The 131,489-nt window shown below is 40.2% G+C and overlaps 2 protein-coding genes and 1 pseudogene across 2 annotated transcripts; 1 reads left to right on the top strand and 2 right to left on the bottom strand.

Annotated features, from left to right (window-relative positions):
* Window positions 1-36,844: 36,844 nt before the first annotated feature.
* LOC106966772 (heterogeneous nuclear ribonucleoprotein A3-like) lies at window positions 36,845-37,903 on the bottom strand (annotated as a pseudogene).
* Window positions 37,904-53,975: 16,072 nt separating this feature from the next.
* NLRP3 (NLR family pyrin domain containing 3) lies at window positions 53,976-105,613 on the top strand. Its single transcript, XM_015062912.3, has 10 exons — window positions 53,976-55,380; window positions 55,761-56,089; window positions 61,018-61,116; window positions 61,837-63,598; window positions 66,191-66,361; window positions 68,498-68,668; window positions 73,862-74,032; window positions 99,799-99,969; window positions 100,690-100,860; window positions 104,336-105,613. The coding sequence occupies exons 2-10, from the start codon at window positions 55,807-55,809 to the stop codon at window positions 104,433-104,435; spliced, it is 3,099 nt and encodes a 1,032-aa protein (XP_014918398.1). The 5' UTR covers window positions 53,976-55,380; window positions 55,761-55,806; the 3' UTR covers window positions 104,436-105,613.
* A 12,156-nt stretch (window positions 105,614-117,769) lies between these two features.
* Window positions 117,770-118,999, bottom strand: LOC106966716 (olfactory receptor 2H2-like). The gene has a single exon (XM_015062850.3). It carries the CDS (start codon window positions 118,961-118,963, stop codon window positions 118,091-118,093), a length of 873 nt encoding a protein of 290 aa, XP_014918336.3. The 5' UTR covers window positions 118,964-118,999; the 3' UTR covers window positions 117,770-118,090.
* Between the last annotated feature and the right edge of the window lie 12,490 nt (window positions 119,000-131,489).

Here is a 131,489-nt window from a genome sequence, read left to right as displayed (position 1 = left end):
AGGAAGTACTGGGAGAGAGTCTTCCCACCTACATTTTAGCACCATACCATCAGTATTTCTTAAAATGCAGTGTGCATATATCCCCAAGGATTTACTTATTTTGTAGCTGGAGATCTGTAGCTTTAGGCCACATTCCCCCATTTCACCCCCCCACCCATTGTATTTTAATATGGAACAAAAGGCAAGTTCCCCAGGCTGGGAGGGACTATGAAGCCTGAAGCATCATTCTCTAGCAGAACCTCCTCCTGGGATTTAGGAGTCGTGGAATGCTGTACCCCCTTGCTGGGGAAGAAGGGAAGGCAGATGTGCACGCTGGTACCCACAGTAGTGGAGTGGGCTTTAATGTAAGAGCTCCCTGCAAAATGCTGGATGGTTTATTAGCAACCTTGCAATCTTCTTTTTTTTTTTATTTGTATTTAATTTATTTTTTAAATTTACATCCAAGTTAGTTAGCATACAGTGCAACAATGATTTCAGTAGATTTCTTAATGCCCCTTACCCATTTAGCCCATCTCCCCTCCCACAATCCCTCCAGTAACCCTCTGTTTGTTCTCCATATTTAAGAGTCTCTTCTGGGGGCGCCTGGGTGGCTCAGTCGGTTAAGCGGCCGACTTCGGCTCAGGTCATGATCTCATGGTCCGTGAGTTTGAGCTCCACATCGGGCTCTGTGCTGACAGCTCAGAGCCTGGAGCCTGTTTCTGATTCTGTGTCTCCCTCTCTCTGACCCTTCCCTGTTCATGCTTTGTCTCTGTTTCAAAAATAAATAAACGTTAAAAAAAAATTAAAAAAAAAAGTCTCTTCTGTTTTGTCCCCCTCCCTGGTTTCATATTATTTTTGCTTCCCTTCCCTTATGTTCATCTGTTTTGTCTTTTAGAGTCCTCATATGAGTGAAGTCATATGATTTTTGCCTTTCTTTGACTGACTAATTTCACTTAGCATAATACCCTCCAGTTCCATCCATATAGTTGCAAATGGCAAGATTTAATTCTTTCTGATTGCCAAGTAATACTCCATTGTATATACATATACATACACACACACACACACACACACACACACACACACACACACACCATGTCTTCTTTATCCATTCATCCATCGATGGACATTTGGGCTCTTTCCATACTTTGGCTATTGTTGATAGAACACTGCACCCTTCTAAAACTAAAGTGACTTGCTGGAAGACTGAAAAAGACTTTATAAAAGAAAAAAAAAATTAGTGCTCTGTGCACACTGCCTCCCAGGGGAGATCCCCAGAGCCGCCTGTGCCTGCCTCCCTGGCCTGTGGCCCAGGAGTGCCTTTCCTGCAGTCTTCGCCAGAGATTATCCTGAGGAGTTCAGGGCATCGGGGCATCTGTGCTCGAATGCACACCACACGTCCTAGAAAACAGGACAACATGCAGGGGGACTGGGCGCAGTCCACTGTGCTAGTGGGTCCAGGCTGCAGGGGCACTGGTGAAGCACAGGCACCTTGGAGAGGTCATGTCCACAGCTGGATCAGCTGGGGCAGGCACGTTCGATGAAAGGGTGACCTTTGAAGGGCCACGAGCCCTGCACGGTTTTACTTATTTATTTTTAATACAAATCACAAGAGCAAGCGTTTCCTCCCAGAGGAGTCCTGCACAAATGGATCCCCTGCACACTTGAGTGTAGCGGGAGGGAAAATGGTCCCTTGTACTTTGCTGTAACTATCAGAGAGGGCCGAGAAGAGGCTTGAGGCAACTTTGGGTTCAAAACTGTCCATTCCTCCAGCCTGTGGTCAGCCCCATGATATGGGAAGGGGACCCGGCTCCTCCAACCTGAATGTCCACAGCAACTGGCCAGGAGAGGCACACCAGGCGCCACAGAGTCCCTGAGCCACGGTCCCACTTTTAGACCACACCCCAACCTCCACAAAACCCCTCCACACCCTCATGTCCACGCGGGTCCACCAGCTGCAGCACCCTCATACACAGGCCCCTGGACCACCGATTCCTTCCTCCTCTTTCTCCTCCTCCCCCCATCCCCTCCTCTTCCTTTCTTCTTCTTCCTCCTCCTCCCCCTCCTCCTCTCCCCCTCCCTCCCCCTCCTCCCCTCACACCTCCTCCTCTTCCTATCTTCTCCTTCCTCCTCCTCCCCCTCCTCATCCTCTCCCTCTCCCTTCTCCACCTCTCTCACTCTCCTTTCTTCTCTTTCCTCCTCCTTCCTCCTCCTCTTCTCCTTTCCCCCTCTCACCCCCTCCTCTTCCTTTCTTCTCCTTCCTCCTCCACCCTCCTCCTCTCCTGTTAGGGAATATGACTGGAATGTTGGTGGGAAAACCAAGCGGCACTTGGAGACCTTGGTGGATTGGAGATTTATTTAATACCAGCAGGCTCATAGGAGACTGTTTCTCCAAAGATCTGAGTCCTGAATGTGAGTGGGAAGGGTAATTTATAGTTATCAGCCTCTATATTTGTGTATGTGGGGGGTGGTTGGTGGTTTGCATGTGCAGCAAACAAAGGAAGAAGAACCCGGAGGAGTGGTCCCTAAGCTAGAGAGTTTGTTTTAGCTCAATCAGTCATCTTTGGTGTACTTTATCCACTTCTCCAACATTCCCCCCTTTGATGTCTTTTAAAAAATTTTTAGTAGGCATCACCTTTCAGTTTTACAGGTTGGTACTCTTGGAAGGCTAAGATATGTTCAGTAGTTTGGTGAGGAACAGTGTTTTCAATAAAATGTACCATGGCATTCAGTACACAAGGGCCGATGGATACAAGTAAAATTATGGAGACGAGGGCCCCGCCAGGGCAGGAAGCCAGGATGCCCAATCTGTGAGATCCCATCCTTTCCATTGATTGATACTCTCTTGTTCTCTAAGTTGAATTCTTTCCTTGAGTTTCTTAACCTTAATTGTGACTATTTCTGACTGGTTTATGTGATAACAACATTCCTCCCCCAGAAAGATGCAAGTCCCTCCTTTTTCTGAAGTGAGGAGGTGGCTTGCCTATTTTGGAGGGTCACTGCTGCCAGAGAGTTTATTTGGCTTTGTAAGGTTACCAGAGAATCTGCCACCTGTTCCATGTCTTCATTTAGCTCTTGAGATAGTCTATGGTATAATCCTACGGATGAACCTATATCCCCTATTCCAATCGCAATTCCTGCTGCTATCAGAATGGGAAGCAGGATTGCCCATTTAGCCCAGGCTGTGGGGCTAAAGGTTGTTAGGAGCTGATCTTCAGTGTATATGGATATTTCTGGAGTTAGGAAGACAGAATAACATATCTGAGTCCACTGGCCTCTAAGCATCGGTAGGCTGAATCAGAACACAGATAGAACACCCCAGGGGGTGAACACAGGGTTTAATTTGTATTTAAGGTTATATTTCTTCCGCATTGAAAGGTACCATTCCTATCTTCAGTGACTGTACAGGTTAGATTGTCGACATTTGTGAGACGGACCCCAGTGGCCAGGGTTCCAACTAAGACAGAGGTGTTGGTTTTGAGATTTTCAGGAGCTTCCCAGGTCAAAGGGATAGGAGTGGCTAAGTAAGCCCTCCAGCTGAGGGGAAGCACATCCAGCAGGTTTGGGTGTGATTATCTATTTTATGGAGGACTGGTAGAGTAGTGTTAGTCCAACGTTGGAGTGGGGACTTGGTAAGCATCTGATTGAGGGCTGAAAGTTTCAAACCTTGGTAGGCTGCCGGGGGAGTGGTCACCTTTATGGCTTGTATTACCCTATCCTGGGTATCCTTCATAACTGTTTGAAGGGCCCTGTCTTGCAACCCTCCCCAGTCCGAGATCCCCCACTGAGGAAGGTAAGTGTAGCAATCTTGCTTCCCTCTCTGGAGGCCCTTGTTGTGACATGGGTTCCTGACATTTAGGGTTATCTCTACAGTCCAATACTTAGTCCTTGGGGCACCGGGTGGCTGACAGAGAGTGGGTATTTTTCCCTTGTAGCAATCTTGTGAAGGGAGGTGAAGGCGCTCAACGCCCTTGACCCCCTTATTGTCATATAACAATCCTGGCAGCAAAGTGGGTAAGCGGCAGTTGTGAAGGTGAGAGAGGTTATCATAATATAAAGGCAATACTTAATAATTCTCCCATTCAGAGGAGGTATGTGAGACCCAGCATGCATCTTTTGTCCCATGTCCAGCTTGTTGGTGCATTCTCTATCAGCCCAACAGTAAGAATTAAGATCAGGGCTATGGCACCAGTAAGGGGCAAGGGCTGGCAGAGTTGCATCCAAACACCTGGGCTTGGTCCACATGTTGATTCCTCAAGCTTCTGTCATGCACAGGCCAGCCAGCTTCCGGGGCGTGGCTGGAGCAGGGCTGGAGATCTCAGGGGCCAGTGTCTTTTTGAGGGTCAGTTTAAGCGGGTTGACTGGATCTGGATCACATTGCCAGGTTGAAGGTTCCTCTGAGTTGGCCTTCTTAGCTCTGGAGTGATGGACCCATGGGGTGATACCTGAAACTGAATCCTCTATTTGGTTGTATATCTGTAAAGTCCACCTCCAAGTCTTTGAAAGGGGTAGGTTTCTGGTAACTGTCAGACCAGGTTTAGGGAAGATATGGTTTGCATATTTAGAGATCCATCCTGTCCAGTTGCTTAAATAACCATATGCCCATGGGGTCTTATTATTATCCCCATAGAATAACAAGCACAGAAGATTGCCTATATATGAAATACTGTAACAATTTTCTGAAGTTTACCTAAAGTTGTCTAGTTTAGGCCAACAACAAACATTTAAAGACAATCATAACTAGCATTTAACATCCATAACTGTGCATTGTTGAAACATAGTTGTTCTCTCTAAAACCCACCCTTTCCAGAGATAGCAAAATTGAGACCAATGCATTTGTAGAACAAATCCAGTCTTAACAAATCTGGCCTAATTATTTACATAAGCTCAGCAAGAATAGAGATTGATCATGAGGATCTTTTAAAGTCTGCTTTGTTGGAACCTTTTATAAGGAATCTCCGGGTTGAACTTTTAGTAGCCTCTCCCGGCCAGAAGCCAAGCCAAATACTTGCCATCAGACAGGCCTGCAATACTTGCAGAATTGGGTGAATTCCTCTTCATGAGGTCCCCAAGATATCCTGAGGTTCCTGCACCTGACAGGAAGTGACCTTCTTTACTCACCTGGTGAGGCTGCTGGGAACTCTGTAAGCAAGGCACCAGGCCAGCATTTCTAAGGGGCTTTATGGCTCCATGTTTTATAAAGCCAACCCTAATTCCTTAAAGCTGTCTGGTCATATCTGAGTCTATGAATGTCATCCTCAAATATGACATTCCAGTCAACGCCTTGGTAAAATACCAGTATTTCCAAATGGTGACCTGTTATAAGATGAATAGATTCTTATTGAATTTATGCAAACAATTGTAATTGTCATGAAAGAAAGAATACTCATTGAGAGTTTTGAATTTTGGGGGAATTAAGTAGAGAGAAAAGATAAATGCTTCAGTTTACAAATGAATACTTTATGACATTTTTGTATATCATAGATATCTTAAGAGAAAGTTTCCTTAATCTGGGAGAGGAAACATTAGAGAACCAGCAATATTTTCAACAAGAATCACAGAAGTATAATCTTCCTCAGTTCATTTAATCCCATGTTTCTAATTCTTGTTCAATTTGAATTCAGCTTTTTAGTTCTGGAAATTGTTACGCATTTTAGTATTAATCTTAAAGATGTCGAATACCTGTATTTATCCCCAAAGTCCTTTTTATAAATCTCCTTGAAGAAGAAACACATTTTGTGAGAGAATAAGAATAATTATAAATGGCAAAATCTCAGAAATAGACATCATTGAAGATCTGATGAGAGTTCATTATGATGCAATTGACAAAGAAATTTGGTTATTTCTGTGACACATAACATCTCAAGTAATCAGAATATTAAGTGATGACCTTATATCAAAACATTAAAATTTTAGGAATTGCATATATTTGGGCAGTTACAGCATTTACCTGTGCAACACAATCTAAGGTTTACCACTGTATAACAGAGCTTTTCCAAGTAACTTAACATCCCAAATAAAAGGGCCTAATTGGTCAAGAAGACTTCCTTTACCATTTAAATCCTGAGAAGTTTGTTAAAACCTCAGAAGTCATAAGTACATCCTAAATAGGATTACAGATTGTTACAAATCTTACAATTTTATTTATTCAACCAAAGTGGCAATAAAAGATCCCAAAGGTGAATGTATAGCATTATATAGTTGTTATCAAAACCTAGCTCCTTTGACATTCAGTTTTAACTAACTAATCAAAGACCTGATAGATATGAGACCTAAAACTTTGATTTTCCCCGGAGGATAAATCTTTGTTTGCATTGTCTTATCAAAAGCAGATCAACAGTTCAAGAAAACTTTGTCATTTGAGCAGAGAGAAAAGCAGTATTTCAACCTTATACTAGTGTACTTTTAAAATTCCATTCATCTCAACCTTCTATAACTTTCTTTTGCTTCTAAATTTTGTCCCAAAGCCATTTCTTTCCAAATAACCAGTCTCATTTAGGATAAAATTACTTTCTTCTACCCTCAACGAAACTGTATTTCCATTCCTTATATCTTTCTTATATACCTCCTATTTTCCTACAGAGTTGCTTTCTTTATTTTCATCAGTCTTAAGTACATTTAGCAGAATTTTAACTCTTAGGAAACCCTAGTCTCCAATTGAGGACTTAGTAACCAATTGAGAGGTGTTTACATCAGAAATTTTTTAGATGGTAAATTCATGAACCAATTAAGTACAAAGCATGTTTTCCAATAGGTCCAAATAGCCTTAATTTCTCAGCAATAAGAAGTTAAAAACACAAACCTATGTTCAATAATCAAAGCTTTAGCATTCCATCCTATTTGGAAAGTTTCAGGTTACCAAGGACCTTGAAAGTTATCTTAACAATTACCCATGAAAACTTTGAGACAGACAAAATTACCTATCATTAACAAATTGCAACAGAGATAACATGAACTTATTTGACCTTTGCCGATGACTTTAAAGACAGGTCCGATAAACTTAAATTAGTTTAAACATCGAATATGTTTCACCTGTGTCCACCTAAAAGTCAATCAATTTTTCCCCATTGTCAATTTTCATTTGGGGCACCAGTGGAGATATCTGAAATGGGTGATCCAAGGGATGTGCACTTTGCTCCTTGACTTGGAGGGTGGGAGGAGGAACCAATGGTGCCTGAGACACTGAGGATGGTATAGGACCACACCCAAGTTGGTGAAGAAACATGAGGGGGAGGGGAAGGCAGAAGCAGCAACTGCTTGGGAATATTCCTTAAAGTCCCTGTCCTGAGGTAGACTAACCACAGTTGGCTCCAATTATAGCTATTAACGTGGGAAATGAGGGAGAATCCCTCACATCTATTAAGCAGAGGAACAGGGAGGGAGAGTCAGTGTCCCCTTTTAGTCTGGTTCTATCTTGGCTAGACCAATAAGGTCCCCTTCTTGAGGTTCCTCCTGATTTCGGCTGGGGTTTTGGGACTTCCCCTGGTTGGGACACTTATTCTTTTTAATGTCCTTTCCCCTGCAGTAGGTTCATTGACCCCTTGCTAAGGAGGTTCTGGGCCTCCCCCCTTGCTGCTGGGCATATTTATGGCCTTCTCAGCCCCCTGCTCTGATCCCCCTGAGAGCCTCTTGATATCAGCGGATGTGGACTGGCATCTGGAGAGTGCCTGCGCCTGGCTGAGGGTGCAATCTGGCCACAGGGCCTAGCGGAGGAGGGTTCTCTGGCCTGGAAGGGGAGGAGAAATGGTCAGTGGTGGCAGCAGCAAGTCCTCCCAGGGAGGAGTTTCAAGCTCAGGGGAGGGGGGAGGGAGCCTAAAGAGTCATGAAGAGGGGAACATTAGGTGAGCGGTCAGTCACTTCTTTGGCTCCCTGGGTGAGTCTCCAGATAAAGTGGTTAAAACCTTTGCCTGACTCTCCTTGCCCCATCCCAACCCCACAATGCCCCTGTGAGGCAGAGTCACAAAGACAGGGGGATAGGGGTGCCCCCTCCAATGAGGAGACCAGCCAGATGCCTGCCTGGCCGTGTCCTGAAGGAACCTAGGCAACGCTCAGCCCCACAGGTCCCAACTCTGCGACCCATGATCAGAAACCATTCTGATATCACCACAGACTAAGCGCCATCCATCGTGAAATCGCAGATGGGCCCACTCAGACTCCATGGCCCCCTGGGAACCACAAGGACACCCGCCCATGGAGCCACAGAATCGAACTCGGCAGGCAAGCTAGACCTAGTCACACATTGACATTCACATACACACCAGAAGTTATTATATTCCCTGCCATAGAATCCCTACCTGTGAGACCTCTGAAGTCTCAGGGAGTGATCAGGTCCCCCTTCCACTCTTGCGAGTGGGCCTGACTAGATTGGGCCCCAGCCTTACCGGTTCCGACCCTCGGGTCCAGGACCTCATCTGCCGAGTCTCCTCGAGTCCGGTGGAAACAGCAGAGTGGGCCAGCCTGAAGAGGACAGAGAAGGAGACTGCCAAAATTTAGGCAGGGCGCGCACTCTCCCTTGTGATCCCTCATTCTGTCACCACCTTGTTGTTCTCCCAAACCAGTGGTAACAATGGGCCAATGCGGTTGGGTTTCCGGTCAGTGAACCAAATTTTTTATGGAATCAGGCTGGAATGCTGGTGGGAAAACCAAGCAGCACTCGGAGACCTTGGTGGATTGGAGATTTATTTAACACCAGCAGGCTCAGAGGAGACCATTTCTCCAAAGATCTGAGCCCTGAATGCTAGCAGGAAGGGTAATTTATAGTTATCAGCCTCCATATTTGTGTGTGTGTGTGTCGGGGGGGGGGGTTTGTGTGCATAGCATACAAGGAAGAAGGACCTCCCCTCCCCCCCCCCCCCCCCCCCCCCCGGCCCGAGGAGGGGTCTCTAAGCTAGAGACCAGAGTTTGTTTTAGTCCAATCAGCCATCTTTGGCGTACTTTATCCACTTCTCCAACACTCTCTCCCCCTCCTCCCCCTCTCTCACCCCTCCTCTTCCTATCTCCTTCCTCCTCCCCTTCCTCATCCTCTCCCTCTCCCTCCTCCCCCTCTCTCACCTCCTCTTCCTCCTCCCTCTATGTCCTCTCCCTCCTCCTCCCTCCCCCTCCTCCCTTTCTCTCACCCCCTTCTCTTCCTTTCTTCTTCCTCTTCCTCCCCCCACTTCTTCTGACTTAAGAGGTACAGGATTGATGTCAGCTGGGCAAGTCCTAGGCATCTTTTCTAGAACCTCTTTTGGAAACATGTTGACTTTTCTGCATGCTCCTGTGAGAGGGATGCAGGCAGGCCTGTGGAGGACCCAGAGGGGGACCTGCAGGACCAGCCAGGAGGGTCCCTAGCTCTGCAAGATAGAAAATCAACAGGAGCCATCAGGAGGTGAGAGCAGAGTTTATGGGAGGTGTAAAGAGAGTGCAGGAGCAGACCAAGTGGGAGACGTAGAAAGGAAAGGAGAGAGTCTTCTCTTTGCTCTTGGGTCTGGGGTTTCTACTAAGGATCGTGGTCTGGTGTAGGCCCTCTCAGGCATCCAGGAACTGGTTAGATAGGACAAGTGCCCAGCAGTCCCTCATAAGTCAACTATTCTTTGGAGCTAGGGGGACCTTGACTTCCAGATGTCTAGCGCCTGTGGTCTGGAATGCACCTATGATGCTTTCACCTGGTCTGTCCTGAGATGTTATCTATTGTGCTGGAAGACTAAATAAATCATCAATCTTTGTTCCTTACAAGGAGGACATATGTTATTTGTTGTATGAGGCACGTGTAAGTGGAGGTGTGGGTTCTAACAAGAATGGAAGCGGGAAAAGGAGCAGAAAACAGATTTTCATGGAGTGCTTTAGTTTCCCTCACTCAGAAGGATTCACCAGGAACCCTCAGGTGGGCCTTTGCTTTGCAGTGGCTGAGACATGAAAAAGGTCTTCCCCTCTTTTCTTTTTCTCTCTCTGCCCCCAATGTCCTCTTTCTCCTCACCCCCACCCCCCACCATCTTATCTCCTCCTCCTCTTCTGTTTTCCTTCTTACATCGAATTTCAGGTTGAAAAGCCCTTGCAGAAGAGGTCCTGAAGGAGGCCAGGATGGTTGGCCTCAGTCTCGCAGACTTTGGCGAGTTTCATGGTTTTTCTTTAGAGTTGGTTGTGACAGCATTGCTAGAAGAAAATAAACTGCAGAACTTTAGTACAAATTTGTTGCCTCACACACACACACACACAGACACACACACAAATGTGAATATTCCCTCATCATACTATTTGTTGTTGTTGTTGTTGTTGTTGCTGTTGTTCTAGATATATCTTTACATTCAGATATTTTAGTCATTTTGAGTCATACTTTTTATCTAGAATGGCTCTGTTCACAGCCCTGGGGACTGAGTTGTGAATAAGGCATACAGGTTTCCTGTGCTTTTGCAGTTGGCTTTGTGTGTGCATGTGTGTGTGTGTATTATCTGCATGAAAGATTTTTTAAGCATTTTTTAATATTTATTTATTTATTTATGAAGTTTATTTATTTATTTGGAGAGAGAGAGAGAGAGTGGGGGAGGGACAGAAAGAGAGGGAGAGATTCCCAAGCAGGCTCTGCTATCTGTGCAGAGCCCAACTCAGGGCTTGATCATACAAACCATAAGATAATGACCTGAGCTGGATTCAAGAGTCAGAAGCTTAAGCAACTGAGCCAACCAGGTGCCTCTACCCTGGGATCCTGACCTGAGCCCCAGGTACACTGGGGATAAACATTTTAAGCAGCACTAGGGAGAGAATATTGTAAAAGAAAAGAAGATTCTTTGAGATGTTGGGAAGTGAGGTGACTAAGAGCTTTGAGACAAATTCCCAGTCAGGCTTGGGGCACAGAGAAGGGTGGTTTAAGGGAATGTTGAAAGCAAAGGGTTTAGGGCTGCACAGCCTTAGATTAGCAGCTCAGCTGCCAACCCTCATGGTGTGATCTTGGGCCTATTGTTACTTACCATCTCTGCAGCATGCTTCCCTCACCTGTCAAATGATGGTACTAGCAGTTCTGACCAAACAGGGTTATTGTAAGAATAATTCAATACATATGCCAGTGTACAATACTTCCAGGTTATAGAACAGTACCTTATACACAGCATATGTGTAATTGTACGGGTACCAGAGTACAATTTAGAATGTGGTCTACCAGATGCACAGAACCATTTCTTACACACAGCAGGCCTTGTAGTGCATGCTGTGATTATCGTCTAAGGTTCAGTTTCCTCCTAGACAGAATGGACACGTTGATAACTAGTAGTGCATGCCAGACAGGATGGCTGTGAGAGTTTGTGATAATAAGAAATATATATTTGGTCTTCGTCCCTGGTTCCTGACACAGAATTTCTAAAATGCTTGGAATTTACTGAGTGAGATAAGTAATAGGAGCATCTTTCGTTATCACAATAAGCTCCTTTTTAACCTTACCTGAGTTTATGCTAATGAGCTGACTCTAGGTGGGGCTCCTGACTTGCTCTGGGCTAGGGGCTGGTTGGCAGAGGAACCAATCATGAGATTAGAGCATTGGAACTTTGAACACCACCTTCTGAACTCCCTGGAGGGGATAGGCACTGGAGATTGAGTTCAATCACCAATGCCCAATGATTTAATCATCTGTGCATATGTAATGGGACCTCCATAAATACCTTCAAGTGAGAGGGTTCAGAGATCTCTCAGGTGGGTGAATGTGTGTGGGGTGCTGGGAGGGTGGTGTGCCCACAGAGGGCCTGGACACTCTGCGCCCTACCCCAGCCCTTAATACCTTGTCTATGTGTGTCTCCCATTTGGCTGTTACTGAGCTCTATACTTATAAAAAACTAGTAAAGTGCTTTTCTGGGTTCTGTGAGTCATTGTAGAAAATTTTTGAACCTGAGATGGGGAGTGGGCATGGAAACCCTTGAATCTAGAGTCACCTGTCATTGAGAAGGACGAGTGACAATCTTAACTTGGAGATTGTTATCTGATGTGGGGAGGCCTTGTGTGACTGAGCCCTTAACTGGTGAGATTTGACATTAACTCCAGTAGACAGTGTCCTAATTGAGTTACTGGGGCACCAGTTTGCTCTTTGGACTGAGCCAGCCAGGTGCCTCCAGATTGAATCCTTTTAAACTAATGCATATAATCCAACAGATACTGGTTGTGAACTTATATTTGCAAACCTTGGTGCTGACTCCTGGAAGAGGCAGGTGGGGTGGAGAGTGTGTGTGAAGTGGACTGCAAATATGCTTTAATAGTTGGGAATAAAGGAAACTGGAGAAACCAGGGAGAACAAGATAGTCTGCCCTGCTGGGGTATTCCAGAAAAGTGAGTGCCCAAGGGCTAACCGATCTGAGTTGTGTCACCCAGAATGCATTTGCAACCCATGAAGATGAAGGTTGGAGACCTGCTGGAGGGAGGGGATTGAAGGTGTGTGGTTCTACTGTGGTGCCCTGGAGACACACTTCAGACACAGAGTCCATGAACTTGGGCTGCTGTGAGAAGTCCAGCCTGGGCAGCTTCAACCACAGAAATCACATATCACAACTCTGGAGCCTACATGTCTGAGACCAGGGTGCCACTGACGTAGGCTTCATTCTGGTGTTGCTGCAGGGTGGCCATCATCTTGCACTGTGACCTCATGACCTCTTCTTTGTGCTCATGAGACAGAGAAAGATCTTTCTCTGTTTCTGTTCTGACAAGGGCACTAACTCCTCATCAGATGGTGACTTCATTGACACTAATTATATACCCAAGGCCCCACTTCCTAATACCCTGACATTGGGGGTTAGAGCTTCAACATGTTACTTTGGGGGGACACAAGCATTTATTCAATCCATACAGGCTTGAACCATAGCTCATCTGAATCTTGACAGCAAGCCTTGTGATCACCCTAGAACAGGATACTGCAGTAAGACTGTGAAAGGCTGTTAATGGGCCATCTCCCACTTAACCTCTGACTCCCCAGGGAGGCTGTCATGAGGCAGTTTCTCAGGACTTCCTGGGTTTTAGTGAGGTGTGGGGTTTTCTGCCCTAACCTGCTCTGAATGGAGCTGCAGAATATAAAACTGCCTAGCTGCCTCTGCTATGAGGCACACCACCACCCTTGCTACTTTTGCTGGGATGTTCTCATTTTGGTATGTGGGATGACAGCCTGGGGAGCTGGCACTTTTGGGTGCTCTTTTTTTTTTGCTGTAAGTGATCAGCTATCTGAACCTGAACATGGCTCCTTTGTATCTTTACTGGCCGAATCAGTCAAGCCTTGCCTTGTGTGTGGACTAAGGTCTACTCCATTCAAGTATGACCTCCTCTTAAGTAGTAACCTCTGCAACTAGCATATTTCTGAATAAGGTCACCTTCTAAGGTTCTGTGAGTTAGGACTCCAGCACATCAAGGGTGCCTGGGTGGCTCAGTCAGTTGAACGTCTGACTCTTGATTTTGGCTCAGGTCATAATCTCACAGTTGTGAGATCGAGCCCTGTGTGGGGCTCAGTGCTGATAGTGCAGAATCTACTTGGGATTCTCTCTCCCACTCTCTCTCTCTTTCTGCCCTTCCCCTCCCTCACTATCAAAATAAATAAATAAACATTAAAAAAATTATTTTATTTTTTTATATATTTTTTTAACATTTATTTTTGAGAGACAGAGTGAGACAGTGCATGAGTGGGGGAGGGGCAGAAAGAGGAGACGCAGAATCTGAAGCAGGCTCCAGGCTCTGAGCAAGCTGTCAGCACACAGCCTGATGTGCGGCTCAAACTCACGAACTGTGAGACATGACCTGAGCTGAAGTGGGACACTCAACCGACTGAGCCACCCAGGCACCCAACATTAAAAAAATTTTAAAAAAGGACTCCAACATATCAGTGCAATCCATAACAAGTGATGATAGACATGTTTGTCATGTTATGTACTTGGTCACATGACGATTATTTTAAAAAGTATTTAAGAATCAATAATAGATGAATAAAAAATCAATAAAGATCTTGAATTTTATTAAGTATATCATTAGCTTTTATGGAGATGACCACGTGATTGTTTTTGTGCTTTTGTCCTATCAGTATAGTGAATGATACTAACCAGTTCCTTTTCCCCCAGTGTTCTGAGATATAACTGACACACAACACTGTGTAAGTTTAGGGTGTATGACATAATGACTTATGTATATTTTGTAATGGCTGCCAAGATAAGCTTAGCGAACATTCATCAGCTCATGTGAATACAAATAAAAGAACAAAATGTTTTTGTTTGTTGTGATGAGAACTTTTAGGATTTACTCTCTTAGCAACAGACAGTAGGATATACTCTCTTAGTATAACATACACAAGTACTGACTATAGTCATCATGATGTACCTTACATTCTCAGTATTTATCATATAATTGCAAGACAGAAAGTTTGTACCTTTGCTCATCTTTATCCAGTTCTCCCACATCTTCCAGCCCCTGCCTCTGGTAACAAATTTGATCTTTTCCTGAGTTGTTGTTGTTTTAGATTCCACATAGAAGTGAGATCATACAGCACTAATCTTTCTCTGTCTGACTTATTTCATTTAGCATAATGCTCTCAAGGTCCATCCATGTTGTTGCAAATGGCAGGATTTCCTTTTTTTTTTTTAAATGTTTGAATATATATACATATACATATATATATATAGTAATATCTATGTACCTATATCTGAATCTATATGTATATGTATATCTATATCATCTATACCTATATATCACATATTTTTTATCCATTCATCTGTTGATGGATGCTTAGGTTGTTTCCATGTCTTGGCCTTTGTAATAATGCTTCAGTGCACATGGGGATACAGATATCTCTCCAACATGATTTTCATTTCCTTTGGATACATACTCAGAATTGCTAGCTTATATGGTGGTTCTATTTTTAATTTTTAAAAAAAATTTTTAATGCTTATTTATTTTTGAGAGAGAGAGAGACAGAGCACAAGCAGGGAGGGTCAGAGAGAGAGGGAAATGACAGAATCTGAACAAGGCTCCAGGCTCCGAGCTGTCAGCACAGAACCCCATGCGCGGCTCGAACTCGAACTTGTGAACCGCGAGGTCATGACCTGAGCTGAAGTCGGAGGCTCAACCGACTAGAGCCACCCAGACACCCCTGTTTTTAATCTTTTGAAGAACTTCCCTATCTGTTTTCATAGTAGCAGTACTGATTTACAATTCCACCAACATTGCACAAGGTTAAGCAATTTCTTAACACTGGAAAATCTCCACAGCCCTGGAATCAACTGAATACCCTTCCCTTGCCTTTTTTTTTCTTTTGATGTGCTAGACCCAGGGGTTTGTGGGTGCCTAGCAATTTTGCATTTGTATTCCTCATATCTGGATTAAAATTGGAAGAAACGAGCACCTTCCTTCAGTCACGGAGCAGAGGGCTTAGGCAGGAGAACGTGGAGCAAAACAGAGTTAAGTGGCCCTGAGAAGCAGGAAAATGAAGGGGTAGATGGGCAGCACCCAGTTTTGCAGAGCCCACTCTTCGTTCTGTGGGTCCAGGACCCAAGCTCCCCTCCTGCAGGACTTTCTCTTTGTGGGCTTCCTAATAATGGAGCGAAGGCAAAAAATCCCCAGCTCACTGGTTGGCCCCAACTGCATGACCTAACTACCATTAAATTAATGGTTTTTCACCCCTGGGGTGTATCACATAGAGTTTCCATGGGAAAAACAGTTCGGTGCCCAAAGCACAGCTCCCATCTGGAGCACCAGGCTCTGTGAACGCACGACCCACGTCACATATGAACCCGTCTTCCGTAATTCTGGGTCAGTGTCTTTGAGGAGAGCACTGGCCATCTTTTTGAAGTGACTCATCCAACTTCTCTTTTCAGTCTCGTCATCTCTAATACAGTATCCAGATTTTTCTATGAAGCTCTAACAAAATTTTGATTTTGTTTGATAGGTCAGAGGTTAACATAATGATGTGCAATAATGACATAGGATGTGAAAGCAGTATGTAGAGTTTGGGAGACACTCACCCCAGATGTACAGCTACAGTTCTTAAAATGTGGTCAGGGAAACCCTGTGGGGCCCTGGCATCCTTTCAGGGCATCTGCAAGGTTAAAACTATTTTCATAATAATTTGAAGTCATCAGAAGCACCTGGGTGGCTCAGTCTCTTGAGTCTGGCTCTTGATTTCCACTCAGGTCATGATCTCACAGCTCGTGAGATAAAGTTCTGTGTCAGGCTCTGTGTTGACAGTGTGGAGCCTGCTTGGGATTCTCTCTCTCACTCCCCCTCAGCTCCTACTCCACCCTCTCTCTCTCAAAATAAATAAATAAAGTTAACAATAATTAAAGAAAAAACAGAGTGCTATGAAATTGTCAGTAGGCTGCATGATGTATGATATTGCAACAGACTGAATACAGGAGCCAATGTGAGAACTCAGCTATTTTTCACTAAGTTGGACATTCATGAGCTATGCAAAATGTAAGCCAATGGTACTCTTCCTACTAGCAATTTGTTTGAGGAAGCAGTTACTTTTAAGAAAAACATGTTACTTAGGTTCATGTGTTTATTATTATTTTAATTAATTTTTTAACGTTTATGAGCCACTCAGGTGCCCCTAAAATAAAGTAATAATTTAGTTAACATCTTTCCTAGTTTTAATTTACGACACCACGAATATTGACAGATATGATCCTCACACAAAAGCCATCTGGAGTTCTCTTGTTTGAGAAAATGTAGGGGACTTGAGACCAAATATTTTGAGTACTGGTGGTCTAGACATGCAAGTTTTTTAAACCCTGAGCAAGCCAACCTTTCGGAGTCCCAGTTAAAGGGATAGTTTCTAATGTCTCTTCATTTCTAAACAATTGAAGGTGACTTTTCAGGAGCCTTCTTGTGGATGGGTTTTGATGAGGCATTTGTGGCCCTAAGTGAGGGTGGAGGGAGGGGAGGCCCCCCCTCCAAAGTAAGTGGTCTGCCGTGTGGGGCTGAGTTTCCAGAGATGGGATTTCTTCTTACCTGGCCCAGAGTTTGGCTGCTTTCCTGTTCAGGTATGAGGAATGAACCACACAACCAGATTAAAATATTGTGGAGGGGTGGGCATCAGTAGGGCTGGGTACATTATCTGAATAAAGGATATAACATTACAGGCTGTCACTGGGAGGCTGCAGCACATCTTTGAAAGGGTATGAAGTCACAACCTCCACCGGTGTTCCTGGATTCCTAGACAGCCAGCGGTCAGCTCTGAAAAGGGTGTAAAGAGCCTTTGATCCAGCTTCCCAGCAGAGGATGGGCTTGCCTCCCATGGTCTCTGGAAGCAGGAAGAGGATCTAGAGAGGGACCCATGGGCTGACCAACTGCAGCACAGAAGAGGAGTCATATCCCTTCCCTTCTGGAAGAGTGAGGCTCTCTGGGGAGAGTGTTGGGTGGAGGACGTGTGATTCAGATTTCGGGACTGATGGCTTTTGCAACCACATGACTTATTTCCCAGGAAGCATCAAAATCATCACTGTATGCACTTGTCCCGCCCCACCCCTGCACCAGCTCTATTGTTCCTCCAGATAAACAGCATCTTCCACCAGTACTCCTCCCGTGCCACTCTTCTAGCAACGTCAACGCAACGTGCACTCTGTCCTCCAGTGAGTGACTTTCTCCTTTTTCCAGCCTCTGCAAGCTCCTCTGCCCTTCCTTTTCTTCCTTTTCTCTCCACTTTGGGAGGACAGTGCAGGATTGACTAACAGCCATGACCAGTGGAGAGCAGCAGACAGCAGGAGGAATGAAGTCAGGGGCATCCCCATCTCTCCCCAACCCCTAGTTAAAACAGGAAGCTCCTAGTCAGCTGTTAGGGTTGCAGATGCAGGACAGCCAGAGAGAGACAGAGACAGAGAGTGAGAGAGAGAGAGAGAGAGAGAGAGAGAGAGATACAGAGGGACAGACAGAGAGAATGACAGAGAGACAGAGAGAGATACAGAGGGACAGAGAGAGACAGAGATACAGAGGAACAGAGACAGACAGACAGAGAGACAGAGAGAGAGATACAGAGGGACAGAGAGAGACAAAGAGAGAGAGAGACAGAGAGAGACAGAGAGACAGAGAGAGAGACAGAGGCAGAGAGAGATACAGAGGGACAGAGACAGAGAGATATAGTGACTGAGAGAGAGACACAGAGGGACAGAGAGAGACAGAGAGACAGAGACAGAGAGAGATCCAGAGAGACAGAGAGAGAGACAGAGACACAGAGAGAGAGAGATCCAGAGAGAGAGAGACAGAAACAGAGAGAGGAAGAGAGAGAGACAGAGAGATACAGAGAGACAGAGATGGAGACAGAGATACAGAGAAACAGAAATACACAGAGAGACACAGAGAAGGAGATAGAGAGAGACAGAGAGTGATACAGAGAGACACAGAGACAGAGAGAGTGGTCAGGCCAGACTGGGGGTGATGAGATTCCCCCAGCTTAAGATGTGGCTGCACTCAGGTTCTGGAAAGGAGAAGTGCCCAAAATGTGGGAAAAGTATTGCAACAGCAGTTTGAGGCCACTTCCATTTTCTCCCCCCACCCCCGCCCCTGTTTTTGATTTGAGAATCCAGCAGTGTATTAAGAAAGAAGAAGGAGAAGGAGTGACAAAGCAGGGTTACAAAACTGGCATGTTTTAAATGGTTACCTGGAAGAAACCCGTGTCTGTATTTAGTGCAATGATATCTTATTTCTATGCGTGCAAAGGAGACAGCAATGGAGCTCTCTGACCAGATGCAAAACTTTAACTTCTGTTTTGTTTCTTAGTACAATAATCTCACCTCCGGGACTCTAGATGAACTGGGGCATTTTTTACGATTAGAAGCTTGAGCAACAGTCATTGATAAAGAGAAAAAATATTCTGACACTTGCTAAAGTGGTTAAGGAAGACCTCACGGGACAGTTGTAATGGAGGTATTGCAGTAGGGGAGAGACAGCTGGCTCAACTTTAAATACAGTAAAGACAGCTGGGCATTTACAGCCACTGAGAAGAGTGGCGGTCAGTGGCTGAAAAATTCCTAAGAGGACACATCAAGGGGAGGAGGATTCTGGTTAAACCAACCTAACAGGATTCTTGCTAAAGGCCCATCGGATTTAGACTTCAAGGGTGGGGGATGAGAAACCTGATCAGATATCCAAGGTGATCCTATAGCAAGGGTGGAAGGATGATTTAGCAGGAATCCTGCTGAAGCTGGCTTGGCAGGGCCGAACACAGTTTCAGGCTTAAAGGAAGGCGCCTGGGTGAGTCAGCTAAGTGGCAGACTCAGGTCCTGATCTTGCCATTGGTGAGTTTTATTGGTGCTGACGATGCGGAGGCTGCTTGGAATTCTCTCTCTCTCTCTCTCTCTCTCTCTCTCTCTCTCTCTGTGTCCCTACCCCACTTGCATTGTCTCTCCCATAATAAATAAACTAAAAAAAAAAAAAAAAGCCTCAAAAGAACCTGAGTGAATTTCCATCCAGGTGAGAATCTTTGTCACTGTTCAACATTACCTTAAAAGTTGATTTTTTTTTAAATTTCCATTTTTATTAAAATTTTTAAAAAATGTTTATTCATTTTTGAGAGTGACAGAGCACGAGTGGGGAGGGGCAGAGAGAGACGGAGACACAGAATCAGAAGCAGGCTCCAGGCTCCCGGCTGTCAACACAGAGCCCAATGCAGAGCTCCAAGTTACAAATCATGAGATCATGACCTGAGCTGAAGTTGAATGCTCAAATGACTGAGCCACCCAGGTGCCCAGGCTGATTAAAAACAACAAAACAAAACAAAAGCCCTCCTATCATACTTAAAAATATCTTGCAATAATATTGTGCTTTGAACAAAAAAGTTACAGAAATATGAAAAAAATATTAGAAGGCTGTATTACAGGCCAATAAGTCCATCTATCACATAGTTACCGTTTCTTTTACTGTTGAGAATATTCAATATCTACCGTTTTTGCAACTTTCAAGTGTGTAAAACAGCATTGCTGGCCATAATTCTTGCATGCTGTCAGTGGAAATGAAAATTGTTTCAGCTACTTTGGAGAAGAGAATGGAGATTTCTCAAAAAACTAAAAATGGAACCACATATCCATCCCACTATTCCACTTCCGAGTTTAGATCCAAAGGAAATGAAAACAGGATGTCAGAGGGATGTCTCTATGTTCATGCAGCATTATCCACAGTAGTGAACATGAAACAACCTACATGTCTATCGAAAGAGAGTGAGTGAGCTTTGATCTAGTCTGAGGCCTCTTACGTCCTGCGTCATAGAGGTGAAGATGCTGGTGTTCTGCCCTGCACATAGACAAGCATCTTTCTTTTCCTCGGGGTCTCCTCCGTGATTATTCCCTGCACATCCTCTTCCAGCCCTGAGACCTCTCTTTCTCTCTCATCAAGGTCAACCACTGGCAACATGAACCTCCATCCACCCTGATTCTTCTTCCAAATACAAAATTCTGCTTTCTTTTTACCAATATCTGTCCTCGGAGGTGGCATGGATGGACCTGTTTATGTTATGTGAATTTGAGGCTCTGCATTTTTTACATGGGACAAAAGGATTTGTTATGTGAGAAGGCAGTTCTAGACATGAGCTGAGAAGCTTAAGGAAGTATATTGGCAGGCAGGAGGCCCTCTCTAATACCCCTGTAGTCAGAATGGGGTCAGTTGCCCAAAAGTCAGTTTAATACCAGATTACCCAATGCTCAATCACATTTGCCCCAAAATTGTACAATTCAGACTTTGCTTTCACATATTTTAGGATAGTTTCAACATGTTTTGTGATTTTGTATGTTAGGTGGCATTTCCTATTTGTCTACAACTTATCATTAAAAAAAAACAAAGGTTTAAAAAGCCAATTATTGGGGCACCTGTGTGGCTTAGTCGATTAAGTGGTTGGCTCAGGTAGTATCTCCTGGTTTGTGAGTTCAAGCCCTGCATCGAGCTTGCTGCTATGAGCCTGTCAGCATTGTGCCTGCTTCAGATCATCTCTGTCTCTCTGTCTGTCCTCCATTCACACACTCTCTCTCTCAAAAAATAAATAAAACATTATAAAATTTAAAAAGTCAATTATTAAGAGATTGAGAAAAATAAAACAGAGGAAATGGGGGAGGGGGGCAAAAATCAAAGAAATCATATTAAGAGGTTTTTCCAGTACTGGTTAGCATTCTTTTTCAAATTAAAATGGATCCTTGAGGGGCGCCTGGGTGGCTCAGTTGGTTGGGTGTCCAACTTCAGCTCAGGTCATGATCTCACGGTTCGTGAATTCAAGCCTCATGTTGGGCTCTGTGCTGACAGCTCAGGGCCTGGAGCCTGCTTTCAATTCTGTGTCTCTCTCTCTCTGACCCTTCCCCGTTCATGCTCTGTCTCCCTCCATCTCTCAAAAGTGAATAAACGTTAACAAAAATTTAAAAAAATGGCTCCTTGAGTATCCATGCATAAAATAATCATATTGTTTTGAAATTTTAGGGCCAGGGAAGAAGTGATCTTATAAGCATCCAGAGAAGAGGAGAAAATTAGCAAAGAGAAAGAAATCACATAGAAAGGAACAAGAATATGGATGTCCTTGTGTTTCTCAAAAGCCACATTTGATGCTAGAAGGATCATTGACATAAATTTTTCAACCTAGATAAACTATTAATCAAGTGTGAGGACAATTATAAACACTGTCCAGCATGAAAGGCTCAGGAAATTTATCAGATGATTCTTTTCTCAGGGAGCTACTGGAAGAGGTACTTCTGCAAGTCAAGGAAGTAAATCAAGACAGAGAAAAGATATGGGATCCTAGAAATGAGGGCACTGACACAGGTCACTCAAGGAAAAGTTCTGGATAGATGACCTTGTAGACCTAGTGAGAAACCTGTCCAAGCTATGTCAAGAGAATTGACAACCTGGAGGACAGTTTTCAGAAGAGACAGAGATAGAGAGAGACAGAGAGAGAGAGAGGCAACTGATGGCTCAGTCGGTTAAGCGTTCAACTTTGGGTCAGGTCATGATCTCATGGTTTGTGAGTTTGAGCCCCACATCAGGATCTGTGCTGACTATGTGGGGCCTGCTTGGGATTCTCTTTCTCTCCCTCTATCTTTGCCCCTCTTCCACTTGCATGTACGTATGCGAGTATGTACATGCACATGCACACGCTCTCTTTCTCTCAAAATAAAGTTTTTAAAAAAGAGAGAGACTCATAGGATTGATGGTTTGATAGCATATGTAATGGAGTGTTCAGATACACCAAACAATAAACAAACAAAAAATATGAAAAAACATAGGCAATTTTTAAATCATGAAAAGAAAAAGAAACAACATATAAGAAGATAATCTTGGAACAGTCCCTGACTTTGCAGAGAAGAGCGTGAGCAAAGCCATAAATCTGTAAATTGAACGGTTTGCATTAAAGTGTGATGAACTATGTTGATAGAAAGGAGGGACAGGAAGTAGAGAATAGATGTAACATAACTAGATCTGCAACTGTCATAAAAGGAAGTGGACAAGGTCTAAAACTGAAAAATCAAGCAATAGCAGTATAAGCAGATTTAAAGAGATGCAGGAAAGACTGTCCAAATCATTGAAAGTAGGTGCTTCTGAGAGAGGGACGGGATCGAGACAGCAGTTGTTTAGGATTGTTGCTTGGATGCACTGGACAAAAGCCCAAATTGCAGTGACTTAAACAAGAGTCTGTTGTGTGTTTTCTATTCAGAGGAAGGTGACAAGGTCATGGTGTCGCTGAGGCCCCAGATTCTTTCAATTTTTTATGTGTAGTCTTCCTTGGCACACGGTTTTTGTTTTCATAGATTCAAGATAGCTTTCTTTTTCCTTCTTTTTAAAGAAATGTTTATTTATTTGGAGAGAGAGCACAAGTGGGGAAGGAATAGAAAGACAGGGAGACGGACAGAGTCCAGGGCAGGCTCCATGCTGTCAGTGCAGAGCCCCAAGCAGAGCTGGGACTCACAAACTGTGACATCATGACCTGAGCTGAAATCGAGAGTCTGATGCTCAACTGACTGAGCCAGCCAGGTGCCCCAAGACACCTTTCGTACCCTCAGGTTCTGGCAGCTGCATTCCTGGCAGGTAGAAGAGAAAGAACAAATTCTAAAAGGCACACTTCAATGATCTTCCTTTTTTAAAAATAAGAACCTAAAAAAATAATAGTTTTATTGATACAGTGTTAGTCACAGCCTTTACAGTTCAGCTATTTAAAGTATCTCATTCAGTAAAAAAAATATAGTATGCATGCAGTTCAAAAAATTTTAATATATTCGTGGAGTTGTGCAACCATTGCCACAATTAATTTTAGAACATTTTCATGACCACAAGTGTTCTAGTGGGGAACATTCTGTGCCCACTAGAAATCACTGTCCATTTCCTTCCAAATCCTTGGTCCTAGGTGACCATGTACATACTTTCTGTCTGCGTAGCTTCTTTCTCTTGACATATGTTTAAGAATCATTTATATAGGGGCACCTGGGTGGCTCAGTCAGTTGAGCATCTGACTTCAGTTCAGGTCATATCCTCGTGGTTTGTGAGTTCTAGCCCTGCATCCAGCTCTTTTCTGACAGCTCAGAGCCTGGAGCCTGTCTGGGATTCTATGTCTCAATCTCTCTCTGCCCCTCCCCCACTCGTGCTCTCTCTCTATTTCAATAAATGAATAAACATTATTTTTTTAAATTGTCCGATTGGTTATGTTTTATTATTGAATAACATTTCATTAGGTTGACATACCACAATTTGTGTATACACTCAGCAGCTGGTGATTTTTGGTTTGCTTCCACTTTTTGGCTTTTATGAACAATGCTGCTGAGAACGTCCATGTAGAAGTTGCAGGCATGGAAGCCTACCTACCCTGAATGAGTGGGGTTACATGCCCTCAGCTTACCATGCCACAGGTAGAGACAGGAATTTGTCCTCTGCAGCTTGGAATTGAGGGGGTGATGAGGAATACTGGCTTCTTGTCCCTTCCCTTTCTTGGGACATACTATATGCCTGGATTCAGAGATGAGGGTAGAGGGGGCCATATTTTCTTGACTTCATTCACCCAGACTGGAGCTTTCCTCCTGCCGGGGAGGAGACAGGGAAGATAGGATGGGTAAGAAGAAAGTGCTTCTGGCTTGAGGGTCACAGATTCTCACGGTTCCTATGAAGATTTAGTGGACTGGGCACCTAGGTGGCTCAGTCAGTTAAGCCTCTGACTTTGACTCACGTTATGATCTCAGGGCTCATGAGTTTGAATCCTGAATCAGGCAAGCCTGAGCCCCACTTCAGGTGAGCCCTGCTTCTCTCCCTCTCTCCCTTTCTTTCTCTCTCTGATGTTCATGGGATTCTCTCTCTCTCTCTCTCTCTCCATCTGTCTCAAAAGTAAATAAATAAATAAATAAATAAATAAATAAATAAATAAATAAATAAAAGATTTACCGGATTTTCTTGAGTAAACCCTTCTTTGTTTGCTATCTACCTTTAGGACAATTTTCAGAAAATTTTATTTTTGTAATATATTTTTAAAGTGTATTTATTTATTTATTTATTTATTTAATCTCTGCACTCTGGAGAGGGGCAGAGAGAGAGGGAGACACAGAATCTAAAGCAGGCTCCAGGCTCTGAGCTGTCAGCACAGAACACAACATGGGGCTTGAACCCACAAACTGTGAGATCACGACCTGAGCAGAAGTCGAAAGCTTAACCGCCTGAACCACCCAAGGAAGTGCCCCAAGTGATTGTTGTTTTTACAATTTTTACCAGTAGTGGTTATTTGTCTTGAGAATGGGTTTTTGGGGCTCCTCACAGTACCATTCTAGAAGTGAAACACTGTAAATTTTTTTCCCCTTATAATACTCATGGTATTTATTAGACCATTTAATTTTTAATCATAATCTTGAAACTCCTTGCATGGAAAAGCAAAGTCTCTGTGTAAAGCAAAACTTCTGCTTCTGGCTATGATGAATAGCAAATATCAGACAAAACCTTGCACCAAGAGGGACTCTAAAAGCTTGATTTATAAACACATGGCTGTTTGACGGTCAGCGAACAAGGCAGGCAGGACTTGAAGGGCTGAGATCCTGACCAGAAGGAATCACCAGGAGATGAGCCCAGCATTGTTAGCCACTTTCCTCCTCAGAGACATTTGCTGATTTGCAGATGGTGCAGCTTAGAGCATATCCAGTGTCCTCATGGTCTGGTTCTTTTGCAGCCTCTCTGCTCATAGGGGTGCAAACCCCCGGTGCTCTGTCCAGCCCCAACCTTCCATCATCTATCAGTTGGTTTCTTATAAAGGATACAGTCGGACAGCCAGATGAGGAGGTCCACAGGGTGAAGTCCAGCAGGTCCCAGTGCAGGAACTTCTCTGCATGTGGAACATTCATAAGAGCTTTCTAAAAAGGAACTCAAGAACTTCGGCTACAATGTCCTGGGCCAGCATTGTGACAGACAGATGGCCGCTCCTGTCTGTGAGGGAGGCTGGGAATGAGCACCTTAACCTGATATAAAAACACCCCCCATAGAGATGGTAGAAAGTGGGTTTAACTAGTATTGTTTCCACATAAGGGTTAGACTACTGCATGCTTTTTAAAATCATGTGTATAAATGATTACAGTGGAATTTAATTTCAAAAGTATGAAAACAAATTCAGTTGCTGTGTCATTTTACAATATTTTCTCTTTTGTTACAGGTTGGCTTTAAGTTTTTACTTTAACAAGGTTGTGTGTGCGTTGGGGGGGTTTCCCCTCCTTTTCCAAAAAAACAGGCATTGGGATGGTATTTTTAAGGTTCTTATGTATTTAAAAATGTTTTTCTTGGCTACTGTTTGCTTAAATGAATTGACTGAATATATACAAGTCTTCTTCCTTTTTTTTTTTTTTTTAAGTAGGCTTTATTCCCAGCACAGAGCCCAGTGCGGGGCTCGAACTCACGACCCTGAGACCAAGACGTGAACTGAGACCAAGACTCAGCCACCTGACTGAGCCACCCAGGTGCCCCTGCATATACAATTCTTAAGCCAAACTTTGCTGTAAGATTTCGGTTAAATGATGCTAAGATTTTGATCAAGTCTGTGGGCAACTTGATTGTTATCCTTTATAAATGCCTTTAGCTGTTTGTTTTTGCCTATTGGATTATTTCTCAGTCTTTGAAAGATATGCCCAAATACTGTACATCCTGAATCATTTTTCCATGAGACATATTGTGCCTTTTCAATTGGTAGATTTAAGCATGACTTTATTTTAGGAAAGTTGTCTTTAAGTCTTTGATTTGTTTTGAAGTTTTTTTCTATTGCATTTGCTGTTGTCTTCAGGGACAATATATTGGATCTCTTTTTTCTCTACATCCTTGTCTTCAGGGACAATATATTGGATCTCTTTTTTCTCTACATCCTCTCCAGCATTTGTTGTTTCTTGTCCTGTTAATTTTAGCCAATCTTGGGGCGCCTGGGTGGCTCAGTTGGTTGAGTGTCTGACTTCAGCTTAGGTCATGATCTCACAGTTTGTGGGTCTGCGCCCCGCATCAGGCTGTGTGCTGAACACTTGCTCAGAAGCTGGAGCCTGCTTCAGATTCTGTGTCTCCTTCTCTCTCTGCCCCTCCCCCACTCACGCTTTGTCTCTGTTTCTCAAAAATAAATAAATGTAAAAAATTTTTTTAACCAATCTGACAGGTGTGAAGTGATATCTCATTGTAGTTGTTGGGTTTTTTTGAACTTTTAAAAAAAAATTTTTAACCATGTTTATTTATTTTTTAAAATTTACATCCAAGTTAGTTAGCATATATTGCGACAATGAATTCAGGGGTAGATGCCTCAATGCCCCTTACCCATTTAACCCACTCCCCTCCCACAACCCTTCTAGTAACCCTCTGTTTGCTGTCCATATTTAAGAGTCTCTTATATTTTGTCCCCCTCCCTGTTCTTATATTATTTTTGCTTCTCTTCCCTTATGTTCATCTGTCTTGTCTCTCTTTTTTAAATGTTTATTAGAGAGAGAGAGAGACAGAGAGAGAGAGAGAGATCATGAGCATGGGAGGGAGAGAGAGAGAGACACAGAATCTGAAGCAGGCTCCAGGCTCTGAGCTGTTGGCACAGAGCCCGACGCAGGGCCCAAACCCACGAACTGTGAGATCATGACCTGAGCTGAAGTCAGATGCTTAACCAACTGAGCCACCCAGGCACCCCCATCTGTTTTGTCTCCTAAAGTCCTCATATGAGTGAAGTCATATGATATTTGTCTTTCTCTGACTAATTTCGCTTAGCATAATACCCTATAGTTCCATCCAAGTACTTGCAAATGGCAAGATTTCATTCTTTTTGATTGCCGAGTAATGCTCTAGTGTGTGTGTGTGTGTGTGTGTGTGTGTGTGTGTGTGTGTGTGTATATATATATATATATATATATACATACCACATCTTCTTTATCCATTCATCCATCGATGGACATTTGGACTCTTTCCATACTTTGGCTATTGTTGATAGTGCTGCTATAAACATTGGGGTGCATGTGTCCCTTCAAAACAACACACCTGTATCCCTTGGATAAATACCTAGTAGTGCAATTGCTGGGTCTTAGGATAAATCTATTTTTATTTTTTTTTAGGAAGCTCCATACTGTTTTCAAGAGTGGCTGCACCAGTTTGCATTCTCATAGTTTTTTTTTTTTTAAGTTTGTTTATTTATTGAGGGAGAGAGAGAGAGAGAACATGTTGGGGAGGGGCAGAGAGAGAGGGAGAAAGAGAATCCCAGGCAGGCTCCACATTGTTAGCTTGGACCTGGACTCAGGAACTGTGAGATCATGACCTGAGCTGAAACCAAGAGTTGGACGCTTAACCAACTGAGCCATCCAGGTGCCCCATCATTGTAGTTTTGACTTGTATTTCTTTGACAATGAGTGATGTTGAGCATCTCTTCATGTGTCTGTTAGCCATCTGGGTGTCTTCTTTGGAGAAAATGTTTATTCAGGTCCTCTGGCCCTTTTTAATCAGATTATTTTTATTTTATTTATTTATTTTTGGTGTTGAGTTCTAGAAGTACTTTATGTATGTAGATATTAACCCCTTATCAGATATATCATTTACAAATATCTTCTCCCACTCAGTAAGTTGCCTTTTTGTGCAAAAACTTTTTAATGGCTGTGTTCCTTTCTGGAGGCTCTTGGGGAAAATTCCTTCCTTGTCTTTTCCAGCTTCCAGAGTCCTCCTCCATGAATCATCCTCACAAGGAATCACTCTGAAGTCTTCCATCCCTTTCTTCTCCTCTTAAGGACCCTGTGATTATATTAAACCCACCTGAAATATCCAGGGTACTCTCCCTAACTTAAGGACAACTGATTAGCAAGCTTAATTCCATCCACTGCCTTAATTCCCAGTGGCCATATAACATAACATATTCCTGGTTTATGAAGATTAGCAAGTAGACATGTGTGGGGGCCACTATCATGCCCATTGCATTATTTTTACATACTTTGTGGCATCCTACTTACTGTATTTGAGTGTTCTTCATTATCTTTTGTTTGCCAGATATGCCTTTTCTCCTTTTGTTTTCTGATCCTAAATTATGTTTACATAGTTTTCATGATGGTTCCTTAAAAGAAAATCACTTTTCTTTGAAACAACAGAATTTTTCCTGGTGTAGCTCTTATTTTATTTTATTTTATTTTAGTTATTAATGTTTATTTATTTATTTTGAGAGAGTGTGAATGGGTGAAGGGGCAGAGAGAGAGTCCCGAGCAGGCTCCATGATGTCAGTGCAGATCCCAATGTGGAGCTTGATCTTACAGCCCTGGGTTCATGAGCTGAGCTGAAATCAGGAGTTGGATACTCAACCGAGTAAGTTGCCCAGGTGCCCCTCATGTAGCTCTTTAAAAAATTTTTTTTAATGTTTATTTATTTTTGAGAGACAGAGTGTTAGCTGGGGTGGGGGACACAGAGAGACAGGGAGACACAGAATCTGAAGTAGGTTCCAGGCTTAACCTACTGAGCCACCCAGGTGCCCTTCATGTAGCTGCTTTTGTTTGTTTGTCTTTATTGTTGAGAAGAGAGAGACAGAGCATGAACGGGGGATGGGAAGAGAGAGAGAGACACAGAATCTGAAGCAGGCTCCAGGCTCTGAGCTGTCAGCACAGAGCCCAATGTGGGGCTCTGAACCCACAAGCCATGAGATCACGACCTGAGCTGGAGTCGGACGCTCAACCGACTGAGCCACCCAGGCGCCATTCATGTAGCTGTTTTTAAAAAAGTTTTTTGGGAAAGGACTCTCACATATCCTCAAGGATTCTGTGACTATAGCTCAGGGGCCTGTGAGCTTGGATGGGAAAAAGCATCATCTTGATTTTCTCTAGTGAGTGCAGGCAACACAGCCTAGTAGCATCTGTAGGTCCTTTCTGTTTGGCACCAATAGCAATTACAACCCCTCTCTGCTGGGTGTGGTTCCCTCCTGAATAACAAGAAATATCTTGGACTCACATCAAACGCAAATGCCACACATTTTGGGTGATTTAACTTGGACTTCTCAGCTGACTAGCATCAGTATGGGTTGGGTTTCTACTGTCTTACAATTTCACTCCACACTGGAAACAGGTACCCGCTATTGAAAAAGGTGTGTTTCTGTACATCCCCAAAGCCTGCCAGTACTGGGGCACACAGAGTTCAAAGATGTTCAGAGGTTTGCCTGGCACCTAGACCTTATGGTTCCAATGAGGGTGGGGCTGGAGGGGCTCCCTCCCACTTGTGTGTGTTCCCTACTCTGGAAAACCCTGAATTCCCTTTATTTCCTGCAGAGGGTCTCCCTCCCTCTGCCCCACCCCACCCCATCAGCTCCAGGTGCCTGGGTGACTTCATAGAAGTGGAAGTTTTTTTTCTGTTTCTCTTTCCTGTTCTTGGTTGATTTCAGAGATGACACAAGGGTTGGAGGTTTATCCTCTGCCCTTTTTAACAGGAAGCCTTTTAAGCTTTCTTTATTATTATTTTTAAAAAGCCGTTGAACTACTTTATAACAGAGGCAATACAGAGCTGCATGACATAGAAATATCTTCCTCCACCCAGTAACTTCTTTTAGGGATGATGTAAGAGGCAAAACTGTTCAGTGTGTCTATTTTCCAGTCTTTTCTCTATGCTTACATACAAATTTTATGTATTCAATCCATCTGCAATTTATACAGGTGTATATGATAAAGTGAAATATAATTGCTTAATTTTAGCTTTCTGAGTGTTAAAAGTAGCATTTATGCTACACTCCTATTTACTCTCTTCTGGGCTAAGTGAGAGAGAAAATGGAAGGTGGAAATGTACAAAATAACTGTTTTCTTTTTCTTTTTTTAATTGTGGAAAACATAGATAACATAAATTTACCATTAAATTTTTTTAACATTTATTTGTTATTGAGAGACAGAGAGACAGAGTATGAATGGGGGAGGGGCAGAGAGAGAGGGAGACACAGAATCCAAAGCAGGCTCCAGGCTCTGAGCTGTCAGCACAGAGCCCAATGCAGGGCTCAAACTCACAAACCATGAGATCATGACCTGAGCCGAAGTCGGTCACCCAACCGACTGAGACACTCAGGTGTCCCTTAATTTACCATTTAAACCAGTTTTTCACTGTATCGTTCAGGAGTGTTATATATATTCACATTATTATTTTTTAAAAGTTTATGTATTTATTTTGAGAGAGAGAGAGAGAGAGAGAGAGAGAGAGAGAGAGAGAGATTGAGAATCCCAAGGAGACTCCACAGTGTCAGCACAGAGCCTGATGTGGGGGTCTCAGTCTCATGAACTGTGAGATCATGACCTGAGCTGAAACCAAGAGTTGGATGCATAACTGACTGAGCCACCCAGGCACCCTGTGTTTTCACATTTTTGTGCAACCATTTCCACCAACCAGACTGAAACTCTGTACCCATTAAATAACTCCCATATCCCCTTGGTCCTTGTCAACCACCATTCTTTCTGTTTCTGTGAATTTGACTGTTGTAGAAACCTTATATAAATGGAATCACTCAGTATTTGTCCTTTGCAACCAGCTTGTTTCATTTAGCATGGTGTCCTCACTGTTCACGTTACAGCCTATGTCAGAGTGCCCTTCCTTTTTTTTTTTTTGTTTAAAAATTTTTTTAAATGTTTATTTATTTATCTAGAGAGAGAGATAGAGCATGAGCAGGGTAGAGGCAGAGAGCAGGAGAAAGATCTGAAGGAGGCTCCAGGCTCCGAGCCATCAGCACAGAGCCCAATGTGGGGCTCAAGCCCAGAAACCACGAGGGCATGACATGAGCTGAAGTCAGATGCCCATCCAACTGAGCCCCCAGAGCTTCCTTCCTTTTGAAGGCTGAATACTATTCCACGGTGGGGGGTGTGTATAGAATATGTTTTGTTGACCTGCTCATTCATCAGTCAGTGACACTTGGGCTGTTTACATATTTTGGCTATTGTGAATAACACTGTCACTGTGTACTAAGATAACTGTTTTCTTCTGACATATAACTGAACTTTACCAAATATCCTTTCTTTCTGATGAAGAAACTTGAAATGTTTATTTTCTTTGTTTAGAGGTAGGACTTTCACTTATAAGATGAGTAGGTACTCCCCAGTACTTATGTACAGCATGATAATTATAGTTAATAACACTGTATTGTATACTTGAAATTTGTTAGACCAGTAATTGTAAATGTCCTCACCACACACACATACACACACACACACACACACACACACACACACACACATACATATGGATAACTATGTTAAGTAATGGATATGTTAACTGACTTTGCTGTGGTAATTATTTCACAATACATATGGATATCAACACAGCATGCTATACATCTTACATCTTAAACTTACACATTATTAATCAATATTCAGTCAATCAATTATCAATTATTAATCAATTATATTTCAATAAATCTGGAAAAGAAAAAAAAAGATACGGCTTAGAGTAAGGAACTGGGGATTCACAATCTTACAGTTCCTAGCAGGCAATATAAATGAGAGGTGTGGACAGAGTCTCTGAGGTAGCAGAGGAGGATGGAGACTGCAGAAAACTGAAGAATTGAGCTCTGGCTCAACGGGGCTGTCCTAGCTCCTGGCTCCTTGTCTGTTGATGGAACAGTGATTGGATTGGTTCCAAAATTCTTAGTTTTAGATAGAGAACTGAAATCTGTTTCATGGAAAATCTCTGATTTCATATGTTGGCAGCTAATTAAAAAAAGTAAGTACACTGTGAGGCTTAAGATTTGCCTTTGCTTCCTAAGGAAGAATTAACTAAACATTTTATTTTATTTTGCTTAAGTTTTTATTTAAATTCCAGTATGGTTAGCATCCAGTGAAATATCAGTTTCAGGTGTACAATATAGTGATTCAACACTTGCATGCAATGCCTGGTACTCACTACAAGTGCCCTTTTTTAAAGCTTATTGATTTATTTATTTTGAGACAGAGACAGACACACACACACACACACACACAGAGAGAGAGAGAGAGAGAGAGAGAGAGAGAGAGGCAGAGAGAGAGAAAATCCGAAGCAGGCTCTGCACTGTCAGCACAAAACCTAACACGGGGCTAGAACTCATGAAATGTGAGATCATGACCTGAGCCAAAATCAGGAGCTGGATGCTTAACTGGCTGAGCCACCCAGCTACCCCAAAGTGCCCTCCTTCATCCCCATCACTTATTTAACCCATCCCCCCACTTCCCCCTTGGTAACCATCAGTTTGTTCTCTACAGTTGAGTTTGGTTTTTGGTTTGGCTCTCTCTCCCTGCTGCCACTCTTTGCTTGTTTGACTAAAAAAGGAGACAACATTAGAAAAGGCACCAAAAAATATGCATGGGGAAAATAAAAGTCTTGAAGGGATTGAACTGACCTTCTCTCATGTGAAAAATTTTAAAATAAACTATAAATGGCTTAGTCACTAGTTTTTAGTCAATGGAAGTAGGGCTCATAAAATCATGCCATACCACCTACTACTTCTGAGAAGTTTATCTGTTTTTCTTTCAGAATGTTTATATTTCCCTTCTAGTTCCAAGTTTGCAACAAAAGCTCCCAATTTGCTCTAACTTGGAATGCGTCTTCCAGAAATGTTGGGGAGCAGTAAGAGGGGGCATCACTTCAAAGTAGATGAGGCCATATATGGCTAGGGTCTCTGACTCTAAACTTCCTTGTAAAGAGTAAATGTAGAGACAGGCTTATAAGCGCAGACAAAGGTTAAATGGGAACAAAACAATCTTCTTCACATACGGTGCACAGGATGTTCATGTGGAGGGCTCATCTTTTATAAAGCAGGAATTGACAACTTTTTTTTTTTTGGTACCACCAGCCAAATCTTCAATCCATATCACAGGTGTAGAGGTTCAAGAATTGGGGTCTCTGGAGCACCCAGGCTCATAAACCCACAGAAATCCATCTCAACTGGGGATGTGACAGCCAAGGGGATGTGGTGCCCCTGGCCGTCCTGGCCCCAGAGAGACAGCCCTTGTTGAAATGAGGGAAGAGCATGGTAGCAGCATTTCTCCAAGGACTCACAAAGAGTAATGCAAACTCACAACTTTATTTTCCAAAACTCATTTGTCTTCATGCAGCACCACCCCTCCCTGCCACATCACGTTTCTGCCAGGTGTTTTGCTTCAGTCGCTTGCAGTTTACAGTGTAGTTTTTCCAGGAAAGCCTAGAAACCTTGGCACTCTGTGACTCCTGTCTCTTCCCTTCTCCCTCATAGAGGGAAGGTGTGCAGCTCCTGGTCTGCCCTCCGTCTCAGCTACTGGTCTCCTTCCCAGTTACGTTGGGCACCATGTCCTCATTCCTCTCTGGCCCCTTGGGACTTCTGGTTGTCCTAGAATGCATGCTCTCTCCTTGGGCCTGGGCCACGAAGGGTTTGTGAATATGTCATGGTCTGCCCACCTGGCATCTCCCACACCATTTCCTTGTTTCTGAAAGGGGATTTCTCTGAGGGCTGTGTGCTCTTTCTGGCCTACATTTGGGATAGCGAGGCATGCTTTCTTCTACTTTCAGATCCCTCCACCTACTAGTATCTTCTGTTAATTCCTCATCATGGGAAACAGAGTCAATAAGATATATATATATATCTCTATATCTATATATAGATATAGATATAGATATATATGTAAATACATGTGTATATATAAATACTATATGCATATATCAATGCTATAAACTGAATTGTTTGTGTTCCCCCAAAATACATATGTTGAAACCTGATCCCCAGTGAGATGGTATTTGGAGATGAGGCCTTTGGGAAGTGCTCAGTTGATTAGAATGTATTTAGAGCTCTGGTATAAGATCTCAGAGAGATCCCTCCTTCCTCTTGCCATGTGAGGACAGAGTAAAAAGATGGTTTTCAATGAACCAGAAATAGGTCCTTATCAGACACTGAATCTGCTGACTTCATCTTCGACTATACAGCCTCCAGAACTGTGAAAAATAAATGTTTATTTTTTTCAACCACCCCTTGTATGGTATGATATTTTGTTATATCAATCTATATGTATTTATTTACCTCTCTCTCTCTCTCTCTCTCTTGATTTTAAGGAATTGGCTCATGCAATTGTAGAATCTGGTAAGTCCAAAATCTGCAAGGCAGGATAGAGACCCAGGGAAGAAGTGATGTTGCAGTTTTCAGTCTGAAGTCAGCTTACAGAAAGAATTCCTTCTCCCTTGCTTTTCTCTTAAGACCTTCAACTTATTACATGTGGCCCACCCACATTATGGAAGTAATCTGCTTTCCTCAAAGTACTGATTTAAATGTTAATTTTATCTAAAAGATACATTCACAGCAACATCCAGACTGGTGCTTCACCAAATATCTGGGTACCATGGCCTTGCCAATTTGTCACATTAAATTAACCTTTATGGGAGTCTACATTTCTCCATTTCAGTTTCACGTTAAAATATTCATGTTCTTTAAAATTGTTCTTACATTACCTCACTGTCTTCCCTGTGTTATAGTATGTGGGGCAAAATTTATTTTCTGAATTCATGAATGCTCATGCTTTTGGGAGCTCAACAAAGCTTTTCTCTTTCAGAAAAGCCTATTTTCTGTCATAAAAGATCCTTTGTTTAAGGGCCATCATTCTAACTTGAAATTCAGAGCTGGCTGGTAACTCCTTATTTTGTGGCCATGTTGCCACAGGGAAACCTATGAGGTTTAAATAGTAAACGCATGGTAGTGGCTGATAGCAGGAGTGTTATATATAAATAAATATAACATAAATAAATAATAAATAAACACAAAAATAAATACATATTTATTTATTTTATTTATTTTAGAGAGAGAGTGCGAGTGGAGGAGGGAGAAGAGGGAGAAAGAGAGAGGATCTTAAGCAGGCTCCACACTCAGCACGGAGCCCAATATGGGGTCTGATCCCATGATCCTAGGATCATGACCTGAGCTGAAATCAAGAGTGGGATGCTCACCTGACTGCACTACCCAGCAGGAGTGTTCTTGAGAAATATTTAGCAATCCTTGGGCACATACATCCACCCATTATCACAGCCACAACCTGTCAGCAATGTTGCACCTGTACTAGTGACTCTTAGTTCAGTGTCAACTCCAGGGAAATGGAAACCCACAGAGAAGACTGGTCATGTCTGAAAGATGGCATCTATTATGCCTGTGGCCTTTGGATCTCAGGAACAGAAAAAACATATGAAATTGGCTTAAATATTGAGGCATTTTATTGTTGGGCTGGTTGCTCCAGTGAACACGCTCTTTCCATTTCTGGCTCTGCCATCCTTACTGTTTCATGCTCTCTCATAGCCACAAAATGACCTCGATAGTTCCAGGTATCATACCGCAATGTAAGCTCCTCTACTGGTATAGGACCACACATTACCAAAATTATTTTTTAGGAGCTCAGACTTTGTTTTCTTTTTCCTGTGATCTTGGTCTTCACAGGACCTATTCACTAGCCCATTCCTTAAAAAAATCATACTTAGGAGAACAGGGTCTGATGATTGGAATATATAAACTGGAATAGACCCTTGGAGTTGCAGGACAGAGCTAACTTTTCCTGAGTCTTGTGGGGAAAAGGTGGATACTTGTGCAAAACTGGGGTCCTGTTACTAAGGGAGAAGGCAACCAACAGATGCTGGTCTGACTGTCTCAAGGATCTGCTCCAGTCCTGTGAGTTCTACCCTCATTATAGGGTAGAATACATAGCCTTTTATAGTTCATGCCTCGACATGGATTAAAAAGTGTGGGAGAAAGAATTAGCACCTACTGGGGAAAGAGAAAAAAGGCCATTATTAGATATGGGACTGGTATACTGATGGAGGCTAGAAAAGTGGGGAAGCCCCGATACCTCTATCATCCTATTTTGAGGCCACCAAAGTTGCACTAACTTGATACATGGGTTAGGTAACACACTCTGTATTGTATTGTATTGTATTGTATTGTATTGTATTGTATTATTTAAAAATTTTTACTTTTTAAGTAATCTCTACACCCAACACAGGGCTTGAACTTATAACCCTGAGATCAATTTCACATGCTTCAGTGACTGAGCCAGCCAGGTGCCCTTTTTTCTTTTATTTTATTTTCCTTTCTTTTCTTTTCTTTTCTTTTTTCTTTTCTTTCTTTCTTTCTTGTTCTTTCTTTATTTCTTTCTTTCTTTTTTGAAAAATTAAAAATCCCTTAACTTTTTTATTCCTGGTACCACTACAACAAAGCACAGGGCAATATACCTGATGTAATGAAAAGAAAAAGAAAAAGACAACATTACAACAAACAAAAGACCTCAAGAATGTACATCTAATTGACACTACATTGCGTTAATCAATACATTGCACTTCTTGCAAACAAGAAGGTTTTCCTGTTTAAGCTGCAGTAACCTTTCTGACTATGGATCATTGCTCCTTGTGTGACAGATTTCTATAGTTCCTCTAATGCATCTGAGATGACTGTCTCAAAGTAACCTGAAGCTTTCCTGACAACTCCCAGCTCCCTTTCCTGCTAAGAACTATAGCCTTTCTCTTCTGAAAAATTTTAAAACCTTCTGCTACCATATCCATCACTTCCACCACCAGATCCATAACCACCACCACAGGGACTGCCCAGCTTCTTCCACCAAAACTCACCCTCTTCATGGCTCCATGATTGTTGTTGTACACTATAGTTTCCAAAAGCATTATAGTTCCCACCACCACTATGGTTACCATCTCCAAAATTTCCTCCTTCATTGTAACCATCATATCCTTCAACATCACCACCATAACCACCTCTTTGGTTTCCATATCCTGGTCTACCACCACCATAGCCTCCTCTACTACTATAACCCTCCATAGTTGCCACCATTACCTCCAAATACATTATATCCACCATCACCTCCTCCATAACTACCTCTGCTGTCATCACCTCCACCACCATAGCCTCTTCTTCCACCAAAGTTTCCTCTATGACCCATAAAGTTGCCAGAGCCACCTCCACAACCTCTTTGTGATCCAGCAGACTGCATTTCCTGTTTAGAAAGGGCCTTTTTCACTTCACAATTAGGCCCATTAGTTGTGTGGTATTTCTGAACAACAATTTTATCAACTGTATCATGATCATTAAATCCTCTCTTTTTTCCACTCTGCCTGTCCTCCATAACTTTTATGGTTTCAGTCTTGCCATACTTTTCAAAGTAGACTCTCAAGTTATTTTCTTCTATATCTTCTTTAATACCACCAATGAAAATTTTCTTCACAGTTAGATGGGCACCAGGCTTTGCAGAATCCTCTCTAAATCAGCTCTCTTTGGTTCCACTACACGTCCATCAACCTTGTGTGTTTGAACACACATTGCTGCATTCACTTCTTCCACACAAGAGTAAGTCATAAAACCAAAACCCCTAGAAAGTTTTGTTTGGGGGCCTGTCATCACCACACAGTCTGTAAGTGTATTCCATTTTTCAAAATGTTGTTTTAAACTATCACTTATAATTTCAAAGTTCAAACCACTAATAAACAGTTTTCTCAACTGCTCTGGTTCCTTTGGATCATGGTCCTCCTCCCTCTGAGGGCTGGAGTTGAGCTGGGTCCCAATGGGTGGTGATTTTACTTCCATTTTGAGACCGGACTCACCTTTTACAACTCAAGTTCAATATGGGCTCTTTTTTTCTTTTTAAATTACAAAGTTATATATGCTTGTTGGGAAAAAAAACAATTAATAAAGAAATGTACAAAATAACAGCATTCTCAATTAACATGCAAAATAAATATCCTCTGTGTTATTTTACTTCATGTTTGTAGTTTCAAATATAGTTCTTCCCGACTTGTCTACACATGTACTAGTAAGTGCATGTTTATATTAAAAAAAAATAAGTAGTACCAAATATACTTTCAGCTATTTACCTAGTGTCTGATAGAATAATAATTCCATCTCTCATGGATCATTGTTCCTTCTGTTGCAGATTTCTACAGTTCTTCTAATGCATCTAATTTTTTTTAAAGTTTTTAAAAATTTTATTTATTTTGAGAGAGAGAGAAAGTGCAAGTTGGGGAGGGGCAGAAACAGAAAGAGATAGAATCCAAAGCAGACTCCACACTATCAGCACAGAGACTGATGTGGGACTTAAATTCATGAAACATGAGATCATGACCTGAGCCGATGCACCCCTGGATCTAATTTTTTAATGTTCTCAACCAAGAGAAGTTCCAGGCAGCCCTTCCAAGTAATCAGACCATGGCTAACAAATAAAACTGTGTGGTTGATGCACATGTCCTATTTTGTGCTCTCCTGACATGTGTTTATTGAGTCCTCAAAATGCCACTAGTGCAGCTAGAACTGACCTGATAATTTTAATTAATTTAAAGTTGAATCAACCAATACCACAGGAATACAATTATGAGAGAATATTATGAAAACCTATATGTAACAAATTGCACCACCTAGAAAAAATAAATGAATTCCTAGAACATATAGACTATCAAAACTGAAATAAGAAGAAATAGAAAATTTTGTACAGACCCATAACTAGCAAACAAATTGAATCAGTAGTCAAAACACTCCCAAGAGGCACCTGGGTGGCTCAGTTGCTTAAGCATCTGACTCTTGACTTTGGCCCAGGTCTTGATCTCGTGGTTTGTGAGATCCAGCCATGTGCTGGGCTCTGTGCTGACAGCATGGAGCCTGTGTGGGATTCTCCCTCTTCCTCTCTCTCTATGACACTCCCCTGCTCATGCTCTCTCTCAAAAATAAAGAGTTCCTGAAGATGGTGGCATAGGAGGATGCTGGGCTCACCGCGTCCTGCTGATCACTTAGATTCCATCACATCTGCCTAATTTATCCCGATAACCACCAGAAGACTAATGAAACAGACTGTCCAGAGCCAAGAGTAGATGAGAGTCCCACAGAAGAGGGTAGGAAGGGCAGAGAGGTGGTGCATGCTACACGGACTGATGGGAGAGAGCCAGGGCAGTTGGAGGGGCAGCCAGCCCACCCAGCAAGGCAGAGCCCCCGAGTCTGGCTTGCAAAAATGGAGAGGCCGGACAGAGTGTGTTCTGATAGCCAGTGGGACTTAACATCTGGAATGTTGTAAGTCAACAGTCTGCTCAGAGAATGGGAGGGAGAGTTGTTGAGCCCTGGAGGACAGAGGTCAGCTTGGCGGGAAACCAAGATGCTGGGAAGCATCTACTCCCTCGCCCATCCCTCAGCCAGATCCCAAAGGGAACCAGTTCCAGTCACAGAACTTGCTTGCACAGTGCAAACACCTAATGCTGTGCTTCTGCGGATCCATCCCTCTGACGGGTCTGCCTCCCACCCTGTGCCGCAGGTCCCCTCCCAAAGCAGACCACCCAAGGCAAAGAGAGTTGAGCCTGCCCCTCCCCGGCCCTGTGCACCTTGTGGATCCACCCCAGCTAATATGCCAGATCCCATTGAAGCAGTACCACAAGACTGACAGTGTGCAAGTAGCCCAGACAGAGGCCACACCACTCCACAGTGAGTTCTGCCCCTGGGAGAGGGGAAAATAAGGTACACACCAGTTGGACTGTGGCCCCAGGGGTGGGCTGGGGGTAGACATCAGGTCTGACTGCAGCCCCGCCCACCAATGCAAGTTACTCCAGAAAGCATAGAGAAAGAGCCCTGCAGTACCCTGCCACTCCAGGGACTATCCAAAATGACACAACAGAGGAATTCTCCTCAAAAGAAACTCCAGGAAGTAGTGACAGCTAACGAACTGATCAAAAATGATTTAAGCAACATAGCAGAAAACGAATTTAAAATAATAGTCATAAAATTAAGCGCTGGGCTTGAAAAAAGTATAGAGGACAGCAGAGAATCTATTACTACAGAGATCAAGGGACTAAGGAACAGTAAGGAGGAGCTAAAAAATGTATAAATGAGCTGCGAAATAAAATGGAGGTGACCACAGCTCGGATTGAAGAGGCAGAGGAGAGAATAGGTGAATTAGAAGATAAAATTATGGAAAAAGAAGAAGCTGAGAAAAAGATAAAAAAATCCAGGAGTATGAGGGGAGACAGAGAAATAAGTGACATAATTAAAAGAAATAATATATGCATAATTGGGATTCAAGAGGAGGAAGAGACAGGGAAAGGTGCTGAAGGTGTACTTGAAGAAATAAGGTGAGAACTTCCCTGAACTGTGGAAGGAAAAAGGCATTGAAATCCAAGAGGCTCCCAGAGAACTCCTTTCAGACATGAATTGATCAGCATGACATATCATAGTGAAACTGGCAAAATACAAGGATAAAGAGAGAATTCTGAAAGCAGCTAGGGATAAACATGCTCTAACATATGAAAGGAGACTGATAACACTCGTGACGGAGCTGTCTACTGAAACGTGGCAGGCCAGAAAGGAATGGCAGGAAATGTTCCATGTGATGAACGAAAAGTATATGCAGCCAAGAATCCTTTATCCAGCAAGGCTGTCATTCAGAATAGAAGGACAGATAAAGGTCTTCCCAAACAAACAAAAACTGAAGGAATTCATCACCACTAAACCAGCCCTACAAGAGATCTTAAGGGGGATCCTGTGAGACAAAGTACCAGAGACATTACTGCAAGCATGAAACCTGCAGACATCACAATGACTCTAAACCCATATCTTTCAATAATAACACTGAATGTAAATGGACTAAATGCACCAACCAAAAGACATAGGGTATCAGAATGGATAAAAAAAAAAACAAGACCCATCTATTCGCTGTCTACAAGAGACTCATTTTAGACCTGAGGACACCTTCAGATTGAGAGTGAGGGGATGGAGAACTATCTATCATGCTACTGGAAGTCAAAAGAAAGCTGGAGTTGCCATGCTTATATCAGAAAAACTAGACTTTAAATTAAAGACTGTAACAAGAGATGAAGAAGGGCATTATAGAATAATTACAGGGTCTATCCATCAGGAAGAGCTAACAATTATAAATGTTTATGCGACAAACGCGGAAGCCCCCAAATATATAAAACAATCACAAACATAAGCAACCTTATTGATAAGAATGTGGTAATTGCAGGCAACTTTAATACTCCACTTACAACATTGTATAGATCATCTAGAAACAGGATCAATAAAGAAACAAGGACCCTGAATTATACATTGGATCAGATGGACATGACAGATATATTTAGAACTCTGCATCCCAAAGCAACAGAGTATATTTTCTTCTTGAGTGCACATGGAACCTTCTCCAGGATAGATCACATACTGGGTCACAAAACAGCCCTTCATAAGTATACAAGATTTGAGATCATACCATGCATACTTTCAGACCACAATGTGATGGAGCTTGAAATCAACCACAGGAAAAAGTCTGGAAAACCTCCAAAAGCATGGAGGTTAAGAACATCCTACTAAAGAATGAATGCGTCAACCAGGCAATTAGAGAAGAAATTAAGAAATATATGGAAACAAGTAAAAATGAAAATACAACAATCCAAACGCTTTGGGATGCAGCAAAGACAGCCCTGAGAGGAAACTACACTGCAATCCAGGCCTATCTCAAGAAACAAGAAAAATCCCAAATACAAAATCTAACAGCACACCTAAAAGAAATAGAAGCAGAACAACAAAGACACACCAAATCCAGGAGAAGAAGAGAAATAATAAAGATCAGACCAGAAACAAACAATATAGAATCTTAAAACACTGTAGAGCAGATCAACGAAACAAGAATTGTTTTTTTGAAAAAATAAACAAAATTGATAAACTTCTAGCCAGGCTTCTCAGAAAGAAAAGGGAGCTGACCCAAATAGATAAAATCATGAATGAAAGGAAATTATTACAACCAATCCCTCAGAAATACAAGCAATTATCAGAGAATACTATGAAAAATTATATGCCAACAAACTGGACAACCTGGAAGAAATGGACAAATTCCTAAACACCCACACATTTCCAAAACTCAATCAGGAGGAAATACAAAGCTTGAACAGACCCATAACCAGCGAAGAAATTGAATCAGTTGTCAAAAATGTCCCAACAAATAAGAGTCCAGGACCAGAAGGCTTCCCAGGGGAATTCTACCAGACATTTATAGCAGAGTTAATACCTATCCTCTCAAGCTGTTCCAAAAAATAGAAAGGGAAGGAAAACTTCCAGACTCATTCTATGAAGCCAGTATTACTTTGATTCCTAAACCAGACAGAGACCCAGTAAAAAAAGAGAACTACAGGCCAATATCCCTGATGAATATGGATACAAAAATTCTCAATAAGATACTAGCAAATCGAATTCAACAGCATATAAAAAGAATTATACACCATGATCAAGTGGGATTCATTACTGGGCTGCAGGGCCGGTTCAACATTCGCAAATCAATCAACGTGATACATCACATTAATAACAGAAAAGATAAGAACCATATGATCCTGTCAATCGATGCAGAAAAGGCCTTTGAGAAAATTCAGCAACGTTTCTTAATAAAAACCTTTGAGAAAGTTGGGATAGAAGGAACATACTTAAATATCATAAAAGCCATTTATGAAAAGCCCACAGCTAACATCATCCTCCATGGGGAAAAACTGAGAGCTTTCTCCCTGAGATCAGGAACACGACAGGGATGTCCACTCTCACCGCTGTTGTTTAACATAGTGTTGGAAGTTCTAGCATCAGCAATCAGACAACAAAAGGAAATCAAAGGCATCAAACTTGGCAAAGATGAAGTTAAGCTTTCACTTTTTGCAGATGACATAATATTATACATGGAAAATCCGATAGACTCCACCAAAAGTCTGCTAGAACTGATACATGAATTTAGCAAAGTTGCAGGATACAAAATTAATGAACAGAAATCAGTTGCATTGTGATACACTAATAATGAAGCAACAGAAAGACAAATAAAGAAACTGATCCCATTCACATTTGCACCAAGAAGCATAAAATACCTAGGAATAAGCTTAACCAAAGATGTAAAAGATCTGTATGCTAAAAACTATAGAAACTTCTGAAGGAAATTGAAGAAGATATAAAAGAAATGGAAAAACATTCCGTGCTCATGGATTGGAAGAATAAATAATGTCAAAATGTCAATACTACCAAAAGCTATCTACACATTCAATGCAATCCCAATCAAAATTGCACCAGCATTCTTCTCGAAACTAGAACAAGCAATCCTAAAATTCATATGGAACCACAAAAGGCCTCGAATAGCCAAAGTAATTTTGAAGAAGACCAAAGCAGGAGGCATCACAATCCCATACTTTAGCCTCTACTACAAAGCTGTCATCATCAAGACAGCATGGTATTGGCACAAAAACAGACACATAGATCAATGGAATAGAATAGAAACCCCAGAACTAGACCCACAAAAGGATGGCCAACTAATCTTTGACAAAGCAGGAAAGAATATCCAATGGAAAAAAGACAGTCTCTTCAACAAAGGGTGCTGGGAGAAGTGGACAGCAACATGTAGAAGGATGAAACTAGACCACTTTCTTACACCATTCACACAAACAAACTCAAAATGGATGAAGAACCTGAATGTGAGACAGGAAACCATCAAAACCCTAGAGGAGAAAGCATGAAAAAACTTCTCTGACCTCAGCCGCAGCAATTTCTTACTTTACACATCTCCAAAGGCAAGGGAATTAAAAGCAAAAATGAACTATTGGGACCTCATGAAGATAAAATGCTTCTGCACTGCAAAGGAAACAATCAAGAAAATTAAAAGGCAACCAATGGAATGGGAAAAGATATTTGCAAATGATATATGGGACAAAGGGCTGGTATCCAAAATCTGTAAAGAGCTCACCAAACTCCATACCAGAAAAACAAATAATCCAGTGAAGAAATGGGCAGAAGACATGAATAGACACTTCTCTGAAGAAGACATCCAGATGGCCAATAGGCACACGAGAAGATGCTCAATGTCGCTCCTCATCAGGGAAATACAAACCAAAACCACACTCACATACCACCTCATGCCAGTCAGAGTGGTTAAAATGAACAAAACAGGAGACTATAGATGCTGGTGAGGATGTGGAGAATTGGGAACCCTCTTGCACTGTTGGTGGGAATGAAAACTGGTGCAGCTGCTGTGGAAAACAGTGTGGAGGTTCCTCAAAAAATTAAAAATAAACCTACCCTATGACCCAGCAATAGCACTGCTAGGAATTTACCCAAGGGATACAGGATTACTACTGCATAGGGGCACTTGTACTCCAATGTTTATAGTAGCACTCTCAACAATAGCTGAATTATGGAAAGAGCCTAAATGTCCATCAACTGATGAATGGATAAAGAAATTGTGGTTTATATACATGATGGAATACTACGTGGCAATGAGAAAGAATGAAATATGGACTTTTGTAGCAACATGGATGGAACTGGAGAGTGTTATGCTAAGTGAAATAAGTCATACAGAGAAAGACAGATTCCGTATGTTTTCACTCCTATGTGGATCCTGAGAAACTTAACAGAAGACCATCAGAGAGGGGAAGGAAAAAAAAAGTTAGAGAGGCAGGGAGCCAAAACATAAGAGTCTCCTAAAAACGGAGAACAAACTGAGGGTTTGTGGGGGGTGGGAGGAAGGGGTGGGTGGGTGATGGGTATTGAGGGCACCTGTTGGGATGAGCACTGGGTGTTGTATGGAGACCAATTTGACAATGAATTCATAAATAAATAAATAAATACATACATAAATACATAAATACATAAATAAAAACAAAAACACTCCCAAGAAAGAAAAGTCCAGAACCACATGGCTTCACAGGGTACGCTACCAAACATTTAAAGAAGAGTTTATACCTATTCTCAAACTTTTCCAAAAAATAGAAATGCAAGGAGAACTTCCAAATTCATTCCATTATGCCAGCATTACCTTGATACCAAACCGAGACAAAAATTCCACTAAAAAAGACAATTATTGGCCAATATCCTTGATGGACATGGTATTTCTCAACAAAACACTTGCAAATCTAATCCAATAGTATATTAGAAGAATCATTTACCATGATAAAGTTAGATTTATTCTCGGTCTATAGGGCTGGTTCAGTATTTTCAAATCAATCAACTTGAAACACCATATTAATAAAGGAAAAGATATATTCCATATGATTCTTTCAATAGATGCAGAAAAAGCATTTGACGAAATACAACATCCATTCATGATAAAAATCCTCAACAAAGTAGGGTTAGTGGGAACATACCTCAATATATAAAAGCTGTATATGAAAGACCCACTGCTACTATCATTCTTAATAGGGAAAAACTGAGAGCTTTCCCCATAAGTTCAAGAACAAGACAGGGATGTCCACTCTCTCCATTGTCATTTACCAGAGTATTGGAAGTCCTAGCCTCATCAATCAGACACAACAACAACAAATGAAAGGCATCCAAATCGGCAATGAAGAAGTTAAAGTTCCATTATTTGCAGATGCCATAGTACTCTCTGTAGAAAATCCAAGAGACTACACCCCAAAACTGCTAGAATTAATACCTGAATTCAGTAAAGTTGCAGGATACAAAATCAATGCACAGAAACCTGGTGCATTTCTATACACCAATAATGAACCAGCAGAAAGAGAAATTATGAAATCAATCTCATTTACAAAATCACACTAAAAATAATAAGATACTTAGTAATAAACAAAACCCTGAAAACTGTAAAACACTGATGAAAGAAATTAAAGACGACACAAAGGAATGGAAAGACATTCCATGCTCGTGGTTTAGAAGAAAAAAAACATTGTTAAAATGCCTGTACTACCCAAAGCAATCTACACAATGCAATCCCTATCAAAATACCAACAGCACTTTTCACAGAGCTAGAACAAACAATTCTAAACCTTGTAGGAACCACAAAAGACCCTGAATAGTGAAAGAAATCTTGAAAATGAAAAGCAAAGCTGGAGGCATCAAAATTCCAGACATCAGCTATAAATCTTCAGTATGATCAAGATAGTATGGTACTGACACAAAAACAGACAAATAGATCAATGGAACAGAATAGAAATCCAGAAAGAAGCCCATAATGATATGATCAATTAATCTTTGACAAAACAGGAAAGAATATCCGATGGGAAAAAGTCTTATCAACAAGTGTTGTTGGGAAAACTGGACAGCAATATGCAAAAGAAAGAAAGGGGATCACTTTCCTACAGCATACACAAAAGTAAATTCAAAATGGATTAAAGACCTAAATGTGAGACAGGAAACCATCAAAACCCTACAGGAGAAAACAGGTAGCAACCTCTCTGACCTTGGTCATAGCAAATTCTTACTTGACATATCTTCAGAGGTAGGGGAAATAAAAGCAAACATGAACTATTGGGACCTCATCAAGATCAAAAGCTTCTGCATGGAGAAGGATACATCAACAAAACTAAAAGGCAACTGACGGAATGGGAAAAGATACTTGCAAATGACATATCAGACAAAGGGTTAGTATCCAAAATCTACAAAGAACTTATCAAACTCAACACCCAAAAAAACAAATAATCCAGTGAAGAAATGTGCAAAAGACTTGAATAGACACTTTTCCAAAGAAGGCATCCAGATGGTGAACAGACACATGAAAAGATGCTAAACATCACTCGTCAGGGACATGCAAATCAACACCACAATGAGATACCACCTCACACCTGTCAGAATGTTACCAACTAAGGAAACAACAGATGTTGGTGAGGATGCAGAGAAAGGGGAACCCTCTTGCACTGCTGGGGGGAATGCAAACTGGTGCAGTCAATCTGGAAAATAGTATGGAGGTTTCTCAAAAAATTAAAAATCAAACTATCCTGTGATCCAGCAATTGCACTATTAGGCATTTCTCCAAAAGATACAAAAGATACAAAAATGCTGATTTGAAGTGGCTATTACACAGTGTAATAGCAGCTCTATCAACAATAGCCAAATTGTGGAAAGAGCCCAAATGACCACCAACTGATGAATGGATAAAGAAGATGTGGTGTGTGTGTGTGTGTGTGTGTGTGTGTATGACTACTACTCAGGGATGAAAAAGAATGAAACCTTGCCATTTGCAACAATGTGGATGGAACTCGAGGGTATTATGCTAAGCAAAATCAGTCAGAGAAAGACAGATATGTGATTGCACTCATATGAGCAATTTGAGAAACTCTACAGATGAATATAGGGGAAAGGAGGGGAAAAATAAGATAAAAGCAGAGAGGCTAGCTATAAGAGACTCTTAAATACAAAAAAGAAACTGATGGTTGCTGGAAGGGAGGTGAGTGGGGGTATAGGCTAAATGGGCAATGGCAGTAAGAAGGGCACTTGTTGGGATGAGCACTGGGTGTTATATGGAAGTCATGATTCACTGTAATCTACTACTGAAGCCAAGGCTACGCTGTACATTAGCTAGCTTGAGAATAAAAAAAGAAAAGAAAAGAAAAGAAAAGAAAAGAAAAGAAAAGAAAAGAAAAGAAAAAGTGCTCAACATCACTCATCATTAGGGAAATACAAGTCAAAACTACAATGAGATACCACCTCACGCCTGTCAGAATGGCAAAAATTAACAACAGAGGAGACAATAGGTGTTGGCGAGGGTGTGGAGAAAGGGGAACCTGTTGCACTGTTGATGGGAATGCAAACTGTTGCAGCCACTCTGGGAAACAGTATGGAGGTTCCTCAAAAAGTTAAAAATAAAACTACCCTATGACCTAGCAATAGCACTACTAGGTATTTACCCAAAGGATACAAAGATGCTGATTTGAAGGGGCACCCCGATATTTATAGTAATGCTATCAACAATAGCCAAATTATGGAAACAGCCCAAATATTTATCAACTGATGAATGGATAAAAAAAGGTGGTATGTATATACAATGGAATGTCATTCAGTCATAAAAAAGAATAAAATCTTGCAATTTGCAAAGACGTGGATGGAGGTAGAGTATTATGCTCAGCGAAATAAGTTAGAGAAAAATACCATATGATTTCACGCCTTTGTGGAATTTAAGAATAAAACAAACTAGCAAAGGAAAAAAAATGAGAGAGAGAGAGACCAAGAAACAGACTCTTAACTGTAGAGAACACACTGATGGTCACCAGAGGGGGGGTGGGTGGGGGATGGGGTAACTAGGTGATGGGTTAAGGAGTGCACTTGTAATGAGCACCGGGTGTTGTATGTAGGTGTTGAATCACTGTATTGTACACCTGAAAGTAATAGAACATAGTACATTAACTAACTGTAAATAAAACTTAAAAAAAAACATGCTCAGGAAAGTAGGGAAACCTTTTGAATTTCAGTAGACACAGGTGGCTAGTGGCCACTAGAATGATCAGTGGAGAGCTGACAAATGAAAAGTAGCACAGTCGCTGCAGACTAAGACAATATCTCTTCCAGGAAAGCAAAGTGCTCTCTCATCATCCATGTAGAAGTGAAACTGGGGATGAGAATTTTTTTCAGAATGCAGAATAATGCTCAGAGCACAGTGATATTTTTCTTGTCTAGTTTTAATTTATGATTAAAGTATCTTTTCAAAATTCTGGAATAATAGTTGAACAATGTACTTTGCATTTCTCTTTCAGGTGTTGTGTTTTTGAGCCTCACAGCAAAGAGCGTGGGCCAGCTCAGAGGTACAGCATGAACTGAGCGTCAGAGTGGTGAAGTCTAGAAATCATATCTGTTCTTCTTGAGCTTCTTGGTGACTAATGTCCTTAAATCATTGTAAGTGGTTCAACGGCATGGATTTTCAAAATACCTCTTTGTTAATTTCCTTAGTGCATTACACACCTGTTGCAATGGCTTAAAGAAGTAAAATGCAACTGATTCTGGCAAGTGCTGGGAGGGAGGCAAAGGAACTGGAACCCTCATGGATTGCTAGTGGCATAACCTCTTTGGAAGACAGTTTTGAAGTTTCTCATGAGGTTGGACACAGTCTTGTCACACAATCCAGCCATTCCACTCCTAGATACTCACTCAAAAGAAATGAAAACATACACAAAAACCTGTATGTGAATGTTTTAGTGGTTTTATTAACAATTGCCCAAACTGGAAACGACCCACATGTGCTTTGTGTGGGAAAAGAACAAACACAGGGTGGTTTGTGCACAGCATGGAATACATCCCCTCAGTAAAAGGGAAAGAGGACACAGCAACAGAAGCGAATCTCACATGTGTTCCAGTGCGTGGAAGGACCTGGATACAGAAGGCTGCGTGCCCTGGGGTTCTGTTTATGTGACGCTGTCGAAAAGGCTCAGCTTTAGTTATAGAAAGCAGGCCAGGGGATGCCAGGGTCTGTGGGTGGGGACACAGGTTGATTAAGAAGTGGCACAAGAAGGATGGCAGATGTTGGAAGTGTTCTGAGTGACCGCTATGGTGGTGGTGATGGGACCACATATGCCTGTCAGCCCTCACAGCCTTTTACAAGAAGAAAGCATGCGTTTTTACCATATGTAAATTAACCTGATTCACTCACTCAATTTATGTGAATAAAACAAAGGAAAAAATCCTCAGTCAACAGATCTAAAGAATAAACTACAATTCAATATAGCCTAACCATTTGTTATGTCAGAAAAAAATCTTTATATATCTATATCTTTATGTATATCTATATATATCTATATATATCTATATCTATATATATACACACCTACATATATACATATACAGATACATAAAACACTGATAGGAAAGCATGAAAAGTACATAATTATTCAAGGAGGGAAATATTCACAATTAGCTGTTTTCATCACCCTAAAATGAAAAATGTTTTTTTTTCTTTCTGAGTTATTTTTAAATTTTATTTATTTACTTATTTAATTAATTTATTTTTAAATTTACATACAAGTTAGTTAGCATATAGTGCAATGATGATTTCAGGAGTAGAATCCAGTGATTCAAAACAAAAAAAAAATGTTCTTGTCCTAGAAGTCAGAAATCTCAAGTTCAGTATCAATCCCACCTTGGCTGTATCTTTAAAAATGCCTAAATCCACCCTGTTACTATTCCTTTATCTGTAAAACTATATTTAACTTGTCTGCCTCTTTCACAGGCAGGTTCTGATAATCATTTAAATGTGAAGGTTTCCTGGGGCTTCTGGGTGGCTCAGTCCATTAAGCATCTGACTCTTGATATTGACTCAGGTTGTGATTTCATGGTGGTGGGATTGAGCCCATAGTCCAATCCCACATTGAGCCTTGGGTCAAACCCCTGCACTGGGCACAGAGCATGCTTGGGATGCTCTCTCTCCCTCTGCCCCTCTCCCCTGCTGACGCTTTCTCCCTCTCTCTCTCTCTTTCAAAATAAATAAGTAAATAAACATTAAAATAATAAATGTGAAGTCTTCTTTTAGGTGTATTATGAAGAAGTAGTATTTAGCTTATTTATTTCTTACTCATGAGTAATGTTTATGGCAACAAAATAAAATTCAAATAGTACAGAAAGAATTAAAGGAAAAAGGAGGGGCACCTGGGTGGCTCAGTTGGTTATGCATCTAAGACTCAGGACATGATCTTGTAGTTCATGAGTTCAAGCCCCACATTGGGCTCTGTGCTGACAGCTCAAAGCCTGCAGCCTGCTTCAGATTCTGTGTCTCCTGTCTCTCTGCTCCTTCCCCACTCATGCTGTCTCTCAAAAAATAAATAAATGTTAAAAAAAATTAAAAAAAATGAAAAGCTCATTCATACACACACACACACACACACACACACACACACACACACACACACACTCCTGTTCCTGGTTCAGCCTTATCTGTTTGAGCATGATTGATCTGTGTAGCCTGGGTGTCTGAAGCCCTTGATGCCCCTAATGACAGGCAGACCTTGAGGCTCAGGTCTGCCATTCTTCCCTTGCAGGATATAGTAATATATACCACTCTTTCCTCTCTCAGAGCATTCCGCACATAATTATAACAACGGTAGTAACAGGTGTTAACCACTGACACCAGCTTCTCCAAATCAGGTTCTGTTCAAGAGGCCTCACATTTATTCATTTGTTCAATCCTTACAATCCTTACAAAAACCCTCTACAATCGGTGCCATTGTTTCCCTCATTTTACAGGTGAAGAAACTGAGGCACAGAGAGACAAAGTCATTGGCAAGTGGCTCTCCTCTGGATTTGGACTCTTGTCCTTCTTGCACCAGGGTCCCTGAACTTGCCTGGGGTGCTGAGCACCTCTCATTCTTTATGCTCCGTTAAACCCATGTCATTGTCACTGGTTCTGCAGCCACTGAAAGTACTGGGAGAAGGTGGTCTGGGTGTTTATCCTCCAAGGTCCTCTTGGGTAAGGCAAGGTGCTTTTCAACTTTGTGTTATTGCCTGGTATGCACCAGGTGCTCCATAAGTGTTAGGAGAACAAGTGCCTAAGTGAGTCAGGGAGTAGAGTGCCTATCCAGAGGAATTGAAACCAGGATCTCGAAGAGATGCTTGCACTCACATGCCCATGGCAGCATCACCCATGATAGTTGAGATATGGAAACACCCTAAGTGACCATAAATGGAAGAATGGATAAAGATATACTCTATCTAGCTGGGTGAGGGGTATTGAGGAGGACACCTGTTGGGATGGGCATTGGGTGTTGTATGGAAACCAATTTGATAATAGATTTCATATTTAAATAAATAAATAAATAAATAAATAAATAATGAGAAAAAAAGATATACTCTGTCTATCTATCAATCTATCATCTATCATCTATCCATCATCATCTGTTATCTATTATCTATTTATCATCTATCTATCATCATTTATTATGTATTATCTAGCTATCATCATCATCTATTATCTATCATCTATTATCTATCATCATCTATTATCTATCATCTATTATCTTTCATTATCTGTTATCTGTCTATGTATCTATCATCTATCTATCTATCTATCTATCTATCTATATCACATGATGGATATTATTCAGCCACACGAAAATAGGAAATCCTGGGGGCACCTGTGTGGCTCAGTCAGTTAAACATCTGACTCTTGATTTCGGCTCAGGTCATGATCTCACGGCTTGTGAGATTGAGCCCTGCGTCAGGCTCTGTGCTGAAATTGTGGAAACTGCTTGGGATTCTCTCTTTCTCTTTCTCTCTCAAAATAAATAAACATTAAAAAAATAATGGAAATCCTGCCATTCATAACATGGTTGGACCTCAAAGACATTACGCAAGGTGACATAAGTCAGACAGAGCAAGACAAATACTGTATGACATCACTCATATGTGGAATCTAGAATAGTCAAAATCATAGAAACAGAGAGTGGAATGGTAGTTGCCAGGGGCTGGGGAGAGGGAAAGTGGAGAGGTATTAGTCAAGGGTGTAAAATTTCTGTTATGCAGGATGACTAAGTCCTGGAGATCTGTTGTACAGCACAGTGCCTACAGTTAATCATTCTGTGTTGTGTTTCTTAAAATATTTATTAAATATTTATTTACCAATTATTATTTATTTATTTAAATATTTATTTAAAGGGTAGATTTTGTATGAAGTCTTCCTATAGACACAAAATATTAACAATAAAATAACAACAACAGCAGCAGCAACAAGAACAATAATAAAGGAGTGGGAGGGAAGTTTGGGGGGTGATAAACAGGTGGATTTGATGGCAGTGACAGTTTCACAGGTGTGTTTTTTTTTCTTTTAAAATTTTTATTCAAATTCTAGTTAGTTTATATACAGGGCAACATTGGTTTCAGTCCTTTTTTTAATGTTTATTTTTGAGGGAGAGAGAGAGAATGAGTGGAAGAGGGGCAGAGAAAGAAGGACAGAGGATCTGAAGTGGGCTCTGTTCTGACAGCAGAGAGCCCAATGCAGGGCTCGAACTCAGAACCATGAGATCATGAACTGAGCTGAAGTCGGACACTCAACCGACTGAGGCACCCAGGCGCCCCTTCACAGGTGTATTCTTACTTCAAGAAAGTGGTTAAAACAGACCAGCTGGTGATGAGCAGACCCTACACTGCCTGCCGACTGCCTCCATGTGGTGGCTTGAGAGAGTAAGCATCTATAGTGTGATGGGCCAGTCCTGCTCCTGATTCTCCACTTGCCAGCTCTGGTGGATCCTCCATTCTACCCTCCTATTTGTCATCACAACACTCAAACAGCAGCTGTGAGAGCCAGAGGGAACATCCACTGAGCACCAGCTTAGTTTCCCCCAACTCCCCTCCCCAGTGGGACACTCAGAAGAGTGCAGACATCTCTGGCAGCAACCAGAGATAAGAACGCCACTCGTTTGGTTTGGAAAATCCAGCAATATGAGTAAACATTAATCTCTAACTTTGTCTGTGATGCAAGCTTGTTCACTCCATGCTAGGCCACATCCTTCCTGCCCATGCTGGGCTGTGGCCACTATAAATTCATCAAGTTTCCTCTTGGGCTGTTTCTGAGGCCTGCATCTGGGTGAGTCCAGCTCTGTGACACTGTGTGGATGCAAGGGACTGGGGAGAAATGGGGAGGGAATGTCAAGGGCCAGATTTCTCTTGGTTAATGCACTAGGGATTTTTAGGCCAGCTTGAAAGTTTGTCCTTCAATGAGGATTTGGAATGTACTCTGATGTTTCTCATTATTGGGCTTTATGTGTTTGTGCAAGTGTGTGCCTAGGGGCAGGGGTGAGGGCCAGGACAGCAGACACAGCTTAGACCCACGACTCTGGGGGATTTGCTGAGCAGTCCCCCAGAGGCTGGATGGAGAGGATGTGTATGAGGAAATGAACATCCTAGACAGCAGGGACATAGGAGATAAAGGTTAGGATAGGGTGCACTAGGGTTAGGGAAAGGGGGGCACCGAGGACAGGTACAGACAGTCTGGGTGTGGATGAGAAGATTGGTGGAGGGGGACCAGGGATGGATCCATCTGGAGGCGGCCCACCACCCCTCAAATGCATAAGGAATAGACTTGGCAGGTGCGTGGAGCCAGGGGTGAGATACAGAGAGAGGTGAGCTTGTCTCTGTGTCTTGCACACTAATCTGTGGTCATTCTAAATTCTAATTTAAAGTGTTCCATAGCTCCACAGGCTCTCTCCCTCCCATCAGCATCATTTATGCCTTTAGGTTGATGCTGTGCTTTTCCAAATTCGTTGTGAAGGGACCAATCCCAAACACAATGAGCGCGTTCATCTATCCAAAATCTGGGAAAGGTGGAAGAGAAAAAGTTGTAGCAGCTGACCTCTGCTCTTTGTGGAACCCTAAATTTACATAGGGAAACTGAGCTCAGTGAGCTCTGTAATACATGGCTGTGTGTGGCAAATGCTGGGAAAATGTTTTTTTGCTTTTTAACCATCTATTTTACAGTCTTTGATCTTTTTTTGTTTTGGATCTGACTGACAAACCTAGTTAAGTGATGGAAGAGATAGTTACACACCTTTCCACTCTGTGAACAGTGCAGTGTTAGGGATGTGAGAAATCAGTGACCCTGATCTAAATCCTGGCTTTGAACCATTTTTTTTTCTTTCTGTGAAACCTTGGACAAACCCCCTAGTTTCTAAGACTGAGTTCCAAAAAAAAAAAAAAAAAAAAGAAGACTAAGTTCCTTTTCCACAAAACGGGCTTAGAAATATACTCATGTCATACAGCTTTGTGAGAGTTAGATAAGAAAAAGGATTAGTGCAGGACCTTAGCCCACAAGAGACTCTCAATAAATGTCAGTTCTAACAATTATAATTGTGAATTTTGCAAGGAGACCTTAAAGAGATGTTATGTGTTTATTCCACCCACCCCACCCCTGCGGTACCTAAGTTTCATTTCATTTGTTTCTATCAATCAGTGGATCAATAGACGTGCACTAGAAGACCATCCCCTTCTCTGTGCTCTTTCTCTGTCCAGCCATGTGCTGCTCTGTTACCATCATAGTTACTCATTTCCTGGGTCAAAGCAAAAACGGGGAACCAGAGCCTTTCAATTAGAAGGAACTTAAGAGCCATATTTTCCACTCTGTCATTTTATAGATGAGGAAAGTGAAGGTGAGGAGTAATGAAGAGTTTATCGTAGGCCATAGCCCAGTAATTAGTGAGAACAAAATTCTCTCGGTGACATTTGGAAGTGACATCACAGAGCAGTTGGTTTGCGCATATATAAGGCTGTTAATGCAGTTGCGTTTGTGGGTTTAATTACTGTTTCTGTCCACAGGGACACCTTTCTTCCATGGCTCAGGACACACTCCTGAGTCAAGCTAACAGGAGAACATTCTGGTAGGTATTTGGTTCCCTTTTTTTTTCTTTTTGATGTTTATTTATTTATTTTGAGAGAGAAAGAGAATGCGAATGAGCAGGGGAGGGGCAGAGACAGGGAGAGAGAGAAACCCAAGCAAGCTCCAGGCTCAGCATGGAGCCCGATGTGGGGCTCAGTCCCATGATCCCTAGATCATGACCTGAGCTGAAATCCAAAGTTGGGCACTTAACTGACTGAGCCACCCAGGTGCCCCTGGTTCACTTCTTAAAATTAAAGATGACAACTCACAGTTGGGTTATAGTTTTTGTTTTGTATTCTGGATTTTTCATAGTTTAATTCTCTCTAAAGAGGGCAGAATTTAAAAATGACTCTCCTTACCTGTCTGTTTCCACTGTTCCAGCTTCCCAGTGTGGACCTATGCCCAAAGACCCTGACCAGAGCCACGGATGAACATGGCAAGTGTCCGCTGCAAGTTGGCCCGTTACCTGGAGGATTTGGAGGACACAGACTTTAAGAAATTCAAGATGCACTTAGAAGACTACCCTTCTCAAAAGGGGTTCAGCCCACTCCCTCGGAGTCAGACAGAGAAGGCAGACCACATGGATCTAGCTACTTTGATGATTGACTTCAATGGTGAGGAGAAGGCATGGGCCATGGCAGTGTGGATTTTTGCTGCAATCAACAGGAGAGACCTTTATGAAAAAGCTAAGAGGGATGAGCCACAGTGGGGTGAGTGGAGGGAAGACAACATTTTTAAAAATTGTGATAAAATACACATAACATAAAATTTACCCTCTTACCATTTCTAAACATATGGTTCAGTAGTGTTAAGCAGAGTCATGTTGTGCAATCAATCTCCAGAACTTTTTTTCATCTTACAAAACTCTGTACCCATTAAATAACAATTCTCCATTCCCTTCCCCTCAGCCTCTTGAGCCACCACTTTCTGTCTCTATGAATCTGACTACTCTTTGTACCTCTTATAAATTGAATCATAAAGTATTTGTTTGTATGTGGCTTATTTTGTTTAAGATAAAGTCCTTGAGCTTCATCCATGTTGTCACACATGACATGATTTCATTCCCTTTTAAGGTGTAATAATATCCCCTGGTATATGTATACCACATTTTGTTCACCTATTCATCCATCAATGGACATTCAGATTGCTTCTAGCTTTTGATTCTTGTGACTAATGCTGGTAGGAACATGTGGGTACAAGTTTCTTTGAGACCCTGCTTTCATTTCCTTTGGGTGTATGTTCAGAAGTGGAATTATTGGATGATATGGTAATTCTAGGTCCAATTCTTTGAGGAACTCCCATAATGTTTTCCACAGTGGCTGCACCATTTTGCACTCACATCAACAGTGTACAAGGGTTCTAATTTTTCCTCATCCCCAACACTTATTTTATTTTTGTTTTGATAGTAGCTATTCTAATGGCTGTGAGATGATATCTTATTGCAGTTTTGAGTTGCATTTCCTGATCGGCTACTGATACTGAATGACTTTTCATGTGGTTTTTAGCCATTTGTTTATCTTTGGAGAAATGTCTATTCAACTCCCTTTTCCCATATTTTAATTGGGGTATTTGTTGTTGCTGTTGTTGACTTGTGAGGACTCTTTTTATGTCCTGGATATTAACTATTTATCAAATATATGATTTGCAAATATTTTCTTCCATTCCATGGATTGCCTTTTCACTCTGTTGATGGTATCTTTTGATGCAATAAAGTTAACCTTTGTTTTTTAATAATTCCATTTATCATCTTGGCTTTATCCTCTTTCTTCCTCTCATGATACTGCCATGAGACATTGGAGGAAAGCAGTTTGGTTTCCTTCTAGCTCCTTTAAAAATCCAACTCATGGCTCATCTATCCCCTAGGAACTGTGGACATGTTGGGGGTAGGGTTTTTCTTTCTGGCTTGATGTTTTGAACAAGGGAAGGGTACAAGAAAGAGCTCAAAGGAACCTAGAAGATCACAGGATGATGATGTTGAGCTAGTAGAAAGGAGGAATAAAAATGAATCAGCAGATCAGGAGAAGTATGGTGAATGGGTCAGTGATATGGACATAATGAGGGACAGAAACATGATAATGGGGGCATGAGGTGGGGATGCACAGCAGCGGGATGTTATAAAAAATGCATATAATAATATAATTAAAATTGTGTCCTTACTTATATACTAATTAACCAAATTAAGGTGTAATAATCATAGTGGCAGAAGTGGTTCACTTAAGCAGTTTTTATGGATTTTGGTAATTCCTTGTAAGAACTCCATGAGGCTGGCATTTTTTTAAAATTTTATTTGTAGGCTCTACACCCAACATAGGTCTTGAACTCACAACCCCTAGATCAAGAGTTGCATGCTCTACCAACTGAGCCAGCCAGGCGCCATGAGGCTGGCACTTTCAAATGAACTTTCAGTTTCATTACTAAATAAGACACTCCAGACACAAAAAGACAAACACAGTATGATTCCATTTATAAGAGCTACTACAGTGGTTAAATTTATAGAGACAGAAAGTGGTTGCTAGGAGCTGCAGGCAGTGGGGAATGGGGAATTGTTTAATGGTTAGAGTTTCAGTTTTGCAAATAGAAGATCATTCTGGAGGTTGGCCAACAACTTGAAGTGAGTCTGAAAGAGATTCTGGTTGCCTGAGACTCTGTTTCAGTCAGATCCAAGACCTGGATTCAGTGCCAGGTGTGCCTTGGGCTGGATCCTGGCTCTTAACTACTATGCTATCTTGGCTTCTGTAACTGGGCTCTGAGATGGAAGAATTATAACTAGGGTTAGAAGTCTGTTTTTGTTTTTGTTGTTGTTGAGGGGGAGAAGATTGTAGGGTTAGGTTTTAGATTAAGAATTAAGTCATGGTTTTGGTTTGAGTTAATGTTTAGATTTTGTTTTGTGACCGAGTTATCAATAGCATTTGCATTCAGAATAAGTAGACACCTACGTAGAATCTTTAAAAAATTTTTTTTAATGGTTATTGATTTTTGAGAGAGACAGAGTGCAGCATGGGAGGGGCAGAGAGACAGGGAGACACAGAATCAGAAGCAGGCTATAGGCTCTGAGCTGTCAGCACAGAGCCCAATGTGAGGCTTGAATTCACGAACCGTGAGATTATGACCTGAGCTGAAGTTGGACAGTAAACCAGCTGAGCCACCCAGATGCCCCTTTACCAGGAATCTTTTATGTTGCTCTTGGGTTCCTGCTCATCTAAAATTATCTCTCAAATATTTCCCCTGGTTGCTTAGCACTTGTTCTATTGTACTTTAATTTCTCTGGTGAAATGCTTCTTTGGGATGTGTAATTTAGTGACTGTTTAGATCTATGATTCTCAACTGTAGATGCATGTTGGAGCTTTCAAAATATATTGGGTGCTACAAACAGAAGAATGAAACTGGACCATTTTCTTACACCATTCACAAAAATAAACTCAAAATAAATGAAAGACCTAAGTGTGAGACAGGAAAGCATCAAAACCCTAGAGGAGAAATCAGGCAACAACCTCTTTGACCTCAGCCACAGCAATTTCTTGCTCAACACATCTCCAAAAGCAAGGGAATTAAAAACAAAAATGAGCTATTGGGACTTCATCAAGATAAAAAGCTTCTGCACTGCAAAGGAAACAATCAAGAAAACTAAAAGGCAATTGACAGAATAGGAGAAGATATTTGCAAATAACATATCAGATAAAGGGTTTTTATCCAAACTGTATAAAGAACTTACCAAACTCAACACCCAAAAAACAAATAATCTAGTGAAGAAATGGGCATAAGACTTGAGTAGACACTTTTCCGAAGAAGACATCCAGGTGGCTAACAAACACATGAAAAGACGCTCATCACTCATCATCAGGGAAATACAAATCGAAATCACACTGAGATATCACCCCACACTTGTCACAGTGGCTAAAATTAACAACTTAGAAAACAACAGATGCTGGTGAGGATGTGGAGAAATGGGGACCTTCTTTCACTGTTGGTGGGGAAATGCAAACTGGTGCAGCTGATCTGGAAAACAGTGTGGAGGTTCCTCAAAAAATTAAAACTAGAACTACCCTATAACCTAGCAATAGCACTACTAGGAATTTATCCAAAGGATACAGGAGTGATGATTCAAAGTGGTGCATATACCCTAATGTTTATAGAAGCACTTTCAACAATAGCCAAATTATGGGAAAAGCCCAAATGTCCATCAACTGATGAATGGATAAAGAAGATGTGGTTTATATATACAATGGAATACTACTTGACAATGAGAAAGAATGAAATCCTGCCATTTATGACAACATGGATGGAACTGGAGGGTATTATCTTGAGTGAAATAAGTCAGAGAAAGACAGATAGCATATGTTTTCACTCATATGTGGATCTTGAAAAACTTAACACAAGACCATGGGGGAAGGGAAAGGGAAAAGGAAAAATTAGTTTCAAACAGAGAGGGGGAAAACACATAAGAGACTCTTAAATACAGAGAACAAACTGAAAGTTGATGGGGGTGGATGGGGGAGAGGGGAAAATGGGTGATGGACACTGAGGAGGGCATTTGTTGGGATGAGCACTGGGTGTTGTGTGTAAGTGATGAATCATGGGAATCTAACCCCCAAACCAGGAGCACACTATACACTATATACAATGAATGTTAGCTAACTTGACAATAAATTTTATATATATATATATATATATATATATATATATATATAATCTGTTTATTTAGTTTTGAGAGAGAGCGAGAGAGCACATGAGCAGGGGAGGGACAGAGAGAGAAGGAGTCACAGAATTTGAAGCAGGCTCCAGGCTCTGAGCTGTCAGCACAGAGCCTGGCACAGGGCTTGAACCCATGAATTGTGAGATCATGACCTGAGCCGAAGTTGGAAGTTTAACCGACTGAGCCACCCAGGCACCCCACTGACAATAAATTATATTAAAAAAAATATATATATATAACTTTTATTTTATATTTATTTATCTATTATTATACACAATGGTGCTGGACCCTACCTCAGATAAATTGAAAAATAATCACTGCGGGTGGAGTCCAAGAATCAGTATTTTAAAATATGTTTTTATTTATTTTGAGATAGAGAGAGGGAGCAATCAGGGGCAGGGAAGAGAGAGCAGGAGAGAGAGAATCCTAAGCAGCTTCCAGGAGTCAGCACAGAACCTGACATGGGACTGGAACTTCTAAACCATGAGATCATTACCTGAGTCAAAATGAAGAGTCTGTCACTCAACCAACTTAGGCTACCAGGTGCACCTCAGAGTCAATATTTTTAAAGCTTCCTAAGTGAATCTCAAGTCAGCTGGGATACTGAACCACTGAGTTAGACAAACTAGATTGGTAATTCTTACTTTGGGAGACTAAGAATGTGGGTATGACTAATTTCAGACATTTGGGGGCAGGGATGGGTAATCCTGCTGGTCCATAGCCATCTTGGGGATATTTAGACATTTAAAAGTGCATGAATGCCACGAAGTGGATGTCCAGCTGCACACCTGTCATTTGCAGCTCTAAGCTCTGTTTTTGTTTGGGAGAGATCTGGAACAGGGGACTTTGAGCTGTGCCAGCTGTTGGGTACTGGGTCTGAATTATGTCACCTTAGTCAGGAGTCCTGGCTTTTAAATTTGTATTTCTTTTTCCTTTTGTTTTCAGATAATGCACATGTGGTATACCGGGAAGAAAGCCTTGAAGAAGAGTGGATGGGTTTATTCGGGTACCTATCCAGAATCTCTATTTGTAAAAAAAAGAAGGGTAAGCAATGGGAATAGTGCTTCCCATTGGGTTTGGAAATCCTGCTTTGGAGGCTGGGAAGCTTGTTCATCCTATATGTTCCTGCTCCTTGGGGGTACAGAGGCCCATTTCAGGAAATCCACTAGAGCTGAAGAAACAGATCAGTGTTCACATGGCTCCTTGTAGTAGTCCCAAGGGAAGTCACCAAGGGGAGGTGATTGAGTGTTTCAGGTTTTAAAAGGTATGGGATGCCGACCTAAAGGAATAAGATAGAAGAAAAATGAATGACTTTCTGGGGGCACCTGGGTGGCTCAGTTGGTAAAGTTGATTTTGGGTTAGGTCATGATCTCATGGTTCATAAGTTCCAGCCCTGCAGCAGGCTCTGAGCTGACTGTGAAGAGCCTGCTTGGGAGTCTCTCTCTCTCTCCCTCTCTCTCTCTCTCTCTGCCCCTTCCCTGCACTCTCTCTCTTTCTCTCTCTCAAAAATAAATAAACATTGTAGAAAAGGATTTTCTGGTAGGTGACAGTGCCTGTGGCACTTTGCTGTTCTTCTGCTCAGCTGTGTATAGGAAGATTTTGACATCCTAGATTTTCTGGGACCGTCTGTACCTGTGCAGTGAAGAGAACTTGCACTTTCCATTTCTTAGCTCTGGTCATCACTCCCTATGGACCAGAGACCCTTGTTGAGAGCTTTCATGTGCTTGGGCTTCTCCCAAAGTCTACCTTTCTGTTTTGCCTCAGATTACTGTAAGAAGTACAAAAAACATGTGAGGAGCAGATTCCAGTGTATCAAAGATAGGAATGCTCGTCTGGGTGAGAGCGTGAACCTCAACAAACGCTATACCAGGCTGCGTCTTGTCAAGGAACACAAGAACCAGCAAGAGAGGGAACATGAGCTCCTGGCCATCGGCAGGACTTCAGCCAAGATGCTGGACAGCCCTGTGAGCTCCCTGAATGTGGAATTACTGTTTGAGCCTGACGACCAACACTCTGAGCCTGTTCACACGGTGGTATTCCAGGGAGCAGCAGGCATTGGGAAAACAATACTGGCAAGGAAGATCATGTTGGACTGGGCATCAGAGAAAATTTACCAGGACAGGTTTGACTATTTGTTTTATATCCACTGTCGGGAAGTGAGTCTCGGGACACGGAGGAGCCTGGGAGACCTGATTGTCAGCTGCTGCCCGGATCCAAACCCACCCATATGCAAGATTGTGAGCAAGCCTTCTCGGATTCTCTTCCTCATGGATGGCTTCGATGAACTTCAGGGTGCCTTTGATGAACACACAGAGGCGCTCTGTACAAACTGGCAGAAGGTAGAGCGGGGAGACATTCTCCTGAGCAGCCTCATCAGAAAGAGGCTACTTCCCGAGGCCTCTTTACTTATCACCACGAGACCTGTGGCTCTGGAGAAACTACAGCATTTGCTGGACCGGCCCCGTCATGTGGAGATCCTGGGTTTCTCAGAGGCCAAAAGAAAGGAATACTTTTTCAAGTATTTCGCAGATGAGCAGCAAGCCAGGGAGGCCTTCAGGCTGATTCAGGAGAATGAGATCCTCTTCACCATGTGCTTTATCCCCTTGGTCTGCTGGATTGTGTGCACTGGGTTGAAGCAGCAGATGGACAGTGGCAAGAGTCTTGCCCAGACATCCAAGACCACCACTGCAGTGTACATCTTCTTCCTCTCCACTTTGTTGCAATCCCGCAGAGGGAACCAGAACCACGATGTCTCTACTAACCTCCGGGGTCTCTGTTCCTTGGCCGCAGATGGAATCTGGAACCAGAAAATCCTGTTTGAGGAGTGTGACCTTAGGAATCATGGCCTTCAGAAGGCAGATGTATCTGCTTTCTTGAGGATCAACCTATTCCAGAAGGAAGTGGACTGTGAGAAATTCTACAGCTTCATCCACATGACCTTCCAGGAATTCTTTGCTGCCATGTACTACTTGCTGGAAGAGGAGGGACAGGGAGACACAGGGAGCTTGCTGTTGAGTGGTTCCAAGCTTCCCAACCGAGATGTGACAGTCCTTCTGGAAAACTATGGCAAGTTTGAAAAGGGGTATCTGATTTTCGTTGTCCGTTTCCTCTTTGGCCTTGTAAACCAGGAGAGAACCTCCTACTTGGAGAAAAAACTGAGTTGCAAGATCTCTCAGCAAATCAGGCTGGAGCTGCTAAAATGGATTGAAAAGAAAGCCAAGGCCAAGAATCTGCAGATCCAGCCCAGCCAGTTGGAGTTGTTCTACTGTCTATATGAGATGCAAGAGGAGGACTTTGTGCAAAAGGCCATGGGCCATTTCCCCCAAATTGACATCAATCTCTCTACCAGAATGGACCATGTAGTTTCTTCTTTTTGTATTGAGAACTGTCAAGGTGTGGAATCACTTTCCCTGAGGTTGCTTCATAACTCTCCAAAGGAAGAGGAGGAGGAAGAGGAGGAGGAAGTGCAACACTGTGAGGTGGACCACTGTGTCCTCCTAGATCCTCATGCTGCCTATACTCACCGGTAAGACAATTTGGCTTCAGGCAGGTGGTAGAATGGTAGTGTTGCCTTCACTTTCTAGTCACCTTTCTCTGGGCACTTTCTCTCTTCCCACTTCTCAATTGTCTTTAAAATGTGGTTGCAACAGAGGCACCTGGGTGGGTCAGTCAGTTAAGCATCAGCCTCTTGATTTTAGCTCGGGTCATGATGACATAGTTCATGAAATTGAGCCCCACATCGGGCTCTGCACTGACAGCATGGATCCTGGTTCGGATTCTGTCTCTTCCTCTCTCTCTGACCCTCCCCTGCTAATGTGCATGCTCTCTCAAAATAAATAAATAAGCATTTAAAAAATGTGGTTGCAACAGCTACATAATGCCACCACCACCCATTTCTACCTGACTCCTTCAGCGGCAGAGATTGACTAGTAGAGGAAAGGTAGGTGGACAAATGGATGAGAAAAAAGCCACCACCACCACCACCAACAACAAAATAAATGTTTGGTGGATGTGAACTCAGTGCAAGGTATTACGTGGGGAAGAGAGTTGAATGCAAGTGTTGTGAACTCAAATTGCTTGTAATCTACTTGGGGCTCTAGTGCATAGTATCCAGTCAATTCCCAAGCAGCAAAACAATCACAGTGACTGTCCCAGGAACAGAGAGGATAGAGGGCCTTTGGTGCTGGAGGGAGAAGTTTCTCAGAGGAGTGATGTTGGAGCTTGCCATGAAGGATCTGTAGGATGTGAGTGAGTGTAGGAGAAGGTAAAGGGATTTTGGCAGTGGTGTCTGTGTAACAAAGTATAAATATGGTCTGAGGAGCAGTGTATGCAGGAGACTATGGGGGACTGACATGACTTCATTGGAACAAACATAATGAGAGAAACTGAAGGAAATAGGGCTGGAAAGGAGAAGGTACTTTTAAGCTTTCACACTGTGTTTATAACAAGGAAGTCACCAAGGTCTTCCTCTTCAAGAGCACCCTCTTCAAGGTCTGTTCACCGACTTTGTAGGGGATTGGAAGCCAGTTTCTGTGTCTGTACAGCAAAGCAATTCAGTTCCCTGACCTCTGAAATCCCTGCTTGGACATGGCCACAGCTACGGTGGGAAGGTAGATGCTCTGCATGTGCTTGAGTTTAACCTGCAAAAACAAAACAAAACAAAACAAAAACAAAAAAAAACAACCCCCACAAAAAAACACTTGACATGAGACAAAATTAAAGAGATAGGGGGCTGGCCCTTCTACTAGGAGCAATGAATTTTCATCTCCCTCTCTCCCTCTTGGCAGCACTTCCAGCATGATATTTATTTATCATTTGGTCATCAAGGACCACCCACTGGGGCTTCAGTGTTGCTGAGACCCAGGCCCTGCTCACAGTGATGTAAGGTTTGGTTGTGGGGATAGTTGGGACACAAGAATGGACTATAGGGAGGAATCAGCTATGGCAAGAACACCTGCAGGATGCACCAGAAGCCCACCGTGGGGAGCCCTTGAGCAGCTGGACTCTGAAGGATGGATCATGAGGAGCCAAACAGAGGGAATAGTGGGTTCATAAGGCAGGAGTTGGGGAAGCAGGATATGTCTCTATGGTGGGAAATAGTTCAGAATAGCTGCAGGGGGGTGGGAAGGGGGGAGAAAGAGACAGGAAGTGAGGGAAGGAGGCATACCTGCTCATTAGGGCCCTAAAAACTAGTCTGAGAAGAGACCTGATCATGGTTACACAGCCGTGGGAGAAGGCTTGCAGAGACTTAGAATAAAAGTCCTGATAAAAAGCCTGACACCCATCTTGCTAGATGACAGTTATGTTCCTCAGAGGGTAGGAGCTTGCTTTGTGTGTTCTGGAACCTTCTGAAGCCAGCAGCATGGGCATCCACCTCATGCTTGTTAGAAGTGCAGAATTGCAGGCCCAGTCCTAGACCCACAAAGTCAGAATCTGCATTTCAACATGAGCTACACATTGGAAGCACTGGAAGTCTTAAAAACATTGATATGCTTGGTCCCATCTCAGAGATTCTGACTTATTCCTATGGAGAGGACTGGCCTAGGGGTTTTTGAGAGCATCACAGATGCTGTTATGTAGCCAGTGTCAGAACTAGGCTCTGAATCACTTCCAGAGTGTCCATGGCCTTGGGCAGGACAGCTGACCAATGAGAGGGGAGGAGAAGGACATCTGACAGAGGGGATAGGGGGTGCACAAAGGCAGCCAGTCACAGGCTCAAGCCATTTCCATAATAAGGTGTGTAGGACAGTCGTACCAGGGCCCCCTAGCCTTTGTTATTCCTCAGTATGCAATCTTTGTTTCTGTGAGTCATTTCTTTTTTTTCTCTAAGTTTATTTATTTATTTTGAGAGAGAGAGAGCAGGGGAGGGGCAGAGACAGAAGGAGGGAAAGAGAATCCCAAGTAGGCTCCACACTGTCAGCACAGAGCTATATTCAGGGCTCAATCCCATGAACTGTGAGATCATAACTTTAGCTGAAATCAAGAGTCAGATGCTTAACTGACTGAGCCATCCAGGCAACCTCTGTAAGTCATTTTATAATGCTTGGGAAGTCTTGGTCTGGTGCCAAGCCACTCCTGATTTTCCTTTCTCTCTTTCTTCCTTCCTTACAACTTCTAGGTTGGTGAACTGCCATCTCACTGTTAGCCTTTGGCAGGGTCTCTTCTCAGTACTAAGCACTAGCTGGAACCTCACGGAACTGAACCTCAGTGACAATGCTCTGGGGGACCCAGGGATGATGGTGTTATGTGAGATGCTCCAGCGTCCTGGCTGTAATGTTCAGAGATTGTGGTAAGAACCTGTGTGTGTGTGTGTGTGTGTGTGAATGAGATATAGGGAGGACTGGAGGAAGACCTCAGGGTCCAGATAAGTGGTTTATTAGTTTTCTAGGGCTGCTATAACAAAGTACCACAAACCCAGAGGCTTAAACAACAGAAATTCATTTTTTCACAGTACCAGAAGTCCAAGATGAAGATGTCAGCAGGGCTGGTTTCTTCTGAGGCTTCCCTCATTGGTTTACAGATGGTGGTCTTCTCCCTGTGTCTTCACACGGTCCCTGTATTCATGTCTGATATCCTCAAAGACACCAGTTGCATTGGATGGGGGTCAATTTAATGACCACATTTAACTCTTTAAAGCCTGATCGCCAAATAGAGTCACAATTCTGAAATCCTAGGATTAAGACTTCAATGTATAATTTTTGGAAGGAATGGTGGACACAATTCAGCCTATAAGAGGTGGGAAGGCAGAATTAATTGGAGGCCAGTTGTTCAGGAAGTTTCAAATGGGGAAGAATGAAGGAGAAATGAAATGAAGTCATTTGTTGGTGATGTGACAAAAAGTGCCTGACCTTCAAGGTTTTCCATTTTCTCACCGGCCATCCTCTTAGATGAGAATCAGAGAATTTTATCATGTATAACAGCTACCTAGTCTGGACCCCATCAAAACATTTTGTATACATTGAAATGTCACAGAGACTCTCCTTTAGCTTTCTTAATAAAGAGTGGTTGCTCTGAGCCCAAACTGTGAGTCAGACTTACATGCCTCAAGAGGAGCACACAGGTGTCTGAGCCATCTCCCAAACTCTCTTCCATAACACATCTGCATTTTGGATGAGCTACACAGCCAGCGTTAGAGTCTACCACTCCCGGGTGTTTTCATAAATCCCTCTCTTGATCACCATACCCACCCCAACATCATACTTATCAATTTTACCTCCTATACAAACCACTAGCCCAGGTCCAGCAACCATGATTACTTGCCTGGATTTTGTAATGGCCTCCAAGACCATCAGCTTCATGGGTCAGGATTCATGTTTATCTTTCCATTGTCCCTGAAATGTCAGGATAAGTGTCTCAGCAAACATTAGTGCTCAAAAACACATACTTAATGAATATTGACTGGTCTCCCCACATTCACTTTCACCACCTACAATTCTAGTCTCTATATAGAAGTCAGAGGGTTATTTAGAAAATTCTACTTTGATCATGCCATTCTTTTGCTTCTCTCTGCTCTTTTGATAAATTACAAATCCCCTTCTTGCTTTCAAGCTCTGTTTTTGGCTCTTTACCTGCCTCTCTATATCTATCCCACGCCATTCTCCCCACCTCCCTGGTGGGTGTCCCTGTGTGATTCCAGAGAGTGAGACACAAACCAGGAGACATGGGTGATAATGATTTATTTTACCACAATGATTTAGTCATACATTTACTTCTAGTTGGTGTGGAAATGGGGGCAGAAAGGAAGATTAGCGGTTCTAGGATGATGAACTATTGTCCTGGAAAGGAGAATGTTATTCTTGCTCCTCTGACAGGGACACATAGTTGTTGTCGGTGGTGATGGTGATAGCGGTGTGTGTGTGTGTGTGTGTGTGTGTGTGTGTGTGTGTGTGTCTGTGTGTGTGGTTGTAAAACAAGTCAAGAATTAGAGCTTCCTGCTATTTCAGTGTAGGTGGAAGGCTGGGATTTAATCATCAAACAGAACAATGGGGACAAGATTAGCAAAGAGAAGTAGATGGGTAAAGCCCTAGAGTAGTGCCCACGTGAGGGATTTTCACAGTTAGGGACATGTGCTAAAGAAATGAAACACATAGGTTCACCACCTTTTTCATGCATAAAACAGGGACGTGCCATGTATACATTGGAGAGCTGACCATTATTTATAGAGGGAGTTCACTGATGCACTCAGCAGTTGTGGTCTTGGTCTGTGAGTTAGTGAGCTTGGGGACGAACTTCACAGTAAGTCTCAGGCTGTGTGCAGGAGTTCTGATAGGATGACACTTTACATAAGTTTGGTTAAGATTTTCCCTTTGTGACATGAGACCACAAGTGCCCCTGTTTGGTGCGGAAAACAAGCTTAGACTGGAAGGCAGTGACGAGATAAGCAGCCTGTGTTCTGATGCTTTCTGCTTCTGTACTTGGCATGAAGGTTGGGGCGATGTTGCCTTTCCTATCAGTGCTGCTTCAACATCTCCTCGGTCCTGAGCAGCAATCAGAAGCTGGTAGAATTGGATCTGAGCCACAACAGCTTGGGAGATCTTGGAATCAGACTTCTTTGTGTGGGACTGAGGCATCTATTCTGCAATCTGAAGAAGCTCTGGTGAGTCTGAGATATTTTCCTTCGTGAGGCAAGCAGGAGCTGTGGCTTCAATGAGCCAAGATGAGCGATTTTATTTTATTTTTTTATTTTATTTTAATTTATTGTATTTTATTTTATTTATTTTATTTTTTTAAATATGGAATTTATTGTCAAATTGGTTTCCATACAACACCCAGTGCTCATCCCAACAGGTGCCCTACTCAATATCCATCACCCACCCTCCCCTCCCTCCCACCCCCATCAATCCCTCAGGTTGCTCTCAGATTTTAAAAGTCTCTTATGGTTTGGATCCCTCCTTCTCTAACCTCTTTTGTTTTTTTCCTTTGCCTCCCCTATGGTCATCTGTTAAGTTTCTCAGGATCCACATAAGAGTGAAAACATTTGGTATCTATCTTTCTCTGTATGACTTATTTCACTTAACATAACACTCTCCAGTTCCATCCACGTTGCTACAAAAGTCCATATTTCATTCTTTCTCATTGCCACGTAGTATTCCATCATGTATATAAACCACAATTTCTTTATCCATTCATCAGTTGATGGACATTTAGGCTCTTTCCATAATTTGGCTATTGTTGAGAGTGCTGCTATAAACATTGGGGTACAAGTCCCCCTAGGCATCAGCACTCCTGTATCCCTTGGGTAAATTCCTAGCAGTGCTACTGCTGGGTCATAGGGTAGGTCTATTTTTAATTTTTTGAGGAACCTCCACACTATTTTCCAGAGCGGCTGCACCAGTTTGCATTCCCACCAACAGTGCAAGAGGGTTCCCGTTTCTCCACATCCTCACCAGCATCTATAGTCTCCTGTTTTGTTCATTTTAGCCACTCTGACTGGTGTGAGGTGATATCTGAGTGTGGTTTTGATTTGTATTTCCCTGATGAGGAGTGACGTTGAGCATCCTTTCATGTACCTTTTGGCCATCTGGATGTCTTCTTCAGAGAAGTGTCTATTCATGTTTTCTGCCCATTTCTTCATTGGATTATTTGTTTTTCGGGTGTGGAGTTCGGTGAGCTCTTTATAGATTTTGGATGCTAGCCCTTTGTCCAATATGTCATTTGTAAATATCTTTTCCCATTCCGTTGGTTGCCTTTTAGTTTTGTTGATTGTTTCCTTTGCAGTGCAGAAGGTTTTTACCTTCATGAGGTCCCAACAGTTCATTTTTGCTTTTAATTCCCTTGTCTTTGGAGATGTGTCAAGTAAGAAATTGCTGCGGCTGAGGTCAGAGAGGTTTTTTTCCTGCTTTCTCCTCTAAGGTTTTGATGGTTTCCTGTCTCACATTCAGGTCCTTCATCCATTTTGAGTTTGTTTGTGTGAATGGTGTAAGAAAGTGGTCTAGTTTCATCCTTCTGCATGCTGCTGTCCACTTCTCCCAGCACCATTTGTTAAATAGACTGTGTTTTTTCCATTGGATATTCTTTCCTGCTTTGTCAAAGATTAGTTGACCATACTTGTGTGGGTCCAATTCTGGGGTCTCTATTCTATTCCATTGGTCTATGTGTCTGTTTTTGTGCCAATACCATGCTGTCTTGATGATGACAGCTTTGTAGTAGAGGCTAAAGTCTGGGATTGTGATGCCTTCCGCTTTGGTCTTCTTCTTCAAAATTACTTTGGCTATTCGGGGCCTTTTGTGGTTCCATACAAATTGTAGCATTCCTTGTTCTAGCTTCGAGAAAAATGCTGGTGCAATTTTGATTGGGATTGCATTGAATGTGTAGATAGCTTTGGGTAGTATTGACATTTTGACATTATTTATTCTTCCAATCCATGAGCATGGGATGTTTTTCCTTTTCTTTGTATCTTCTTCAATTTCCTTCCTAAGTTTTCTATAGTTTTCAGCATACAGATCCTTTACAGCTTTGGTTAGGTTTATTCCTAGGTATTTTATGCTTCTTGGTGCAATTGTGAATGGGATCAGTTTCTTTATTTGTCTTTCTGTTGCTTCATTATTAGTGTATAAGAATGCAATGATTTATGTACATTGATTTTGTATCCTGCGACTTTGCTGAATTCATGTATCAGTTCTAGCAGACTTTTCGTGGAGTCTATCGGATTTTCCATGTATAATATCATGTCATCTGCAAAAAGTGAAAGCTTGACTTCATCTTTGCCAATGTGGATGCCTTTGATTTCCTTTTGTTGTCTGATTGCTGATGCTAGAACTTCCAACACTATGTTAAACAACAGCGGTGAGAGTGGGCATCCCTGTCGTGTTCCTGATCTCAGGGAGAAAGCTCTCAGTTTTTCCCCACGGAGGATGATATTAGCTGTGGGCTTTTCATAAATGACTTTTATGATGTTTAAGTACGTTCCTTCTATCCCGACTATCTCGAGAGTTTTGATTAAGAAAGATGCTGAATTTTGTCAAAAGCTTTTTCTGCATCGATTGACAGGATCATATGGTTCTTATCTTTTCTGTTATTAATGTGATGTATCACATTGATTTGTGAATGTTGAACCAGCCCTGCAGCCCAGGAATGTATCTCATTTGATCATGGTGTATAATTCTTTTTATATGCTGTTGAATTTGATTTGCTAGTATCTTATTGAGAATTTTTGCATCCATATTCATCAGGGATATTGGCCTGTAGTTGTCTTTTTTTTTCTGGGTCTCTATCTGGTTTAGGAATCAAAGTAATGCTGGCTTCATAGAATGAGTCTGGAAGTTTTCCTTCCCTTTCTATTTTTTGGAACAGCTTGAGAAGGATAGGTATTATGTCTGCTTTAAATGTCTGGTAGAATTCCCCTGGGAAGCCATCTGGTCCTGGACTCTTATTTGTTGGGACATTTATGATAACTGATTCCATTTCTTCGCTGGTTATGTGTCTGTTCAAGTTTCTATTTCTTCCTGTTTGAGTTTTGGAAATGTGTGTGTGCTTAGGAATTTGTTCATTTCCTCTAGGTTGTCCAGTTTGTTGGCATATAATTTTTCATAGTATTCCCTGATAATTGCTTGTATTTCTGAGGGATTGCGTGTAATAATTCCATTTTCATTCATGATTTTATCTATTTGTGTCATCTCCTTTTCTTTCTGAGAAGCCTGGCTAGAGATTTATCAATTTTGTTTATTTTTTCAAAAAAACAACTCTTGCTTTCATTGATCTGCTCAATAGTTTTTTAAGATTTTATATTGTGTATTTCTGTTCTGATATTTATTATTTCTCTTCTTCTGCTGGATTTGGGGTGTCTTTGCTGTTCTGCTTCTATTTCCTTTAGGTGTGCTCTTAGATTTTGTATTTGGGATTTTTCTTGTTTCTTGAGATAGGCCTGGGTTGCAATGTATTTTCCTCTCAGGACTGCCTTTGCTGCATTCCAAAGCATTTGGATTGTTGTATTTTTATCTTCATTTGTTTCCATGTATTTTTAAATTTCTTCTCTAATTGCCTGGTTGACCCACTCTTTCTTTAGTAGGGTGTTCTTCAACCTCCATGCCTTTGGAGGTTTTTGAGACTTTTCCTGTGGTTGATTTCAAGCTTCATAGCATTGTGGTCTGAAAGTATGCATGGTATGGTCTCAATTCTTTTATACTTATGTATAAAATGTGACCCAGAATGTGATCTATCTTGGAGAAGGTTCCATGTGCACTTGAGAAGAAAGTATATTCTCCTGCTTTGGGATGCAGAATTTAGAACTCTGCAACCCAAAGATGGGAGATTTTAGCATGAGAATGACCTTCACTGCTCAGAAGATTTTCCAGTGTTTATCAATAATTCAGTCAGTTAGTGTTTCCTGTGGGAAGAGCCACATACCAAACCTTAGAAAGGAAGTTAAATAATCAAATATATCATGCTTGCCTTTAAGGTATTTATAGTCTAGCTGAGAAAATAAAACCCCCATAATGCATTGTTCCAGAAGGGTTTTGGGACTTTATTACAAGCCCTTAGTCTCCACACTAAATAGGAAAAGAGGTGCTAACACAAGAGTGGCAGACACTTGATATTTTATGCAGCTCTCACTAAATGATTCTGGGAGACTTGAATTTTGAAGAAGAGAAAACACTTCAAAATGGTAAGGCCAATTTATACCCATTATAATGGCAATTATAAAAAAAAGTAATCCAGCATGAACTTTCGGGCGCTTGGGTGGCTCAGTCCATTGAATGTCACCTCTTGATTTCAGCTCCATTCAGGATTCCAGGGCCATGGGATGGAGTCCCGGGTCGGTTCCACGCTGAGTATGGAAACTGCTTAAGATTCTCTCTCTCTCTCCCTCTCTTTTCGTCTCCACTCCTGCTTTCTCTCTCTCTCTCTCTCTCTCTCTCTCTCTCTCTAAAATACAATTAAAAAAATAAAACAAAACGAAAAACTGGTGTTGGTGAGGATATGGAGAATTAGGAACCATCACACATTGCTGATGGGAATGTAAACTGGTACAGCTGGTTTGGAGAACAGTACGTCAGTTCCTCAAAAAATTAGACATAGAATTGCTATATGATCCAGCAATTTCACTTCTGGCTATATATAGGAAAGAGCTGAAATCAGGCACCCAAACATGTATCAGTACACCTGTGTCTATAGCAGCATTATTCACAATAGCTGGAAGGTGGAAACATCTCAATATCCATGGATGAATGGATTAAAAAATGTGGTATAGGGTGGGGTTGGGGGTGGGATTTGGGGTGGAGGAATGTGGTATATACATGCATACAGACTTAAAAGGAATTTAGATGAATCTTGAGGACATTATACTCATTAAAATGATCCAGATTAAAAAGTGCAAATACATATGATCTGGCTTATAGGAAGTACCTAAAATAGATTCATAGAGGCAGGAATCCAAATAGTGGGTCCCAGGGGCTGGGGGAGGGAGGAACAGGGAATTTGTGTTTAGTGGATACCAAGTTTCAGTTTGGAAAGATGAAAAACTTCTGGAGATGGATGGTGGTCATGGTCACACAACAATGTGCATATACTTAAATGCTACTGAATTGTGCACTTAAAGAGAGTAAATTTTATGTCACATGTATATTTTAACACAATAAAAGTAAGTATAGGGAGCTGAAAAGATGTGGAGTTGGCATGGGCTTGGATGGTACTTTCTATTACACCAAATAAAATGAAATAAAAAGCTAGCATAGAGTTTGGGCCCACTTTTCCCATGTATGGACGGGAGTAGAGGTAGCATCAGATCACGTGCATCCTTGACTCACAGAGGTAAGAGAAGGTTTATGACATTCTGCCATCTTTATGGAAGGTTGGTCAGTTGCTGTCTCACATCAGCATGTTGTGAGGACCTGGCATCCGTCTTGAGCACCAGCCAGTCCCTGACCAGACTCTACTTGGGGGAAAATGCACTGGGAGACTCAGGAGTTGGAGTTCTATGTGAAAAAGCAAAGCATCCACAATGTAAGCTGCAGAAACTGGGGTAAGTCTTCATGGGTGTCTCAGCAGAAAAGCATGTTCTCTCCATGGATGTATGTTTGGAAAATGTGGATGGGGGTTGCGGTATAAAAGACTATACGATGGAGTTGAGGGTAGAGAATGGAGGAGACAGACTAGATACTACCTTCTGCTAGTAAGGTATTTATGACTACAGAATTGGAAATTCTTAGACTCTAGACAGTCAGACAATATACAACACACGTAAATAGTATAATAAAAACTGTATTCATGATGAGGGCTACTTTCTTGCCCACCTTCAGATCAGGTGCCATTGGATCAGGTACTACATGAAGTGAAAGTGTGAGCCATGCAGAAGCCAGGGGAGAAGAAATACTCCAGGAAAAGAACAGAAGGGAAGAGGCCCAGAGCATAGACTCTCTGGTGGCCCTCTGCGGTCCTGGCTGTAACTTTGTACATCTTTCCCAGTTTTTATTTTAGTTGACATCTGTTGCCTTTAATTCCACTCATCTTCTTCCTGAAACTCTTCTCTCTTGTTTTTGGGGTGCTACTCAGTCTTTCCTGCTAATTTTATAGCTTCCTCTTCTTTGGGTCCTGCATTGACTTCACTTCCTGTGGTCTGGGGATTTCACCACTGGTTTTCTTTTTCGTTTTTTTACTGATATTTTTACACTCTCTGGGAACTTTCATATGCCCCTTAGTTTCAAAAACAACATGTATAGAGATGGATCAGAAAACAGGTCTTAAACTTATATATTGCTTTATTGTTTATTAGCCTTTAAAAAATAGATTTTTATATCTTAGAGCACTTTTAGATTCACAGCAGGGTTTGAAGGAAGGTACTGAGACTTCCCACATAACTTCTGTCCCCACCATACATAGTGTCCCCCGTTATCAACATAATTAGAGTGATACATTTGTTATAACTAATGGCTGACACATCATAATCACCCAAAGTCCACAGTTTACATCAGAATTCATTCCTAGTTATGTACATTATATGAGTTTGGACAAGTGTATAATGACATGTGTCTACTACTATAGTATCACAGAAAGTGGTTTCACTGCCCCCATATCCTCTGTGTTTGCACTATTCATCCTTCCTTTTTGCTCATCCCTAGCAACCACTGTTTTTGCTTTTTAATTGAAGTAAACATACAATGTTATGTTAATTTTAGGTGTGCAACAAACTGATTTGGCAATTCTATACATTATGCTATGCTCACCAAGATAAGTGTAGTTACCCTCTGTCACCATACAACGTTATTACAATCTTATTGACTATATTCCGTATACTGTACTTTTCATCCTTATAACTAATTTATTTTATAACTGGAAGTTTGTACCTCTTAATCCCCTTTACCTATTTCACTCACTCCCCTACCCTCTGGGAACTACTACTTTGTTCTTTTGTATTTTTGATTCTGTTTTGTTATTGTTGTTGCTGTTGTTGTTGTTGTTGGCTTGTTCATTTGTTTGTTTTTTAGATTCCACATATAAATGAAATATATGGTATTTGTAAATGGGATAGTTTTCTTAGTTTCTTTTTCTTCTACTTCATTATTAGTATGTAGAAATGCAACAGATTTCTGTATATTAATTTTGTGTCCTGCAACTTTACTGAATTCATTTATCAGTTCTAATAGTTTTTGTGGTGGATTCTTTAGGGTTTTCTATATATAGTACCATGTGATTGGCAAATAGTGAGTTTCCTTCTTCCTTACTACTCTGGGTTCCTTTTGTTGTCGTCATCTGATTGCTGCAGCTAGGACTTCCAGTACTATGTTGAATAAAAGTGGTGAGAGTTGACATCCTGTCATGTTCCTGATCTTAGAGGAAAAGTTCTCAGTTTTTAACCATTGAATATAATGTTAGTTGTTGCTTGTTCACAAATGGCCTTTATTATGTTGAGGTATGTTCCCTCTAAAGCCACTTTGTTAAGAGTTTTTATCATGAATGGATGCTGTATTTTGTCAAATAATTTTTCTGCATGTATTGAGATGGTCATATGGTTTTTATCCTTTCTCTTGTTAAAGTGATGTATCACATTGATTTACAAATTGGTTTGTGACTTACAAACCAATCAATTGGTCATTGATTTACAAATTGGTTTGTGTGATTTACACATTGGTTTACAAATATTGAGCTACTCTTGCATCCCTGGAATAAATCCTCCTTGATCATGATGAATGACTTTTTAAGTATTGTTGAATATTTTTTTGAGAATTTTTTCATCTGTGCTCATCAGGGATATTGTCCTGTAGTTTTCTTTTTGTTGTGTCTTTGACTGGTTTTGGTATCAGTGTAATGCTGGCTTCATGGAATGAATTTGGAGATTTTCCTTCCTCTTCTATTGGGAATAGTTGAGAAGGATAGGTATTACTTTTCTTTAAATGTTTGGTAGAATTTATGTGAAGACATCTGGTCCTGGAATTTTGTTTGTTTGTAGTTTTTTGATTTTCAATCCAATTTCTTTAATTGGTCTCTTCAAATTTTCTATCTTTTCCTGATCCAGTTTTGGAAAATTATGTTTCTAATAATTTATCTATTTTTTTCCTAAATTGTCCAGTTTGTTGGCATATACATTTTAATAATATTCTTTTATACTCATTTGTACTTCTGTGAGGTTGGTTGTTATTTATCCTCATTCATTTCTTATTTTACTTTTCTGAGTCCTCTTTCTTTCTTGGTGAGTCTGGCTAAAGGTTTATCAATTTTGTTTGTAAATTCAAAGAACCAGCTCCTGATTTCATTGATCTTTTCCATTGTTTCTTTAATCTCTATTTCATTCATCTATGCTCTAATCTTTATTATTTCCTTATTTCTACTAGCTTTTGGTTTTGTTAGTTCATCTTTTTTATTTTTCTCTTTCCCGTGTTAGGTTAGGTTGTTTATTTGAACTTTTCCTTGTTTCTTGAGGTAGACCTGTATTGCTACTTGCTGCATCCCGAAAATTTTGGATTGTTGTATTTTCATTTCCATATGTCTCCATGTTTTTTTTTTTTAAACTTCCTCTTTGATTTCTTCGTTGAGCCATTCATCATTTAGTAGCATGTTGTTTAACCTCCATGTATTGGTGATCTTTCCAGACTTTTTCTTGTAATTGATTTCTAATTTTATATTGTTGAGGTCAGAAAAGATGCTTGATATCACTTTAAACTTCTTAAAGTTACTGACAATTGTCTTGTGGCCTAACATGTGATATTTCCTGGAGAACGTTTTGTATGCACTTGAAAAGAATGTGTATTTTCCTATTTCTCGTTGGAATGTTCTATGTATATCTGTTAGGTCATCTGGCCAATGTGTTGTTCAAAGCCACTATTTTCTTTTTGATTTTCTGTCTGGATGATCTATCCACTGATGTAATTGGGGTGTTAAAATCCCTTATTATTGTATTACTGTCATGTTCTCCCTCTGTGTCTGCTAATAACTTCTTTATGTTTTAGGTGTTCCTGTGTTCGGTGCATAGATATTTATAATTGTTATATCCTCCTTTTCAATTGTTCCCTTTATCATTACATAGTGCCTTTCTTTGTCTCTTGTTACAGTCTTTGTTTTAAAATTTGTTTTTTCAGATATAAGTATTGCAGCCCTGTTTTTTTTTTCTTCTTTTTCTACTTGCATGGTATATGTTCATCTTTTCACTTTCTGTCTGTGTGTGTTTTTAGGTCAGAAGTGAGTCGTTTCAGGCAGCATATAGATGGGTCTATTTTTTTTTTATCCATTCAGTCAGCCTATATGTTTGATCGGAATACATAGCCTATTTATATTTAAAGTAATTATTGATAAGCATTATTTATTTCCATTTTGTTAATTGTATTCTGGTAGTTTTTGTAGTTCCTTTCTTGTCCTCTTGCTCTCTTCCTTTGTTGTTTGATGGCATTCTTTAGTGTTGTGCTTTGATTCCTTTCTTTTTGTGTGTGTGTGTGTGTGTGTGTGTGTGTGTGTGTGTGTGTGTGTTTATTTTGGTTTTTGATTTGTGGTTACCATGAGGTTCATATATAGCATTTTATGGATATAACAGTCTATGTTAAGTTGATCGTTGCTTGAACACATTCTAAAAGCACTACATTTTTACTCCCCTCCCATGTTGTATGTACACGATGCCATATTTTATATATCTTATTTTAAATTTTGTGTATCTCTTGACTGAGGTGTGTAGATATAATTGATTTTACTACTTTTGTGTTTTAACCTTCACACTGGCTTTGTAAATGATTAATCTACTACCATTACTGAATGTTTGCTTTCACCAGTGAATTTTTTTCCTTTTATAATGTTCTTACTGGTAGTTATGTGTTTTCTTTCCACTGAAGACATCCCCTTTAACATTTCTTGTAAAGCTGGTATAGTAGTGATGAACTCCTTTAACTTTTGTTCATATGGGAAATATTGTATCTCTCTATTCTGAATGATGATCTTGCTGGATAGAATATTCTTGGTTGCAGAGTTTTTCTTTCCAGCATTTTGAATATGTCATACCAGTCTCTTCTGGCCTGCAATACTTTTGCTGAAAATTTTTAGAATTCTTTTGATCATTTCTTTGTTGTCATTTAAATTATTATGTGTCCTTGTGTGAACTTCTTTAGGTTCATCTTGTTAGGAACTCTCTGGGCTTCCTGGACCTGGATCTATTTCCTTCCCCAGATTAGGGAATTTTTCAACTATTATTTCTTCAAATATGTTCTGTCTCTTCTCCTTCTGGGATCCCTAGTATGTGAATGTTATGCTTGACAATGTCACTGAGTTTTCTCAACCTATTGTAATATTTTATTCTTCTTTTTTCTTCTTGCTGTTCAGCTTGCTTGCTTTCTGTTACGTTATCTTTTAGATGGTTGATCCATTCCTCTATATCCTTAAATCTGCTGTTGATTCCCTCTAGTGTATCTTTTATTGGATTGGATCTATTGTATTTGTATTGGATTGTATTGGATTCTTTATTCTGGCTGGTTCTTTTTTATATTTTCTATCTTTCTGTTGAGGTTCATCCACTCTTAAGTCCAGTAAGTATCTTTATGACCATTACTTTGAATTCTTTATCAGGCATATTGCTTATCTATGTTTTACTTAGCTCTTTTGCTGTAACTTTGTCTTGTTCTTTCATTTGGAACATATTCCTCTTCCTCCTCATTTTGTCTGACTCTTTGTGTTTGTTTCTATGTATTAAGGAGGTCGGCTATATCTCCTGGTCTTGAAAGCAGTGACCTTGTGTAGAAGAGATCCTGTGGTTCCCTATGATGCAATGTTCCTGGTCAACAGAACCAGGCATTCCAGGGATGTTCTCCTAGGTGGGCTGCACACACCATCTTGTGGCTGCTGTGGGTGAAGTGAGCAGAGTTTGGTTCTTGCTCTGTTGAAGGGCCTTCTGAGGCTGCCACAGTCTCATAGGTAGGTGAGGTCTGCAGTCAGATTAGCTGTTTGTACTTAGCCTCTCTGCGACAAATGTATGTTTATGAAGTGACAGGGCATTCTTCCTGTGTAGTCAGCTAAAAGGTTTAGTTGCTAAAACTGTGGGCATGCTGGTGTGTGTGGGTTATTTCCCTATCTTCCCAGGGCAGGAGTCACCTTGGAGTAGTGGGACTACTTGCTGGGGCTGCTTGCTGTTTGTGGTGGGGCAGGAGCCACTTTGGATGGACACTTACTGAGGTGGGTGATTTGGATGTGGTGAGTCTGCAGAAGAACACAGCAGGGCATGAAGTATTACCAAGATAGGTGGATACTATCCACCATAATGTTAATGCTGACTCTTGCACGTTTCCAGCTATCTAGGCTTGGGAAAAAAAGAGAAATGGTGCCTACTAGCACTTTTGTTCTCAGAGAAATCTGAAGACCCCTGCACCTCCAACACATGTTTTGAGATTAGTAAATAAATTTCTGTCACGTATTCCCAAGACACTTTTCAACTGCTGCTTTTGTGCTTGGGCAAAATTATTTATTATGCTGGCTATTTTTTTTTAATTTAAGTTTATTTTTTTTAGTAATCTCTACGCCCAATGTGGGGCTTGAACTAACAAACCTGAGGTCAACAGTCACACATTCTTTCAACTGAGCCAGCCAAGCACCCCTATTATTCTGTCTATTCTAAGGTATGGATTAAATTTACCCTTGCCCTCTGGTCAACTGATTTTTAAAATACCCAGAGTTAAGTCACACTGACTTTCAAAACCAGAGTTTGTGGTGATTTGTTTTCCCAGTGTGGGTCTTCCATGCTTGGGGTGACTGGTGTGAAGTCTGCTTCTCTTCCTTTTCCATGTTTGTAGTATCCCTCTCATTTGTAGTTAGATTTGTCAGGAATTTCCTTCTTAACTAGGCCTCCATGTCTGCTATCCATTTCCATGTGGCCTCCTCTCTGTGGAATGTCTTTTCTGCCAGTTTTCAGAGTTTTGGGTGCATAGATGAAGCTGTTGCTGTGTCTGTGGGACAAGATGAATTCAGAATCGTCCTACTCCATCACCTTTTTAAAACGATTTTATTTAGGGGTGCCTGGGTGGTTCTGTCAGTTAAGTGTCAGACTCTTGATTTCAGCTCAGGTCATGATCTCACAGTTTGCGAGTTCAAGCCCTGTGTTGGGCTCTGTGCTGACAGTGTGGAGCCTATTTGGGATTCCTCTATCTCCTTCTGTCTCTGTCCCTCCCTCTAAATAAATAAATAAATAAATAAATAAATAAAGGTTTTATTTCAATTCCAGTTAGTTAACATACACTATAATATTAGTGTCAGGTGTACAATATAGTGATTTGGCACTTACGTACAACACCCAGTGCTCATCACAACAAATGTACTCCGTAATACCCGTCACATATTTAGCCCATCCCCCTACCCACCTCCCCTCTGGTATCCATCAGTTTATTCTCTATAGTTAGGAGTCAGCTTCTTGGTTTGTTTAACTCTCTCTCTCTCTCTTCCTTTGCTTATTAGTTTTGTTCTTAAATTCCACATATGAGTGAAATCATGTGGTATTTGTCTTTCTCTAACTGACTTATTTCACTTAGTATAATACTCTTTAGCTCCATCCAGGTCATTGCAAATGGCAAGATTTCATTCTTTTTGACAGGTGAATGGTATTTCATTATAGATATCACTTCTTTACCTATTCATCAGTTAATAGACACTTAGAGACTATTTCCATCATTTGGTTATTGTAGATAATCTGCTATAAACACTGGGGTGCATGTATGCCTTTGAATTAGCAATATTGTATTTCATGGGAAAATACCTAGTAGTGCAATTTCTGGATCATAGGGTGGTTCTATTTTTAACTTTTTGAGAAAACTCCATAATGTTTTTCAGAGTGGCTGCACAGTTTGCATTCCCACCAGCAATGCAGGAGTGTTCCCCTTTCTCTGCATCTTCGCTAACACCCCTTGTTCCCTGAATTATTATTTTTAGCCATTCTGACAGGTGTGAGGTGGTATCTCATCGTGGTTTTATATTGCCCTGATAATGATAGATGTTGACCATCTTTTCACATGCCTGTTAGCCTTCTGTATGCATTATTTGTAAAATGTCTATTCATGTCTTCTGCCTTTTTCTTAACTGGATTCTTTGTTTATTGGGTGTTGAGTTTTATAAGTTTTTAAATGTATTTTGGATACTAATCCTTTATCACATATGTCATTTACAAATATCTTCTCCTATTCCATAGGTTGCCTCTTAATTTTGTTGGTTGTTTCCTTTGCTGTACAAAAGCTTTTTATTTTGATGAAATCCCAATAGCTTATTTTTGCTTTTGCTTACCTTGACTCAGAAGACACAACTAGAAAGAAGTTGCTACAGCCAATGTCAAAGAGTTTACTGTCTATGCTCTTCTCTAGGATTTGTATGATTTCAGGTCTCATATTTAGGTCTTTCATCCATTTTGAATTTGTTTTTGTGTGTGGAGTAAGAAGTGAACCAGTGTTCTTTTGCATGTTATTGTCCAGTTTTCCCAACACCATTTGTTGAAGAGACTTTTTCCCTTTGGATATTCTTTCCTGCTTTCTTAAAGATTAATTGACCATATAGTGGTGGGCTCATTTCTACGTTTTCCATTCTGTTCTATTGATTTATGTATCTCTCTTTTTTTGTGCTAGTACTATATGGTTTTGATCACTACAATTTTGTAATGTAACTTGAAATCTGGTATTGTGATGGCTATAGCTTTCCTTTTCTTTTCAAGTTTGCTTTGGCATTTGTGTGTGTGTGTGTGTGTGTGTGTGTGTGGTTCCATACAAACTTCAGGATTGTTTTGGCTCTGTGAAAAAATATGGTGGTATTTTGATAGGGATTGTGTTAAATGTGTCAATTGCTTTGGGTAGTACAGACATTTTAATTATATTTGCTCTTCCAATCCATGAGCATGGAATGTCTTTCCATTTCTTTCATCCTCTTCAATTTATTTCATCAGTGTTTTATAACTTTCAAAATACAGGTCTTTAACCTCTTTGATTAGGTTTATTCCTAGGTATCTTATTGTTTTATTTATTTATTTATTTATTTATTTATTTATTTATTTATTTTTGTGCTATTGTAAGTGGGTCGATTGCTTAATTTCTTTTTCTGCTGATTCATTATTGGTGTATAGAAATTCAAAAAAATTCTGTACGTTTATCTTGTATCATGTGACTTTTTTGAATTTATATACCAGTTATAGCAACTTTTTGGTGGAGTCTTTCAGGTTTCTTATAGAATATCATGTTATCTGCAAATAGTGAAAGTTTTACTTCTTCCTTGCTGGTTTGGATACCTTTTATTTCTTTGTGTTGTCTGATTGCTGAGACAATTGGCATAGTAGTGGGTTTCCAGTACTACGTTAAATAACAGTGGTGAGAGTGGATATCCTTGTTCTGTTACATCTGTAGAGGAAAAGTTGTCACTGTGTCCCCATAGAGAATGATATTAGCTGTGGGTTTTTCATATATAGCCTTTACTATGTTGCAGTATGTTCCTTCCAAACCTATTTTGTTAAGTAACTTTATTATGAATGGATGTTACACTTTGTTAAATGCTTTTTCTGCATATATTGAAAAGATCATATGGTTCTTAGCCTTTCTTTTATTTATTTGGTATATCACATTGATTGATTTGTGCATATTAAACCATCACTGCTGCCCAGGAATAAATCCTGCCTGATCATGATGAATAATTCTTTTAATGTACTCTTGAGTTTGATTTGCTATTATCTTGTTCAGAATTTTGGCATTCATGTCCATTAGGGATATTGGCCTGTAATTTTCCTTTTTAATGGGGTCTTTGGTTTTGGAATAAGGGTAATTCTGGCTTAATAGAATGGGTTTGAAAGCTTTTCTTCCATTTCTGTTTTTTGGAACATCTTGAGAGGAATAGGTATTAACTCTAAATGTCTGGTAAAATTCCCCTGGGAAACCATGTGGCCCAGGATTTTTATTTACTGGGAGATTTTTCATACCTAATTCAATTTCTTTGCTGGTTATGGGTCTGTTCAAATTTTCTGTTTCCTGATTGAGTTTTGTAGTGTGTGAATGTCTAGGAACTTGTACATTTCTTCCCAATTGTCCATTTTTTTGGTATATAATTTTTTATAGTATTCTCTTATAATTGTCTTTCTGTGATGTTGGTTGTGATTCCTTCTCTTTCTTTTTTTTTTATTTTTAAATGTTTATTTATCTTTGAGAGATACAAAGCATGAGTGAGGGAAGGGCAGAGAGAGAGGGAGACACAGAATATGAAGCAGGCTCCAGACTCCCAGCTGTCAGCACAGAGCCTGACATGGGGCTCGAACCCACGAACTCTGAGATCATGACTTGAGCTGAAGTTGGATGCTTCACTGACTGAGCTACCTAGGCGCCCCATAATCTCTCTTCTTTCATTCGTGATTTTATCTATTTGGGTCCACTCTCTTTTCTTTTTGAGAAGTCTGGCTAGGGGTTTATCAGTTTTGTTTATTCTTTCAAATACAAAAAACAGGTTTTAGTTCCATTGAGCTAGTCTACTGTGTTTTTTTGTTTGTGTGTTTGTTTCTCTATATTGTTTATTTCTGTTCTGATCTTTATTATTTCCCTTCTGCTGGCTTTGGGCTTTATTTATTGCTCCTTTTCTAGCTACTTTAGGTGTAAGTTTAGGTTGTGTATTTGGGAGCTTTCTTGTTTCTTGAGATATATCTAGATTGCAATGTATTTTCCTCTTAGGACTTGCCGTTGCTGCATCCCAAAGTGTTTGGACTGTGTTTCATTTTCACTTGCTTCCATGTATTTTTTAAATTTCTTCTTTAATTTCCTGGTTAACCCATTCATTCTTTAAGGATGTTCTTTAACCTCCTCCATGTATTTGAGGTATTTCCAACACTTTTTCTTGTGGGTTGATTTCAAGTTTCATAGCATTGTGATCTGAAAATATGCATGCTATGATCTCAATCTTTTTGTACCTGCTGAGGGCTGATTTGTGACCCAGTGTATGATGTATTCTGGAGAATGTTCCATGTTTACTCGAAAAGAATGTGTTTTCTGCTGCTTAGGATGAAATGTTTTGAATATATCTGTGAAGTCCATCCAGTCCAATGTGTCATTCAAAGTCATTATTTTCTTGTTGATTTTCTGCTTAGATAATCTGTCCATTGTTGTAATTGGGGTATTATTATGTATGTGATTAATTGATTTATATATTTGCCTTTCACATTGGGGGGCATAAATATTGACAAATGTTAGCTCTTCTTAATGGATAGACCCCTTAATTATGATATAATGTCCTTCTTCATCTCTCATTACAGTCTTTCTTTTAAAATGTAGCTTGGCTGATATTAATGTAGCTGCTCTCCCTTTCTTTTGACCTCCATTAACATGCTAGATGGTTCTCCATTCCCTCACTTTGAATCTGCAGGTGACTATAGGTCTAAAATGAGTCTCTTGTGGGCAGCATAAGATGGATATTTTTTTAACCCATTCTGATAACCTATATCTTTTGATTGAAGAATTTAGTATATTTAGATTCAGAGTGATTACTGAAAGATATGAATTTAGTGCCATTGCATTATCTGTAGATGTGGTGTTTCTGGTGATGGTCTCTGGTCCTTTGAAGTATTTGCTGCTTTGGTTTTTTTCTTTTCATCTCTCAGAGTCCCCCTTAGGATTTCCTGCAGGGCTGGTTTAGTTGTCAGGAGCTCCTTTAGTTTTTGTCTCAGAAAGTTGCTATCTATCCTTATATTCTGAATAACAACTTTACTGGATAAAGTATTCTTGGCAGCATAATTTCCAGTCAGCACATTGAATATTTCCTGCCACTCCCCTTTGGCCTGCCAAATTTCAGTGGACAGGTCTGCTACGAACTTTATGTGTCTATCCTTGTAGGTTATGGACTTGTTATCCTTACCTGCTTTCAGAATTCTCTCTTTATCCTTATATTTTGCAAGTTTCACTATGATATGTCATGGTGTTGGCCTGTTTTTGTTGATTTTGAAGGAAGTTCTCTGCCTCTTGGACTTGGATGCCTGTTCCCTTCCCCAGATTAGGGAAGTTCTCAGCTATTATATGTTCAAATAAACCTTCTGACCCCTTTTCTCATTCTTCTGGGACTCCTATGATACAGGTATTTTTTCATTTCATAGAATCACTTAGTTCTCTAATTTTCCCCTCATGATCTAATAATTTCTTTTCCCTCTTTTTTCCAGCTTCATTATTTTTTCCTAATTTTAACTTCTATTTCACCTATTGTCTCCTCTGCTTCTTCAATCCTCACTGACACTGTATCTAGTTTATTTTGCATCTCAGCTATAGCATTTTTGAATTCATCCTGACTAATTCTTAGGCCTTCGATTTCTGTATCAAGGATTTCTCTGGTGTCTTCTATGCCCAGGTATGAATCTTATGACTGTTGTTCTTTTTTTTTTTAATTTTTATTTATTTTTGAGAGAGAGTGAAAGAGACAGAGTGTGAGAAGGGGAGAGGCAGAGAAAGAGGGAGAAACAGAATCTGAAGCAGGTTCCAGGCTCTGAGCTGTCAGCACAGAGCTTGATGCAGGCTTGAACTCATAAACTGTCAGATCATGACCTGAGCTGAAGTCAGACACCTAACCAACGGAGCCACCCAGGCTCCCCTTATGACTGTTGTTCTAAATCTTGTTCATCTATATTGCTTATATCTGTTTTGAGCAAGATACAAGCTGGATGTGATTTCTTCTTGACTTTTCTTTGGGAAGAATTCCTCTGTCTTGTCATTTTGGCTAAATTTCTGTTTTTTGCATGTTTTAAAAGCATGTTATGTGTCCTGCTCCTGAGAGTACTACTATATAAAAATGGGTTATACACTGTCCAGGGCTTGGAACTCCAGGAATTGTTTCTGGTGTATGCTGTGTGCACTCTGCTATTGTGTTTTGGCTGGTTTATCCCACTGGTGGGTCCTCTGAAGATCTCTTCCTTGCTTGCAGTAGTGAAGTGTTAAGTCCTTTACCTAAGTGTGCTTTGATTTGTTCATTAAAATAACCCTGGGGGTAAAAAGCAAGGGGGAAAGGCTTATTCCAAAAATAGAGAAAAGGAAAAGAAACAAAAGAAACCCAACAGAGAATCAAACAACCAAAAGACTGATTTCAAAGGAAGAGAAATGAAAAAAAATAGAAAAAAGCAGGAGAAAAGAAAACAGAATAAAAAAGAAAAGAATAAAAAAGCCTGATCAAAGAAAAAGAAAAAAAAAAGGAAATGGGGAAAAAAAAGGAACTATGAGCCTGATTCTAAAAGAAAAAGAGAACAGGGAGGAAAAAAGAACAAAAAGTTGTCTGTTGGCTCCTGGGGGGTGGGGGATAGTGGCCAGCTGTGCTGGTCTGGAGGAGAGGGTGGCCATGTTGGCTCAGAATCAGTCCTGCCCAGTAAATAAGCAGTTTCCAGGCACAGAGGGACAGGGTTGGTGTAAGCAGGTCCTGCTTCCATTGGCGGTCCATGTGTTGCTCTCTGAAGCCCCACTATTTTGGTGTTGGGGGAAAGTGGCACCACCCCAATCTCTTGACCTTGGAGTGGGGATCTCAACCCCCACTGTCCAGACAGCCATCATAGAGGGGCAAGGGAAGTCAGATTTCCCTGTGCCAAAGCTCTCTTGCTTTTATTCTTGGGTGTGCAGCTGGGATTCAAAACCTAAAGTCTTAAAGGACCTGACACAGCACGGATCCACTCCTTTCCTCTTCAGGATGGAGAGTAGAGCCTCTCCATCCTGCTGATGAAAGGCCTTTGGCTGGAATCTGAAGGGTCTTTTGTCCTTGTGGAGGCAATAAACTCTTTTCCAAAAGTAGTCAAGGGAGAGGACTTTTCTCTCCCAGTTCATCCCAGAGTTCTCTACACCATACTATGCACTCTGGGGCCAGCTTCTTCCACCCCAGGAGCACGAGCCTCAGCTCCATTCCAGAAAAAGTCATGGACTTCCAAAACCTCAGGATTTGAGCTCCAAATGCTATTTTCACAAAAGAACTGGAGAACTCAATACTTTTTGATCCCCAGTCTGTGGTCCAGAGAAGTTTTCCTCTTGTGCTAACTCGATACTGCACTTTCTCCACCCCTTTCTCTTTTTCTTCTTTCATCTCTCCATGGAAAAGTTTCCATCCTCTCTGTGGCACTGCCATTTTTCTCTCCCCTAAATCACATCCTTGCACCTGCATGCTGTCTCCCACCAACTGTAGAGATCCTTCTGCCCCTTTGCAGATTGATTTCCTGGGTGTTCTAAGTAATCAGACCTCAATATAGCTGTGTTTGAGGGAAGAGAATCACAGTCTCCCTACTTAACTACTCCCTGAAATGATTTTTTTAAATATACTGTTATATACTGTTTGCTAGTATTTGACTGAGAATTTTTGCATCCATGTTCATCAGGGATATTGACCTATAATTGCCTTTTTTAGTGAGTCTTTGTCTGATGTTGGTATCAGGGTAATGCTGGCCTTATAGAATGAGTTACGTCTTCCTTTTCTATTTTTTGGAATAGTTTGTCAAGAATAGGTATCAACTCTTTAAGTGTTTGGTAGAATTCCTCTGTGATGCCACTTGACTCAGGACTTTCGTTTGTTGGGGGATTTTTGGCAACTGGTAGATTTTCTTTGCTGCTTATGGGTCTGTTCAAGTTTTCTATTTCTTCTTGTTTCAACTTTGGTAATTTATATTTTTGTAGGAATTTAAACATTTCTTCCAGGTTGTCCAATTTGTTGGCATATAGTTTTTCATAATATTCTCTTATGATTGTTTCTATTCCAGTGGTATTGTTGCTATTTCTCCTCTTGCATTTGTGATTTTATTTATTGGGGTATTTTCTCTTTCTTTTCTTTTTTTTAGGTAGGTATGGCTATAGGTTTATCAGTTTTAATAATGTTTTCAAAGAAACAGCTCCTGATTTCATTGATCTGCTCTATTGTTTTATTGTTGTTTGGCTTTTGTTTTGTTTTTAGTTTCTTTTTTTTTTATTATGAAATTTACTGTCAAATTGGTTTCCATACAACACCCAGTGCTCATCCCAAAAGGTGCCCTCCTCAATACCCATCACCCACCCACCCCTCCCTCCCACTCCCCATAAACCTTCAGTTTGTTCTCAGGTTTTAAAAGTCTCTTATGTTTTGGCTCCCTTCCTCTCTAACCATTTTTTTCCTTCCCCTCCCCCATGGTCTTCTGTTAAATTTCTCAGGATCCACATAGGAGTGAAAACATGGAATCTGTCCTTCTCTGTATGACTCATATCACTTATCATAACACTCTCCAGTTCCACCCATGTTGTTACAAAAGGCCATACTTCATTCTATCTCATTGCCATGTAGTATTCCATTGTGTATATATATCACAATTTCTTTATCCATTCGTCAGTTGATGGACATTTAGGCTTTTTCCATAATTTAGCTATTGTTGAGAGTGCTGCTATAAACATTGGGGTACAAGTGCCCCTATGCATCAGTACTTCTGTATCGCTTGGGTAAATTCCTATCAGTGCTACTGCTGGGTCATAGGGTAGACCTATTTTTAATTTTTTGAGGAAACTCAACACTGATTTCCAGACTGGCTGCACCAGTTTGCATTCTCACCAACAGTGCAAGAGGGTTCCCCTTTCTCCACATCCTCGCCAGCATCTATAGTCTCCTGATTTGTTCATTTTAGCCACTCTGACTTGTGTGAAGTGGTATCTGAGTGTGCTTTTGATTTGTATTACCCTGATGAGGAGTGACGTTGAGCATCTTTTCATGTGCCTGTTGGCCATCCGGATGTCTTCTTTAGAGAAATGCCTATTCATGTCTTCTGCCCATTTCTTCACTGGATTATTTGTTTTTCAGGTGTGGAGTTTGGTGAGCTCTTTACAGATTTTGGATTCTAACACTTTGTCTGATATGTCATTTGCAAACATCTTTTCCCATTCCACTTTTTAGTTTGTTGGTTGTTTCCTTTGCAGTGCAGAAGGTTTTATCTTGATGAGGTCCCAATAGTTCATTTTTACTTTTAATTCCCTTGCCTTTGGAGATGTGTCAAGTAAGAAATTGCTGCAGCTGAGGTCAGAGAGGTTTTTTCCTGCTTTTTCCTCTAGGGTTTTGATGGTTTCCTGTGTCACATTCAGGTCCTTCGTCCATTTTGAGTTTGTTTGTGTGAATGGTGTAAGAAAGTGGTCTAGTTTCATTCTTCTGCATGTTGCTGTCCACTTCTCCCAGCACCATTTGTTAAATAGACTGTCTTTTTTCCATTGTATATTCTTTCCTGCTTTGTCAAAGATTAGTTGGCCATACTTGTGTGGGCCTAGTTCTGGGGTTTCTATTCTATTCCATTGGTCTATGTGTCTGTTTTTGTGCCAATACCATGCTGTCTTGATGATGACAGCTTTGTAGTAGAGGCTAAAGTCTGGGATTGTGATGCCTCCTGCTTTGGTCTTCTTCAAAATTACTTTGGCTATTCGGGGCCTTTTGTGGTTCCATATGAATTTTAGGATTGCTTGTTCTAGCTTTTAGAAGAATGCTGGTGCAATTTTGATTGCGATTGCATTGAATGTGTAGATAGCTTTGGGTAGTATTGACATCTTGACAATATTTATTCTTCCAATCCATGAGCATGGAATGTTTTTCCTTTTCTTTGTATCTTCTTCAATTTCCTTCCTAAGCTTCCTATAGTTTTCAGCATACAGATCTTTTACATCTTTGGTTAGGTTTATTCCTAGGTATTTTATGCTTCTTGGTGCAATTGTGAATGGGATCAGTTTCTTTATTTGTCTTTCTGTTGCTTCATTATTAGTGTATAAGAATGCAACTGATTTATGTATATTGATTTTGTATCCTGCGACTTTGCTGAATTCATGTATCAGTTCTAGCAGACTTTTCGTGGAGTCTATCAGGTTTTCCATGTATACTATCATGTCATCTGCAAAAAAGTGAAAGCTTGACTTCATCTTTGTTGATTTTGATGCCTTTGATTTAATTCTGTTGTCTGACTACTTATTCTAGAACTTCCAACACTATGTTAAGCAACAGCGGGGAGAGTGAACACCTCTGTCGTGTTCCTGATCTCAGGGAGAAACCTCTCAGTTTTTCCCCATGGAGGATCATATTAGCTGTGGGCTTTTCATAAATGGCTTTTATGATGTTTAAGTATTTTCCTTTTATCCCAACTTTCTCGAGAGTTTTTACTAAGAAAGGATGCTGAATTTTGTCAAATGCTTTTTCTGCATTGATTGACAGGATCATATGGTTCTTATCTTTTCTGTTATTAATGTGATGTATCACAATGATTCATTTGCAAATGTTAAGGCAGCCCTGCATCCCAGGAATGAATCCCACTTGATCATGGTGTATAATTCTTTTTATATGCTGTTGAATTCGATTTGCTAGTATCTTATTGAGAATTTTTGCATCCATCTTCATCAGGGATATTGGCCTGTAGTTCTCTTTTGTTACTGGGTCTCTGTCTGGTTTAGGAATCAAAGTAATGCTGGCTTCATCGAATGAGTCTGGAAGCTTTCCTTCCCTTTCTATTTTTTGGAATAGCTTGAGAAGTGTAGGTATTATCTCTGCTATAAATGTCTGGTAGAACTCCCCTGGGAAGCCATCTGGCCCTGGACTCTTATTTGTTGGGAAATATTTGATAACTGATTACATTTCTTTGCTGGTTATGGGTCTGTTCAAGTTTCTATTTCTTCCTGTTTGAGTTTTGGAAGTGTGTGGGTGTTTAGGAATTTGTCCATTTCTTCCAGGTTGTCCAGTTTGTTGGCATATAATTTTTCATAGTATTCTCTGATAATTGCTTGTATTTCTGAGGGATTGGTTGTAATAATTCCATTTTCATTCATGATTTTATCTATTTGGGTCATCTCCCTTTTCTTTCTGAGAAGCCTGGCTAGAAGTTTATCAATTTTGTTTATTTTTTCAAAAAACCAACTCTTGGTTTCATTGATCTGCTCTACAGTTGTTTTTTTTTTTTTTATTCTACATTGTTTCTGGTCTAATATTTATTATTTCTCTTCTTCTGCTGGGTTTGGGTGTCTTTGCTGTTCTGCTTCTATTTCCTTTAGGTATGCTGTTAGATTTTGTATTTGGGATTTTTCTTGTTTCTGGAGACAGGCCTGGATTGCAATGTAGTTTCCTCTCAGGACTGCCTTCGCTGCATCCCAAAGCGTTTGGATTGTTGTATTTTCATTTTCATTTGTTTGCATATATTTCTTAACTTCTTCTCTAATTGCCTGGTTGACGCCCTCATTCTTTTGTAGGGTGTTCTTTAACCTCCATGCTTTTGGATGTTTTCCAGACTTTTTCCTGTGGTTGATTTCAAGCTTCATAGCATTGTGGTCTGAAAGTATGCATGGTATGATCTCAATTCTTGTATGCTTATGAAGGGCTGTTTTGTGACCCAGTATGTGATCTATCTTGGAGAATGTTCCATGTGCACTCGAGAAGAAAGTATATTCTGTTGCTTTGGGATGCAGAGTTCTAAATATATCTAACATGCCCTTCTGATCCAGTGTATCATTCAGGGCCCTTGTTTCTTAATTGATCCTCTGTCTAGATGGTCTATTCAATGTTGTAATTGAAGTAGCAAAATAGCCTTCAATGACCACATTCTTATCAATAAGGTTGCTTATATTTATGAATAATTGTTTTATATATTTGGGGGCTCCTGTATTCGGCGCATAGACATTTATAATTGTTAGCTCTTCCTGATGGATAGACCCTGTGATTATTCTATAATGCCCTTCTTCATCTCTTGTTACAGCCTTTAATTTAAAGTCTAGTTTGTCTGATATAAGTATAGCCACTCCAGCTTTCTTTTGACTTTTAGTAGCATGATAGATAGTTCTCCATCCCCACACTTTGAATCTGAAGGTGTCCTCAGGTCTAAAATGAGTCTCTTGTAGACAGCAAATAGATGGGTCTTGTTTGTTTTTTTTTTTATCTATTCTGATACCCTATGTCTTTTGGTTTGCACATTTAGTCCATTTACATTCAGTGTTATTATAGAAAGATATGGGTGTAGAGTCATTGTGATGTCTGCAGGTTTCATGCTTGCAGTGATGTCTCTGGTACTTTGTCTCACAGGATCCCCCTTAGGATCTCTTGTAAGGCTGGTTTAGTGGTGAGGAATTCCTTCAGTTTTTGTTTGTTTGGGAAGACCTTTATCTATCCTTCTATTCTGAATGACAGCCTTGCTGGATAAAGGGTTCTTGGCTGCATATATTTTTCTGTTCATCACATTGAAGATTTCCTGCCATTCCTTTCTGGCCTGCCACGTTTCAGTAGACAGATCCGTCACGAGTGTTATCAGTCTCCCTTTATATGTTAGAGCATGTTTATCCCTAGCTGCTTTCAGAATTCTCTCTTTATCCTTGTATTTTGCCAGTTTCACTATGATATGTCATGCAGAAGATCGATTCAAGTTATGTCTGAAGGGAGTTTTCTGTGCCTCTTGGATTTCAATGCCTTTTTCCTTCCCCAGATCAGGGAAGTTCTCAGCTATGATTTCTTCGAGTACACCATCAACACCTTTCCATCTCTTTTCCTCCTCTGGAATCCCAATTATGCATATATTATTTCTTTTAATTATGTCACTTAGTTCTCTAAGTTTCCCCTCATACTCCTGGATTTTTTTATCTCTTTTTTTCTCAGCTTCTTCTTTTTCCATAGTTTTATCTTCTAATTCACCTATTCTTTCCTCTACCTCTTCAATCCGAGCTGTGCTCGCCTCTGTTTTATTTTGCAGCTCATTTATAGCATTTTTTAGCTCCTCCTGACTGTTTCTTAGTCTCTTGATCTCTGTAGTAATGGATTCTCTGCTGTCCTCTATACATTTTTCAAGCCCAGCGATTAATTTTATGACTATTATTTTAAATTCATTTTCTGTTACATTGCTTAAATCGTTTTTGATCAGTTCGTTAGCTGTTGCTAGTTCCTGGAATTTCTTTTGAGGAGTAGTCTTCTGTTTTGTCATTTTGCATAGTCCCTGGAGTGGCGGGGAACTGCAGGGCTCTTCCCCCATGCTGTCTGGAGTAACTTGTGTTGGTTGGTTGGCGGGGCCATAGTCAGACCTGATGTCTGCTCCCAGCTCACCACTAGGGTCACTGTCAGACTGGTGTGTACCTTATCTTCCCCTCTCCCAGGGGCAGGACTCACTGTGGGGTGGAGGCTTCTGTCTGGGCTACTTGCACACTGCCAGTCTTGTGGTGCTGCTTAGCTGGGATCTGGCCTATTATCTGGGGTGGATCTGCAAGGGGCACAGTGGTGGGAGGGGCAGCCTCAGCTCCCTTTGACTTTGGTGGTCTGCTTCCGGAGGGGCCCCTCTTCCGTGGGCCTCCCATCTAAGCTTGGCTCCAGAGAGTCTGTTCTGCTAGTCTTCTGGTGATTTTCTGGGTAAATTCGGCAGATGTGGGTGGAATCTCAGTGATCAGCAGGATGTGGTGAGCCCAGCATCCTCCTACACCGCCATCTCCCGGTCCTCTGGGTTATTTTTTCTGTATGTAAATTTTCTACCCTGCAACTTTGATTAGGTCTAATTTTTTTTTTTTGGTTGAATCTTTTGTTTTATATATATGTGTGTGTATATATATATATATATATATATATATATATAAAATCACATCATATGTAAATAGAGTAAAATCTATCTTTTCCTTTCTAATTCTGATGCCTTCTATTTATTTTTGTTGCCTGCTTGTTCTGACTAGGATTTTGAGTATTAGGTGAATAAGAATGCAAAGAGTGGGCACTCTTTTCTTGTCCCTGATCACAGTGGAAAGGGTTTCAATTTTTCACCATTGACTATGATGTTAGCTATGGGCTTGTTATATATAGCCTTTATTATGTTGTGATACATTTCTTATATGCCTAATTTGGCAAAAGTTTTTTAATCTTGAATGGATGTTGAATTTTGTTAAATGTTTTTTCTTCTATTGAGAAAATCAAATTCTCTCTCATTTTATTGCTCTAATTCATCACATTTATTGATTTGCATATGTGAAACCATCCTGTCATCCCAGGGATAAATTCCACTTGACTTGGTGAATAATACTTTACATGTGCTGCTGAATTCAGTTTACTATTATTTTGTTGAGAATTTTTGCATCTAAATTCATGAAGAATATTGGGTTGTGGTTTTCTTGTAGTATCCTATGTAGTTTGGTATCAGGGTAATACTAGCGTCAAAAATGAGTTTCTCTGATTGGGAAAGTTTGAGAAGGATTGCTGCTAATTCTTTAAATGATGACAAAATTCATCAATGCACCTATCTGGTCCTAAGACTTTTTTTGTTGGGAGTTTTTTGATTACTATTTCAATCTCCTTAGTAGTAGCTGATCTGTTTAGATTTTCTATTTCTTCATGGTTCAGTTTTGGTAAGTTGGATGTTTCAAGAATTTTTCCATTTCTTCTGAGTTGTCCAGTTTATTGGGTATAGTTTTTCATAGTAACCTCTAATGCTCCTTTATATTTCTGTGGTGTCAGTTGTAATGTCTCCTCTCTCAATTATAATGCTGTTGATTTGGGTTCTCTCATTTTTTTCTTGGTTTGTCTAGCTAAAGGTTTATCAATTTTGTTTATCTTTTCAAAGAACCAACTCTGGTTTTGTTCATCTTTTTTTTATTGTTTTCCTGTTTTCTATTTTTTTTTATTTCTCTTTAATCTTTTTACTTTATTCCTCTTGGTAACTTTGAAGTTTAATTTTTTAAATTTTTTTTTAACATTTATTTATTATTGAGACACAGAGCATGAGCAGAGGAGGGGTGGAGAGAGGGGAAGGCACACAGAATCTGAAGCAGACTCCAGACTCTGAGCTGTCAGCACAGAGCCCAATGTGGGGCTTGAACTCACAAACTGTGAGATCATGACCTGAGCCGAAGTCTGTCGCCTAACCAACTGAGCCACCCAGGTGCCCCACCTCTTGGTAACTTTGGATTCAGTTTGTTCTTATTCTAGTTCCTTGATATGTGAAGTTAGATTTTTTTAGGATCACTCAATTTTCTTGATATATTCATTTATAGCTAAAAACTTTTGGAATAGAACAGATTTTGCCATATTTTGTAAGTTTTGGTATGTTGTGTTTCCATTTTTGTTTTTCTTGTTTTGTTTTTCTTTCTTCTTTTTTTTTTTAAATTTCTCCAGCAAATTTTTTAAACCTGTTGGCTGTTCAGGAGAGTGTTATTTGATTTCCTTGTATTCTTGGATTTTCAGTTGTTCTCCTGTTATTGATTTGTACTTTCATACCATTGTGGTCAGAAAAGATACTTGGCATTATTTCAGTCTTTTTGAATTTGCTAAGACTTGTTTTGTGGCCTAACATATGATCTATTTTAGAAAATGCTCTGTGTACATGTGAAAAGAATGTGTATTCTGCTGTAGTTGGTGTGAATGTTCCAACCACAATCTATTGTCTTCCAGCAGTATAGGCTACTAGTCCAAGATCCCAATGTTGGCAGAGTTTGTTCCTCCTAGGGCTGTGATGAAGAATCAATTTCATACATCTTTTTCAGTTTCTGCTGGTTTGCTGGCAATGTTCCACATCCTGGGCTTACAAATGCATCACCTCTTAGCTTTCATCTCTACATGGTATTGTCTCTGTGTTGGTGTGTGTCTTTGTATCCAAATTTCCCTGTTATAGATATAGAAGGTACCAGTCAGGTTGAAATAGGGCTCACTTTCTTGACTTCTTCTTAACCAATTGCATCTTTAATGACCTTATTTTAAAATAAGGTCACATTCTGAGGTACTGGGGATTCAGACTCCAGCATATAATGTTTTGGGGAACATAATTCAACCCATAATACTATCTGTCAAAACCAGAATCATAATATGAATGCTTTCTTATTATTTCTTCTTAAATTTATCAGGGATTTATTGCCATGCTGGTATATACAGATTTGGGCATAATATTACATAATATTCATTATAGTGATTTATTTAAGTTCTTATTGAATAGTGAACCTTTGGATGAATTTTTCCCTTTTTACTATTACAAGTAACTATGAAAAACGTATTTGTTTTTTAAAATTTTTTAAAATATGTTTTCAATTTATTTTTGAGAGAGAGAGAGACAGAGCATGAGCAGGGGAAGGGCAGAGAGAGAGGGAGACACATAATCGGAAGCAGGCTCCAAGCTCTGAGCTGTCAGCATAGAGGCCCCCACGGGGCCCAAACACACAAACTGTGAGACACGACCTGAGCCAAAGTCAGATGCTTCACTGACTTAGCCACCCAGGCGTCCCTGAAAAAAATACTTGTTTATATAACTTTATGTATGTGTAGATATTTCTCTTGCGATGGATACCTATACATGTAATTAATGAGGGAACACTTGTAGGCATTTTATATTTTGTTAGGCATAGCCAAATATCTTGAACTTTAGAACTTTATCTCTGGTTGCATTTTGCACCCCCTACCCCCAATATTACACAACTGCCACAAGGTAAGCATTTGCAAAATTCTTTAATTTTTATTACTTACTCCCCACCCTCATCCCTTTGTCGCCTGCCTGTCCTTTCTTTACTGCCTTGTTGAACAGTGGCACTTTCCAGAGGCTGATCAGCCAATAAACAGAGGAAAATCCTCGATTTTCTTTACTTTCAGTTCCTTCTACCTTCTTTTTTCTTTTGACAAACACCAGAGGAGTTTTCTAAAATACAGATTTGATAATATTGAGTCATTTATTTAAAACAAAAACAAAAGCAAAAACCTCCAAAGTTTGTGTTTCTTTGCATGGTACACGAAACTATCTGTGACCAGCTCTAGATCACTGTTTCTGCCCTTTCACCTAACACACCGTTCACTCCATTTTGAGTCATATTGAATTCGTTTTTAGTTTTAGGAACCTGGCCTCTTTCACCCTTCCTCCTCTTGCTTACTGCCTTCCTTTTGCCTGTATGCAAAATACCCTCCCACCCTCATAGTCCATCTAAGAAGCTTCTTCTTATTCTTCAAGTAATTTCCCTGTTACTCAGCTTTTCCATTTAAAAATAAGGATAAAAACAATACCTGCATCTTGGTTGTGTAGTAATTCAATGTGATAATCCTGTTTAAAGTCATTGTCTTGGCAAAACATATAGTAAACCCTCAATAAATGTTAAATTTACTTCAATATTTTTTGGAACACATATTTATAACCTAAGGCATATCATTAGTAAATAAAAAAAAAAAAAGACAGGAGCACCTGGGTGGTTCAGTTGGTTGAGTGTCAGACTTCGGCTCAGGCCATGATCTCATAATTTGTGGGTTTGAGCCCTGAATCAGGCTCTGTGCTGACAGCCCAGAGCCTGGAGCTTGCTTTGGATTCTGTGTCTCCATCTCTCTCTGCACTTCCCCCACTTACACTTTGTCTCTCTCTCTTTCTGTGAAAAATAAATGTTTTTTAAAAAAATTAAAAAAAACCAATAATTTAACCATATAGTACATGGCAAAATATCTGTGCCCAGTGAATGTAGAACTTAGTTGAATAGATTTCTTGATACCAAGATGTACATACAAAGTTGGTTACATCTGTTGAATCAAGTGGATTGGTTGGTAGAATTGGGTGTTCAATTGACTAAACATTTTATTATGCACTCCACGTACCCATCACTCAGTCTCAATGTTACCAATATTATCAATGTTTTGACAATTCATATGTGACTCATTCTCAACAAAATCATCCTGTGCTTGTAACTGTTGTCACTTCATGGTGCACTGCTCCTCAAACATCTGTTTCATATCTTTTCTAATCCTTTTCTGGGGAAGATGGCAAAGCTTGCCATTTTGTAACTTTCAAATGGTCTTTCCTTTCTTTTTGGATGACTATCTTCAGTCTTCTGGAATGTTGTTCATCTTTTCCAGTGTCTTAGTCTGTTCAGGCTACTGTAACAAAAATACCATTTTCTGGGTGACTCAAACAACAAACATTTATGTTCAAAGTTCTGGATCCTGGAAGCCCAAGATCAAGGTGCTTGTAGATCATCTGATTTCTGGTAAGAGCTCTCTTCCTGGCTTTCAGACAGCCACCTTCCTGGTGTGTCCTCACATGGCAGTAGAGGCATGGGAACTCTCTGGGGTCTGTTTTACAAAGGTGCTAATCCCATCATGAAGACGATACCCTCAAGCCTATTTACCCCTTAAAGGCCATACTTTCTAATACTATCACATTGAGGATTAAGATTTCAACATATGATTCTGAGATGACACAAACATTCAGTTCAGAACAGCCAATAATCCTGCAAATCCCTTGTACATGTTAAATAGAGCCCATCTGATAAAATTGTTCTTAACTGGCCATTCTTAACTCACTAGAAGCCCCTCAGAACTTGCCTTTTGTTTGTTTGTTTGTTTTGTTTTGTTTTGTTTTGTTTTTACTCCTCCATTTTGGGCTTCATTCCCTTCTTTGTCTTGCTTATTCTATTTTTAAATTATGATTCATCCTTGACTGGGAAAACAAGTACTTCTGTTTTCTTTTGATCACCTGCTCATGCTACTTTATATGTTTCTATTTTTCCTGATTCTAAGACATCTTGGAGCTTAAAGGCATGTCATTGTTAAGGATTGTGGAAGGAAAGAATATGATTGCATGAGATGTTCTTAAGTCAAGGTTTTGTTGAGGCCCTAGCATATGTGGCTTTCTGTATACTGTATACCACCCTCTGAGCTTCTATGCTGGAGTTATGTAGCTCTCTACTTCAAAGCCCTCATGCTTCTGTTGGTGATAGAATATGTTCAACTTGACCCAAGTGTAGTACACCAAAAATCTTAATCCCACTGAGTGTAATGCAAATTTAGAGCTTTATTCTCTGAGAGACTCCTTCCAAGGCAGAAGCAACAAGAATATGGACAGAAGGGGCAACAGAGGTGAGATGGCACTAGAAGGCTTAAGTCTAGGTCCCCCATCCACTGAACGCTTGCTCTTTTACCCTAAGAGAAACATATGCTTTGATAAACCTAAGATTTCTGATCTGTAACAGATACATAATAGTTACTGCGGCACTGCTAACTTGCTCAGTTAATGTGAGAGTCAAATAAGGCAAGTCTGTGCAATGTGGTAGGAATTATCAGTGACAGACAACCTGGGATGTATTTCTTGAAGATGTGATGGTAGGGAGCATGCATGGCAGAGGGAATATGCATAAGAAGGAAGAAGGATGTGGAAGGAATCTGGATTAATTTGCTTTTGCTCTGTCTCTTCTACTGATCCCAGCCAAGCATCTGCTGAGACTATTATTTGTCTCTTTTATGTGGCCAGAGACAAGGAGTCATGTGCTCCTCAGATTGTATCCAAGATGCTGGCTCCTCATCTTGAAGTTGAAGGATGTAGCTTTTTAGATAAGAAGAGATTCCTCTGGTGAGATAGCTGTGCAATGTTCAAGGAAGTCTGAACACTGATGACTCTTTTCCTTGTTCCTTCTCCAGGTTGATGAATTCTGGACTTACATCAGGTTGCTGTCCAGCTCTGTCTTCAGTGCTCAGCACTAACCAGAAACTCACACACCTTTACCTAAGGGGCAATGCTCTTGGAGACACAGGGGTGAAGCTACTCTGTGAGGGCCTCTTGCACCCCAGCTGCAAGCTTCAGATATTGGAGTAAGTCCCTTAGCTTTTTTTTTTTTAATTTTTGCTTATTTATTTTTGAGTGAGAGAAAGGCAGAAAGAGAGGGAGAGAAAGGATCACAAGCAGGCTTTGCACTGCCAGTGCAGTTTGAACTCCCAATGTGGGACTTGAACTCACACACTGTGAGATCATGACCTGAGCTGAAACAAAGGGCGGCTTAAGAAACTGAGCCACCCAGGTGCCCCAGTCCCTTAGCTTTTTACAATGATGTGGATGCATGGTGGCTAAGGTGTGTATGTGTGTGTGTGTGGGGGGCGTAATGATAGAATGATTTGTACCTGAGAAGTAATGATGTTCTCCTAAGGTTTGGCTTGTTACAGGATCATGCACCTGGGAAGAATTCTACTTCTCAGTGCTGTAAAGGTAAATACTGGATTTGGATTTGTGGATTTCACCACAAAAGAATAGAAAGATATGACACTTGTGTTTTAGGGAAATTTAGGGAGAGGCATAGAATTGGGGAAAAATCAATTCACAAACTACTATTCCTAATTTGATCTGCACAATCCAGTAGACTGGAAAAAAATACTATCATCTGAAAAGGAAAGAAGAATAACCACAGGCACAGAGGATTATTCTAAGTTTGTTAATCCTGTGCTTTTTGTGCATTTGAAACATTTCAGGCTGAGATCTGGGGCACCTGCTGGGATGGCTAAGGGGACATTTTCTTTAAATCACCCTGTTTCTTGCAGATTGGACAACTGTAGTCTCACCTCACACTGTTGCTGGGACCTTTCCACACTTCTGACCTCCAACCAGAGCCTGCGGGACCTGAGCCTAGGCAACAATGACCTTGGTGATCTGGGGGTCATGCTACTCTGTGAGGTGCTGAGGCAGCAGGGCTGCCTCCTGAAACGCCTGAAGTAAGTGTGCTCTTCAGAGATTCACGTGGTGGGGTTCAGAGTACAAAGGACAGGTTGACCAGTTATCAAAACCTGGGAGGGCTTCATTTGTACTCAGACTGAGGTTTTTTTTTTTTTTTTCATAAGGCATGTGAGTCATGAACCACATATTTAACTTCATCCAGACTTTATGCAGACATTAACTTTGAAAATCAAGTTTCAGTTCAGTGTGAAAAGAGTTTCCATTCATTTTCCTGAAAGAAACCCAAGCCCCAATGAAAGTTGCCAAATAGAATTACATGGCTATGCAAGGGACTGGACTTTGCAGAACTGGAGGAGTCCATGGTTCACTGTAATTGCCAAGGTCTTTGCGCAGTGGGGTGTTGTAGGTCTTGTTTCTGAAGACTTCCAAATGGAAAGAGAGTTTCAGAATCAGCAAGATTGGAAATTCCACAGACGTCAGTTCATCTGCATTGTGTTGGGTTTCCTTATTAGTAATATCACTCATTACCTCTTGAGTAAGAATTCCCTAGTGAGTCTCCTACCTTGGTCAGTCAGGACAATCACAGTCTCCACTGAAGACATTTCCCTCACTTTGCTTTAGAGGCAACACCCTGGATTTTCTTCTACTTCATGAGCTGTTTCTGCTCAGTCTCCTTTGCGGATTCTCTTTATCAACCTGACCTGCACATGCTGCATCCCCAGGATGCAATCATTGAGCTAATTTTTCTTCTCTAAACTCTATCTTGTGTTTGCATCATCTAGTCTTCTGGCTTTATCGTATATGTCCTGTGTCACCCAATTTATACCTGCATGAATTCCATGTCCAAACGCTAGTCTGACTTTCCATTTGTCTAATAAACCTAAACTTTTCATGTCCAAATTCAAGCCTGCATTATACCCCCCACCCCATCTAACACCTGCTTCTTTCCCATCTCCACCAACGCTTACTCATTGTGAATTGCTCAGGCTAAAAAAGAAATCCTGTGTCACCTTTGACACCTTTTTCTTATGCACATGTCCAACGTGTTGGCATGTCCTAATAGCTCTTCTTTCATAACATACCTGCTTGTTGATCTCTTCTTGCCAACTTCATGACTTGTACCCTGGTTCAAGCCATTGTCCCCTCTTATCTGGATTGTTCTGGTGGCATTCTGCCAGGCTCCTCTGCATGTAGTATTCTTACCACGGCAGATGGAGGGTGCAACTAAAACATGAGTCAGGAGCACCTGGGTGGCTCAGTCAGTTAAGCATCTGACTCTTGATTTTGGCCCAGGTCATGATCTCATGGTTTGTGGGATCAAGCCCCACCTCAGGCTCTGTGCTGACAGTGTGGAACCTGCTTGGGATTCTCTCTCCCTCCCTCTCTCTGCACCTCCCTTGCTTGCTTGCTCTCTTTCTCTGTCTCTAAACAAACAAACAAACATTAAAAAAATGAATCAGTGATCATATCATTCCTACCAACATGCTCTAGTGACTTCCTATCACATTTCAAGATCCACAAACTCATGGTATTGTGTAAGGCCTCATGTGATCTGGCTCCTGTTGCTCCTGCAAATTCATCTTCTCCTAATTCTTGTTCTTTGTGCTCCACTGATATCTTTGCAGTTTTGCAAAAATACTGTCACCTTTTCATGTGCTGTTTCTTCTGCCTAGAACTCTCTCCGCTTTGATATCCACATGTCTTATTTCCATGTATCCTTAAATTCTCTGCCTAAAGGTCTTCTACGTGTCTGTCTCTGACCATCCTAATGAAAAGAACAGATCAGCATATCCTTCTTGTTTTTGCCTTTTTTTTTTCTTATTTTCCTCTGTAGTATTAATCAGCAGCATACATACACGCTATATCATTTCAGCAGAATACTTACATGCTATATCATTTTCTTTTTCATTTATTATCTATATCTTACCAAGTAATATAAATTCTATATTATAACAAGGACTTCTGTTCTTGTTCATGACCTCAAGGCTAAGAACCAACTGGAATGCAAGTTTGAATAAACAGAAGTTTGGATCAGCATTGCATCCTTATGCAGACACAGTGGAGCATGTTTACTGAAGGAAAGCCAACATTCTCAGAGCTAAGATAAATAGAGGGACAAAGTGTAGGATATGTCAGGATGAAGCCAGGGACATTACTGTATTTGGAGTCCTGACCCACCCCAGAAGGACACTCTGGAGGTAAGGGACAAGCTTCAAATAGGCTGAAAAGCCCATGGATCCAATCAACCTATCTCATTAGCTCAGGCTGCCTTAAACAAACAGGCATTTATTTCTCACAGTTTTAGAATACGGAAAATCTAAGGTCACAGTGCCCAGTAATTCCACTTCTAGTGAGAGCTTTCTTCTAGGCTTACAGAGGGCTGCCTTCTTCCTGTGTCCTTATATGGCAGAAAGAGAGCAAGGCAGGGACAGGGAGACAGAGTGTGTGCATCTCTTATCATAAAGGCAGTGATACCATCATGAGGGCCCACCCCCATGACCTTATCTAACCCTAATTATATCCCAACGGCCCTATTTCCAAATACCATCACATTGAGAATTAGGGCTTCCGTGTATGAATTTTGGAGAAATACAAACATTGAGTTCATAACACAACCAAATCAAGGTTGTTAGAAATGATGCAGGACAAATGGTATGATTTCTTAGCTAAGTTGCAAGGGAAACTTACAAAAATAAAAAGGGGGAAGAATGTATCAAAGAACACTTTAGAGGCTGCAATATGTGAGCTTCATATGGCTCATGATTCAATGAACATAATATAAAAGTGTATCAGTCAGTTGAGGAAATTTAAACACTGATTGGACATATGTTGATAATAAGAAATTATTGTTAACGTAAAAAAAATTTTTTTTAAGTTTATTTATTTTGAGAGAGAAAGAGAGAGCTTGAGCCAGGGAGGGGCAGAGAGAGGGTGAGAATCCCAAGCAGGCTCCACACTGTCAACACAGAGCCTGACACGGGGCTCAAACTCATGAACTGTGAGATCCTGACCTGAGCCAAAATCAAGAGTTGGGTGCTTAACCCACTGAGACACCCAATTGTTAACTTTTTACAGTGTGAAAATGGCATTGTGGTTGTGTTTTAAAAAGGCTTCATTTAGTGTCACATAGTTAAATATTTATAGATGTATGAAATGCTGTGTTTGTAATATCCATTGATGTGAGGAGTAGGGGGGCAATAGATAAAACAAGATTGGCCATGAGTTATTAATTGTCAAATCTGGGTAATAGGCATATGGGGATCCCTTATACTATTTTCTCTAAATTTACATATGTTGAAACATTTCCAAACTTGAAGGTTAAAAATATAACAGAAACAACATTTGGCATGAAGTGTAGCATCAGAGACCTTAGAAGTGTGTTAGGTTAAGGGAAGTAAGGAGATGAGATTTATTAGGCAAAAACAAAAACAAACAAACAAAAAAACAAAACAAAACAACTCTGAGAGTGTTCTTTGAAGAGTAGAACCCAAGGCTCTCTTTTGCTTTTTACAGGTTGTGTGGAATGTATTTCAATTATGATACAAAATGTGCATTAGAAATACTTCAAGAAGAAAAGCCTGAGTTGACCATTGTCTTTGAGCCTTCTTGGTAGCAGTTGAAGCTGGCCGCCAGATGCCAGCGTTTTGGCTCCCTGCTGTCCCAGTGTAGACAAGTGGGAGGGAGCACTCCTCCATTCAGGGTTAAGACCATCACTCCATGATTCTTCTGGTCCAGTGTGGGACAGCGAAACCTTGCTGATGGTGCCTTTGTGTCGAGAATATGAGCATCTCCTGTACCCCTGGCTTGAAGACACCAAGACAATGAAGTCATCCAAATGATGTGGTTCTCATTGTAGAAACTTAGTCGAAGAAGATGTTCCTCTTGGTGACCTCATATGACTAACTCATTTAAGAAAGCACTTTTTCTCTTTTTACTCTCTCTAAATCTCCTTTCCCTCATATCTTTTTTCACTCCTCTTTGCTCTGTTTACTTTTACCCATATCATCACTCTTACATTATTTCCCTTTACTGAGGGTAACAGAAAAAGTAAACTGTGTATTATGTTGCAATTTTGTGGCAGCAACTTATTTATTTAAAATTTTTGTAACAGGTATATTTTCTAATAAAATAATTCATGTTTATTTTACCTGGTGAAATTTCAAAAAATATAAAACCTTTTGTATTTATTGATTTAAATGCTCTCTTTTCCTTAATTAAAGGTACCTAGAAATCTCTCTACTTTAAAGATAAGTTAAATTGCTTTATGCATTTAAAAAATCTCTTTACCAAATGGTTCAGTTGTAATGCATGGGGAAAAAAATCACCTTGCTCTCATTCTGATGGTTGAAATTTCAGCTCTGGTAGGACAGAAAGTTGAAAATCATATACAGGACAGTATTAGAGTAGATGGAGCCTGTACTCCTAAATAGAAGTATTGTGTAGAAAATACATTTTGCCTTCAATTATAAGAGCTTATCTTGGATTTATCTCAGGAGCAGTTCATCTGCCACTCTTTGCATAGCATTAAATCATTAATAAATATTGACTAATTGCTTCTCTACACATGGGGCAACTCTTGAACCACACAGAATTGTTCAGGATGGAAACATTGCTTCATCTGTCAAATGAACTATCCAGACTTTGCTACTCAAACTATGGCCTATGGACTGTTGATATAAGGAGCTTACGCAAGAATGTAAATCAATCCCATTCCTAAGTATGCTTTTTAGATAAGGTGACTTTTTTTTCCTTGGTAAGACTGTCTCAATAAAGAAAGAAGTATATGATTTATATTCTGTTAGAAACTTTTTTCTTTTTCTTTTTTGCCTAGGACCAGCCCTTTTTAGTAACTCTGGTCTAGATTTTTGTTTTTTGCATCTGGGTGAAGTGAACTATTACAGACTGTCTCCCTGCTAGAGACGTCTTGACACACAGGGTAAAATGTAATTAAAGCACAGTTAAGCTTGAAAGAGGAAAAAAAAATGGGCACGAGGAACTTAAAACTGAGTTAGGAATTTACCCCTCAATGACCCAGAGGAAGATCTGAATTAATACACATTCCACAATAGGACTATTAATTTGGAAATATCCATGAGGCTTTCCACACCAGCAGAACTAAAAAATAAGTAAAGTTGCTGGATAGAAGATCAATCTGTAAACATCAACAGCATGCGATTGGAAAAAAAAAAATCATTCTCAAACATCTTAGTAAAGATTGGATCAGGTATGAAGCAGCAATGCATACTAAAATCTAAAGAGAAGTTTAAATCAGAGCAGGATACTTCTGTAGTCTGAGAGTTATCTCTCCTCAGTTGGCTAATCAATTGCTAAAGAAGAATAGTAACTTTATAAAGAACAGGAACTAGGTAGTACCCTGACCACCTAAAAAAAAAGATCGATGGGTGCAAATGGATGTCTGCTTTTGGGTGAGATAACTTGAGAAGGAAATATTGTCACTTGTGTGTAATTCTGGCTGAGAATGCATACCCAGAATCTAATTATCAGGAAATACCAGATCAACTCCAAATGAGGAAGTTCTATTAAAAAGGAGAGTACTATCATCATCATTATTATTATTTATTGTTATTATTTTTAAGACAGTGAGTGGGGGAGGAGAGGCAGAGGGAGAGAGAGAGAATCTCAAATAGGCTCCACACTGACCATGGAGCTCAATGTGGGTCTTCACCCCATGACCCTGGGATCATGACCTGACCTGAAATCACTCAGCTGACTGAATAACCCAGTCTTCCCTTCACCGTGGTTTAGATTTGTATTTCCCTGATGATGAGTGATGTTGAGTGTCTCTTCATGTGTCTGTTAGCCATCTGGATGTCTGCATTGGAAAAATGTCTATTCATGTCTTGTGCTCATTTCTTAACTAGATTATTTGTTTTAGTTTTAGTTTTAGGTTCTGTTTTTCTGGGGGGGGGTGTTGAGTTTGGTACGTTTTTTATAGATTTTGGATACTAACCCTTTATCTGATATGTTATTTGCAAATATCTCCTCCCATTCTGTAGGCTGACTTTAGTTTTGTTGGTTGTTCCTTCACTGTGCAGATTTTTTTTTTTATCTTGATGAGGTCTCAATGGTTCATTTTGCTTTTATTTCCTTTTCCTGCAGAGACATGTCAAGTAAGAAGTTGCTGCGGCCTCAGTCAAAGAGGTTGTTGCCGGTTTTCTCCTCTAGGATTTTAATGGTTTCCTGTAAAGATACATTTTAAAAGTGGAGCTAAATGTACAGTAATGTGACTATAGTCAACAATACCATATTGTATTCTTGAAATTTGCTAAGAAGGTGGATCTTAAGTGTTCTCATCACACATGAACATACACAACAATGTAAAAGGGTGACTATGTGAAATGATGGACATGTTAAGTAGCTTGATTGTGGTAATTATTTCACAATGTATACTCATTTCAAAACATCACATTATACACTATATATTATATATATGTAAATAAATAAATTTGGATAAAAAACAACAAATTGCATTGCATGACACGCAAGCATATAGACACAGATCAACAAACTAACAGAATGAAGTTATAATAAAAGCATATTGTTTCCTTTGGGGAGAAAAATAAATGTATAAACCAGTTAGAAGAAAACAGAGCAAAATATGTAAGATATAAGCTTAATGTGTTTCTTGAAATAGACTTAAAATGACAAAAGGTTGGCAAGTTAAATTATTTTAAAAAGTAAAATTTTTGAGTATTGTTGCAAAGTTAGAATTTTAGCCCTATCTTAAGCCCTCCTGTGCCGGGCTGGGGTCCACGTTTTACTCCAGCCATCATTGTGCTCACCAGCTGCACACAGATACAATGTGACAGACAGCATGTCCCATCAGTGGACTGCTTATGTCTCTGCCTTTCATCCTGGCAGCTTCTGTGACAGTGCATAGGGCACTTGCAGACGTGCCCCAGGCTCAATCTGCCAGGACAACAAAGCTAATGACCTGTGGAGCTGACTTTGATCATCTGGGTGGGGGCCATGATGAAGACCCCTACATCTGAAGACCTTGGTGGGTTTGAGTCCCTGGATTTAGTTGTAGGGGCCGATTTATTAGGCTTTCCTGGCATTCACTTTCCTTTTGCTATGGATCCTACTGTGTCGCCTCACCCCACCCAGGCCATTCCAATTCACATGTTAAAATCCTAACCCCCAGTACCTCAGAGTGTGACCTTATTTGGAAATAGGGCCATCGCAGATGTAATTAGTAAAGGTAGAAATATAGTGGAGTAGGATGAGTCCTAATTTATAACTAACGTGACCTGATATAAAGGAGTGGAATTTGGACACAGATGTGCATACGGGGAAAACACCATGTGAAGGCAGAGATCTACAAGCCGTGTGATGCCAAGGATTTCCAGGAGACAACCAGAAGCTAGGAGACAGGCATGGAATGGATTTTTCCTCATTGCCCTTTGAAGGAACCACCTCTGCTGGCATATTTCTAACCTCCGCAACTGTGAGGTGATACATTTGTATCATTTAAACTACACAGTCTGTGGCAGCCTTAGTAAATGAATATAGCCTATAACAGCAAAATGTATAGTCAGGTTAAAATGGCACCATTCACTCTCAGAATTGAGGCTATCACTGGCATTCAGTGGACCCTTCCCAGTGACCAGACTTTGAAGAAATCCTTGTGGAAATGAAGGAGGTCCACCCTATGTATGTCCTCATCTTATTTAATTACAACTGCAATTATGCTTTTTCAAATAAGGTCATATTCTGAGGTGCGAGGCATTAGGGTTTCAATATATGAATTCTGGGAAACACAATTCAATTCATAAATCTACCCTCTCCCCAAATTCATGTTCTTTTCACATGTAAAATATATTCACCATCTCTCAATGTTCCCTAGAGTCCTAACTCATTCCAGCATCTAATTTCAGGTAAATATCATCTAAATCAGATTTGGGTGAGATTTGAGGGAAGATACATCCTTTCCAGCCTTGAATGTGTAAAATCAGACATCATACCATGTGCTTCCCAAATACAGTGGTGGGGCAGATGTAGGATAGATGTCCCCATTCCAAGGGAGAAGAATCAGGAGGGAAATAGGAGTCATTGGTCCCAAGCAAGTATGTGACCTGACAGGACACATTTCATTAGATTTCAAGGCTTAAGAATAATCCTCTGTGGTTATGCTCTGCCCTCCTTGTCTGGCCCCTGGAACTGAGGAAGACACAATCCTACCCCTGGGCCTGTACCTTCTGGGCCTGATGGCCATGGCAGCCTTGTCCAACTCTGAACCAGCTTTGGGATTATTCTTTCCTTTTCTTGAAGGTTAATGTATATTTCCAGATACATAGCTTTGTTGGCCCTTTTCCTGCCTGTAGAATCTTACATGGACAGCGTTCCCTCATTTCATTCTGTATCTGTCGCCTTAAGCTTCCAAGCTGTCGTGTTTCTGTGGATAAAACATTCACAAAAATGTTGTTGGTCTCCTGTGCAATTCACAGGGATCCAAACCATCAGAGAAGTAGGTCTTTCATAGATCTTTCCATATACCATACCTCTATTCCTGGCTTCAGCTAAGAAGGTTGATTTGGTAATGTCATTGCTGGAATGTGAAAATTATATGTATAGCTATTTATAAATATAAATAAACTGCTATTTAAGTAAGGTATGGTTTAAATATTTACTGTTTATCTAGTGCCAAACAATTGGATTAAGAGGTCTTAATGTTTCAGTACTTTGTCTAGTGGCTCCACCTAGTGGATCTGCTTATTTTCTATATAAGGTAACCCTTTCGAATAACAGTTCTGAATCTTTCTCATTCTTTTACAACTTATTTTTCTCCTTAGTTTGTTCATTACATAGTTTTTGCTACTGGGAGTGGTTGTGAATATCTCTGTCATGCTCCAAGGTTTAATGGGAATCAATCTAAGATTCATAATTCTTGGCTTCTTTTACAGTAAAATTCTTGGCTTCTTTTACAAATTCTTGGCTTCTTAGCATAGTGGTTACAATTGGGACTCTGGGTCCTAGACTACTACTGGGTTTATTATTATTAATAAACAAGTCAGTATTTCATAGTGACATTTACTGTTTCAAAATAAGACGAAAGTGTTCTTAACTTCTTTGGCATTATTTATTTATTTTATTATTATCATTTAATGTAATTTAGTATCAAATTGGCTAACATAAAGTGTGTAAAGTGTGCCTCTGATTTTTGGGATAGATTCCTGTGGTTCATAGCTTATGTACAACACCAAGTGCTCATCCCAACAGGTGCCTTCCTCAATGCCCATCACTCATTTTCCCTTCTTCCCCCACTCCCCATCAACCCTCAGTTTGTTCTCTGTATTTAAGAGTCTCTTAGGGTTTGCCTCACTCCCTCCCTGTAACTTTTTTTCCCCTTCCCTTCCCCCATGGTGTTCTGTTAAGTTTCTCAAGCTACTCATATGAGTGAAAACACATGATATCTGTCTTCCTCTGACTGACTTATTTCACTTAGCATAATACACTCCAGTTCCATCCACGTTGCTGCAAAAGGCCAGATTTCATTATTTCCCATTGCCAAGTAGTATTCCATTGTATATACAAACCACGTCTTCTTTATCCATTCATCAGTTGATGGACATGTAGGCTTTTTCCATAATTTGGCTATTGTTGAAAGTGCTACTATAAACATTGGGGTACAAGTGCCCTTATGCATCAGCACTCCTGTATCCCTTGGGTAAATTCCTAGCACTGCTATTGCTGGGTCATAGGGTAGATCTATTTTTAATTTTTTGAGGAACCTCCGCACTGATTTCCAGAGCGGCTGCCCCAGTTTGCATTCCCACCAACAGTGCAAGAGGATTCACGTTTCTCCACATCCTTGCCAGCATTGCTGGTTTCCTGATTTGTTCATTTTAGCCACTCTGACTAGTGTGAGGTGTTGAGGTTTTGATTTGTATTTCCCTGATGAGGAGTGACATTGAGCATCTTTTCATGTGCCTGTTGGCCATCTGGATGTCTTCAGAGAAGTGTCTATTCATGTCTTCTGCCCATTTCTTCACTGGATTATTTATTTTTCGGGTGTGGAGTTCGGTGAGTTCTTTATAGATTTTGGATACTAGCCCTTTGTCTGATATGTCATTTGCAAATATCTTTTGCCATTCCGTCGGTTGCCTTTTAGGTTTGTTGACTGTTTCCTTTGCAATGCAGCAGCTTTTTATCTTGATGAGGTTCCAATAGTTCATTTTTGCTTTTAATTCCCTTGCCTTTGGAGATGTGTCAAGTAAGAAATTGCTGTGGCTGAGGTCAGAGAGATTTTTTCCTGCTTTCTCCTCTAGGGTTTTGGCAGTTTCCTGTCTCACATTTAGGTCTTTCATCCATTTTTATTTTTGTGTATGGTGGAAGAAAGTGGTCCAGGTTCATTCTTCTGCATGTTGCTGTCCAGTTCTCCCAGCACCATTTGTTAAAGAGACTGTCTTTTTTCCAGAGTAAATTGGATATTCTTTCCTGCTTTGTCAAATATTAGTTGGCCATCCTTTTGTGGGTCTAGTTCTGGGGTTTCTATTCTATTCCATTGGTCTATGTATCTGTTTTTGTGCCAATACCATGCTGTCTTGATTACAGCTTTGTAGTAGAGGCTAAAGTCTGGGATTGTGATGACTTCCACTTTGGTTTTCTTCTTCAATATTACTTTGGCTCTTTGTGTTCCTTTGTGAACTTCCTTGGCTTTATATCTTTATTTTATTTTAGATATAAAATCTTGGTTCCTAAGCACATTGACATCATTATGTATTTACTTTATCTAGCTATCATCTCTCTCTATCATCTATCATCTATGTATCTATGTATCTTTCTATACATTTATCATCTGTCAATTATCTATCTACCCATCTCTCTATTTATCATCTATTATCTATCATCAAATTTTTTATCTATCATCTATCTATATCATCTATGTATCTATCATCTATCTACCTATCTACATATCATGTGTCTATTATCTATCTATCTATCTATCTATCTATCATCCATCCTGTATATAGTTACAAAATAATGACAAAATTCAAGGCCAGTAAATAAATGCAGTATAAAGTTTCTTTATGGTTCTTTTTGCCTGTGACATTTCCCTGTGGTTTGTACAGTGACAGTCTGGTTTGATGGCACTTTGAAACTCAGGTCTGTGTAGAAACCACACCCCTTTATGCTGAGATTGAAGCCTATTCTGATTCTTCTCTATTGCTTTTCTGACTGGATACCTTTAGATTCTGCTTTTTTATCTTTGAAGCTAAGTAACTTCATCAACATTTTTCTCCAAAAACTGCATGTTCTGTTTCAGTTTTTGCCTTTTAATCCTCAGATTTAGTTTTCTTTCAATTTTCTACTGCACAGTACTCAGGCAAATAAGTAGTTTTATTTTCCTCCTGGACAGAGGGGACTGCATTAGCAGATTATGCTTTTGTTGATTTCTTTATTTATATTAACATTACTTCAAAAAATCCTGTGGAATGACACTTGTTTGAAGATGGATCTAATTTTCCAACTTAAACCCATCACACTGCATGTGGAACATATATTAAGAAGACTTTGAAAGTAGAGAGAAGAGACCAGATGGGGACCTCAGGACACAGGGAATGACACTGTGGTGAAGGCGCTAGGTTTGTGTCTCTTTGCTTGTTTGTTTTTAATTCCTCTATCCCAGACATGGAGCTGAAGAATCTCTTTTCAATGAGTGGTGCTGCAGCAGTTGGATATCCACAAGCCAAATAAACAAACAAACCTTGGCCCAACCTTACATTTTGTGTAAAAATTAACTGAAAAACCAGTGTCTGGTTGGCTCACTTGGTGTAGCATGTGAGTCTTAATCTCAGGATTATCAACTCGAGTCCCATGTTGGGTGTAGAGATTACTTAAAAATAATAAAAACTTTAAAAAAATGTACCATGGGCTTTATGTAAAATGAAAAAACTATAAAACTTTAAAAAACAACATAGGAGAAAGTTTCTACAGCCTGGACCTATGGCATGGTGAGGTTTTAGGGATGACACAAAATGCATGACCCATAAAGGGAAGAAATTGGCAAATAAGAATTCAACATTTAAAATGTTTGCTCTGTAACTTTGTTAAAATTATGAGAAAAACAAGCTACAGATTTTGAGGGGGGGGCAGTATTTCCAAGCTATGTGTCTGACAAAACAAACTTATGTGTAGAATATTTAGGAAATCTCAAATTCAACAACAGAAAACAGCTAGAAAACAGGCAAACAAGATACATTGAGGAAGATACACTGATGAAAGATGAAAAGTGTTCATCATTGATAGCCATTAGAGAAATAAGTAAAATCAAAGTGAGACATCATTAAACATCTACCAGAATGGGTAAAATTGAAAAAAAAAATAGTGACAATACCAAGTGCTTGCAAGGATGCAGAGAAACTAGAATGCTCATATGTTGTTGGGAATGGTAAACTGTATTCCTGTCCTGGAAAGCTTGTGTCAGTTTTTTACAAAATTAGATATTTACTGTATGACTCAGAAATTGCACTCTTAGACATTTATCCCAGAGAAACACAATTCTAATGATCACACAAAAGCCTGTTCATAAATGTTCATAGGAGCTTTATTCCTGTAGACCCAAACTGGAGACAGCTCAGAAACTTTCAGTGGGTGAAGGAGTCGATGAACCAGTACATCAATACACTGGAATAACTATTTGGCAATAAAAGGGAGAAAAAAAAAACTATTGATACGCACAACAGCCTGGATGAATTTCCAGAGATTTATCCTGAATGGGAAGTGCCAATCTTGAAATGTTCCTCTCTACATAATTCCATTCATATAAACTTCTCGAATTGACCAAAATGTAGAAACACAGAATAGGTGGGTTCATGCCAAGATTTAAGAGGGTGTGATGGCGCTGTGAGAGAAGCAGGTGTGGCTGTGAAGGGCAACATGAAGGATCCTTGTGGGATTGGAAATACTCTGTATCCTGTGGGTATCAATGTCAGTATGCTTGTTGTTATATTGCAATACAGTTTTGCAAGTTTTTACCACTGGGGGCAGTGGGTAAAAGGTCTATGAGCTACCTTTATTAATTCTTACAGCTGCATATGCATCTACAATTATCTCAAAATACAATGTTTCATTTAAAATAAACCCAATGTGTACAAGATATTTAAACACACTGAAAGCAATTAAAGACTAAAAGGAAATGATTTTCCTTTAACACACTAAAAATATTACTGTATCTGAAAGGGGAAAAAAGTTAATAGTAATCACTAGAAAGTTATTATCCTGCAATAATATAATTTGACTACAGTAAGAAGTTTACGGAATGTTAGAATGATGTAACATACCAATTAGTAGAAGCATAAGCTTTATCTTTCATGATTGTTCTGTTTCTTGAAGGAACTTAGAGAAGTAAGTAATTTACTATTGTGATTAACCTGATTGAGGTAAAGTATCATCAGAAGCTTCAAACTGCTAAAATAGAAATTCTAATCTTTTAACATGAATGGATTTCCATTAGGGATCATGTTAAAACCACCAACTTCATTTCAGGAGATGTCTTATCTCACATAAAGAATGTTGCTAGATATAAAATGTCACTGGTTTACCTCTAAATGATCCATTCCCTTCAGAAAACAGAGTGTAGTTTTAATAAAATGGGACTTGTAAGTTTTTATTACATGTATAATGAATGCTTTTCAGTTTTATAGGCTCTTTGAAGGAGCAATTTAGTTTCTTTATTAAAACATGACTTTCTATCTTTCACAACTTTATATCTTTCAATTTTATGTTGTTACCACTCTGAATATAAGTGGAGATATTGAAGTTTTAATAAAGGTATAGAGTTATTTTAAAGTTATAGAGTTATAGGCATATATATGGAATGTACGTTTGCAAAATCACAGGGAAAAGTACAGAAGATTAAAATCTCTTTTCAATCTGATTCCTTCTCTATCCTGTCCATCATATAAAACCTCTCAAAACCAATCAATGGTTATATTAAGGTATATAACATATTTGGATATTAATAAAACAGGATTCATTATATTGCCTTTTCAGAATACAGCATAATAAAATCCTTTTACATTAACTTATTGGTGCAGTAGAGAGTATACCAACGTTTAATTTAACTTGGTGGATATTTAATCAGTCTTTTTATTATACCTAGCACATCCATATAAAATTGACAGACACACTGGCTTTATTTACATCATTTAAGTTGAATCCAAGCCCAACAGCAGAGGTTATTACAAATGAACTAAAGGCAGATATAGGCAATTATGTTTGTTTACTTTCCCAACTAAAGAACCCATTATAATAAACTCAGTCCTATTTAAGAAGTTGATATTAAAGAAATAAGTAAGGCATTCTTTCTGCCCATTAAAAACTCACTATCTGCTGGGGAAAAGGGAGAAAAGATATACAAACATTCATAATCCATTGTGATATGGCTATAACAGATATCTGTATCCAGAACAGATAATGCAGAGCAGTAATGGGGCCAGTGGGGAAGAGCAGCCAACTCTGCCTGGCAGAGAGAACACTTCATGGAAGTGCCACTTAACCTGGAACTTGAAAGATGACCAGGAGTTCACCAAACAGATTAAAGACATAAAGACTTTGTAAACAATAGGAAGAACCCACACACAATGGCTACTCAACTTTAGTGTCACTGAACAAATTAATAGTTTAATTCTTACATTATTCAATGATGATCTCAACAAAAATACAGTGTTATGGTTAAGAAATAAGGAAACTTTTCCCAATCTATTTTTAGATTAAGTCTTCCACAAAGACAAATTCAGACCTACTCATACAATTCTGATTGCTATCTTAGCTTGTCTGGGCACTTGGGAACAATTCTTATCAATTTTTCTAAGGAAGTCATATGAAAAATCTAGCATCACACATGTGTTTAGAGGGCACAAAGACATCTTTTAAACACAAACTCTGCTTTAAATGGATATGCAGAACATGCCTACATCTTACAGCTATATAATGAAAATCAATGTGTTGTACCCAACTAACATTTATAATACTGAGGCAATTGCCTCAATTTATTTTTTTAATTTTTTAATGTTTTTATTTTTTTCTGAGACAGAGAGAGACAGAGCATGAGCAGGGGAGGGGCAGAGAGAGAGGGAGGCACAGAATCTGAAGCAGGCTCCAGGCTCTGGCCTGTCAGCACAGAGCCTGACACAGGGCTTGAACTCACAGACTGTGAGATCATGACCTGAGCTGAAGCCAGATGCCTAATTGACTGAGCCACTCAGGTGCCCCACAATTGTCTCAATTTCAAGAATGCAATCTTTATGCAATTTTTGGACAATTATACTCTACCAAATCCATGTGAAAAATTAGATATTAATCTCAAAGCACATTTTTCAACAAGTAGCTTCTTTACTTGACTAAACATATTTCAAATGCTGTTATAAATGTACCATTCCTAAGATAAAGAAGAATTGAGAAACAATGAAGTCAAATGAAGGATTTCTTTTTTCCTTTAATATCAGGTTATTAACTTCCATGATCCCTACTCTTGGCAGAAAAAATCAGTGCAATTAGCATCCACTAAGGGAAATTTTCTGTACACATTCCATATTTGATTCTATTTTACATATTCCATAGCCTATTTTTATATAATTATTATTATTTAAAGTATTTGTATTTATTTTGAGAGAGAGAGAGAGAGCGCACCTGTGTGGGTGAGTGAGCAAGAGTGGGGAGGGGCAGAGAGAGAGGGAGAGAGTGAATCCTATGTAGGCTCCACATTCACAGTGGACCCCTGACAGGGGGCTCGAACTCACCAACCATGAGATCATTACTTGAGCCGAAATCAAGAGTTGGACGCTTAACCAATTGAGTCACCCAGGCACCACTATTTTCATATTATTTTAATTGATTGTGGCTGTACTGGTGATAGTGGTTTTAAAGTACAAAAGGAAATAGGGTGAAATGACAGGTAGGTTGTTAATTTACTCTTAATTTTAGAATCAAATAGGTTTAGACAGAAATTCTTGGATGTTTAAATGAGAGAATTAAAGTATTTGAATTGATAAAAACATAAATTAAAGCCAATGTACCAGGCAGAGTGAAGATGCATTTAGTCATAAGATTGTAACAATTTTGATGTTATTGTTTTCTTTAGGGTACCTCATGAATGAGAAGTCATGTACTTGCTTCTTGTCATTATTCTGGTCAGACATGGAGTCCTTACTTCACAAAAAGTGATGTGTGGGAATTATACTGACCATAATCCATAAAATGACCACAGCTGTGCCTTCCTCTTGATTAGATTTGTATTCTGGATTCCTCTTGTGGAGTTAAGAATTGTGAGATGCCAGAGTCTTACAACTCTAACCCACACTTGAATCACTCAGCCTCATTGTGAGGCTGGTGCTGGGAGTGTGCATGTCATATGTTTGTTTCGCTTGCTCATTTCTTTTTAGGCCTCATGCATATGGGGTGATACAGGCAGGTGGGCTGCAGGCCAATGTTGGGAAGGAGACTCACTCTTTCCTCTTTGCTTCTTTGGTGTCTTTCTTGTTCGTTTAATCTGCAGTAGATTAGGTAAAAGTGGTTGAATCAGCATTCTCCACTGGGTGGTGAGCAAAACCAGCATTTCCTCAGTGACATCAGCCCAGCTAGCAATACTCCTGAGTCACAAGTAGGAGGTCAGAAAATTTATGCTCCCAGGGGTCTCTTCTCTAGGCCATCAGTTTAAAACATTCCTGTTCTTTCCTTGTGTTCTCCTAGTGCTAGAGGCTGCTCCTTTGTGCACTTTGTCTCCTTTAATATCTATCTAGCTAATAATTCCTTGTAGCAAATGCTCTTTTTTTATTTTTATTTTTTATTTATTTTTATTAAACATTTTTAAGTTTATTTATTTTTGAGAGAGAGAGAGACAGAGAGGAGCAGAGAGAGAGGGAGACACAGAATCTGAAGCAGGCTCCAAGCTCTGAGCTGTCAGCACAGATCCCAACTCAGGGCTTGAACCCACGAGGTTATGACGTGAGCTGAAGTCAGATGCTTAACTGACTGAGCCACCCAGTACCCCATGCCTTTTTATAATAATGAAAATGGTGTCTACTTCCTGATGGTAGCTTGACTCAGAGCAATGTTTCTCCTACATTTAAGTTTTAGAATAACATTGCCAGCTGCATCACGTTTACTTTTCATTAGTCCACTGTCTGTACAAAGCACGCAATTGGCCCCTCTCTTCTTTAGAGTTGATGATTGAGAGTCCTCATGCATGCAAATCAGCAAATGAACTGGACAAAAGCTGACTTCCCCTTGAGTCTGAGCCCCTCCTCACTCTTCACTGGACATTCTGTTTTTCCCTAGGAGTCTCCTGAAAGCTCGCTTCATGTCCTTTTTCCTTAAAGTATAGATGAGGGGGTTGAGAGTGGGGGTCACCACAGTGTAGAAGAGAGTTAGAAATTTCCCTCCCTTCTGGGAAAAATGACTCCGGGGTTGGATATAGACAGCGGTGACACTGCAGTAGAAGAGAAAAACAACAGCCAGGTGGGAGGAGCAGGTATGGAAGGCCTTAATCCTTCCATTCTGGGACTGGATGGCCAGCACTGCCTGGGTGATACGGCCATAGGAGACAAGGATGAGCAGGAGGGGCCCCAGCAGGAAGATGGCACCAATCACTGAGATCTGAAGCTCATTGACATGTGTGTCTCCACAAGCCAGGCGGATCAGTGCAGGGACCTCACAGACAAAGTCGTCAACCTGGTGGTGATGGCAAAAGGAGAGTTTCATGGTAGTGGGAGACTGCACCAATGTGCCAAAAACCCCACTTGCCCAGACCAGGAAAGCCAACTTGTGACACAGGGGTGGGTGCATGATTACTGCATAGTGCAGGGGCCGGCACACTGCCACATAGCGGTCGAAGGCCATGATCAGCAGCAGAACACATTCTGAAGCTCCGAGTCCCAGGAAGATGTAGAGCTGGACTGCACACCCCAAATAGCTGATGGTCTTGTCCGAACTCCAGAAATTCACGAGCATCTGTGGGATGCAGCTGGTGGTAAAGCAGAGGTCCAGGATGGAGAGGTGGGTGAGGAAGAAGTACATGGGGGTGTGGAGGTGGGGGTCCAGGTGAGACAGGAGTATGATGGTGGTGTTGCCCACTAGTGTGGCTGTGTAAAAGACAGAAACCGCCATAAATAGGGTCATTTCTAGCCTAGGGTTATCCGAGAAGCCCAAGAGAATGAAGCCATCTGGGACAGTGCCATTAGCATGTCTATCCAGCGCCCACCTGAATCTACAAGGAACAACACATCAGTTAGAACACCACCTAAAAGAGGTAGAGAAAGGTGATATTTGATTTTAGAACGTCACCCTTTCTCTATTAATATTTTCTGTAAACTTTTACTGGCTGTTCTTTCATCTCTGTCCCTTTTTGGACATTTTCATCTGTTAATTTCTTCAAAGGTGGATGATTCTAGCAAACTCCTAGAACATGAGATTGTGGTAGGTCATTCTTTTAAACTAACCCTTGCCAGTGTGCCTGAGTGGTTCAGTTGGTTAAGTGTCTGTTGATTTTGGCTTAGGTCATGATCTCACAGTTTCAGGAGATTGAGCCCTGTGTAGGGCTCTGCACTGAGCATGGAGCCTTCTTGGGATTCTTTCTCTTTCCTTCTCCCTCTGCCTGTCCTCTGCTCATGCTCTCTCTCAAAATAAACAAATCAACTTAAAAAAATAAAACTAACCTTTGCCACTATGAACAACTTATGGCAACAAACTGCACAGCCTAGATATAATGGAGAAAAATTTGTGAAACATACAAACTACCAAAACTGAATCAGGAAGACATAGAAAATCTGAATAGATCAATTACTATTATACAGACTGAATCAGTAATAAAAAAATCTCCCAATAAAGAAAAGCCTAGGACCAGATGTCTTCACTGGTGAATTTTACCAAATATTTAAAAGAAATAACACCAAACCTCAAACTCTTCCAAAAAAATCAGAGGAAGGAACACTGCCAAACTCATTTAAAAAGGGCAGTATTACCTTAATACAAAATCCAGATAAGGACACCAGCAGAAAAGAAAACTGCAGACCAATATCCCTGATGAATATAGGTGCAAACATTCTTAGTAAAATGCTAGCACACTGAATTCAGCAGCCCATTAAAAGCATCATGCCCCCCGATCAATGTGGGACTTATCCTTGGGATGCAAGGATGGTTCAATATATGCAACTCAATTAATACATACAACATAAATACAATGAAAGAAAAAAAGTATATTATTATTTCAATAAATGTGGAATAAATACTTGAAAAAATTCAGTATCTGTTAATGATGAAAACTCCTTAAAAAGTCTGAGTATCATTGGCATTGTTGAGTATAGTCACATTAGTGTCAGGTGTACAACAGAATAATTCAACAGGTTTATACATTATGCAATGCTCAGAACAATTGTAACCACTATCTGTCTCCATACATCACTATTACAATATCATTGACTATGTTCCCTGTGCTGTGCCTTTTATGTTCATGACTTCTTCATTCCATAATTGGAAGCCTGTATTTTCCACTCTCTTTTACCCATTTTACCTATCCTCCCACCCTCTTCCCTTTTAGCATCCATCAGCTTGTTCTGTGTACCTATATATCTGATTCTGCTTTTTGTTTATTTTTTCTTTTTTTTTCCTTTTTATATTCCATACATGAATGAAATCATTGGTATTTGTCTTTCTCAGTCTGACTTATTTCACTTAGCATAACACACTCTAGGTCCATCCATGTTGTCACAAATGGCACTATCTCATCTTTTTAAGATGACGGGATGATATTCTATTGTATAAGTATAACATCTTTCTTACCCATTCACTTATCAATGGACATTTGGATTTCTCCAATATGTTGGCTATTATAAATAATGCTGCAATACAGCAAAATAAACAATCAACAAAACTAAAAGGCAACTGACAGAATGGGAAAAGATATTTGCAAATGAAATATTAGATAACGGGTTAATATCCTTAATCTATAAAGAACTTATCAAACTCAACACCTAAAAAGCAAATAATCCAGTGAAGAAAAGGACAAAAGACGAATAGACACTTTTCCAAAGAATACATAGAGATGGCTAATAGAGACATAAAAAGATGCTCAACATCACTCATCGTCAGGGAAATAGAAATCAAAACCACAATGAGATACCATCTCACCGCTGTCAGAATGGCTCAAATTAACAACTCAGGAAACTATAAATGGTAGTGAGGGTGCAGAGAAAGGGGAAACGTTTTGCACTGTTGGTGGAATGCAGACTGGTGCAGCCACTCTGGAAAATAGTACGGAGGTTTCCCCCCAAATTAAAAATAGAATTACCCTACGAATGTAGGATATGTCATTTCATGTTAAAGGAAATGATTGCCTTAATGATATACTGTTCAAAGTACAAGATTTAAATTTGAAAAGGAAGTTTTTTTAAATATGCACTTTTATTTTTTAAAAAGCAGTATTGAGGGGCTCCTGGTTGGCTCAGTTGGTTGAGCGTCTGACTTTGGCTCAGGTCATGATCTCACTGTCCCTGAGTTGGAACCCCGCGTCAGGCTCTGTGCTGACAGCTCTGAGCCTGGAGCCTGTTTCAGATTCTGTGTCTCCCTCTCTCTCTGCCCCTCCCGAACTCATGCTCTCTCTCTCTGTCAAAAATAACTAAACATTAAGAAAATTTAAAAAAGATAAAAAGCAGTATTGAAATCATGTTATTTGGAGTGGAGACCTAGAGCTGGAAATGAATTTCCTTAAAATCTAGTTCTTGTGCTTTATCGTTACACCCCCATGTAAATGAGGAAATTAGAACTCAAAATAATCTTGTGCATAATACACACACAAAATCTAGCGTAATTTTAGTGTTCAGATTTCTATGACACTCTCTGTTTCAGAATTAATTAAAAGCAGAATTGGGGGGGGGATCAGATTTGTAATTACAACAGGTTTGTGGTAGGGGGTAAGGTGAACTGCAGGAAGGTGGTCAAAAGTTACCCACTTCCAGTTATAAAATAAGTAAATAAAGGATGTAATATATAAATGATGCCTATAGATAACACTGCTCTATAATGTATATGAACTTTGCTAAGAGAGTAGACCCTAAGGATTCTCATCAAAAGGAAAACATTTTTTTTTTCTTTTTCTTTTTTTGCTTTTAATTGTATCTATCTCAGTAAGGGACATAATGATTTCATACTATATGTAAGTCAAACCATTATGCTGTACAGTTAAAATTTATACTGTGATTTATATCAATTATAATCTTAATAAACTGGACAAAACCCCACCTATCTTTGTTATTCTTTTGACACTAGCATCGTTTGATTTTTCTACCCTTTTGTTTTTAGAATCAAGTTGAGTTTCTGCTTAAGTTGTTTTAGGTTGAAATTTATATTTTCTCTCTGGAAAAAAAAACCCAAAAGTCTACTTCTGTACTTATCCTGAGTCACATCTGCCTTTTTCTAGAGCATAATTTGACATCTAATGTGTCATTAAGTGATATTTTCATTGATCACTGATGAAACCACCATACATTTGAGAGCTAATGATATATTTTATGACGTTGCATGCTCAGTGTTCTCCTTTTTGTGATAGAGGACAGAAACAAACAGCCACTTAGCAGCTCTCTTCCCACATCTGGAAAAGCCTAGACCAGTTGAACTTAAAGCATATTAATTTAGCATACATATTTGTCTCATTTGGCCCTCACTCCATAAGTTGGCTGTGGTTTTTCCTAATAATACATGTCTACACATCTCGACTTCTTGTGTGATTAAATATCAAAAGTGTCCAGGGACATTTTCAAACTGCTTATAAAACACTGCTGACTATGTCACTTCCTTTGGTGTTCTGTGACCCTGTGTGACAATCTGTGCTCATATGAGATATTATCCCTACTGGAATTTATGCTACTGATGTTGTTTGTGCAAGCTGTGTTAGAGTAGGCTACGGACACTCTCTCCATTCATTGCAAGTCCTTCCTATGCAACCAGCACTGTGTGGTCCCACAGTCTGTGCTCTGGACCTCAACTCTGCTAATACCCCAAGGCAATGGCTCTGTGGTTCCTCCTCAGGAGACTGGTCCCTATACTTGCCTTTCCTGACCCATCTGTCTTACCTGTCCAGTCTTGATAATTCATGTAAAACACCAGTCAGAGCCTAAAGAAAGTTGTGGTTACAGATGGTGATGAACATTGGAGAATCTAGGTATACATTTGGGCAAGACAGACAAATCTAAAACAGAGCAGAGTAACAACAAAAGGAGTATCCACTGAGGAAAGAACAATGTGTCACCTGGACTTTGTGCACATTCTGGGGGACTAAGAAGTGTTTCTGTGTTGGATATTATGAATTCATGATAAAACTAGTCCCCCATTGCACCCTGCACAGAGATCTTTGGTTGTTCTCTAATTTCTGACAGTTCTCTAGTTTTCCTTTGCTGACCTTATCAGGCCTGTCCACATGCACATACATTGGCTCCCACATCCCCCCTACTGCCTCCAGCAATTCTGATTATCCGAACATCATGGCATCTGCTACCTGCGAGGTTTTACAGAAATTAGTTTTACACCAGCAACTTGGAATTTAGGAAAATATTCTTTCGGCTGCTACATAATCATTTAATACAGTTAACATTTCTCTCCCCATCTGCACCTAAATACTTGAATTGTCAACAATTTTCAGTTTGTATCACCAATGCATTCCTGCTGAAGTTTTTTTCTGTTTTTGCTACTAATATTTAAAATCATTAATATATTAATTAAATTAGTATATTAATTAAATTGATATTAACTATTAATAATGAAATAAATGAATCTTACTTTTTCAGTTGTATTTATCTAATTTCATGCCTAATCCCATTTTCATTTGCATGTGACAGTTATCTATATTTTCTTACAAATGGCTCAGCTAGATGTTGAGCCACTGTGGCGAGTGCCTGGCATTGGAAACTTAATGCAAATACCAAAGTACTCTACCCTTAACTGAAGATGTGGATTTCTGAAGTTTCTGAAAATCCAGAGAACCATTGACTAGGGAGAACACACACACTAATCTCAGTCTCTTTTGAGTTTGTGCTTGGAATATATTCCTTTCCCTCTCAGTCTCTCAGTCATAGCCATTCCCAAAGACATCCGTGAGGTTCCCACTGCCTTTTTTCATAGGATTTTATGGTATGGTATCTCAGTCCAGGCTTGATCACGACTTGATCAGTGGGGTAAATGACTTACCTACAGAATACCATAGTTGTTGAAAAGGGCTTAGATTTAAAGACCTGCTTTTATTAACATCTTGGTGCACAGAATCATGGAGAGATCACAGCAACCAGTGCCTTGGAAATGTCCTGCTTATCCCAGAAAGACTCAGCTTGCTAAGACTAATAAGGCCACTGGGACCTCATCTCAGATGGAAATTAGCCTTTCATCTGAATGTCTTCTGTGGCGAGTTCTCAGTCATCTCAGCACTTACCTGCAACTGCTCTGAGCCATTAGAGATGGCGGACCCATGGGGGCACACCACGAAGGATTTCTCTCCTGTCTTTCAATCTGCCTAAATTAGACTTTTTTTGTTCATAATCTAATTCTGTCAATGGAAGGCTCAATAAATCCTATTGGTCTTTGAAGTCTTCTGCTCAGTCTGGTTCCCATTCTCATGCTTTCCTCTGATCAGCTGTTTGGATTCAGAATGCAGTGGGTTTTTTTCCTCATGGACAAAAGACAAAGATGCTCAGAAAAGACTTTGAGATCCAGAGGAAAGGATTTTTTTAAATATGTTACCTATTCTTTTTTTTTTTAATGTTTATTCATGTATTTTTGAGAAAGACAGAGTGGGGGAGGGGCAGAGAGATAGAGGGAAAGAACTCCATGCAAGTTCTGCACTGTCAGTGCAGAGCCCAATGTGGGTCTCAGTCCCATGAACCATGAGATCATGACCTGAGCCTAAACCAAGAGTCAGATGCTTAACTGACTGAGTCACTCAGGCTCCCCATAGGTTATTTATTCTAAATTTTATATGTGCTTATAGAAGAAAATTTGTAATACTAAGTTGTAGATATAGTATGTCCCTGCAATAGTCACTGTCATGGTTTTATGTGTGTTCTTAAGGTCACATGGAAACTGAAATATATAGATTTTTTAAATTAATCAGTTACTTAATTGTTTTTCGTAAAGGTGGAGAGAAAATGGAAGCCTTGAAATCATTAAGGCGAACAAATTAATCCTTGGGTTTTTACAATCTTCTCCTTATCAGCACAAAGACAAAAAAAAAAAAAAGGATAACAACCAAAAACCACATTATGCTAGTGGGGCAACACTGTGTTTTTAAAAAGATAAAACTATTTTATAAGTTTTATCTCAGGTCCGTTAGCAATTGAGAATATCACTTTGCCTTTTATTTATTTATTTATTTATTTATTTATTTATTTATTTTTTACCTAGTGACTCTCTGTTTTATTTATTTATTTATTTACTTATTAATATATGAAATTTATTGTCAAATTGGTTTCCATACAACACCCAGGGCTCATCCCAAAAGATGCCCTCTTCAATACCCATCACCCACCCTCCTCTCCCTCCAACTCCCCATCAACCCTCAGTTTGTTTTCAGTTTTTAAGAGTCTCTTATGCTTTGGCTCTCTCCCACTCTAATCCCTTTTTTTTCCTTCACCTCCCCCATGGACTTCTGTTAAGTTTCTCAGGATCCACATAAGAGTGAAAACATACGGTATCTGTCTTTCTCTGTATGACTTATTTCACTTAGCATAACACTCTCCAGTTTCCTCCATGTTGCTACAAGAGGCCATATTTCATTCTTTCTCATTGCCACGTAGTATTCCATTGTGTATATAAACCACAATTTCTTTATCCATTTGTCAGTTGACGGACATTTAGGCTCTTTCCATAATTTGGCTATTGTTGAGAGTGCTGCTATAAACATTGGGGTACAAATGCCCCTATGCATCAGCACTCCTGTATCCCTTGGGTAAATTCCTAGCAGTGCTATTGCTGGGTCATAGGGTAGGTCTATTTTTAATTTTTTGAGGAAACTCCACACTGTTTTCCAGAGCGGCTGCACCAGTTTGCATTCCCACCAACAGTGCAAGAGGGTTCACGTTTCTCCAGATACTCGCCAGCATCTATAGTCTCCTGATTTGTTCATTTTAGCCACTCTGATTGGCGTGAGGTGACATCTGAGTGTGGTTTTGATTTGTATTTCCCTGATGAGGAGCGACGTTGAGCATCTTTTCATGTGCCTGTTGGCCATCTGGATGTCTTCTTTACAGAGGGTCTATTCATGTATTCTGCCCATTTCTTCACTGGATTATTTGTTTTTCAGGTGTGGAGTTTGGTGAGCTATTTATAGATTTTGGATACTAGCCCTTTGTCTGATATGTCATTTGCAAATATCTTTTCTGATTCTGTTAGTTGCCTTTCAGTTTTGTTGATTGTTTCTTTTGGAGTGCAGAAGCTTTTTATCTTCATGAGGTCCCAATAGTTCATTTTTGCTTTTAATTCCCTTGCCTTTGGGGATGTGTCAAGTAAGAAATTGCTGTGGCTGAGGTCAGATAGGCTTTTTACTGCTTTCTCCTCTAGGGTTCTGATGGTTTCCTGTCTCACATTCAGGTCCTTTGTCCATTTTGAGTTTGTTTTTGTGAATGGTGTAAGAAAGTGGTCTAGTTTCATTCTTCTGCATGTTGCTGTCTAGTTCTCACAGCACCATTTGTTAAAGAGACTGTCTTTTTTCCATTGGATATTCTTTCCTGCTTTGTCAAAGATTAGTTGGCCATCCTTTTGTGGGTCTAGTTCTGGGGTTTCTATTCTATTCCATTGGTCTATGTGTCTGTTTTTGTGCCAATACCATGCTGTCTTCATGATTACAGCTTTGTAGTAGAGCCTGAAGTCTGGGATTGTGATGCCTCCTGCTTTGGTCTTCTTCAAAATTACTTTGGCTATTTGGGGCCTTTTGTGGTTCCATACAAATTTTAGGATTGCTTGTTCTAGCTTTTAGAAGAATGCTGGTGCAATTTTGATTGTGATTGCATTGAATGTGTTGATAGCTTTGGGTAGTATTGACATTTTGACATTATTTATTCTTCCAATCCATGAGCATGGGATGTTTTTCCATTTCTTTGTATATTCTTCAGTTTCTTTCCTAAGCTTTCTATAGTTTTCAACATACATATCTTTTACATCTTTGGTTAGATTTATCCCTAGGTATTTTATGCTTCTTGGTACAATTGTGAATGGGATCAGTTTCTTTATTTGTCTTTCTGTTGCTTCATTATTAGTGTATAAGAATGGAACTGATTTCTGTACATAGGTTTTGTATCCTGCGACTTTGCTGAATTCATGTATCAGTTCTATCAGGCTTTGGTGGAGTCTATCAGGTTTTCCATGTATAATATCATGTCATCTGCAAAAAGTGAAAGCTTGACTTCTTCTTTGTCAATTTTAATGCCATTGATTTCCTTTTCTTGTCTGATTGCTGAATCTAGTGCTTCCAACACTATGCTAAACAACAGCGGTGAGAGTGGACATCCCTGTCGTGTTCCTGATCTCAGGGAAAGCTCTCAGTTTTTCCCCATGGAGGATGATATTAACTGTGGGCTTTTCATAAATGGCTTTTATTAAGTTTAAGTATGTTCCTTCTATGCCGACTTTCTCGAGGGGTTTTGTTAAGAAAAGATGCTGAATTTTGTCAAATGCTTTGTCTGCATCAATTGACAGGATCATATGGTTCTTATCCTTTCTTTTATTAATGTGATGTATCACATTGATTGATTTGCAAATGTTAAGGCAGCCCTGCATCCCAGGAATGAATCCCATTTTATCATGGTGAATAATTCTTTTTATATGCTGTTGAATTTTATTTGATAATATCTTATTGAGAATTTTGCATGTATATTCATCAGGGATATTGGCCTTTAGTTCTCTTTTTTTATTGGGTCTCTGTCTGGTTTGAGAATCAAGGTGATGCTGGCTTCATAGAATGCGTCTGAAATTATTCCTTCCCCTCTATTTTTTGGAATAGCTTGAGAAGGATAGGTATTATTTCTGCTTTAAATGTCTGGTAGAATTCCCCTGGGAAGCCATCTGATCCTGGACTCTTATTTGTTGGGACATTTTTGATAACTGATTCAATTTCTATGCTAGTTATGGGTCTGTTCAAGCTTTCTATTTCCTCCTGATTGAGTTTTGGGAGTGTGCGGGTGTTTCGGAATGTGCCCATTTCTTCCAGGATGTCCGGTTTGTTGGCATATAATTTTTTATAGTATCCCCTGATAATTGTTTGTATCTCTGAGGGATTGGTTGCAATAATTCCATTTTCAATCATGATTTTATCTATTTGGGTCATCTCCCTTTTCTTTTTGAGAAGCCTGGCCAGAGGGTCATCCATTTTGTTTATTTTTTCAAAAAACCAACTCTTGGTTTCATTGATCTGCTCTACAGTTTTTTTAGATTCTATAGTGTTTACTTCTGCTCTGATCTTTACTATTTCTCTTCTTCTGGTGGATTTGGGGTGTCTTTCCTGTTCTGCTTTTATTTCCTTTAGGTGTGCTGTTGGATTTTGTATTTGGGATTTTTCTTGTTTCTTGAGATAGGCCTGGATCGCAATGTATTTTCCTCTCAGAACTGCCTTCGCTGCATGCCACAGCATTTGGATTGTTGTATTTTTATTTTCATTTGTTTCCATATATTTCTTAATTTCTTCTCTAATTGCCTGGTTGACCCACTCATTCTCTAGTAGGGTGTTCTTTAACCTCCATGCTTTTGGAGGTTTTCCAGACTTTTTCCTGTGGTTATTTTTCAAGCTTCATAGCATTTTGGTCTGAATGTGTGCATGGTATGATCTCAATTCTTGCATACTTATGAAGGGCTGTTTTGTGACCCAGTATGTGATCTATCCTGGAGAAGGTTCCATGTGCACTTGAGAAGAAAGTATATTCTGTTGCTTTGGGCTGCAGAGTTCTAAATATGTCTGTCAACTCCATCTGATCCAATGCATCATTCACGGCCCTTGTGTCTTTATTGATCGTGTTTCTAGATGATCTATCCATTGTTGTAAGTGGGGTATTAAATTCCCCTGCAATTACCGCATTCTTATCAATAAGGTTACTCATGTTTGTGATTAATTGTTTTATATATTTGGGGGCTCCGGTATTCGGCGCATAGACGTTTATAATTGTTAGCTCTTCCTGATGGCTAGACCCTGTGATTATTCTATAATGCCCTTCTTCATCTCTTGTTACAACCTTTAATATAAAGTCTAGTTTGTCTGATATAACTATGGCTACTCCAGCTTTCTTTTGACTTTCAGTAGCATGATAGATAGTTCTCCATCCCCTCACTTTGAATCTGAAGGTGTCCTCAGGTCTAAAATGAGTCTCTTGTAGACAGAAAATAGATGGGTCTTGTTTTTTTTATCCATTCGAATACCCTATGTCTTTTGGTTGCAACATTTAACGCATTTACATTCAATGTTATTATAGAAAGATATGGGTTTAGAGTCCTTGTGATGTATGTAGGTTTCATGCTTGCAGTGATGTCTCTTGTACTTTGTCTCACAGGATCCCCCTTAGGATCTCTTTTAGGGCTGGTTTAGTGGTGATGAATTCCTTCAGTTTTTGTTTGTTTGGGAAGACCTTTATCTGTCCTTCTATTCTGAATGACAGACTTGCTGGATAAAGGACCTTGGTTGCATATTTTTTTCTGTTCATCACATGGAAGATTTCCTGCCATTCCTTTCTGGCCTGCCAAGTTTCAGTAGATAGATCTGTCACTAGTCTTATCGGTCTCCCTTTATATGTTAGAGCATGTTTATCCCTAGTGGCTCCCTGAATTTTCTCTTTATCCTTTTATTTTGCCAGTTTCACTGTGACATGTCGTGTAGAAGATCGATTCAAGTTACATCTGAAGGGAGTTCTCTGTACATCTTGGATTTCAATGCCTTTTTCCTTCCCCAGATCAGGGAAGTTCTCAGCTATGATTTTTCAAGTACACCTTCAGCACCTTTCCCTTCTTCTTCCTCCTCTGGAATCCCAATTATGCGTATATTATTTCGTTTAATATTGTCACTTAGTTCTCTAATTCTCCCCTCATACTCCTGGATTTTTTTTATCTCTCTTTTTCTCAGCTTCTTCTTTTTTCCATAATTTTTTCTTCTAATTCACCTATACTCTCTTCTGCCTCTTCAATCCAAGCTCTGGTTGCCTCCATTTTATTTTGCAGCTCATTTGTAGCATATTTTAGCTCCTCCTGACTGTTTCTTAGTCCCTTGATCTCTGTAGTAATAGATTCTCTGCTGTCCTCTATACTTTTTTCAAACCTAGTGATTAATTTTATGACTATTATTTTAAATTCATTTTCTTTTACATTGGTTACATCATTTTGATCAGTTCATTAGCTGTTGCTGCTTCCTGGAGTTTCTTTTGAGGAGAATTTTTCCGTTTCTTTATTTTGGATAGTCCCTGGAGTGGCGGGGAACTACAGGGCTTTTCCCCCATGCTGTCTGGAGTAACTTGTGCTGGGGAGCAGGGCTGCAGTCAGACCTGATGTCTCTCCCTAGCCCACTGTTGGGGCCACCGTCAGACTGGTGTGTACCTTATCTTCCCCTCTCCCAGGGGCAGGACTCACTGTGGGGTGGTGTGGACCCTGTCTGGACTACTTGCAGACTGCCACTCTTGTGGTGCTGCTTTGATGGGATCTGGCATGTTAGCCAGGGTGGGTCTGCAAGGTGCACAGGGTGGGAGGGGCAGGCTCCGCTCTCTGCTTTCAGTGGTCCATTGCGGGAGGTGCCCTTCGGCACTGGGAGGGAGGCAGACCCATTGGAGGGATGGATCCACAGAAGCACAGTATTGGGTGTTTGCACGGTGCAAGCAAGTTCCATGACGTGAACTGGTTCCCTTTTACAACTTGATGTTTTAAAATACATATACATGTGAAAGGATTCAGGTAGAGACACTTTAAAATTTTTTTTAATGTTCATTTTTTTGAGATAGGGACAGAGTGCAAGCAGGGGAGGGGAAGAGGTAAGGGAGACACAGAATCCAAAGCTGGCTCCCGGCTCTGAGCTGGCAGCAGACAGCTTGAGGTGGGGCTCAAACTCATGAATCACAAGATTATGACCTGAGCTGAAATTGGATGCCTAACCAACTGAACCACCCAGTCGCCCCCAAGTAGAGACACTTTAAAGGGGAAAACACCCAAGGAGATTTTCCATACCAGATGTTACAACTTTTTTGAGGCCATACCCATTAAAAGCTAGTGATCACAAGGTGCAAACTTGCATGTATAGATAAATCAGTTTGAGGGATGTAATATACAATATGGGGACTACAGTTAATGATACCGTATTGCATATATGAAAGTGGTTAAGAGTAGATCCTAAAAGTTCTCATCATAAGGAAAATTATAAATATGTGTGGTGTTGCTTATTAATTATTCTTATTGTAATAATTTTGAAATATATACATATATCAAATTGTTATGTTATATACCTTAAAGTTATACAATGAATGTTATATGTCAGTTACCTCTCAAGAAAACCAGAAAAAATACCGTGGTGATATTGTTGCAAAAATAGAAATACCCTGGTGAATGGGTATGAATAAACCAATAAACCAAATAGAAGGTCAAGAAAGTAACGTCATTGCCTGGGCGATCAGAAGTAGAATTGTCATTAAGTGTAGGAAGAGCAGGT

This window comes from Acinonyx jubatus, chromosome A1 (assembly GCF_027475565.1).
Source record: "Acinonyx jubatus isolate Ajub_Pintada_27869175 chromosome A1, VMU_Ajub_asm_v1.0, whole genome shotgun sequence".
NCBI classification, from domain to species: Eukaryota; Metazoa; Chordata; class Mammalia; order Carnivora; family Felidae; genus Acinonyx; species Acinonyx jubatus.
The sequence above is the reverse complement of the archived record's forward strand: the minus strand, read 5'-3'. Positions and strand labels throughout refer to the sequence as shown.

Coding starts and splice junctions, on each gene's coding strand:
- NLRP3 (XM_015062912.3), top strand. CDS start 55,807: ATGAACATGGCAAGTGTCCGCTGCAAGTTGGCCCGTTACCTGGAGGAT. Junction 66,362..68,497: donor TGTAATGTTCAGAGATTGTG/GTAAGAACCTGT, acceptor CTTGGCATGAAG/GTTGGGGCGATGTTGCCTTT. Junction 74,033..99,798: donor TGTAAGCTGCAGAAACTGGG/GTAAGTCTTCAT, acceptor TTCCTTCTCCAG/GTTGATGAATTCTGGACTTA.
- LOC106966716 (XM_015062850.3), bottom strand. CDS start 118,963: ATGACCCTATTTATGGCGGTTTCTGTCTTTTACACAGCCACACTAGTG.